Genomic DNA, 144,179 nt, shown 5'->3' on the forward strand with positions numbered 1-144,179 from the left:
TTCTGAAGCAATCTGGAGAAGGTGAGTTTGCTCAAAGGGTTTATGCAGGACCTACCAGCCCTGGAGATGTAATTGGGGCAGTAGAAACACAGCTTTATTAAAGAGAGAGAGAGCACAGGTATTAGCCATCTGTCTGCCATGGAATATTTCTGCAGTACTTGGGACTGTGGTTTATTTTACTAGTGGTGACTAGTTCAAGCCACATTTAGTCAATAAATATGAGCTATGAGGTCACTCCACCGTTTAGCTGTTACCCTGTCTACACATTTCACAGCTGGGTAGTAACCTTTTAACTAGCGTCTACCTCGGTGGGGAGTCTACATAAAATAAGAGCCAGGATCCATTGGTCTTGGTGGGGGATCAAGAAATAGAAACGCCAGCAGGATTTCTGAACAGGGAACAAAAATAATAGGTCGGGGCGATCTCTTCATTCTGTTATGTTGGTGCGACTCCCAGTGGAGTTACGGGACCCCAGAAGCTCTCTCAGAGACGATGCCCTCCCTGCTTTTTAACATGGAAGCAAGGAGAACACTCTACTTGGAGGGCACTGTGGTGTTCGGCTTCGCCATCCATTTGGAAACATGGGCCAGGACACAAATAATTCCCTTCAGTTTCCATCCTCATGAAACAGTTCTATATGACTGAATACAAAATGGTAGCCTTCCATAGGGTTATTTTAAAATAAGTGTAAAAAATGGATCTCATAGTCTAGCAGATTCTATAGGGCCCTATTACATTTCTCTAGAGCCCTACTGACTTCATTCAGTTCTACAGGATCCACCCATGAGGCCATAGTTTTGATTCAGTGTATTACGTAGATTCCCAAATCCTCTCATGCCACGAGACCTGAGATCCAGCTGGAGAACTGAGGGTCTTGCCCCTTTTTACAGTCTTTCTCCCACAGCTAGTTAAGGCCTTCAGAGTTTCAACTGTCCATCTACCCAAGGATGAGTGGTGGGACACAAGTCCTTGTTAAATGGCACTCTTTATTCTGCCACAGGGTGGTTGCTGCTGAGTGACATGAGGCTCTTCCCATTAACGTCCCTTAGCAATGGGTCAGGTATATTTCCAGAACCCCTGCAATCATGGGCAACTGAGACCACCTGTCAGAGCTGAACCTGGTTGTGATCATTACAGCAAGCCCTGATCCCACGTTAGCTAAAATTGCATCTAGAAACAGCAGTAGCTGAAATCTACCCATCTGAGACTAAGTGAGTTAGGCTTGAAAAAATTAAATCCGTGAAACTCTATGCAACGGGGACAGGGTGGGCAGGGACAAGGACAGAAGAGAATGTGCCAAGAAATTCATAAGTGGAAGGATCTGGAAAGATGCCAAAGTTGGAAAATACCAAAAAGAGGGGAATAAAGAATTCATGGGTCAGATCATGGAGCTAGGCTGATTGAAGGATCTGGCCCTGTAAACCAGAGGTTCAGGGGTGTAGCTCAGAAGCAAAAATGCATGAGCAGGAGGTGTGGAGATGAACAAACACCTGGGGCTCAACAGAAGTTGGGGCTCCTGTCCATCATCCTTCTGCAGACTGAAATGAAATGCAAAGCAAAGCCAAGCCAAATGAGAATTCCACCAAGGGAGGGCTCTGTTCATAGAATATCAGGGTTGAAAGGGACCTCAGGAGGTCATCAAGTCCAACCCCCTGCTCAAAGCAGGACCAACCCCCAACAACCTTCCCCCCCCATGGTCCTCTCAGGGATTGAACTCACAGCCCTGGGTTTAGCAGGCCAGTGCTTAAACCACTGAGCTATCCCTTCCACCAGTATGATGTGAGTAAGGTGATGGCAAGTCCCTTCCAAGTATTGCACAGCGTCTCCGAAGAGGCAAGCCAGAAAAGCAGTTCGCTTGGGCTGCTGGCAGGGTTAGAGGTGATGGCTCGGGTAAGCCTGTTGCTCCCGCCCTCTGGCACGCCGAGAATTCCAACCTGTTTCTCTCTCGCTGACGTCAGGACGGAGCATCAATGCTGGCCACATGGCACCAGCTTCTGGAGACGGCTGCAGGCCCCACCCAGCTCAGCTGGAACGTCCTAAAACGGGACCGGTTCAATAAGCTGCCTTTTATAGAACTATAAAACCAAGAGTTCACGTACGAGGAGCTGGGCCAGTGCGTGGGAGAGGTGGCCAGACCTGACCGCTGCTGCTGTTGCTATCCCCACCGCTGCTGCCTGGCAGCGTATGCCACCCTGCTCCTTGCCTGAACCAAAGGCCCCGTGGCATTTTTTTCAGCAGATCATGGCACTGGAGTGGACTAGCCAGTGCTGCATTTCCCGGACCTTCAGGCAAGATTGAGAGCAGCGGATAGACAGACTGATGGTCTGAGGGGTTTATACATGTTCATCTTTCCAATACGCCTGTATTTGCTTGAGATAAAAATGTTTCACTGACTTTTTCTCCTCTGACAATGGTCCCAGCTGCCCAGCAATACTCAATAGCATCAGAGGGAATACACCCCTCTGAATGGCAATGATTGAGAGAGGTATCGAGGACAGAATGCTGCCCCCAGTCTCCCCCCGACCCTAACAAAGCCCATGCTCTGCTCTGGGAACAAGCCCTCCAGAGCACATTAGTATCAATGCAGTTAATAAAGTGCACACTTGTAATGTTGGGCCCAGCGACAAGAATAACATTAAATAACACTGCACCCACCCACTAAGAACACCGAATGTGTCACACTCCTCTGTGTCATGCTTTTAAAAATATCTTCACTGACGGGCCCTCTTTTTAAGAAAAATTATTTATATTTTTGAACATTTAACTCTGCCAGGTGGAAAATGTTTGCATCAGAGCCCAAGCCGGGGCCGGTGATGGATGTCTGCTTGTTTTACGTTAAATGGGAGGAAAGGAACAAAAAAAGTTTGCAATTACATGTTCCTCACAAAGAGGTGGGGCCGCTGGCACAGAGCGCAGCCTTAACCTAAACCGCATAGACAGATGCAAAGGGAGGTGGCTTTTGTGGCCAGTGGAAATATACAAACAGGGGCAGCCTGTAGCTGAGATTTTATGGGCATGAAGGGATTACAGGCTAAACGAAAGGCTGGAGGATTTGGTTCTCCTGAGGGCTTCCACTTTGTGTTGTTCATTTTGCTCAGCCCTGTGGAAGAACTTGGCAGCAGAATCTGAAATGAGAGACAGGCCTCGGTGACGGGGTTAGGTCCCAGTACCAGTTTGAATTTAGATCCCATTCTAGGAGATGTCTATGGTTCTGAACTCCCCCAGGGTCAGATACCGTGTGCCTATTTGAGTTCATCCTCTCACTACATAAAGCCAGGCCAGACTCAACTACTGTGGAATGAAAACAAGAGCACCAATCCAGACAGTCATGGGATGACCGCTCAGTGTGGTCAGTTTCCCACTAACGGCATGCCGCCCCTTTCCTGACTGGTCTCCCTGAAACCCTGAGTGGCATCATCAAATGCTTATTTTTAAATTGCCATTTCCACTCCCCCCCCCCCAAAAAAAAGCAACATTTAAAGGTTACATTTCAGTTAGCAAAGCATGCAGCTCATTTCAATCTGAAAATAATACAATTCAGGAATAAATGCATTCGTTGTAAATGCAATATGATTCAATTAAATTAGGCCGTTACTGATGCATTAAATGCAAATTGAGATGGTATGCACTTAGGGGCAGGTACTGTCTCATTCTATGTATGTACAGTGATTAGCACAATGGGGTCCCATTCCCCTAGGCATACAAATAATTAATACTATTCACCTATGAAACTGAAAGACAACAGGGCTCAAGAACTGTCATCTTAGCAATTGTCTTGGCAAGAGTCACCGTTTACTGCCTCGTTTGGACACCCCTCTTTCTCCTTTCTTCAGTGGTCACAGCAGCCATGATACCCAGTCCTGTGGCATTGCCCAAGTCAAACCCCCCAAAGCCTGCGCTTCCGGCCAAAATTATATGGCTAGGTCAGCACAAAAAACAGCAGAATTTCATATAAGACTAGACTGGGCCCTGCAAAATTTTCACAGAACCTCCAAGCAATAAGGTTTTGTTGTTCCCCGCTCTCACTAGAGGTGAGACATTCCATCTCCAGGGCAGATTTAGTCCCGGGGCTTTCATTGGGCTGGGAAGTGTGGGTATGTCTGCATAAGGATAAAAGACCCATGGCACAGCCACGGCTGGCCCAGATCAGCTGACTTGGGTTCAGACTGCAGGGCTAAAAATCACTGTGTAGACATTCAGGTTCAGGTTGGAGCCCAGGATCTGGGCCTCTTCACCCTTGCAGGGTCCCAGAGCTCAGGCTTCAGCCCAAACCTGAGGATCTACACGGCGATTTTTCAGCCCCCAAGACCAAGCCCCATGAGCCCAATTCAGCAGACCCCGGGCAGCAGCGGGGTTTTTTTTCTCCCTGCATAGACATAGCCTGTGGTGGCTAAGACATCCCAGGCATGTTGTGAACTACAAGCCCAGTATTCCATTATGTTCCTCCTGGAGACGGCCTAGGGCAGCATTTTTATATGCAGCAATGACTTTATAGTGACATAATGGGATTGTTTGGGATTGCCGAAGGAGGTGGGAAAGAGAGAGGCTGAGTTATCAGAATACCCTCTCTTCCAAAGCCTGCTGTAATCGCAACTCTAATTTTCATTGTGTTCAGCCTGCCAGATGCTTCTAACTTTGCTATTACCGCCAAACAGGACCACAATGGGCAGTAAAAGTGAAGTAGCTCTTATTCTGCCACAGCAGGTTCTCTGTATGGAGTCTGTTCACTGCAGCTTCATGGAGTGTGCTTGCATGCCAGCCCTCCAGGGCTGACCTGGGAATTTGGGGTCCCATTCACTAATGTGCTATGTATCATTGCTGTCTGTTTGCCACACGTGCTTCTAGACCTGCCTCAGAACGGAGCGGAATAAAACCTGATTTAAAAACCTAGAAATGGCTCCCTTACAGAACGTACTTAGAAGTCCCAAGATACTTTAGGAAACATGACCAGGTCTTTACCGCTCTAATGAAATGTAACAGATTGGCACTGAAATGCATAATGTATGCCACCACAATTGACAGCACAAACCCTGGACTGAGTTCCTGATTGGAATCAATCAGGATCTTTCTGGTTTTTAATTTAATTTGATTTGATTTCTCCATTTCTCTTTAAGTTCCATGGTTTTTGGATGGTATGCTTTTAGAGTCACTGAGAGGTTGCTGGGAAAGCATTACTTTGTAGTCCCCCACAAATGCAATTATCATCCCTTTTTTAATTATTCCTTTTAAAAACGGTATGTAGTGGCTTACGTCACTAGCTGTTACTTTATTTTTAAAAAAATTTAAAAAACATTTGCAAGATTAGTTAGTCAAAAATATCACCATCTTTTTTCTCTTACACTGATTTCCCACATACATCTCAGTCTGAATCTGTTTTATTTTTTCCCTTGCAAACGTCCACTGCACATCACAACCAATTTGTTTACACCTTCACGTCTAGGGACAAGAGGTCAATGGTCCTTTCACACGATTGCCTCCCCTGGTGAGAAGGTTTTGCTGATGGTGCTGTAGCTACCTATCCACAAGGAAATATGCTCAAACCACTTGAAATCAGGGATATGACAAAAATATGAGAGTGAAGTTTAGCTCTTACTTATGTGATTAAGGTGTTCTGTTCCCCTGTATTATGCTTTGTGGCATACAAAACCTCAGCCACGTAGCTTCAGTCTAAAACCGCTTTTATTTCATATTGAGGAAAGCAACAAAGAAGAAAGAAGTAAAGTATCCATGAGAGGGCCCAATGTGTGTCTCTCTTCTGTAACAGTCTGCAGCAGATCTGAGAACAAAATGGCTGCACTTACAAATGTAAAGGTGCAGAGCACCAAACAACAAAAGGCATCACGGTTTCCTAGCTATACACAGTGACCCTTGCTGTATGGAAACCTGCTTTCAATTCTTATTGAAAGTCTCCTAAAATTCACAAGCTTAAGGCACTGAAGCTATTTTCATAACAAGCCTTCTCAGCCTTTTCCAGTCAGGTACAAATGCCTCGTGACTTGGACAGTGTCGTTTCTGTCATCTATTCAACCTTAATTTAATTGTGTAGAAAAATGGTTTCAGGTTTTGTTTTGTTTTGTTTTTCCATGAGGTGATGAGGATAAAAACAGTTCAGCAGAAGGCCGTAAGCGCTGAACCTCTCCACATTTTCCCCCATTTCTTCCACAACAAGAGGCTGAGCCATCAAATCAAATTTCTGACCTAATGCATGGCTGCTGCAGGATAGGAAAAAAGCAACCGAGCGGTGTATAGAATTGCCATGTTGTGGCTGTCGGGAGACTTGGCTGCAGACTAATTTGGTGCAGCTTCCTGTTTTTCTATATCCAGGTCTGAAGAGAAACAGCGGAGAAGCTAATATGAGCTTCTCGAGGCATTGACTTGCTGCTGTTGTGTTTTTCGGCTGACAGACCCAATTCAGCAGGGGCCTGACTATGCTTCCAGCATCCGCCTCAGCCAAGGGACATGGTGAATGTCAAACCTGACGCACTTTGTTTATTGTGAGGTTGCAGTTACACAATGTACCGCTTGGTATTTCCAACTGAAATCCCGGCCATGGCATTTTTTCATTGTTTTTTTGGGCAAGTGTTTGGCTCTTCAGGCCTTCGTGGACCTGGGTTAATCAGCCATTAGGAGTTCATGTAATTCCCTAAGGACTTCAACTGAACATCACTTTAATCTCTTCAGACTTAGGAGAATCGCAATCTACTAAGACATGAACCTGATGTTTGAAAACTAATTGCATCCCTAGCCTTTAAATACGATGATGACATGTCTTAATTAACTCCTGCCTCTGCCAATTTAGACTACAATAAGCAAAGAGGTAGATTCCCCCTCCTTTCCCCTCCCCAGTGCACAGGACACTGTTGCACTAGCATTTATAAAGCCATTTAATTAGTCATGATGAAGTTTGGGTGGTAGGGCTCATTTCACTGTAACTTGCATCTCAAACATCAGCATCAGTTGAATTAAATGGAGTTGTACGGGGTGAGGCAGAGAGGAGAACTGGGTCTGCTGTGTATTAATAACCCTTCACTGTGCATTCAGTTTGTTATTGCAAATGCACACCTTGCAAAGTGCTACTAGAAACACCCGATGGGCAGAATTCCATACACCCAGCGCAGCTGTAGATAGGACTGTCCTATTGTGAAAAGCTCAAATAACGTGACTGATTTCATCTGGCGCATTGTGTTTGCTAAGGAAGCAATATTATACCGGCGAGGTATAATTGGTCTGATTAATTGGTCTGGCCAAGGTACAGTTGGCACAGAACCGGGTTCAGGGTGGTAAAGTTGTACAACCTTTGTGTGTCTCCAATTCTGGGGCCGGCCAGGGGTCAATCTAGTCTGCAGCATAACTTAGAGCAGCCTCGGGACTTCCAGGTGCCTATAGCCCCAAGAGGCCATTCTTGCAGCCAAGAATAGGCAGAGCACAGCAGCACTTTAGCTATGCCACCTTTTCTCCAAACCCACATTAGCGGCTGTAAATGTAACTCAAGTGCTTTCTCCTGCAGGATTTGACTTTGTTTCTCCAGGGGAGGGACAGATAAGCATCGTGAAGGGGACATAGCTCTTAGCTGGATGCTCTGAGTCTCAGATAGAAGGACCCTGAAACATCCCAAACATCTCTCTTTGAAACTGACGGGGGACTATTCCCATCCACTTAGCGCGGTTTTACGTAGGTCTTACCCTGTGTAATACTTTCGGAGAAGTCCTGAAAAGATTCCGGCCTATTCTTCAGCAAAGCGCTAAGCTGAAGTGCAGGAAGAAGGGAAGTGTTTAGTTAAGCAGAATACTGAGAATCCGCTGCCCCACTTTGCACAAGAGGGACAGCAAAGCCCCTCTATCCCACCAGGGATTTCCTTTCTGTGGAGCAAATTCCACAATGCACAAATCCTCCAGCTTTATGGCCCCTTTGCACGGGCTTCTTTTCACTTTCTGCATCAACAGTGACGATGCTAAAATTACACTGCGTTGCCCGTTTCATGGGAAGAGCTCAGAGTGGTTTACAGATGGCGAATCTGAGGCACGGAGCGGGAGCTAGAACGCAACTCTCCGAATTTGCAGGTGTGTGCTCAGATGAGAACGTGAAAGATCATCTATTCAAGAGATGGTTAAGAGGGGGTTTGATCATGGTCTATAACAGGGGTCGGCAACGTTTGGCACGCGGCTTGCCAGGATAAGCACCCTGGCGGGCCGGGCCAGTTTATTTACCTGCTGACGTGGCAGGTTCGGCCAATCGTGGCCCCCACTGGCCGCAGTTCACCGTCCCGGGCCAATGGGGGCGGCGGGAAGCGGCGCGGGCGAGGGATGTGCTGGCTGCGGCTTCCCGCTGCCCCCATTTGCCAAGGACGGCGAACTGCAGCCAGTGGGGGCCACGATTGGCTGAAACTGCCGCATCAGCAGGTAAATAAACTGGCCCGGCCCGCCAGGAGCTGCGTGCCAAACGTTGCCGATCTCTGGTCTATAAGTTCGTATGCGAGGAGAAGAGTTCCCATGGCAGAGGGTTCTTTAATCTAGCAAACAAAGGCATAATGAGCCCCAATGGTTGGAAGACGAGCCTAGACCAATTCAGACTAATATATGGAACATATTTTTAACTGTGAGGGTAATTAACCATTGGAACAAACTAAGAACAGGTGTGGTGGATTCTCCACCATCACAGTCTTTAAATGAAGACTTGGTGTCTTTCTAAAAGCTCCACTCTAGTTCAGCCAGAAGTTACGGACTTGAAGCAAGAATCACTGAATGAAATCCCCTGGCCCGTGTTACACCGAAGGTCAGACTCAGTGATCATAATGGCTCCGTCTCGCCTTAAAATCTCTGAAGCTATGAAAGGCCTTTTTAAAAACATGCTTCCTCTGGGAAGCTTGCCTGAGATGCCTTGCCCAAAATCTCTGCACACCCTCCCATCCTCCAATGCATTAGTCTGGGTGAACAACTGCGTAACTAGCTTCAAGCCAGGGGCTTTGTCTTCTGTAACAAGCATGTGGTCGGCACTTAATCAAGAATAGGAATAAGGCCATGCATATTAAGGAGACCCCTGCCAGAATGTCGGCTACCCACACCGGGCATAGCCACATACAGCAGATGCTTACTCCTAGCATGTCTGTTGTGGGAGGAGCCGAAAAAACACATTACTACCCCATGTCAGTGAAGAAATGTAGTGCTGCCAGTTGGGTCCATCACTAGCACAACCTCCACAGTTTAATATTATATGACGCTGCTGCAACTCGGGGCTTCAAAGAGGACAGGATTATTGGCTAATTGGATTTCTGTTCTCAATTAGGGCCGAGGGAAAGCCAAATCCAAGGCTGACATAGAAAGCTTTAAACATCTGTAACAACAAGTGGGTAATTTATGACCAATCCATCAAGTAGTTTGTAATCTGAATGCAGGCTTTTACCTCAAGATGCACACTGCCTACCTTTTCCCATATGTGCATGGATTTGTTTCGCAACGTAAAGGAATGCTGAAGTTTTCAAAGTAAACTCTCCATTCCTGCTCCCCCATTACAATTATGAAGATGGTACCTGGGAGGATTTGGGTTTCGAAAAGTGAGCACCAATCTCTTCCTGCTTTGAGATGCAAATTGGACATTTAACGGCAGGCGTGATTATTATATATATATATATATATATATATATATATATATATATTTATTTATTTATTTTGGTGAGCATGGAACTCTCTGCAGCTCAGCTGAGAAGCCTCAGGAAACTCCAATCGGTTTCACCTTCAAATCAAACCAAGATTTGAAACTAACAAGCAGGTGAAATATAAAATTGATGTTGGCCACATGTTGCAAATCAGAGGCTAATTAATCCAGCCAAAGAGTTGGAGTAGATGTTCAAGCATTTCCACATGACATTCAAGTAAACAGCTAACCCTGGAAGCCCTGGGAAAAAAAATTAGGAACTAATTGATATGAATTCAGATATCAGCCATTGGATTTCTCCCATAGTGTCATGACAATACAAACCAGCAAATAGCAGATTTCAGTAACAACATGGCAGGGGAGAAGCAAATCTTTGCAATTTGAGCAGGAGACATCCTGCGGGCAACTCTGTCCTATTATTAGAGGATCTCAAAACACTTAACCAACATTAAGGGCTAAATTTTGGCCTTAAACCACCTTCCTGTAATGGAGGCAGTATGGCACTGCCAGGGAACACACCTGTTGTGCTACAATTAAACAGACTGTGGGTGCACTCCCCTCCATCACCACTGGCTAGTAAGGATGGAGATGCGGCAAAGGCCTTACTACCTCTTTGGGATGGGTAGCGTGTCTAGCAGCACTGGCCAAGGGCCTACAAGCACTACAGCTGTGGTTAGCCCTTGCACGCAAGAATAGCTCCTTGCACCCACACCCCCTTGCACTTGCTGATCATGATCTAACCCTAGTCAGTTAAGACATGCAAGGCCTTTTTACGGTATGTAGGAAACATCGTAACTATTTTGTGGCTATATGGTGTGGGTAACTGTCTTGACAAAATCAATGCAAACAAATCCATCACAAAGGCAGGAACTGAATCGAGGAGTCTAGTCCCTGCAGGGGGCTGGACTAGCTGACGTCTCAAAGTCCCTTCCAGTCCTATGATTCTTACTTACTTACTCATTGAAGACAAAAAGATATTCATCTAACGAAGGCTTTGAAATATCTGGTCATGTGCATGTATCAATCAGCTGGAGAATTTAGATAGAAAAACACTATTGTAACCAAATTGTTCTGTCTTTAAAGAGACATAATCAAGTTAGTTTAGGGTCCTAATGCTTACCATTGCTTTAATTTAATGGGGAAATACCTTCTGGATAAACAGTTTGTAATATTAAAATGAATCATTGCTGAGAAATAAAACAAAAATATAGCCACTGTTTAAGTGTGACATATCAACAAATCATTAGCTAGTGTTCTAGCACTCTGCCTTCTGGCCTTCCAGCAGCAGCTAATGAACAAAAGGAACATAGTCTATCGCCAGGACCTAGTCTGGTCTATGAACAAGGAAATGAAGTAAGAGATGGACAAAATTTGCACACACAAATGGGAAAGTTAGATGAACAGCTGCAGATTTGAGTGTGCAAATGAGAGTGAAAGCAATATTCACCTGCACAAAAACAAGACCGTTTTGAACGCCTCTCTCTTATGTTTTCCAAACGGTGACTTTGGAGCCCCTCAAAAATTCAGCACAATCCTCTCTCTTTTGATAAGGCTGTTCCTTTAGCTACCAGCAGGAGTAGGCTATTATCCGCTGATGGAATAGAAAGGGGAGGGGAATATGACACTTCCTGACATGGTGCTACCTTGATTCAGCAAATAAAGCTGTGTAAACTGCATTAGCACAGCATTACCTTTTACCTTAAGGCAACAGATTACATTGTTTAAATACATCATGTCGACGGAATTAAAATCTTGGTTTACATGCATTTGCATGGCACATTTACATACCCCCTAGGGCTAAATAACACTCCGAGTTAAACCAAAGTAAAGCTAGAGTAACCCTTAGTCTCTAAGGTGCCACAAGTACTCCTGTTCTTTTTTTAGAGTAACCCCAGCAGCTTTCATCAAGCCAGCAGTGTTACTGCAGATTCGGACAGCTAATGATGCTACTCGAGGCTTAGTCGGAGCAGAAATGGTCCCTCGCTATGTTAGACACAAACTATATAGAAATCAGACAATGTAAAGAATTGATCTGCCCGGGTTTGCTCCTGCAAACACACATGCACTCACTGTCAAGTGCTAGAGTATCACTAAGTTGAAATCAGCAAAGAGTCCTGTGGCACCGTATAGACTAACAGCAACTCTCTGTTGCTTTTTACAGACCCAGACTAACACGGCTACCCCTCTGATACTAAGTTGAAAGGAAAGGGCACAAGACGCTGTCCCGGCTTCTGCCTTTGTACCCAGGCTGGCCTCCATCCTATTCCTGCCCTCTCTATGGTCAATGTCAACACAGACAGCAGCAACAGCTTCCCAAAAGGCGGTGGTGAGGGGTGGGGTGAAGCTGTGGCCAAACGCTCAGACGTGAGCATTCAGAAGTGGACTGCCGTGGTGGGGAGTACAGGCCGCATCTTCTCAAAGGAGCTGTTCTTGGTCATCATTTCTCCCCCATGCCCGGAGGCATTTTTCTTCCGCGGTCTTTGGGCTCTCCAAGCAGGCGGCACAAACCAGCTCCCAAAGCCTGTGGCTGAAAAGCCACTAGTGCGAAGTCTGTACACTTCATTTTCCGTGCACTACAGGATGAGGGCAGCTATGCTGATGGCCAGTGTCACAGGCTAGTGGCACGCTGCTGGGCAACCGCACATTATTTATGACACAGGTTCTAATAATTAGCTGCGGCAACTGGGGAACTCCCAGCAATTTCCACCCACTGCGCACACAGGTTTTTCAGCGGTGACTGTCTTTGCTGCCCACAAATATTTTCATGGAGCTGAATCAAAATCGGGCATAGAAACTGCGTGACCAGATTTTTCAGCTGGTAAAAATCATTTAAGACAATGGAAGGAAATCATTTTAGACAATGGACGGTACACCGGCTGAGAAGGGGGGTCTGTGAGATTATTGGTTGGAATATTTTCAAGTGTCCTGGGTTCTTTCCTATTTGAGTAGCCCTTCATTTTTACTTTCCTATATTGTGCAGCTTTACCAGGGATGGGAGGGTTGAAATGCTCCATTTTCGTTTGGCACCGTTGCCACTAAAAAAAAAACAACGAAGCTTGGTTTGTGTGTTAGCCGCATGATTGTGAAAGGAACTCCAGGATCCCTGAGGATTCCAGCCAGTTCTCCCAACTGCCACTGACATGGAAGGGGGGGAAAAGGGTTTCAGAAGTAATGCAAAGAGCAAATCGGGCTGAACCAACAAATGCTGGGGGGTTTCGTGGTGGGGGAGGACCCACAGCCCTCCAAGCAAAGTGGCTCTAGAAAGCTGATGAAGGTTAAGCGTATGATTCCTTAAGACTTGTCTGAGTGTCAGATGTTCAGCATTCAATGCCATTGCCTCCAATTTAAATAATTTTTAAAGAAGTGCAGAGAAAGGTGATGAAAAGGCCTAACGCCGTTCCCTGGTCTGAGAAACACAGCCTACTTGTACACTGTGGGCAATTTTTGCATTTTGGCGAGACATCTCGTGCAGGGTTGTGCTGGAGCCTTTGCTTATTTTTTAAAAGTTTAAGTCACCGGTGAGCCATAAAACGAGAATATACTTTTCCTTTGAGGAAGATTCTGGAGGAGTAGCATCTTTTCAAGAAATGGGGCCTTGCCCACCTCCTTTCATAGGTGGTGTTCTTTCCAAAGCTGGGTACAAACTCAAACATTGGATCGGGAAGCCACTAGGTTCTGTGGCATGGGCCCCTTATCTCCACTTCTCTTTGAAACAGCGTTAAGTCCCTAAACCACCGTTTCAAAGTGTCTGTCACAGTTTGCATCTGCACTATGCTGGCTTTAAACTCTGCTGTGATCGGGCGAGTGGGGGCTAATTCTCACGCAGGCCTCATGTAGCTACTCCATAAGGCCAGAGCAAAGTTTTCAACACAGATCTCAAATGCACGGGAAGTTTGGAGCTGTAGGCCCTGGGATTGGACTTAATGTAGGCAACTTATCAATATTATTATTTTTTTTATTTCTGGATTAGTACCTACGGGCCTGGGAAAGCAATCACTCCAGGATTTAAGACCCTATGTGCTAGGCTCTATTCCCCCACATAATGAAAAGAGAATTCCGGCCCGAAAGACCTTACAACTGCCTTTTCCTTTCCCACAATCTTTAAGACAATTTTTAATTTTGCCAGTGAAAGGGCATTCTTCTTTTAATTCAAAGCCGTGAATTAATCCATCACAAGGCACTGCAAAGAGGCGAACTTCAGAAGTGACCACACACATGAGATGGCAATGAGATCAGGAAACACTCTAAACATTACAATGAAACATTAAAATAGGTTTCTGGAAGGAAAAGCCAACTCTATGTGTAGCATGTACAAATCATGTCTAACAATGCTGGGTTTATCTTCATGATTTCCTCTGTGCTGAAAAGCGAAGTGCCCCCAATCCAGTGCATCCTCATTGACTGGCTTTGGCTGATCCAAAGCCCACTGAAGTCAATGGAAATACTCCCGTTGACTAAAGTGGGGGTTGGATTGGGTCCTGAAAGAACTTTTTTTTTTCCAGTGATGAATGGAATCCATTTTATTCCTGAGTAACCATAATGCTAGCCCTTCAGAAGTGCAGTTTGCATCCTAAAGGGGATGGCTTAGAAACACGAGCATCGGGTTTCAACATACCTACCCTGGCATCCACCCTAGCTTAAGATTCCTGGTAGAGTAGATTGAGCCCTTCAGACTTTCCAAGAGAAATAAACTGAGTTCCATGCAGTTTACTCTATGGAGGCCTTTCAGTGATGCCTGTTTGCTCTGCCTAGACGCTAAAGGTGCCATGGTACATTGTACAAGTCGACAATGCAGAGATCAGCTCAGCACGTGAGCCTCTCCAAAAGGTTAGCAGTCTCCTTCGGTTTTCATTGTGGTTCTTCTCTAATCACCACATTTGATTCTGCATTGCATTATTCTCTGTTATACTCCCGGTTGGCCTCACCCTATTCCATTAAAATCAATGGCAAAACTCACACCGCCGTTGTGCCTTTTCCCTCATTGTGCAGGTAGGGCTCAAGCCTGCAAAGTGCTGGGAGCCCTCAATTCCCAGAGAAGGCAGTACAAGTAGAGGTATTGGCACTCCACAGGGTCAAGCTCATTGACTGTCAGAATGGGAGTTTCCAAAATACTCACCAGTGATCTTACTCTGCTCCCACGGGTATAAATGAATGTACAAGGGCCGGGCAATGGGAGCTTCTTATTGACTTCAGAGTGAGCAGAGTTATGGCCACACTGAGCACTTCTTTGAAAATCCCATCCTAAACCTCCCAGGGCCACATTCTCTATTGCCCTAAACCAGGGGTCGGCAACCTTTCAGAAGTGGTGTGACGAGTCTTCATTTATTCACTCTAATTTAAGGTTTCGTGTGCCAGTAATACATTTGAACATTTTTAGAAGGTCTCTTTCTAGAAGTCTATAATATATAACTAAATTATTGTTGTATGTAAAGTAAATAAGGTTTTTAAAATGTTTAAGAAGCTTCATTTAAAATTAAATTAAAATGCAGAGCCTCCCGGACCAGTGGCCAGGACCCCGGGCAGTGTGAGTGCCACTGAAAATCAGCTCGCGTGCCACCTTTGGCACGTGTGCCATAGGTTACCTACCCCTGCCCTACACCAATGCCCAATTGGCATAAAATACTACCTGTTCGGAATGGTGCACTCATTTTCACTAGTACAAATGATTTTACAATGTACAGACCAATGGAAACTTTGGTGGCTATCTGGTTCACGGATCAATTATTTGTTTGGCAAGCTCACCGGCGTCAAAGTGCACGGTACAATTCTGATGCTACACAATATATGTCCTCTTGCAAATAAAAACATCCCTTAATATAGGCCGTTTGACTAACAGCACAGTGCTAGTACACTTTGAAAACTGTAGCACCCAGCTATCTAGGTAGAACCGCAAAAAGCAGACTCCAAATATTTGTAAATTTTTGGGTCAATATTGAAAAGCTCTGCAGGTTATGTCAAAAAAAAAATCCTCATTTCTTTGGATTGCTCTAGGTTTCTGCTGCCATTGCGTTGGCCTTAATAACCTAAAACAAGAGTGGATTGCCTCTTTTAATTCAGTATTTCCTTGCTCTGATTAATTAATTGATGGATTTTAAGGCCAGAAAGGTCAGTTATGATCATCTAGTCTGACCTTCTGCGTAACATAAGCCATCGAATTTTAATCAAGCCCTTAACTTCTGGTTGAGCTACGGCAGATCTTTTAGAACAACATCTAAATGAACGTCTCTTTTTATCTTTAAAAAAAAGTAGATGAACACATAAAAAGCATCCTTTTGTGATGCTGAACTTCTAGATTTACCCTCTGGAGAGCATGTGTGCATGCTTGTATTGAAAGATAAGTTTAACAATGGTGTGATTTCAATTTTTCTTCCTGCTTATGCAGAGTTACTAATATCCTGATTGGAACCAGATTTGTGAGAATTAGAAGTCGAAATTGGAGCAGTAACTGCTGTGCAGAGGATGTAAAGGGAATAAAATGAATGGGGTATTAACCTTCAACCACTGAATATTAATCAGTGTTTCACAAAAAAGAAAATACAGAGCCTGCCACACTAAATATTTTTAGCACTTATTGACGGGCTTGATTTCCTCTCTCCCTAGGTCCATTTGCTTCCATGGACCAAAAAAAAAGGGACACATAAGCTTTTTAGGGGGAGAAAAAATATTATACATTTTTAAATACTGTATGATGTTTGTGAGTTATGCAGTACGGAACCCCCTGTAACAAACAAAACACCTTATCCCAAAAGAGATCTGTTCAAAGAGTCATTTCTCTAAGCCTCAAGCTAAACAGAAATCTAGACTGGAATACGGTGAAGCCCTCGGAAATGAATGCACGATAAAGAAATAAACGTCCTTAAAAAATAAACTTCCCGTGTGCTGAAAGGTAAAATGCAACTGAAAATAAGCCTAATAAAAGAATTGGCATGTTAAATGAAGATATTTTCTGTGCACCAAGCTGAAGTCTGTTTCATAGTATAGCAGCATCTTCCGAAAACAAAGTCCTGTTAAAGGATTTGCTGGAATAATAAAATCTGGCTTTTCATACACTGATAACTTAAGTCTAGCAACACCCCGATTAGGTAAGTGTTGTCTATTATTATTCACCACAGATGGGGCAAATGAGAAACAGAGGGACTGATATTTAAAGGAATTTAGGCACTTAAAGATTAACATGGGCACCTTCATATGTGCCTAAAAATCCCAATGATTTCAATAGAATCAGGCAGTTAGGTGCTTTTCAAAATTCCAGTAGGCATCCATCTGCTTCTTTAGAGACCAACATACCTTTAAAAATCTGGCCCAGAGACTCTAAAAGTGTCCTCTAGTTTGGTACATCTTAACTTCTGGGTGCTGACTGAAAATACATAGGGCTTTGATTTCCAGAAGTGCGGAACGATTTTAGAGGCCATTTTTTATAATTTAGATCTTAGTGAATTGGCTAAAGTCATATATAGCGAAAAATGGCAGAACTATAAATGGGTCTCAGAAATTCTTGTTCTGTATTTTAACTGCTCAGCAGTACTCCCCATCTCCTACCACTGATAAGTAGGGATAGCTAGGATGGACTTTTTATTGGCTTAAATTTGGGGTGGGCTGTGTTACTTAGATACTCACCTTTCTTGAGATCTGGCCTTAACATCTATGAATGACTCTCTATCTATCTAAAGATAGATTTTTGCTAAATTAATTAAATAAAATCTCATAGTCAGGATAGTTCAAAGAAACTGCAACTCCACATTGTCAGGAACTTATTTCAGGGCTTTCATGACATTGTTTATGAAATCTATTTGCTAAAACAAACACACACACACACACACACACACACACACACACACACAACTAAGGCAGTTTTGACAGCAGCCTAACCCATATTATGTACATTGTTGTATTTTTATTTTAAATGCCTGCCTTGTTAGACCCTTGTGAGAACTGCTGTCTACACAGGGAAACTGAAAGAGGCTGTAGACACTTCTCAGGTGATATCACAGTTTAGTAGCACGCCAATGTTGTGAGTGCTCTGATGCTGTTAGAAAGGCTCATGTTTGACACATTTCAACAATACTTTGATGCCCTGAGTAAGATGCTAAAGAAGGGCAAAGAGGTAAGATTCTGAACAGGCTGGTGAGCATCTTCAACCCCCATCAACTCAGCACCTCGCAAGGGTACCCTGTTCCTTGTAACATTGGGCCCAGAGTGATTTACAAATATTGATCAGTCTTTGCAACCCTCTGTGAGGTGGACAGATGCTATTATGTCCATTTTACAGATGGTTAAACTGAGGCACAGAGTTTAAGTAACTTGCTGTAGTTCACACAAGTCCATGGCCTAGCGGGGAAAAGAATCCATGAGTCCTGACTTCCAGCCCTGTGTTTTAACTATTAGACCACCCTGCTTTCCAGAAACCACTGGCTCCTGGTTACCTGTACATGCACATCAAGGGAAGAATAGATTTCTCATGACCTTGTGAAAGGGGCAATGAAAGAGTCTGCCGGCCATTATTCAGTACAAAATTCATACAGCATAATCATCTCTTGAATTTTTTTTTGTCAGAAAAACAATGAGGTCTAGCATTTGAATGAGGATTCAAATTTCACTGGGGATTAGGAAAACTATCTATCTCAACATTTTCAATGAAAAACATATCCTGTTTTTTTTTTAACTAAGTTATTCCAATAAATTTCATCTCACCATTTTCACACAAACAATGTTTAAAATAACGACACACGCACAAGTGGAAAACTACAGAGGCTTCTCTTTTGCCTATTCTCTCCCACAAAATTTGGCACAGCAAGACTCTGACGCTCCAAACTATAAAGCCAGATGGCCTTTGAAATCCCTTTTCAGCAGAGACAACGATGCCCCTCTCTCACAGACTCTGCTGCCCTTCTCCTTAATGCATCTTTGCAAGACAGAATTAATTTGCTTTCATTAACTCCTTATCAAGTTACCTGGTTTTGAGTCCATGCTCAAAATGTATTTAAAAAAAAAAACAGCGGTAGGTTTTCAGGAAATAGCAAGTTCTTTTTCACTAAGATAGAAATCATTTGGCAAGCAACAGTGAAATACTTCTGGTTTCCAGTAGAAGAGGGGGGAAGGAAGTTTTAAAAGAAAAATCAAACCTTACATTTGAAAACTCCTCTGTTTGAAGCCGATTTTTTCAAGTACTATCATGGTTTGTCCCCAAGAAGGTAGGTGATATCCTGGCCGTGTGTTTATGAAATGAAGTGATTAAGAGAGGGGACTTTAAAGTCCCACATGTAATAATGACGGATGTTTAGATAGCATCCTGTAGCCAGAGATCCTAGGCACTGGTTCAGCAAGCACTTAAGTACATGCTTATCTTTGACTTCTGTGGATCTTAAGTATGTGTATAAGAGCTTTGCTGAACAGGGATAGATTTAAGCACATGCTTAAGTACTTTTCTGAATAGAAGCCCTCAACAAACTGATTATGTACAAAAAACTATGGATCTGAGTTATCCTACTGCAGCATAAAACTGAAGCAAAGTGATCGTGAATCAGGCCCACTATACCTGGGGATCAATTTGACTCATTTCTGTAACGCAGCCACTTCATGGACAGACGGTAGCTGCTTTTACACTACAGAGCAAGGAACATCCTTTTTCTAGGTTATTGCTACTTATCAAACGACTCAGAACGGGTGTCACAGGAGGGCTGACGAGAGACCAAGGGGGTAGCTACGTCCTTTAGGAATTTGTACACACATGGGCCGATCTGGATTTTCTGGCCTTATACAAATTGAAATGGCAATGTTCTGCTCCTTTATTCCCTGCTTTCAGGAGATTGTCCTTCACTTGGCTTTTTTTACTCAGAAGCAGGACTGCATTCTAATTAGTTTGCATTTAGAGGCTGCATAATGGTAACGTGATCCCTACTCTAACCTTTATCATCTGTTTCCCATCTTCAAAGCTGCACAATCCTCTTAACTCCTGGGGCACAGGAGCAGTTTTTAGACTTGCTGCTTTGCTGAGCGCAGTATTGAAACAGGAGGAGGCAAAGGTACCATTCTCGCTTGGGGAGGGCGTCGCCCTCTTTCTGATACACGTACCTGGGAAGATGCAGGCGACTACCTCTGAGATAGGTTCCCATGTATCGCACAATGGCTGAGTTCATTTAAGGCACAGTGATTTGGTAAGGTTTGTCCCCTGCTGAGCAACTCCAGTGGTTTCTCGGTGCTTAGTTGTACTGACAGTAGTGCAAGAGATGTCTATTGGGTTGAACATTTGCTTGACTCCGGACCAATAGTAGTTTGTTTAGGGATGGCGCAAGGAAAGGGCTGCTAAGACTGTCTGCTGTAGGTGGTTTGAGTTAATGTCAGGTGGTGTTTAGTCTAGATTAATGCACCACATGCTAAGGTGATGGGCATACCAGTGCATAAATGCATGCATTACAATAGATGGGTATTTTCAAAAGTTCTCACTAGTGCTAACTCTTCTCCCATTGAAGCCAATTGAAGCCAATGGTAGAATTCCCAGCGCGTTTCTGAAAATCCCACCCTAAATGTTTTGGATTTCTTTAAATCATAATAAATAACATCTTGTAGCAGTGAGTACCACTGGTTCTATTCCATTCTGTTTGTTTACATAGCCCCTTTGATCCAAAGGTTAATTGTAGGCTACTATAAAAAGCTTTTCTTCTTACACATTTTAAATCCGTTGCTTTTTATTTCCACCACGTGCTGCTAACTCTGGAATATCCTGGGGAATATTTCTCTCAGCAGAGCAGGGGGAGTCATCCTGAATCATTCCTCTAACGTGTTGGCCTCCGAAGAGGAGGGGAGGAGGAACCTCCTTTGAACTCTTCCCTGTGATTCATTTCCAGGCCCTTCCTGTCCCTTCCCACAAGCTGACCTGACCTCCACTCCTTTCTACCTCAGATGCAGGGAAGACCAAGTGACCTTCCAAAATCCTGAGTCAGGGAGTAAATCTCTCCCCCGCAGCTGACTGTCCTGGAGAGACAGGACCCAATTCTCCTTTTACTCCTGGTGGATATACACCAGTGCAATTTTGTTGACTTAAATGTAGTTCTTCCTGATTTACACCAGAAAAGAGGACGTAAGTAAGAGAAAGATCAAGCTCTTAGATAAACATCCTTTTTTTCCCTATGAATCATTTTTACTCCGACCTAGAGACCTTATATATTCTATTCTGGCCTTTTAAAATAAACGTCCTAGATAAAACCCTCCTTAGATGCTGAACAAGATGTGAGTTGAACAGGAAAAATCACCCTGAAGTCTGTAGTAAATATCATCTGCTCAAACCACCGTGCTAGACTCGGATATAAAGGGGTAGCGAGATGTCCCGCTTCATCCTTTCAAATAACCTCTCTCTCAAAAAGGTTTATTAGGATCTCTTTCAGCAATAATGTCGGGAAGTTTTGTCAGCAGCAGATGATTATAGTAGTAAAATGCACTCCAAACAAAACGAGAGGCTTGTTTGTTGGAACACTAGAGTCTCTGCTGCCTTGCTCTGATAATAGAAGAGTGCCAGCTAGATTTTTTTTAAATGTTTTCTTTCTTTCTTTTCAAACATAACGTGTTGCTTTTTTACTCATTGTTCTGTAGACACCGTTCAGCATTTTACAAAAACAAAACAAAAATCCTTTAGGTGTGCGATGATTAAAGTTTTCTAGGTCTGGACGTTTTAAAATCGGAAACATATGTTTAAAATAAATTCTGCTGGCTGAGGGCCACAGCTCTTTACATCCAAAGGGCTGCTGCATTAAAAGTATCCTCAGTTAGCATGAAGAGAAGAGAGTGCACGCTTCAGCGGGTCCTCCTGTCATTCTGATACTGCCAATGCAATTCCTATAGCATGCATTGCTATATACTCTGTGCTGGCTCCAGCCATTCTCAAACAGGGGTCCACGAGGGTATGCCAGGGGGTCTGTGAGTCATGTCCGCTGATTAACTCCTCCCCCTCCCTCCCCACGCCTCCTGCACACTGCTGAACAGCTGCTCCATGGTGTGCGGAGGTGCTGGGAGAGACGGAGAGGAGCAAGGACAGGGACCGCTCGGGGGAGGGGGTGGAAAGAGGCGAGGAAGAGGAGGGGCAGGGATGGAGCAGGGGCTGGAAGAGGTGAGGCGGGGTGGGGCTTTGGGGGAAGGGATGGAGTTGGGGGCAGGTTCTGGGGCTGGGCAGGAGGTTGAGCACCCCCAGGGAAAATTAGAAGCTGGCGTGGGGGGGTCCGTGAAAAATTTTAAATCAAAATGGGGTCCTCGGGTTGGTAAAGTTTGAGAACTGCTCTCATAACCAATTTCTTGAACAGCCTGGGTGATTTTCTTTGTATTCGCTGTTCATCCACCTCCTAAACTGGAGGCAAAGTTAGACAATGCAAGATCCTCTCTACCACTGAGGGCCCAATCCAGCTCCCGCCGACATCTAGAGCCAAACTCAGACTACACTGAGGATCTGGCCAAGCCCATTGACTTCCATGAGCGCTAGATCAGGGCCCTGAAGTGGGGCCGACACAGGTCAGGAGCAAGGGTCCATTTAATCTTCAGAGCACAATGGGCGCTCGTTAAAAATTCCAGCCTGGGCACGTCTATATTGCACAGTGATTTCCACATCCCGAAGGGGCAGTGGGCTGTGTCTTTTGCACAGCCTCCTTGGTCTGAACACGCAGGAAAGTGAGTGCTGATTCCCACTCTCCAGAACAGATGGATGTCCCGGCTCCTGCCCCTGGCTCTGCGCCGAACTATCACCACTCTGTTCCTTTTGCCTCCCGCCGCCTCTCCCACCCAAAACACACCTGGGAGTTTTGCACTTGACTCTGAAGCAGCCATCATAAGTCTCAGATGACTGCGAGATCAGATGTCAGATGAGATGGGCCGTTGCTCTGCTGAATTGGGGTAATTCAGATGTGGCTGTACAACATGGGACGGCAAAAAGCAGAAGCAGCATTTACTTTGGGAAGGAACTGAATGAAAGTAACACATCACAATTAGCCACATTTCCTCTTTCTTTTGACACCCAGTGTGTCCTCTCTGGCTTCCTAGAAAATTAATATAAAGGCATTTTTGACCCCTTACATTTCCTCACTCTGCAAGAAATGTGACCTAATTAGAAACACTTGTTTGATCAGCATCATCTAATGATATTTTTCCTCTCACTTGCCTTCCCTCTATCTGCAGGACATGAAGGCCAAGATTCCCAAAAGTATCTAAGTGACTTAAGGGCACAAATCCCATTAACTTTCATTGTGATTTATGCTCCTAAGTCATGCGGGAACTTTGGAAAAGCTCACCTGCAGTGCATCTACAAGGGTTAGTTGAACTAAACGGCTGTTTTCCTGATTTCTCCTTGATATGTTTTGTTCTTTCTTCCCTGTTGGGTCAATGCGTTCAAGACCAAGAGGCAGCAAGAACCTGTGTGCAGAAGGGATCGTTTTGCTGCAAACGTTTATTTTAAACCTTTGCAATGACCTTTGCATCAGCTCCCAAATATCCAATTCCACAGCACGTTAGCCTCTCTGATGATGAGCCATTCAGTGAAACTGAAAGGCAAAACATTTAAAACGAATAAAAGGAAACACATTTTTAAAAAAACCACAACAAACAAATTAGGCTGTGGAACTCATTGCCACAAGCTATGAGATCTTTAGCTGAGTCTCTGACTTTAGCAAGATTAAAATGAACAAAAAGAACATCCAGAATTATGAGAGTGAACACCTTTAAAAGGTGAGCGTTTTGAACAGAATATAAGCCCTCTTGCTCCAGAGCATAAGCCAACCTCTAGCCAATAGGAGTAAGGAAGAAACTTTCTCTGTGGGAGGATATTTCACATAAGCATCTGATAAAAATCACTGTCAGAGACTGGATGCTGGACTAGCTATAGAATAGAGCAGTTTTCATTGGTTAGAGTTTCTGGGGCTACCGGATAGTGTCCCAAAGAAGTTATCATGCAATTTATTTTCTTCTCCATTCCCTGTTTTTCTTCTGGTGTTTTAGTTGTATTGTCATTATCAGCAAAAGAACCATCTAGGTCAGAAATATGGATTTATGGGCCTAACTGGTGGGGAGAAAATCCTGAAATAATTGCATTGCAATGCTTGTTAGAAGCTGCATTACATTGAATAATATTCTTCCTCCTACATAAATTTATAGGATTTTTAACTCTTCCCTTTTTATAGGTGGGTTTCTGAAATCTATTTTATTAGGGGAAAAAGATTTGAGTGTGTTAGGCAAAGTGCCAGTAGCCATGGCAACCTAGAATTTTTCCATCTTCATTACAAGCTCAAGTAAAACCTTCATATAAAATCTAAATGAAAGGGTACATTATAAGTCAATTTTCAAATGTTTGCCTGGAAGTAAAAATTTGGACTGCATCCTTTTTTTCTGCAGAACATTCTGGTTCTACGCAGAACACATTTTTAAGGTGAGATATTTATTTTTGCCTTCACATTTTATTCAGTTTTCTCTGCAGAGTGTGTTGGCTAGTTGTTAGACCAAGGTAACCAGACTCCTGGATTCCAATCCCAGCTCTGACCTGCTGTCTGACCTGGGCAAGCGATTTAATCTCTACACACCTTTGTTCACTTGTCTGTACAATAATGATGACAATAGTTATATACGGTATCTCACAGGGGGGTTGCAATGATCAGCTAATTAGCAAAGTGCTTTGAGATCTTCCAACTAAAGGAGTGATAAGTGTGCTAAGAGCTCCTGGTCTCTTGATTATATTTCCTCCTTCTACCTAAAAATCATACCAAAAGGCTAAGGAGATGTGTGGGTTAGAGAACAGTATGAAGTGTCTGTTTTCTTTTCAAATAATTGATTATCTGAGAGCCTGAGGAGGAAAAATAAGGCTGTTTGTTTGGTTAAGACACTGATGCAATGTTATTCTAGTAGAGATTCATTATACATAAAAATGTTCAGGTGCCATTTAAATGGATTAATTCCAACATTGTTTCATCTTAAAGTGCTTCCAGTCAAGAGAGGAGACAAATTTGTAGCAGCACTTCATTTCCAGCCACATAGACTGGACAACAGGGATCATTTCAAGGAGTTCCTGCTTCGTCATTCACCTCTGAGATATGCTGCTCCGTAGCTTCTCGGAGTTTAAACCAGGATGAGGCATCCCACCTCAGCTCTCCGGCTGCCCCTCCCTGCCTGTTCAAGGCATTCAGAACCACGGGTTTAGGGCTGTGTTTTATCCTCTACTGCAGCGTCCCTGGGGAAAGGCACAGGGTCTCTGTACGGTCAGTGCTTCAAAATGAAATCACAACCAAGCTCAAAACTGCAGATCCAAACACGCCTAGACATACTATCTCAGACACACCTCAAGGCAGGAGCCTTGCCCAGAAATCACTCTGTATTTATAAAAAGCAACAGAGGGTCCTGTGGCACCTTTAAGACTAACAGAAGTATTGGAGCATAAGCTTTCGTGGGTGAATGCCCACTTCATCAGATGCAAGTAATGGAAATTTCCAGAGGCAGGTATAAATCAGTATGGCGATAACAAGGTTAGTTCAATCAGGGAGGGTGAGATGCTCCGCTAGCAGTTGAGGTGTGAACACCAAGGGAGGAGAAACTGCTTCTGTAATTGGATAGCCATTCACAGTCTTTGTTTAATCCTGATCTGATGGTGTCAAATTTGCAAATGAACTGGAGCTCAGCAGTTTTTCTTTGGAGTCTGGTCCTGAAGTTTTTTTGCTGTAAGATGGCTACCTTTACATCTGGTATTGTGTGGCCAGGGAGGTTGAAGTATTCTCCTGTATTTATAGTTTCTGAAGCCTCATGGGTGTCCAAACACTGAGGATGAAACGTGCAAATGGGACTTTCTAACTCGTGCGCATAAATCCTGTTTGCACATACAAAACGGTGGGCTGATTTTCCAAACGTAGCCCTTCATCTGGAAACGCATCGGCTCCATCACGTTAGTGTTGTAAGGGCCAGAGCATAAGAGATTGTGCAATGATATACTGGTATGCCAGATTGGAACCTCACAGCAATGGTGAGAGCACATGGAGGCATTGTGGGCCCTTCCTCCTGGAGTTCCCTGGGAATCGTTGTCAGGCAGGGACCGGGCACAATCTGGCCTTTATGCTTTTCTTTGCAGTAAATTTCATCCTTCCTGGTGTTCATGGAAAATATTTTGCAGCTCCACCATTAGGATGAAAGGAAACCCCACTCCTGTTGTATCTGATTTCCCTTCTGCCCTGTTACGGTTAAAGCTACAACCTGCTGCCTTCTAATATTGTACATTTCGGGGGGGAGACGGATTAAAAATGGCAGGGGGCTCTTTCTTTTTTTTTGATACATCCTTCCTTCCGCCCCTCGCAATCAATTAGTGGGCAAAGACTTCCGAAAAGCTCTTTCCTCCCTAACCTTTCACAGACTGTAGCGATAATGACTCTGGAGAGCTCGAGCTGGGCCTTTGCGTGGGGTTTGTTACCCTCCTAGGGCAATGTCAGGCGACCTCCATCACTTCCTCCTCTTCCTGTCCTACTCCTGCAGCTCAGATAGTCTCAGGAAAGAGGAGGGGGCTGCTGGGGGAAGGGATAATGTTCTCAAATTGGCTTGATGCCACCAGATAATGTTTCCTCTCTGGTGTCATTGCTGCAGTCAGAGGTAAGAGATTATATAGGCCCATTCTTTTTCCTGCTAATAAACAATAATTATGCATACCTGGAGTCAAGAAGCGGGGGAGACAGCTCGCTGTTTTTAATTTACATTCTCTTTGTCCCTCTGTCGAGTCAAACCACTTCTCGGAACCCAACCTCCATACTGCAGCAGCTCCGTCCCCCCCAAAAAACACATGGCTTATAATTATGGTGTTACTTATTTTGCCAGCATTCCATGATTCTCCTTTCTGCCCCTCAGCCTTCTCAGAGAGATAGATACGTCTCTATGTATAGACGTGGGATCCCACTGTCCGCTTTTGCTTGGCACCTGGTCCCCGTTTTACAGCCAGTTTGTTTGTGACGGCTGTATCATGGTTAGGTGATGCTTCAGTCTAAAGTATCAGGGGGTAGCCGTGTTAGTCAGTATCCACAAAAACAACAAGGAGTCCGGTGGCACCTTAAAGACTAACAGATTTATTTGGGCATAAGCGTTCACGGGTAAAAAACCTGACTTCTTCAGATGCACTTCTGAAGAAGTGAAGTTTTTTACCCACGAAAGCTTATGCCCAAATAAATCTGTTAGTCTTTAAAATGCCACCGGACTCCTTGTTGTTTCAGTCTCAAGTGTTTCTGTTTTGTGGTGCATGCCTCGTGGGTGTGTGCGTGAGAGAAAGAAAGGATCGGGTTCTGGGAAGGATTTCTTAGAAGCAGGCAGAATTTGTGCAATGCTTCCACGCAATGCTGCCAATTGACCCCTAATCCTGGCGGGCATCATCTCCTGCTCCTCCAGCCTGGGGACGCCCACAAAGCTCGGCTCAAGCGCCACAACCACTTCCCACTCTCCCAGTCCTATGGCTGACACACACACACACCTCTGCCAAACCACCTGAGCCCGGATCTGCAATGACCCCTGCTATTCCAGGGCCAGAGTCACTCCTGCACAAAGCTTGTCACGGGTGTGCCATTCCAGTGGTTTACTGACGCAGGCCAGTGTCTACTAGGAAGTGACCTCCACGCTCATTTTCGCTTGTGACCTCCTCAGGATGTACTGATTGACTCCCCATTCGCCTTCCCACTATGCCAAAGTTCTACTATTTTAACTACGCACACAGCTCTCCTGGCATATCTGCCTCTCACATACAGATCTGTGAGAAAAGGAAGCGAACCTATAAATAGCGGTTCACACCGTTCTGTGGCTGTTGTGCGCAATTCGGCATTTCAGTTGGCAGGGATTCAATTAAACCCACTTTTTTATTTCTCTTCGTGGTGGGGTTCATGCCCTGTGAGTTTTGGTTTGTGGTTTAGGTTCAAACTAAGCCCTCTCCCCCAAAAGAAATCCTTCAATGCAGAATTCAGCCTAAACTTCCAATCTGTGTCCTCTTTTCAAGCGAAAGATGGGGGGGATTCAGCCCTGGGGTCACTGAAAATTCAGCCCCGGTTCAGTAGCAACCTTGGCCTCGATCTTCAAAGGTATTTCAGTGCATAACTCCCATCAGTGGGAGTTAATAGGGCTCCATGTGTCTTGTAGGATCAGGCCTCCTGTCTCCATTTCTGGGTTTAGGTGTTTGGCGTGTGTCTGTCTGCTGCGTGTCCGGGCAGAGAGATCTGGAAGGACTCAGACTTTTGATTAACTATTTGGAAACTAAGTCTTACTCTTCTCTCGCTCTCTGTTTAAGCCAACTCCATGACTTCCATTCCAATAAACCATTTCCCTTTGGACAATGTGTCTCCTTGTTCATTTCTCTTTGGTAGCTGTGACAATGTTTCAAAGCTCTCTTGACAGGAGGCAAAGTGGCCTAATACATGAGAATACTGATTTCTGCCTTTCCCTTCTCCTTTAGAAAGCTACTAAAATTTCCAAATTTCTAAGTTTTGGTTCAGCAAAAGTCACTCACTCTGTCTTAGCTGTGTTTGTGTCTCACCTTTATTTTAGCATCATCCATCATTCTGATTCCAGAGATTCCATCTTATCAACATAATCAAAAGGCCAAAATTCTCAGTCCTAGATGGGCATTAATAAATACAAGACGAATCCATCCAGGGGCTTAATTCTGCCTAAGACAGAGATAAGGGCTGTTAGTTATTAGATCTTCTTATTAAACCTTAACTTGGGACAGTGAATCATTCACTAAATAGTCTTTAAGTTTCTAGACCCTTTTTTCCTTTTCAAAGCCTCATGAAATCTCATCTCTGACCACTAGAAGGAGAAGAGAAAGTCAAAAGATAAGCGGAGGACACAATTCCCACTCCCCCCACTCCCTCCCTCACCTAAAATCTAATAAAGATGATTAAGTTACATGTCTTTTCCTCCCATTGAAATCACCGCACACTGCTCAAATATTAGGACTCAGGAAATAAAGCACGACAACTTCCCTCATGAAACCTTAGAAGGCAGAGCAGGGGGCAAGGGCTACAGGCCTGCAAGACTGGGCTGGTCTAATTAAGAAATCACCCTGCTGAGCAGAACCTAATCTAAATAAAATAGAAAAAGGAACCTAGTTCAAACCTCTGCCTCCCTTCCTTCCCTCCTCCCCCCCAGCATGCCTGCCCCAGCCCACCTCACCCCCATCCAAAACCCATCCAAGTCACAGTGCATTTTTCTCCTCTGGAGTTTCTTGGAGGGTAAGGTTGGCTCACACAGAGCTCTGTGTGTGCTTAGGGTGGCCAACTTCCAAAGGAAAAATCCACCAGCCATGTATGGCAGGAGACTGCTGTTTCTTTATTGGCGATTTTTTAAAATGCTACTTGGCCTGCTGTTTGCTAAGAAAAACTCTGGTGTCTCAATTGTTGGTAGGTAGGGCTGGTTGAAACGGGTTTTGGGTGGAAAATCAGGAGTTTCCATTAAATGACATTTTTCACTAAGTGTCCTTTTCCCACTGAAAATTTTGATTCTTTGTAAAAAAAAAAAAAGAAAGAAAAAAACCTTTTTTTTTTAAATTTGACTGAATACCAAAATATTTCCTCCAAACCCTGAAATAGATTGATTCAACCAGCCTGTCCAGGTATCTCCTGGGAGTTGTAGTCTGGTGTTCTCATGTTCCCATTCCCCTCTATGGACCAGACTCCCCAGTTGGACTACACGCCCATGTATGCAGTGTAGTTGTAGCTGGGTTGGTCCCAGGATATTAGAGAGACAATATCTTTTATTGGACCAACTTTTGTTGGTGAGAGAGAGAAGCTTTTGAGCCACAGACGTTGGTCCAATAAAAGATATTACCTCACCCACCTTGTCTTTCTACATCTCCCATGATTCATCATGGCCAGAGACTCCTATAATGAAAGTGCTTTCCCTCACTATGGTACACCATGGGAAATGTAGTCTTTCTGGGGCACAGGCTATAGAGGAGAATGGGAGCATGAGGCACCCATTTGAGGCCAACTACAACTCCCATGAGACATGGCGGCAGTATTCAAATTGAAGCATCTTGGTTTTTGACTGACATATTTAGGTTTTTGATTTTTCAGTGAAAAATCAAAATTTTCTGCGGAAAAAAGCCCGTTTTCTGACCACCTCTGACTGTTGACAAATTACCTGGATATAGGCTTGAGAAGCCAATCTTTTCAAAAGTGAAGAGTGATTTTAGGTGCCCAATTTGAACTGCTGTCAAGGGGCCTGATTTTTATCAGGAACATGCCGAGCACCTTTTGAAAATCAGGCACATTTAAAGGGTCTCAAACCGGGCACTCAAAATCACTGGTTACTTTTGTAAAGCTTGGCCCAAAACAACTTGGAAAATCCATGGGAGATGGATTTGAGCCTTCCTCCCCCACCACCACCACACGAAAAATTTTTACAAAATTTAAATTTAAAAATTTTAGGGTTGGGAGTTGTTTTTTTCTGCTTCTTAATTATATTAGAAGGATCAGGAAGGCCAAGTACGGCCGTCCCTGTTTTTGTTGGAGCACTCATGGGAGGTTTCAGATGCAGACTGAGGTACCTCAAACCCTCAAGTGAAGTGGGGGTGGCATCACATCTTTAACAGATATTTTCTTCCAACTGTTTTCAAGGTGTTTGAGTTAAATGGCTGTTAATAAAATGGTGCAAGAATACGTGAGCGCTGGACTGACTTGGGCTACGCCTGGGCCAACAGTTACTCCCATGCCAAAGACCCTGATACTGTAACTTGTATGTATAACTCTAGGTATATATCCACCCCATTGTACTTTTTAAAAACCTACTTGGCTGATTAAGAGGGAAATTGTTGCAATTTGAGGGAAACATGGCCAGACCTGAAAAGCAGAGCAAACAATATATATTTTTACTTATTAATAATTCCTGACAGATTATTATTAAAGGTGATTTTGCCTTCAGTGGAGCTAGGCCAATTAATACCAGCTGAGGACTGTTGGGGATCTTTTACAGACATAATTAAAGATCCTAACATCCCTGAGAAGTTTGCATTCGTATCCATCCACTACAGTTTTGGCCCACGTCAGGGGGTAACGCAGGAGTCAGGATGAAAGACAAATCTATAATCCAGAAAACTCCCTTTCTCCTTCCCAGCCACAATTTGCTAGAAGCTGATTCTAGTAATCTATAGGACACTGCCAAGTTCCTAAAGATTCCTTGCCACTGATGTGGCCCAAAAGGACCAGCCTGACTCCTGTTATCGCTCTTTATTAATAATTATTAATTATTATTATTATTACCTAATTAGGTTGTCATTCAAAGAATATAACAGACTCCCCAGTTACTCACAGATGAGAGAGCTGCAGAAGGGCAGACGTGTCCACAAGATTGGGATGTCAGCACGAGTTCATTACCCTGCCTGAGTTGGATATTACATCTGTGATCGTGATGAAACAGAAGCAGACAAAATCTCAGGGGAATGGGAACGTCACAAGCAGCATTTCCAGGCTGAAGCCTAAAAGAGATGTCATCGTAACTTCAGAACCAAACCTTCAGAGCCTGGGGCTCTCACCGGACTGATTTTCACACTGTGGGACTCTACTGTCACAGATTATATTAAGTGGAGAAAAAGGCGAAGAATCTACTTTGACTGAGAGGATCGCCTGAAATAATAAGATGGACAAAGCCCACCTCATCACACCCCATCCTGGCCTCTAGACACACACACACACACACACACACACCCCACTTGCTCTCCCAAATACCCTTTGTAACCTTATACTTGCTCCTAAGATCCCCAAAGAGCAGTGCACACTCCCAGACTGACTGCCATTTCATTTTCTTCTGAAACAGTAAAACCGTTTCACTATAACTTAGCTGAAGCATTAACACTCTGGTTTCAGTTTCTTTTATGATAGCCTAGGGCAACTGCCAATTAGGGTCCCCCTAGCCACCCCTGCCCCCTCAGTAGCAACTCCCTGAACTGTCTCATAGTGCAACCCAGACACATAACTCTCCTGTTCTCTGATGAAAAAAATATAAAATAATAATAAACACACCATAGAAAAGATTATTGGCGTTATTTGCCAACAGAAAATGGCAACGAGCCAATCTCTGTTCTCAAATCCATCCTCCTCACCCAGCATCACCACCCTTCCCCAAGCCGTTTCAACCACCATCATTTCTTAAAGTGAAATACACATGATTTTGCACATTGCAGGAATTGTCATAATACGGTTGTTTCAGGCTACCATGTTTGCTCTTAAATGTGTTCCGTTGCAGACAGGAAGGATGTCTGAGGGGATAGGGCAATGGACTTGGACTCAGAAGACCTTATCGTCAATTCCTGCCTCAGCCAGACGCTTCCTTTATGACCTTGGACAAGTCATAGTGACTGATCCTGTGCCTCGGTTTCCCATCTGTAAAATAAGGATGCTACATTTTTACCTCACAGGGGTATGTGACGATGAAATCCATTATCGACTGTAAGGTGCTCACGTACTATAGTGATGATGGCCATACATGGACCTATACAGATACATAAAACCTACCAAATTGTTTACTATTCTTATCTCCCCAGCGTGAAGGCGCTGAATCTTGTAAGTGCCAGCAATCAGTAAAAGCCAGGCATAATGCATTGGATGCAGCTGACAACTGCATTATCCACTGGCATTTGCATGAGATATTATCATTTATCATCTGTGTAGTGCATGAGAAATGGTAGTGCATTATAATCAGTGAACAGCGCCAAACATATAACATGTTCCTGCCTTGAAGAGCTTAAAATATATTTTAAATATGAGCACAAGGACAGAATACTGCTTGGCTTTCCACACACACAGTGTTCAATCAGATACCATGTTAGAATAAGGGGGAAACATCCTTTTCAATATCTTCTGATTGGTTTTTAGTACGGCTGCCTGGAACATTCCCCCCAAACATTTTTTTCAATGATAAAACTATATTATTCCCTCAACTCTATTTTTTCACTACCAAAGTTTTCTCCATTCTGTTGCTCGGAATAGCCGTTTTAGAGAGGCTCTCGCTTTTCAATGTGTTACATGCCCAGGAGATTTAAATCACTATAACTTATATCACTATTGCACATGTAATTCCCTACACACTTTCTCTCTGTTGCAGGGACTCCAAATCTTTTGTAATCAAATCATTAATTAATGAAGCCTTTCATCATCATCCCATATTATCCTTATACCTGAGGGGAAACTGAGACAGAAAGGAAAGTTAAGTGACTTGCCCAGTTAAAATTGAACAGGAAGCCTGTTGCATAGACAGGAATAGAACCTGGGTATTTTGTCTCTGAGTGCTGTGCTTTAACCACTAGGCAATGCTTGCATATATGGGCATATTAACCCCTTTATTTCTCATATGGTGGCATATATTCCCAACCATTATAAACTGACTTCATACTGCTCTGATGGACAACACTAAGCTCCACTTATGTCACTGACATCATTTACATAGTAACTAGTACTCTTCTAAGGAAGAAAAAAGAGACGGGAAAGACAAGAAGAAAAGCTAAAAAGAAAAGAATAGAACTGGTGAAACAAAACCAAAGCGGTGGTGTGGATGGCTCAATACACTCTCACTCGGAAACATATACATGCCCACAAATCTGTACATCAAACCACTAGAATAAACAGACAGATTCCATCTATGAACAACACAAACACTAGCATCTGAAGAAGTGAGGTTTTTTACCCACGAAAGCTTATGCCCAAATAAATCTGTTAGTCTTTAAGGTGCCACCGGACTCCTTGTTGTTTTTTACAAGCATTAGAATAGATCAGTATATGAATGCTAGAGAGAGGGAGAGGGAGAGAGAGAGAATGTTTATTCCCTCATATGCATATATATGTGTAAATATCACACACACATACACATGTTGTGCATTATCCACACAGATAATACTTTGCTCAACTCTTTCATGAGCTTACTGAATTGGTAACTGAATTTAAACAATGGGTTTAAACTGCAGCAAGGGAGGTCTAGGTTGGACATTAGGAAAAAGTTCCTAACTGTCAGGGTGGTTAAACACTGGAACAAATTGCCTAGGGAGGTGGTGGAATCTCCGTCTCTGGAGATATTTAAGAGTAGGTTAGATAAATGTCTTTCAGGGATGGTCTAGACAGTATTTGGTCCTGCCATGTGGGCAGGGGACTGGACTCAATGACCTCTCGAGGTCCCTTCCAGTCCTATAATCTATGAATCTATGAATCTTAGTCAGGCTTCTGGAAATGAGTCAAAATGTTAAGAGAAAATGGAGAGGGGGAATAAAACCCACTAAGGACATGAAAGCATACGGTAATAACCTGGGAAACACTCAGCCCAATAAACATCTCTCAGCCACGGCCTATTTTGACTCAATTCACAAAAGCTGTGCTTAAACACAGTGTTTGGCCAATCGCGTCGGGCATGGATGTGCAGAAAAAAAGGTGGATCCTGGGTCCTTTGTTGCTAAGGGCGCTCGAGGCTAATTATTCTCCTTACCTGCCAGTTCTTTAAGCCCTCCCGATACCAGCAGATGTCCTGATTTGATTCCCATTTCACCGATCCTGAAGCAAGTTGATGGGGGCAGAGGGCAATGGAAGAGGCTCTCGATAGTTTGACACTCTAGATCCAGGCCGGGAAGAGAAGAAAGGAATTTATTATTACACATTTTAAACATGGAGCCACTCCAAATTTTCATACCAGTTATTTTCATCCTCTTCAATAAATGGTAGTTTGGTACCTGGACGTCATCTGCAAGTAAGCGGCAATGTAATCTCTCTGGAATAGCAGGATACCATCACACGGAGCATTTTCTCTGGCTTTCAAAGGCAGACTCAACTGAAGCCATCTGACTGCAGCTGCTGAATTCAGACCCGGCATCACCATCAACCGAGAGAGCCCAGACACGTGTTGCAGCTAGGTGCATAAACAGTAATTGCACATTTTCCACTGGGCAGCTTCTTAACTAGCTCATAGAGCCCACATGACTTAAGATATTTAGGACAAGGACACGTTATCAAAATCCAGGCTCCCAAAGAAAGTGCCAGCTTTACCACCCCACCCCACGCCCCTCCCCACCCCATTGCTCTGTCCGACACCACGTTTACGGTTTGTTTTCTGGTCTGGAAAACACAAAGCTCTGCTAACACTGCAGAGGCAGAGGTACCACCGAGCCAAGAGCGTGGGACCAGGTCCCCAGCCAGCCTCCAATGTTGCAAGCAGCGACAACGATCGGTGAGCAGGTCTGGTTGCTGCTGCCAGCAATTAAATGAGGCTGTAGTGTCCACCAATCTGATCTTTTATAGGGCTTCGTTTATTAGCCGGGTGCCCCTATTTCATAAGGCAGCGTTAGCTAGACTGTGCACACAGGAATGATGAAGATGATGACTATTAGCAGGAGCCCAAGGACACCTTTTCTTAAGCCTCATTCATAGCGGCTGACATGGTAAAACAGCCCAGCAATTGTTCTCTCAAATGTCACCTTTCTGTGTAGGCCACTGTGCAGATAAAACCCTGCTCTCGTTGGGGCTTTTTTCCTTCCCTCCCACCCCCCTTTTAAAAAAAAAATAACTGTGCTATCCTTTAACTATCGCCAGAGAAATTCAACCGACCAGGGACTTTTTCGTCTTTTAGGCCCGCCCGCCCCCCTCATCCTTTATTTTCTTCCCCTCCCTTCTTCACGTCGCTTGAACAATCTGGCTCTGTTCTGGGCACATTCTTGCGGCCTATTCTTTGGGTGGCTCATGCAGGGTTCACTCTTAGTGGACGGGGGGTGGGGGGAGGGCAAAACAAGGTCTGCATTCAGGTAGGGGAGGGCAGGAAGGCAAATCTAATGTAATGGGGAATTGTTGTGCCATCAGCTTAATACCTGAGCAGGGGAAACAAAGAACCTTTAGAGAACTTGCTTCTAGGCGGTGACCTCCTCCTCTCCCCCCGAAGGAACTCAAAAAGATAACAAGGACTGAAAGAACCGGCACCAATATAATTAAAGCTGGGGGTATTAGATATGATGACAGAGAACCAAGCCGTTAATAGTATTCCTGGTATTATTAACATCCACCAGCATGAAGGGACAAGTGGTTTTTTTAAAACTCTTCGTCAAAATTATTCCTCTTGGGAGTGACTCAAAGCAGACGCTCCCAGACCAGGTAGAGCACATGGTCATTCCTGGAATGATCCTATATATATAGTCAGCAGGGTGTTTAGTGACTGCAGAGCTGGGGTATTTTCCAGTTCACACAGGTGGTAAATCAGGGGCCTAGCAATGGGAAAGCGTTTGACCTTGATGAGTTTGATCAATAGTGTTTGACCGAGACTCAACTAGAAAGAGGCTGAAAGTCGCTGCTGTCTGACAGCTGTTTGATGGATTGTGGGAGATGATTTGATGAGGAGGAACTCAGTCTAGTTCTCAGTGTGCAGGTATCTATCACTAAGCCAGCTCATTTGCTGGTAGAGTCAGCAGAGAGGGATTGAATGGACCTTGGAGATAATGTCCATCTAGCAAGCCTAGGGATGCTAGAATAATTTTGGGGCAGCTGGGCCTATTTCAGTGGCCTGCTCATCTCATCATTACATCCAGATGGCCCTGGACCACATTTGTGGACATAGCAGTAGGACGCTTTATCAACACCTCATAGCTAATGTGAAGTGCCCCTGGTGTGGGAATGGGAGAGGAATACGAGCCAAGAAAACAATAAAGAATGGAAAAACATACAGTAGGTCAGTTCTGAAAAAGGCTGGATACTTACATTAACCATAACAACATTTGCAGTTATACAGGTTAAAATGAAGATAATTAAATGTCATGCTCCAGGGCACAAACTGATTCCCACCAGGGTCAGGAAGGTATTTCCCCATAAGTATAGCATTGCTCAACTGGCTAGGTAGTTTACAGGAGAGAGGAAGGGTCACTTTCCTGTGAAATATGAGGTACTGTCCTCTACCAGTCACAAAACATAAGACTGGCTAGATCATCGTTCTGCTTGCGGATGGGAAATAAGCACCCAGAGGCTGATCCAAAACCCATTGAAGTCACTGGGAGTCTTTCCATTGACATCACTGGGTATTGAGATCAGTAGGGTTGCAATCTCTGCACAATGTGTATGGTAGTCCCTGTAGGCTCCCTTATGCTATAGCCCTGAGTCTCCAAGGCTGTGACATGCAATGTGGACTTTGAATGAAAAACATTAATAACATTAACTTCTCTGGGAGTTTTATCCCCAGTGATATCATGTCAGTCTGAAGTGATTCAAGCCAGGGCAGGATGGCTTTGGAACAAGTCTAAATGGGTGTGAGAGATTAACTACCTGGCCTATCCTTTTGTTCAAGTGAAAGGACTTCAAACTCCCAGCAAATAAAGTCCAGAATCAAGCCATTCATCACTTTATTAATCAGTCTCCTCCTCAATCCAATTTAATTTCAGACCAATACGTTTCAAGCTAGCAGCATAGCTCTCTCCCACCTCTCTTCTAGGTGTCAATCCCCACTACCTTCCCCAATGTTCTCTAATGAAGAGATCCCATTGGATTCCATACTATTATAACAGGGTAGGCACAAAAGCCTTCTATCTTCCTCACTATCTGAGCACTGCGTGTGCTCCTGGTTCAAACCATCTTTCCTGTGTGCTGCCAAAAGCATTAGAAGCTTTTTCCATAGGGCCTCCCCTTCGTTTTTGGGCCAGTGTTTAAAGGGATACCGTCAGCTCTTTGGGAACCGTCACTTGGACAAAGCATTTCTGGCCCAACTAAACTGAGCACCTGAGCCACTTACACATCATCTGTGATTTTGTTTAGTGGTTAAACAAATCTCATCCACAGGCTTGAAAATGGGCTTTTTGCAAATATCTCAGTGTTACTAGCTCTCGCAATTTTATCGTCAGTCTCATGGTTGGATGTTTCTCTTAAAGATCCAGCTGATGGAATCAGATTCTTTGAGAATCTCTGCTTTCATTTGAAAAAAAATGGTTTCTAGCCCGCTGGCTTGCAGAGAAAAATCTTGAAAACATGAAGCAAATGCAGCCTAAAGGCTCACACACTGAAAGGCAAATAAGAAAAATAACCCAACATTTATTGTTTTTAAAAAAAACTCATGATTTTCAAGCAAATCTCATGATGGGAGGGGGACGCTCGAATCATAATTTTTGAATATTTGGGGTTGATGATACTCATACCGGTACATTTTCCTGCTTGGTCTGCAGCAACGTGAGCTTGTTAACCTGTCAGGCTCATCAAAGCAAGGCTCGTGTTTTCTGCTTGCAGCACAGGGAGTCAAGGGATTGGGGAAATTGGTGTAGAAGATGTTGGGGAGCTAGTGTTCTCTATAAGTAATCACCAGCGTCGGATTATGTATGAAGGGTCTCCCAAACGGTGCACTGGCCGCTTTTTTATGTAGGATAGAATGAAGCTAAATAACTGTTGCTTGCACAATAACGTTAACAAAAAAGGAGCAGTGAACAATGTGAAGTGAAGTGAAATCCTACTTAGAGGTCACCAAAAACGTTTGTAAATAGTTTTCGTCACTCTTCACCCAGCTCCACTGCTACTTAAAGCCAAATTCCAAACTGGTCCAGTTGCATAATATAATTAATAGTCAGTTAAGCTCATGCTGTTATGCAAGAAAACTTGAGGTACTTTCTGCTCCAATTTCAGCTCTTCCTAATCAATGTTTTTCTGGACTGGAGTTCACACTGTTTGCCTTGCTCTGCACTCAGTGTATAACCTCATTAAGCAAAAGCATAAAGTCTGTTATTTATTTATTCCACATGATAAAACCAGGATATTACTCACAGTGATAACATGGGTTAATTTTCAGTGAAGTCTCTTTTGGCAGCAGGTGGCAAACTTTTAATACAATGAATAACACTCCTATCAGATCCAAGATAAAAGGCTGTCATATCATAAACTCATTTTGCTCTTTGGGCCAGTAACATTAGACTTCAAGGTGCTGTAATTATCTTCCATTGATTTTTATTTATTTATTTTTTATTGTTACTCATAAAAAACGAAGCATAAAATTCAATTAGTTCAAGAAGATTTGGTGTGAGCTTGGACGCTAAGGTGTAATAGGTGTCTATATAATGTAATTTAAGGGCACCACCCTGCCAACTGACTACTATGTACATCCTACAGAGCTATTTCTGCTGGAAGAAGGGGTGTTTGCAGGAGCTCTGGCTGGGGATGTCTGTAATGGGAGCAAAGTTCACACCACACCAGGAGAACGGAACATCTGAAGTGCACGAGGACAGCAGCGATAAGCTCCATTGACAACCCAGCATGCCCTGCTTCTCTCTTAGGATAGAGGTTACGAGCCCTCACGGTGGAAACCACTTGGGATACATGACAGGTAACTAGCCCTTCCCAAATGTTTCCTCCAGTAACAACCCTCACTCTAACCTGTTATTGCAGAATGAAACATGGAGGCGGCAGGGCCCAGTGGACGGCTTGGGACGTAGGACACCTGGGTTCTAGCCCTGGCTCGGCCCTTTGGGCTACTTACTCCCCTTTCTATGCCTCAGTTTCCCCAGCTGCCAACTGGAAATAATGACACTGACCTCCTTTGTAAAACACTTTCTTAAATGGTGCTTTTCGTCAGTAGCTCTCAACAATGTATTATTATATTATAGATATATGACAGATAGCGATGAAAAGCACTATAAAAGGGCTAGGTACTATATATATAATAGTGTAAGAAGGGATCAGGAATTACTGTTGAGTGCTCCCCAGTTCAGACCCTGGGCCAGATCCCCTGTTGTAGGCCAGCCCCCTTTACAACACTGAGCCTTCATTCACCCTGTAATCAGCGTGTAAGTCAGAGCAGTTTTTGGCCCGGCCTGTTGGCGTTAACGATCTTGGGTGAGTTTTCAGTCAGGAATGAAAGGGGTGGGGTGTTTTTTTGGTCAGAGGCTCTGGTATGTGGTAACATTTCCAAAAGGCTATATTGGTTTGCAGGCTCGTGCTATGGGTTCATGGCAGGAGTTACACACCCAGCCCTGCTAGCCGCAGTCTTGTCCTCCTTCCCCCAGAGCTAATTCCATTTTTTTTAAAAAACAGCAAGCTTAAGGAAAGCAGCAGAGGAGAACGTTTAAAACATAAAGAAGGGAGCCCCAAAAGGTTTGGGGCTGGCGCTCAGTGCAGAGAAACCCCCGAGGTTTCCATAAGAGAGAAGCCCAAGCTGCAAAATTCAGATTTTCAGTAGGCACTGGGTTACCTAAGAGACCACCTCTAGCTCCATCCTCCACTGCCACAGTTGCAGAAGCACCGATGTGATGTCCCTCCTCCATACAATGGAGAGGGGGTGACTAACAGGATGTTCTCTGGAAGGATCCAGGCTTTGGAAAACCTTCCCATACTGGTCCAAAATAGCCTGGCTTTGCCAATTTTCAGGGCATGCTCCAGCGTCCATTTGTTGCATCTGGCTTTAGTGAGGGGAGCCTGCTAATGTGCTGGGGTGTTTTTGTTTGCATGTAGAGGTGCTGCTTGTTAAAAGGAGTGAAATGGTGTTTGATCTTGTCATTTTAAATCACTGGCAGAGCCCTCAGAACCTTTGGACAGGTGCTTTTCATTTCTCTATCTGAAATAAAATATATAACAACACGTCAGCTCTGGATTCCAAACTCCCCCAGATGGGGGGTGTTTGGATCCAGCAGTCTGCTGTGGTATGCTGGGATGGTGGGGGCTATTTGCAAAATCAGGATCTGGCTTCAGATTCACGGCACTCGCAAAGCATGAGCGGTGTTTGGAGCTGGAGTTTGGGTTTGAGTGCATGGTGTTAGAAGGAAGATGATCTTGTGGTTGAATCACTGGAGCAGGATTCTAGAGAGGTGACTTCAACTCCCCGCTCTACAGTAGGTTTCCTGCGTGACCTTGGCCAAGTCACCAGATCTCTCTGGATATGTCTACACTGAACACTATGCCTGGGCCCTGACTCAGGTTTGAGTCCAAGCCCCCCTTCCGTCCACACACACAAATCAGTCTGCGGTCAGCAAGCTCCCAGGACCCGAGTCCTAAAACTCTGCTGAGGGGATGGGTCAGAACCTTAGTCCTGCTGTGACTCCGATCCAAGCCCTATCATTTTGCAATGTGGACACAGGTCAAGCCACAGACCCAAGTCAGAAGGTCTGTGTATTGCAGTATGGATACATTAGCACAGCTGGGAGACCCAGACCCAACAATTGTAAGCCCAGGTTTACACTGCAGTGTGGACACTCCAGCACAGGCTTGGAAACCCCAAGTACAATGCAGTGTAGACATAGTTGCTGTGTCTCCATTCCCAATCTTCTGCTCGCCTGTCCTTTTCTCCCACCATTGCCTGTCTTGTTTGTTCAATTGTAGGTTCTCTCTTACTAAATGTGTGTACAGCCCATAACAGAATTGGGTTCTGGTGTCAATAGAGACCTCCAGGCATCTCTGTAATACAAACAGTAAGAACTGGACATTTTCCAGAATTATTTGGGCTTCTTACCTATGCAAAGACGCATCGGAAGTAGAGCATTCATTTCATTTAATTCAAAACGGCATTTTTAAAAAAGCACAAATTTTCATTATTTTTTTTTTACATTTTCCAAATTAAAATCGTTTTTCATTCTTTTGGGCTTCCAGTTTTTTATGTTTCCTTTTCCTCCCTTTTTTCTTCCTTCCATTTTGCCAAAGAGTGGTAGGAAGGCAGAAAGATAAAAAACAAAACACTAGAAATTCTTCAGGTTGAGGGATTTTTGGAAAAAAAAAGGAACTTTCATATTTTTAAACTAATATTTTCAGAAACATGTAACATTTGTGACCAATCCCATTAGACATTTCACAAGAACAAGTCGTCTTGTGCAATTTCTACTATTATCTGCTTCTGATAGACCCAGAAATGGCACAAGAACAACCTTTCTTTTGTTATTTGGCATTTCCAGTCCCTCCTAGGAAAAAAAATGAAAAATAATATAAAATAAATTACCAGAAAATTCCTAAAAAGTCAACAAGGTTTGGTTAACAGAAAAAGTTGGCCTGATTCCTTACAATGGTTTTCTGTAATTCCACTGATTTTAGTGGAGCTATTCCTGATTTATATTATATTAGTATAAGTGACAGGAGAATTAGTCCTATTGCTGGGTGTAATGGGGGTGTTTTAAGATAGAAACGGGTTTGGATAAATAAGTTTGTTATTTTGTAGAAGACCTTTGCACACTAAGAAACTGGACTATGGAAAAAAAAATTCAAGCAAGAGGTGGCATGAAACATACTATTAAACCAGTGTAGCCTTCCAAAGGTGTGAGAGTTGTGATAAGTCCTGTTTAAACTTTACCCAGAGCTGAATACCAAATGTCAACAGGAGCTCATGCCCAAACGCTCTGATCAGGCCAGACAAACATCCAATCAGAAGCATCAATCAAAGCTGAGACATAGTTGAAGGGAGGTGGGAATGTTTAACTCTCCAATTCCCAGCTGAGCGAACCCTCCCCAGCAGGTTATCCTCAGCCAGTTCTTTCCCCTTCATCTATTTATACAAGACACCCTGCCACATGCATCTTTTTTTTCCCTTCAGGTAAACATGCACACGGAGCAATAACTTCTAAATGTACATCATGTACCAAATCCACACCAATTCAAAAGGGCATCTCCAGCATACTGCGGATGCAGCATGCTTGTTTGCCTTTCCTCCGGGTCCCATCTACCTAGCAAGCATCAGGCCAGGCTCATGAACTGACTTCTGTCCGGCCACTTTCTTGAATACTAGAAGGAAAAACATCCCCTGCCTAAATCCTTCAGCTGGAAGAGGATAACGGCTCAGGAGGAGGCGGAATGTTACAAACAGCTGCTACTGCCTTAGCTCACCTTCAGTGCCTGCCTCTGTCTGTGCCTACATGGCTTATATGATAGGACCTAGTGTGTTTTGTAACAATAGCAAATACATTTCAGATCTGTGCACAATGGCAAAAGTTCCGCCTGTTTTATAACCTGTCTCCCTCTAGTTTGAAGCATCTACTCAGGTTAGTACATATATTCATGAACATCTTATGACACAATAGACTTTGATCTGATCCAAACCCTTTTGAAGTCAATGGGAATCTTTCCATTGATTTCAATGAGCTTCGGATCAGGTCCTTAAGTCCTCAAATGATTTAACTTATTATGGGTTTCAGAGTAGCAGCCATGTTAGCCTGTATCCGCCAAAAGAATGAGGAGGACTTGTGGCACCTTAGAGACTAACAAATGTATTTGAGCATAAGCTTTCGTGGGCTACAGCCCACTTCATCAGATGCATAGAATGGAACATATAGTAAGGCGATATATATACACATACAGAGAACATGAAAACTTATTACGGTCGTGTGTCAATACAGCTGGGTTTTTTATTATTGGGCTAAAGAAAGGCTAGAAAACACCATCTGTCATGGTAATGCCTTTCTTTTTTATATTTCTTTTTTCCCTTCCTCATTAGAAGAAGCATGCTCATTCGAAGCAGGCAACATGTTTTATTAATTGATGGCAAATAATCCTAAGATAAAACGTGCAATCAACTTTTTAATGAAAACATATGACGGGGGAAATTGAAAGGGCTAAGCCTTCGAAGTGTGAGCTTTCCTTGGGAATACTGTTATAAAAGGAGGTGGAAGGCTGTGTGTAGAGGGACCGGCGTGCTCTAAGAGGAGGTGTAGGTGGGAACTGGTTTCATCTACTCTCGGGAGGTAGGGTTAGGTGTATTACTGGCATGGCAAGGTGGGTAGTATTTTAACCTGAGATGGACCCACGCCACAGAATTCAGACCCGTAATCCACACACCCCAAAGCCTGGGATTTCAGAGCTTGTCTATATGCAGTTATGATGGTTTAAACTGAACATGTTATTTTAATCTGAATTCGTTAAACCCGTGCTAACAGCTTTGTGGACACTCTTATTCCAGTTTAAACCACTCTTAGCTTAAGTCAATTAGAAACACATTTAATCTAACCTGACATAAGCTGCGCTTAAAATGAAATAAGAGTGTCCGTGCAGAGCTTTGCAGCCCTTAACTGGTTTCACTGAACCAGTGCCAGTTTGTGTGTAGATATGGTCTTGGGCTCCAGCCTACTGTGAAGATAAGGGCTAAGTCTGATCTTGGCTATGAAGCTACATCCCCATTAACTTCAGCAGAATCACTCCCGGTTTACACCAGGGTAAAATCTTAAGCCGTCATATTGCCTCACTCTAGACATAGTGGGCGACACCCTGCCCCGTTGCAGTCGGGTTTTGTTGAAAATGGCATTGCAGTTAGATCAGAGGGAAGCTGTGGCTGGCTTGCTATGACTCAGGCCATATCCATACTACAGGGACTACAGCAAGGGCACGGTAGCTATACCAGCATGACCCTGTAGTGCAGACGCATCCTGCCAAGACAGAAAGAGTTTTTCCATCGCTGTAGAAACTTCACCTCCCCAATGGTTGCTAGCTCGATAGACGCATTCGTCTGTCAATCTAGCCACCTCTGCACTGCTGGTTAGGTCAGCGTATGCTCCGGGATGTAGACTCTTCACACACCCGAGGGCCACAGCGGTGTTGACCTACATTTGAAGTGCAGACCAGGCCTCACTGGGGGACCCAGGGCAAGTCATTTTAACCCCACTGCCTGCCTCACTTTCCCTTTTCGTAAAGCTGAGAGAACAACAAAACTCCTATTAAAAACCATGCACTTCGGGCCAAATGCTGGAAAATGGAGCCAAGCGTGAGCCAAAAGAGAATGCCCCCAAAGGACACAGGGAGCTTTTCTTCCCAAGACCAACCCATATAGCCCGTTTAACAGTTAAGGGTGGGATTTTTACAGTGTCTAAGGCCCAGAACCACAGGAGCAATTGATTTTCAGCAGGACTTGTGCTCCCTTAGGGGCCTCTGAATATCCCACCCGAATAAGCTGCCCTAAATGGTGATGCTCTGAAAGCCAAATGCACCCACTGCCTCAATCTACTATTCCCAGCCGTGCCTGAGAAACCAGACGAGTCTTGCAGGGAATGGTGAAAATTGGTTGATGTGGCAAGCTGCTCCCCACCAGCAGCTTTTGGCCCTGGTGAACGGGTTCTTTGTGCATGAAACACACGATTGTGCCAGCACAACATCCGTGTACCACTTGAGTCTTGCTTAAACCCTCAGAATAAGTGGGACTTGCACGGAGCATACTCCTGGTGATAAACCATTGGCCATGGCCCCTAACACATTTCAGTGCTGGCAATGCAGAGTGACCCAGACCTCATGGGAGCGGTACAGAATCACAAATAACATCTGATTGCCTCCCCTGACTCTCTGGATGCCACTTGCAGTATTGCCAAACCCAACCATTCAAAAATCATGAGTCAGGCTCCAAAAATCTTGTGATTAGCTTAAAAAATCAAGAGATTTTAAACCATAATAATAGATGTGTGGTCCTTCTAGGTTAAACTCAGGTCCCATTTTCAAGCTTTTCTCCACAACCACAAGGGCTAAAAACTTACCTTTTAGAAACAACAAAAGCTGACATTCACATGACTCCAGGAGCTGGAGCCTTAAAGAAAACATCAATCAACATGAGATGTGTGATAAAATCACAGAAGTGGGCAACACCGGACTTTTGCTACCCAGTCATTGTTTGCTGGCCCTGATCCATCAGTCATGAGATCCTGGTTGGGGGTCAGAGGTGCCGGTTGGCCCTGGTAATCTATTAACCAGAGGCACATAGAGATATTGAAAATACTTGTGTTTAAAAAAATATATAGCACAAGTTAGATGCCTTACACTCAAAATTGCCTTCTTCTTCCAGGAGCACTTTCTAGTGTCTTTAATTCCCTGAGGGTGGCACAGAAGTTCTGGTGTGGGGAGTGAAGACAGAGGTCAAGATTTTGCATAGCCAGCCTGAGCCACTGCAAAGGGGCAGGCACTCAGTACTATCTGTGAATCAAGCCCCTTTAAGCTGATTCAGGTTGGGCACACAAAAATGGAGGCACCTGAATTCACTAGCTGCTTTTGCTGGCTTGTCCAGTCGTTCATTATTAGTAACGTTGTAATTTTGGCACCAGGAAAAAGCTGAGTAAGGCCTGTCCATCTCAAGCCTTTCTTTCCCCGGCCTCGGGCAGAGTTGCAGAAAGGCACTGACAGCGTCAGACGGAAGCACAAGCCCCCTCTTGCCAAGAGGCTGCAAACCTCCTGGCTCCCGGTCTCATTTATCACCTCAGCGAAGGTCCTGTGGAATTCCACTCATTCTTCACAAGGACTTTCACCGCTCAGATCAAACAAGGGAGTGACATTCCCGGGCCAGTGTGTGTAGGCGGGGAGGTGGGGGGGGAAGGCTTAATCAATCCAGCAGACTTTCCCACACTTTTTTATCAGGGTTTTGACACAATAGGTCAAGGACCTTCTAATGGTGTCAAAGGTGCTTTTCTGGCCTAATAGGCATTGGCATTGACAGTGGAGATTTTTAACCTCCCTACAGGTGGTCCCTCCACCACAGTGGTGATAGGGCCGCTCTATTGTGTCCTCTCTAACCCCTGAGTAGCTAACAGACATGCCATGCAGGAATACCCAAGTATTATTTGGAAGGGCATAGGATGCCCATCTGTTGGAATTCAGCTCTTAGAGCAAGTAGAACCGACTTTTTATCTGACCAGCCACCATGAGACACACCACGGCTCCTTCTGCATTTCACACGTAGACATTGAGAGACCCTGGAACATTCTAGCGAAGAGCCGTGAGTTCATGTCGACAAGAGACACTTCCAGGAAGACGAGTGGTAATTAAAGAGGTCCAATTTCCCTGTGATTTACGGTCACTTTATGTCCCTTGTAACACCATTAATGTAAATGATGTTCCTCCTGCTGTATGAACATGTACGTGAAAAATGGTCACATATACATTTCCCAGTTATGTTACAAAGCACCGGCTTAAGAATCACAGCACATTTATTTAACACGAACTATACCATGGTTTCAGAAACAGGCTGTGAGGTTTTGTTTTGCAACAACAAACAAGACATTTGAGAGAATAAGGCCTATATAAATTGCTATGGACCAGATACCATGGTGAGGGGTTGATCGATATAGAAGACATAGATTGGAAAGGATGGATGCTCTTAGGTGCATAACATAATCTCATTATGACACACCCCAAAATAATTGATGGGCAAACCTTGTAAATTTCAGAGTTAGGTTCTGGATCAGATAAATTTCTAAAAATTCAGAATCTTATCCAAACATAAAGAGTTTGGTGGCACCTTAAAGACTAACAGATTTATTTGGGCATAAGCTTTCGTGAGCAAAAACCTCACTCTACCCCCTGATACATAAAGAGTTTGCAAACTCATTACAACCAGATTTCTCACCCACTTTCTTGGACTGGTCAGATTGGAGATCCATGGGAAATAGCTCTACTTATGGGTACTTGGCACTTCATTTTATACTCCCAGCTGGAATAAGGAAGCTCAGAGGTTGAGAGAGAACATGAAAAATAACTCCTGGCAGGGGGAAGGTAATCCAAAGTTTTTATGAACTTCCCAAAAGTCTGGTTTGAGTTTTGGGGGCAGTTCTACTGTGTTTCTTATTTTACCCACCTCTACCTAAAACTAAATGCCTATCAGGGACACAATCCCTGAGTGGGAGTCCTGCTCTTGCACTACGAATAAATAAATAATAATAATGGGTTCCTGGAACCTAAAGGAGGAAGTTTGCTCCACCAGCTAATAAAAGGCTGTTTTGCAACAAGACACAATTAGAAATCCTTTCCTTATTTCACTGCGCCGGGTCATGCAGGGTGCTAAACCCCATACGTTTCCATGTACTAAAAGAGGAGCTCAGGGTACCTAGCAGCTCTCCGAAGCATTCAGCTCCTCAGAGGATTGGGCCTTAGGATCTGAACGCGTTCACTGGGGTAGAAACACTGTACAGAGTGTTCTGTATCTTTTGGCAGGTTTTCACTGTTTCTTTAGTTGGGGTTAAGGATACTTATCCTCCTCATTGGCTGGAATGTCAAAGAAAATTCATAAATCTTATGTAATTCTCAGGAAGTGGGTCTCTGCAAGAAGACTGGAAATGCAACTTGCAGGCACGTCATGTTTTGTTAACATCTCAGTCAGTAGCCTGTCTTAAAGTAGCTCTGTCAGGCCAAAAAAACTGACCCGATCTAACATAAAATTAATTTGGGCCTTTAGAACTTCAAGGAGAGCAGCAAATATGATTGATTTAATTTTTTGCAGGCCTACAATAACAACCCGCTTTCGCCTCACGATCGCAGGCACAAGCCTGCATGAAGCACTTTGCCCATCTGCTCCCGCTGAGTGGATTCAGTACAGGGCAGTGAAATATACAGGTCTGTTGCTCCTTGAAGGAGACAGCAGGAGGGGCCTTGAAAATTTCATTTTGTGGCTTGCTTGCAAGAAAGCTTCACACGCAGCAATGAGAACCAGTCCAGTTTCTAATGGTTAACGGGGCGGATGGGGAGACAGGACTCCTGGATTCCATTCCCAGCTTTGCCACCCAATCATTGCATGACCTTGGACAAGTTACTAAACTTCTCTGTGCCATTGCTTCCACATCTGCAAAGGGGATAAAATACGCCTCTCTGGCTAACACCCTGAGAGCTAGGGGCTACGAGGGTCAAACTCACGCGCTGATCGTCGAAGTCCTGGGCGCACGGGACCCCGGTAACAAGCGAGTGCTGAGAGAATGTGGAGTTGGTCAACGCTATGCTCGGCTGAGGTGGCAACTCATGGTGTCGGACGCCATCAGGTGGTCGAGGGACATCTACATAGAACACATCACCAGACATCAGCAATACTAGGAGGGTTGAGCTGAAGTGCCGATGAGAAGCGCAGTCGGGAAAGTAACTCAAATACTTTCCTGATGGCCTGTTTTTTCTAAATGGACAACCCATTCGAAATTCTCAATTACTGAGGGACAAGCTTCACTCATTGATATATTTTGCTTTCCGTCACCATCGCTCTGTATAACTTTTTTCATGAGTAAAGTACCCCAATACTTGGATGTTAAATATCTAAACTGTATTCTTAAATTCACCTCAATGTGGGTTATTGCTGATTATGCACTATGTGTATCTTATGACTTTAAAAACAAACCTTGTATTTGTGGCTAATCTAAGCACTATCCCCAGATATATAAACACTCTTTTCTCTACCTGTATATTATATAATTTTAACATTAACTTTAATACATTTTTAAATCTGTATCTCAAAGGGGACTTGTGAGGATCAATTAGGGAAAGTGTGTCTCTTGCCCTACATGTGCCCACAAAGGGGGAGCAAGGTTATTATAACTAAGCCTCCCCCTTACTCCCTTATGCTGGCTTCCTGCATTGCCAATCACAGCATGGAGGTTGGACAGACTGGATTCCATGGGACCACTACACCAGCTGTTCCACACAGACACAGAGGTGAGCAGGGAAAGAGCAAGCAATGCCCAGAGCCTTGATTAAATACTTCCTCCCCCAGTGCAGAGGTTAGCACACCTCAGGCAGCACAGGGTATTGATCTGTCCATACCAAATTACCTTCCTCTGCAAGCAAAGGAGCCAGGAATGGAGATGATCCTTATATATCCAGGTCTGTTCCTGGGATGATGAAGCCACATACTGCTCCTTACTTTTGGCCATGAGCAAAGTCACAATTTTGCCCTTCATTAAATGTTTTCAAAGTGTACTGGAATGCTCAGATAAAAGATGCTACATACGTTGTACGACTCACTCTGTACACATAAACAAAAAAGATTCAGACAGCCTGCAACCTAAGTAACAAGTCAAAATTGTAGTCCACCTTGACAAGTGTCCCCATAAAGCTGTTATTTCAGGCAGTGAAATTTCCAAGTGTGGCACTGTGCTGTTTTGGCCATTGCCTTTAATAGCACTTTTAAAAACAAAAATGACTACTGTTTTTAGAATAATCACCCCAAACAGCACAGTCTTGCTATTGTAAGAGGGAGTGTTCCGTTCTGGTCTTATGTTTTCAGAACAAGGTTGCCCAGCCCTGGTAATTAGCTCAGTCTGTCTCCACTGGGTTTCTCCAGCTTCTCATGAAAATACTCGTAAGGTTTTGAATAGATTTTTTTTTCCCCATAGCACTTTTCAGACTTGATGTTTCCCAAAGTGACTTACGAAGCAATGGACTTGGTCTGTCAGAAACAGCTCACACACGGCCCTGGAAACACGAGACTGTTCTATGGGGTCAAAGAATACTTGTCAAAACCATGGCGTTCTCCCAAGGAATGGAAACCCAGCAGAACATCTCATCGGCAAGCTGGTGCCTCGAAGACATCGTTCTTTTCCTGCACTGTGATCACCGTAACAGGGCTTCAGCTAAAGATGGGAGACTCTCATCAGGTTCAGGGGCCTGTGCAGATAAGCACACGTCAGCTCAGAAGCTTATCAGAACCTCTTGAGACAGAGCCAGTGCAAATCTCACAAGATCAGGTTTCTCCTCACAAGATTTGCAGTGGGCAAGGAAATGAAAAATAACAGAAACAATCTTTCCAAATGGCGCCTGTTCTCTTCTCTTCCAAGGCACAAGAATGCCAGCCCAAATCCTCAAAGAGATTTCAGCGCCAAGCAATCAGTCGGAGTTAGGTGCCTAAATACCCTTGACTCTCTGAAGAGCTACTGACTAAAGCCCTGATTCAGCAGAGTAGTTAAGCGTGTGATAAAGTTTAAGCCTGTGAGTATTCCCATTGAGGTCAGTGGGCCGGTGCTGTAACAAGGGCGAGGCGAGTGAGGCACTTGCCTCAGGTGCGCAAAGCGGAGGGGCGCAGCTCTACCACCCAAGCGGGGCGGGAAAAAAAAAAGCGCGATCGGCGGCGCTTCGGCGGCGGGTCCCTCAGTCCCTCTCGGAGGGAAGGACCTGCCGCCGAATTGCCACCACTGCTTCATTCATTCTTCGACAGCAATTTGGTGGCAGGCCCTTCCCTCCGAGAGGGACTGAGGGACCCGCCGCCAAATTGACATCGAAGAGCGTGGAGCCGGCCCTTGCCTCGGACGCAAAAATTCCTTGTTATGGCTCTGAGTGGGACAATTCATGTACTTGAAGTGAAGCGCCTGTTTAAGTGGCTTGCCAAATCAGAGTCTAAAACAAAGCACTGTCCACCCAAACCAGCTATTCAATGATACAGCATTCAGAGCACCATCAAAAGTAACAGTCTTAAGCCCAAGGTGCAAGGCCAATCTGCATTTAGGCCACAAAAGCTCCGGCAGCATGTAATACACACATTTCAAACTGGCTAACCGTATACCTGGCTCAACTTACACAACAGAATGTAAAGGAATCTTTAGAGCACTGGAAACTCCTCTCTTCTGGTCTGAGGTACGATTATTTTGCTGTTCTCTTGTAATAATGTTAACAATTATAATCATGTATACAGCACCTTTCATCTTGGAGGATCCCCAAGCACTTTAGCTAAGGCTACATTTCTCAAAAGTGGCTAGTGATTTGGGGCGCCCGGTTTTATGGGTGCCCAACTTGAGACACCTTAAAGGGACTTTATTTGCTGATGGTGGCTGCTCTGAAAAAACCAGACCATGTGTCTGAGGCTTCCTTAATTTGGGCATCCAAGTCATTTTTGAAAATCTTGGCCAGTTTATCTGCCCAGAAATCTCTTTATCCCCATGGGAAATGCAGCCATCTCTGGACTGGAATGCTGCGCCTGTAACAATGCACAGTGTGGAAGCAGAGAAAGAACTGACAGGAAGGGGATGCAGTGCATGACAGTTCTTTCTCTGCTTCCACAACAGCAACGTGACACGCTGTTTAGGAGAGGACGTGGAAAAGAATACCATGTCCAACTGAAACTGCAGGGGGAACTCCAGCAGCACGGATGCAATTACCAAAACTAGGCTAAACAGGACCCTGGGATTAAAACAAGCCCTGTTCTTTCGAAAAGTGCCATGGGCTCTTTAACCACTAGATCCTCCTTCCTGTCTTTTAGAGTTAGCTAGTGGCTAGCCTGGGAGTTGGGACATACAGGTTCAATTGTCTGTTCTGTCACGGATTTACCACGTAACCCTGAGCAAGTCAATTAGGTGCCTCAATACTTTTGAGGATCTGGGCCTAACTCCTACTAAAAGGCCTTAGTCTCCCTGTGGCTCAGTTCCCCACCTGTAAAATGGGGTAATAGCACTGCCCTGCCTCACAGGAGTGTTATGAGGGTAATGCATGAATAATTGTGACTTGCTCAGATACCATGATAATGCGGGCCATGTAATTCTCCAAGATAGATACCAATTAGGACATGGTTTTATTATTATTTATTGGTCACTGAAAGATGACATCTGCAAAACGCCCGCTTCACATGTGGCAATGATTCAGTGCTGACTCAGAGATGGACGCCTACTGAACCAGCATTACTATTCCCTCCGGTACCACAGGTTTTGCTTGCAGTTCTTCCTACTTTGTTGTTTTCAGCGATACTGCCGTGGCTGTCAGAGCTCCCCAACTAAGACCAGGAACTAGAATCTGTTCCCCCCAAAAAAAGTATTAAAGGGACAGTAGGAGGTGAATTTTCAAAGTGTGCCATCACCACTGGTTTAAATGGGGTTCCAGATATAAAACCATGCCTGAGGCTTTAGAAGGAGAAGTAAAAGGGCTGACAAACCCAACATTTGCAGGGAGCTCCATCCTTTCCCCCATCGCCTTCTGCACACCTGTTGCAGGTTGGTTCCAGGGATAGGTATTACTATAGATTCTGCAATACCCCAAAGACTGGTCTTAACTGTGAATTCCCTAATTCCATAGTATTGTCCTGGTCTGACTGAGGGTATTGCTACACTCCAGTCAGAGGTGTGATTGCAGCTTGGTTAGCTATGTTAGCTTTGATCTTATTAGTGCAGCTAAAACTAGCAGTGAAGCTGAGGCAGTGTGGACCTCAGCACAGGCTAGGAATGTGAGAACGTACCCAGGGTTCCAGGCAGGCTTGTACTGCCTGTGCTGAAGCTCAGGTCATTGTGTCTTCCTAACGCTAGTGCGGGTATGCCTACCTAAACTGTAATCCCACCTAACAATCGCAGTGTACACACACCGTGAGAATTCACTTCCACGAGCTTCCGAGACAGCAACATTCTATTGGAACCCACTAGGAAAGGATTATCCGTGCAGGAGACAGAATTTTCCCAGACGCGGGATCTCTCAGCCACAAGAAATAAGAATGACAGAGAAAGTTACCTTGAATAAATGGGTTTGGTATTTAGTTATGAAGATGAAGCCTTCTAAAATCAGGTGTTCTGATTTCTCTGAGTACAGTTTTCCAACCAGAAAACCGTACTTAAGAGAGTAGTTAAGATGGCTCACAGTCAAGCTGGAAGGACTTATCAAGTGGGGTCCTGCAGGATCTGTCCTGGGTCTGATTCTATTCAATATCTTCATAAATGATTTTGAATAATGTCACAGCAAATACACTTATAAAGTTTGTGGACGACACTACGCTGGGAGGGGTTGCAAGCACTTTGAAGGACATGATTAGAATTCAAAATAACCTTGACAAATTGGAGAAAATGGTCTGCAATAAATAGGATGAAATTCAGGAAGGACAAATGCAAAGTTCTACACTACAGAAGGAATAATCAATTGCACAAATACAAAATGGGAAATGACTGCCTAGGAAGGAGTACTACAGAAAAGGATCTGGGGGGTCACAGTGCACCATAAACTAAATATGAGTCAACAATGTAACACTGTTGCAGAAAAAAACCCAAACATCGTTCTAGGGTGTATTTGCAGTAGTGTTGTAAATAAGACATGAGAAGTAATTCTTCCACTCAGCCCTGACGAGGCCTCAGCTGAAGTATTATGTCCAGTTCTGGACAAATTGGAGAAAATCCAGAGGAGAGCAACAAAAATGATTAAAGGTCTAGAAATAACCTATGAGGAAAGATTGAAAACACTGGGTTTGTTTAGTCTGGAGAAGAGAAGACAGAGGGGAGACATGATAATAGTCTTCAAGTGCATAAAATGTTGTTTTAAAGAGGAGGGTGATAAATTGTTTTCCTTAACCACTGAAGACAGGACAAGAAGTAATGGGCTTAAATTGCATCAAGGGAGATTTAGGTTAGGAAGTTATTCCTAATGTCTAACTGTAAGGGTAGTTAAGCACTGGAACAAATTAGCTAGGGAGGTTTTGGTGTCTCTGTCTAATTTGTTCTTAAAAACCTCCAGGGACAAACACCTGTCAGGGATGGGCTAGCTAATACTTAGCCCTGCCTCAGAGCAGGGGACTGGACTAGATGACCTCTCAAGGTCCCTTCCAGTCCTACATTTCTACGATTCACATACATACAGAGACCCACATAAATACACCCCTCAGTCACATATACACCAGCAAAAAGAACAGGACTACTTGTGGCACCTTAGAGTAACAAATTTACACCGGCAAAACCTCTATAAACTACTTACCTAGATCTCCTACAGGCTGTGAAGACAGATCAATAGATAGATTAGGGTGACCAGATGTCCCGATTTTATAGGGACAGTCCCAATTTTGGGGTCTTTTTCTTATATAGGCTCCTATTACCTCCCACCCCCGTCCCGATTTTTCACACTTGCTGTCTGGTCACCCTAAGATAGATAGCTGCCTGGTGATGATAGCCTATTATACAGTCATAGCAAAGTTCCCTCTAAGCTGTGTGGCCCCGCCACCGTGCAGCAGGCTATCAAGGGCCGTGCAGGCAGGGAGAGGCACCTCTCTCCTGGTCCTGGCCCCAGAGCTGCCATGGCTGGGGAGACACGTCTCTCCCATGGCCCCAGGCTGCTGCTGCAAGAGAGGGCTGGGGGGGGAAGTCCTTTCTCCCCACTGCAGCCCCAGGGCAGCCTATACCCCAAATCCCTCATCCCCAGCCCCATCCCAGAGCCCACACCCCCAGCCGGAGCCCTCACCGTCCCCTCCCCCGCACTCCAACTCTCTGCCCCAGCCCTGAGCCCATCCCGCACCTTGAACCCCTCATCCCCAGCCCCACCCGAGAGCTCTCACCCCCAGCTGGAGCCCTCACCGTGCCCCCTCTGCACCCCAACCCTCTGCCCCAGCCCTGAGCCCCCCTCACACTCCAAACCCCTCGACCCCCCCCCCGCCACCCCTCACCTCCATATTGGTGCACATAACAAAATTCATTCCTCACATGGCCAGAAAAAAAATAGGGGGAACATTGCTACATATACACTTGCAAGTTGTTTCTTTTAGGGCATGTCTACACTGTCGCTAAGTGTGCGCTGCCCAGCACAACTAGACAGACGCACGCTAGTTCTGCTCGACTTAACGCACAAAAAATTGCCTTGTAGCCAGAGTAGCACTGACAGCAACTCAGGCTACCTGCCTGTAGCAGAGGTCCAGGTGGGTTTGTATTCAGGCAACCGCCCACCGTGCTACCCCTGACTACGCTACTATTTTTAGCATGCTAGTTCTTTTAGGGTATGTCCACACTACCCTTAAGTGTGAGCAACTTTTGACTCTTAGGAAGACAAACTGTTATTGTTGTTCCTTTGGGGCCAGGGAAGGTTTTGTGTAGAGGCAACTTCAGAAGAGAGGGAGCGGCTGCATTGTTTGCTCTCTGATTGGAGTCGGTTCCTGAAACAGTATTTCTCCCAGGCAGTGGTTCTGTGCAGAGATTCCTGGGAGACAGGATATCCCTGCATGCTGTGTGACCACCTCTGTTCTAGGTCTGACATACGCATGAAAATAAAATAAGTTACACTTGCAAATATACACTTTATATATACCCAGACTCTGTATCACTGATTTCTCCCCTAGTGGGATGCCGACTTGCAAAACCCCAGACATCTGCTACAGCTTGATAGAGGAGCAACAGTGGTGTCAGAGCAGGGCCCTGGTGTCAGGAGAAGGCAGGAATATTATTTGAACATACATTTTAATGCTTTGATGTGTCTGGCCAGGTACTATTGCAAAGAGAGGTTACACTCTGTCAAATCATTACTTACCTTGTAGGTTTTCATACCAATCAGTAGTTTCTCAGTTCAGTGGAGTTGAATCTTTATGAGCCTCTGTTGAAGCAGGTTCTATATTTTCTCTATTAGACTCCTACAAAGTTATTAGGATCCTGAAATAAAAGGGTGAGGAGAAAAGCAAAGGAGGGAGGGCTAAGGAACCAGAACTGGGTCCTTTCCAACCTCAATAAATGAATCTCTCCCCCTTGTGGAAAACTGCTCACAAACGAATCCCGGCAGACAAACTCAGCCCTATATTATTAGTAGTCATAACTTATTCCCATTTAGCACATCAATTAGCGCTGCTCCACACACCCCACTCTCAACTAGGTCCAACATTGGCTGAAAGGAGGTGGGGCGAAGGGGGTAGAATGAATTTCAGATTTTGGCACCCAGGCTCCAGCTGTTCTGGTTGAGCAGCTGGGAGTGGAATCTGACTCCGGAGGAAGGGATTTACAACATGGTTTAGCAGTTTACCTCCAACGTTTGTCCTGAATTTTTACGGAGAGGTTCGAAGTCGAGCTGAGAAGTTTCTCAAGCCCTTGTCCAAGCACAGAGGTCCGTCACACAAACGCCAACCCTGCTCTTTACCTCCCCTGAGATGCTAGGAACTTCACCAGACCAGGAGAGGAATTTTTCAGTTCCCCCCACCACCACATTCCCTCCCTCATCCTTTTTTGGCCACTGCTGCATAATGCAGTTGGCTTGTCTTGGCAGCCAACTGACAAGGTATATATGTACATACTGACCAAAATGAATGGAGTTGCTGAACTAGGTGTCAGAGTGAGACCCCTTAAAATGATGAAATACGCTTACTATCGAGCAGAATCCAAGTCTACACAAGCCCAGCCAGAACTTCCACAGTGGAGCTCTTTTCTTCTTAAACATTTTTTGCTGTGGAACCACCCTCCATGTTCAGAGTTGATTCCTTCTGGGGAAAACACACTGCTGCCTTGAATTCAGGAGATCTCATACAACTTTCCCACTGCCTTGAATCTGTGAGTTTTCCACTATCTTTGGCCACATCTGTTCTGGATCCTTCCCAATTCTGGACCCAGCCTGGACCCAGAAGTGTAGCAGAAGGTTCTGGTCTAGGGACTAAAATATGAGACACACACACAAATTCAGGGTTGGCTCATAGCTGAAGTAGCAGTTCGGGCCCCTCACTCTCCATTCACCCCAAGCTGAATGGATGAAATAGGATTCTACAGTGGCAGGTCATCATGAGACCGCTTCCATTTGCTGTTCTTTCTCGTAGGTTTCTAATCGCTCCGAATCAATAGGGCATAATGCACCGAGCACCAGTACTGGATGCAAGTATCTGCAATAATTTCCACATACAAGGCACTGCATTGTGGAATGGAGCTCAGCTTCCCAGGTGGGTTGGTACATCTGCAATGCACACAGCTTCTTCTCTACCCTGGGGCAACTGTACTGGTTTCAGTTCGATCAGAACTAGAGATCTCTTCCTATGAATTGCAGCCATCCAGCAAAATCAATGCTTGGAAAATGCCTGTGGGCAGCTGTGATGTTTGGATGCACAAAAGTCCTGATTCTCTTCACATCTATGTTGATTTTGTCCAAGTATCACTGGATTGACTTCAATGGAGTTGCTTGTGATGCACAACCAGGAAATCAAGGCCATAGTTTCATGGATGCACCGAAAGTTTCAGTCACTCCAAGCAATGATGTTTGCAACTCCTTTTGCTTAGCGTAGCTTAATGAATGAAAGCAGCTTAATCCTCTGGAATTATGCTGGGACTGGGAGTGAAAAAAAACTCCTTTGGAGTGATAAATGGAGTGGATTTGATATGGAAGGTCATTAACAGAGTAAATACAAAACACAAGGATGTAATAGTCTCTCTCCTGACCACAACCACACCCTAAACATTAGTTTATGATGCATACAGCCAGTTATCTCCTGCTGAAGTCGGTGAACAAACTACCCTCTTAGTAAAGGGAGAAGCAGGCCAGGTAGATATGGGCAAGCCAGCAAGCTTGGAGACAAGAAGACTCGCTTGGCTTTGGGAGTCAAACCACAAGCTGATCCGTTGACGCTGGCCCTCCGCATATGAAAAAGGAAACATATAAATAAAGATTGCTGTGGATGGCAGAAAACGATGTGAAGGGATCCCACTGGCTTGGTTTTCCTTTGGCGTGCTCTCAGTCCTGAAAGCAGAGCTAAGCTGAAGTCCAGTTCTCAGATGGAGCCAGCCTTCAGTCGCCTTGGCTTTACCCACTTCTAGACTGCAGGCCCCCCGCACGCTGGAATAAGGCAGAGGTAGCACATGTGTAGCCTTAAAAAAACAATTGTAACAAAAGTGATGATGGTTTTAAAAAAAGAGACGAACCCACCTCTGTTACAAAGGCATTGTTTAGGTCAGTCTGACAAACTGTGAGACTAGCCTTCTGTGGCAGAATCTTGTAGCGAGCCCCTGGGTCAGTGGGCAGGGCACTGGATTGGAGATACAGGCTCTATTCCCAGCTCTGTCACTGACTTGCTGTGCCACCGTGGGCAAGTCACTTAGCCTCTCTCTCCCTCTGTTTCCCCTCCCACCCTTTAAGGTGCGTCTACATTTGAGCTGGTGTAATTCCCAGCTCGCGGAGACATACCCCCCGCTAGCTCTGCTCAACCTAGCGCCTAAAAATAGCATTGCATCCACAGCGGTATGGGTGACCACTTGGGGCAAGCTGCCCCAGGTACAGTCCCGCCTGACCCCCTTACGTACTCGTGCAGCGACTGCGAGCTGCCATCCATGCAGTCATGTGCAACCTACTATTTTCAGACACTCATGCAAGCAGAGCTGGCACAGGTACATCAATAGGAGCTGGGAATCCCACCTTCCAGCTCAAATGTGGACATACCCTCAGTCTGTCTTCTTCATTTGGACTGTTAGCTCTTCAGTGCAGCGACTATATATCTGTAGAACACCCACAGCCATGAGTCCCTGATCTCAGCGGAGGCCTCGAGGTGTTACTATAGTACAAGCAACAACTTTGAGGAGAAGCAAACAGGTCAAGAAGGGGAGAGGTCTTTCCAGTTTAAGAACCCAGCAAATAGCCCCGTAAATCTACTGAATTTCTAATGTTAACGTCTCTCATTGCCACGTAGGACTCAGCAAATCCAAGAGAAACAAGTTGTGCTGATCACAGGTTTGAAAGATGTTACTAAAATGCACTTTGATTCTTTCATTTCTATTCATGGAGGAAAGAGGGCCTCTGGTCGCACCTCCTTTTAAAGAAACTATTACATTTGCGAAGGCCTGAATGTTTTATTTTGTACCACTGAGATTCTGAAATCTTCTTTCAGACAAACCAAGAATCTCTGGAAACTCTTGTGCCAATGGGCCAGATCTTCAAGTGACCAGCACTCCCAACTGGGGACAGTTTCAAAAGAACATAGCCTCCAAGATCTCTCCAACATAATGAGCTCTTTTGAAAACCTGGCCCGGATTGTGGGTAATGAGCTCTTGTAAATATTCTGTCCGTAAATCTCTTCCCTTTTATTTTTTGTAATTGTTAATTACCACATTTCTTCAGCCTGAGGCAAAGTCTGTACTGGTGCCATTGCCAGCAGCCAAAGGGCATGGGACTTGCCTTCTGAAAATGTTCTCTGTATGGTACACAAATATTTATAAAAGCCCAGCAAGGTCCCATTAGGCCATTCAAATTAAACAATTGACTTTGGGGGGTCAGGTTCACTCCTCTTAAACAAAACCTGAACTTCTGTGGCTTCTTCCACCTGTACCATACACTATCCGTGGTGATTAATTCCTAACAATAACCTACTGGCAAAAGTAACTCCCATACTGCAGAACCTAGCAAAAACAGGCCAGAATCCTTAAAGCAAAGAGTTTTTCATAATGATTAAAGATTGGTCTGAAGACAGTCCCCAGTTCTGAACGCTCTGGAGGATGGGATTTGGGATCCAAACCCAGATCCAAATTTCACGACTGATCCCAAGCGCTATAAACATGGGCAAAAAATCAACCCCCACACCCCCCAGATCCTGAAGTTTGAGCTCTAGATCTAGATCTGGATCTAAACTTGGTGGTGTGGGCCTGTCTCAAGTATAATTAATTAGTATGGTTTTTTTATTATTATGAGAGTGTTATTTTAGATAACACCTCTGAGATTCCTGGGGATGTACAGACAAGTAGCAAAATCAGGTGTTAAATTCACTGCTGACATAGGCAGTTGTGTCTCCATTGTCTTCAGTGGATGGACTCAAATGACATTGATGAACGTGCCCAAGAGTTCCATGTACTCTAGGCAGGTGAAATTTACCCCTAGGCAGAGGGGGCAGTGTAGCATCTATGACACTAATTAACCCTTTTGTTTGTTTCCTCCAGACCCTCAGGAAACCTAAGTGGTATGTAGACCTTCTGCTAGGGGATGAATTTCACCCAGGAACAGCAAGCGAGGGTGAAACACCAAATCAATTTGGTACAATAAGAGTCAGCCCAAACTCTCATCGAGAACCTTTGTTAGGGTTGGAATAAAATAACGGGCTAATTTTTTATCATCATACTTATTCTCTTTCTTGGGCCCCTCCATTTCCCAGCCTTGCCCAAAGGGAGAAGCATTGACATATCATAAGAACAGCTATTGCCACCCACAACAGAGGAAGCCACGACTGGAAATCCCACGAGAGCCTGTTCGGTGACACTGCCAGTCTAATTTCTAACCGAAGTCTGGCTGATCTTCCAAACTTTTAGTTGTTTATCCAAACCAAGCCTACAACCCTTTGAGATTCACCATCACGACACAGAGAGGCAGATCCCCAGCAGATGCAAGACTTCAGTGGAGTTGCACCAATTTACAACAGCAAAGGATCTGCCCCAGACGCTTTAGTGAACTATTTTCCTTTTCGCACACACCTTTCCTTCCATTGGAGGAAAAAAAACAACTCACTATCTCGTACCTCCTAGTATTCCTTATACACAGATCCGAGTTTTCGGATTGGTCACCCGCAGGCTAAACCTACTGGAAGAGCCGATCGGGTTCCTCAATCATATTTGCAAATGAGCTCTCATTTCCTGCTTACCAGGCTACCACAAGCATATTTTGTCCCTTTAAATCATTGTCTTCGGCTGGTGATGCGAAACACTGAGCAGCCCTTGCTGCGGATGCTCAATGTCATCAAATTCAAGGAGTGGATAATTAATATTGAAAGGTGTGATTGCAGCCAAGCAGGCCAGCTAATCAACTACTGATTTCTCTATAATGTCCTAGATCATTTGGAAATCTAATCTGGAGGGGAGGGGAAAGGGGGGACTGCCGGGAATTAGCGTGGAAATGCAGTATCCCTTTTCAAATATAAACACTGCACAATTATGCCAGCAAGTTGGTCCCGCCTTATTCATTGGGCTAGTCTCAAGCTATGGAAGTTAGACAGGCATTTCCTCCAGAGCGGCCTTCTATTGAGTCAAATGAGACCTTCCAAGAGGTCTACATTAGCCATTGGATTTGAAGAAGTCTTCTTAGGTCATATTCACGTCTGCTGTGACCACACTGTGACCGTTTGGGCATTCGTTATAAGTAATAAAGAGCTGGCACTTATGCCTCCATCGCTTTAAAAAATGGGACCATGTAAAAGTACGTCTATGTAGCCACCATGGAGCTATCCGATGGCTGTAACTTTAAGTATAGACTATGCCGAATTAAGGTACTCTATTGATTTCCAGTGCTTGGGGATTCCGCTATACTCAATGGAATATATTGTCTGATATGTGAACATTGCAAAAACATTATGGTAATTTACTTGGGAGATTACCTGTGTCCCACAGTAAAACTGACACTTTAGAGTTTTAAATACATTCAAGCCTATTTGCCCTTGTGACTCAAAGATATTTCCCACTTCAGCTGTAGGACAATTCCCAACGATGTTATAAAAGGACTAGAATGATGCAGCTGTACTGGTGCTTTTCAGGTTTCCTGTTAATCCTTTAATTACCTCTAAGAACATGCATATTTCCTAGCTTTAGTTTTCTTCTGTGGCTAACTATAGAACTTCATAGGGATGAAACCAACAGAAATGTTGTAGGATTCTGTAGAAATTTCTCTACAAAAGCAATTGATTTAAATGGAAGTGAAGGACATAGGCACGCCTACTTGTATCTTCAAAAAGGTCTATCTACATCTTTCAGCACCTAAATTCCTTTAAAAATTTGTCCCTAAGGGCCTAGCCAAAGTCACATGAGAGTTTAGAGCAGAGCTGAGACTGAACTCAGGGCTTTAGTAGCCCAGTCCAATGTCTTACCCACAAGTCCATGCACTTGTCTAGGTGAATAGTCACTACACAGCAAGCTGGGGTGTAAGTTTCCAGTGCACTAGCATGGCCTGCACCTAGGGTTGCCAGTCCTCCAGGACTGGCCTGGAGTCTCCAGGAATTAAAGATTAATCTTTAATTAAAGATTATGTCATGTGATAAAATCTCCAGGAATACCTCCAATCAAAACTGGCAACCCTACCTGCACCACCTGTCCATGAGGACCCTGTTACCGTGCACTGAAAGTTCCCTAATGTGTATTGATTTACTCTTGTTTCAAAGCAGAGTAAATCAAAGCACACCAGAAACTGGAGTATTGTGTCCAATCCTGGGCACCATATTTCAGGAAAGATGTGGACAAATTGGAGAAAGTCCAGAGAAGAGCAACAAAAGTGATTAAAGGTCTAGAAAACATGAGAGAAGATTGAAAAAGTTGGGTTTGTTTAGTCTGAAGAGAAGGACATAACAGTTGTTACAAGGAGGAGAGAGGTAAACTGTTCTTGTTAACCTCTGAGGCTAGGACCAGAAGCAATGGACTTAAATTGCAGCAAGGGCAGGTTAGGTTGGACATTAGGAAAAACTTCCTAACTGTCAGGATAGTTAAGCACTGCAATAAATTGACTAGGGAGGCTGTGGAATCTCCGTCATTAGAGATTTTTAAAAGAAGATTAGACAAACACTTGTCAGGGATGGTCTAGATAATTCTTAGTCCTGCCATGAGTGCAGGGGACTGGACTAGATGACCTCTCGAGGACCCTTCCCATCCTACAATTCTATGGACTTTTAGAGCCAGTTCGCAGTGTCCACACGGACAGTTAGTGCCTGGCAAGCTAGTGCACTACAGATTTACACACCAGCTTGCCGCACACTAACTTTTCATCTAGACAAGACCCACATTTCCACGCTAAACCAGTTCTTGACACAGACAGGTCATTTTCAGCTCAGCAAATACCTGCATTCCCTTTTGTCAATCTCTTTGTCCATATGCTGTCCAGAAAGCACAGACGTGTTCCGCCTGTGCATACCCTGGGAATCTCTCTCCTTTCTGTAGGCCTGTCTCCCTGACTCTCACCTAGCCTTTGTTGGGAAAGCCAACATTCCTCTAGTCCCACGGGGGCTGGGTGTTGTCCTACATTGCGCAAAGAGGAATTAAAAACTAGAATCTTATACCCAAAACAATGATGCTTTATTTGTCTTGGACCTGAGCAGGATTATTGCGTTTTCCTTTTAATTAACAAAAACAATTCCCCTGCAATAGTATTTTGATTTTTCAGCCTGTGCCGTTCCCTCCTCCCCCACCCCATCTGTTTTCCTCAGACAGCGCTCGAGATGGATAACTTCATTTCTCCTTGGGATGCAAGTGCGCTTGAGAAATCGCATCATATCCTCTTGCTCCTTCTTGCATGTGGGAATCGTCTTCTGGGAGGTTGCAGCGTCTGTTTGTTTTGGATGCAAAGCCTGGTGCGTTGGGTTAGATGTTAGTCAAACTGACCTTTCCTGTTTTCTGAGTCAATGATCTAAGATCACTAAGTCAAGCACAAGATGTTGAAAATTAATCAACATGTGGGGTTGACAGTGAACTGTGTGGTTGGGGGACAAGAGGGGGACCAGACCGACCAGCTTTCTCAGTCAAAGCACGGTCCTGTGCTTTTAAAACCTGCTCTCGGGAATCCCACCAGAAAACCCACATGATGTGGCACCCTGAGGCAGTGTCAGAATCGATGAGCCGCCTCCACCCCCGACTGGAATCCAGGGGAACTGAAGGTGCTCCCCACAGTGCAAGAGCCAGCCCCAAACGCTGATCGCCTCACTCACACGGATAACCCATTTGATTTAAAAGATTTGGCCCTAAATGGGAATGAATAACTTATTCCCTGGAAGGCATCAAGCTGAGGGTGAAGATTTGCACTGTATTTCAGACACCAATTTGGATGTCGCTTTAACTCTCCTGAAATGTTTAAGGAGTGGCACCAAGTTCCAACACATGATTTAAGGGTGTTTTCCAATAGGAGAGGGTCTTTTCTAGCACATACATGTATGTTTCATACACATCTAGCCACACCCTAGCTTTTGCTCTTGTAGTGCCACAAAGCCCCTGGTCTTTTTCTATCCTGGTATACACCCCCCAACATCCACACTGCAAATAAGAACCTGAGTCTACACTTTCAAAAGTGACTGATGATTTTTGGAGTGGAGACTGGGAGTGGTTGGGTCATTACAAAACCTAGACTTAATTTCCCCCATACTAATTTCTCCCTACTGTTACTCACACCTTCTTGTCAACTGTCTGTAATGGGCCACTCTTTTACCACTTCAAAAGTTATTTTCCCTCCCTTGGTATCCTGCTGTTAATTGATTTATCTCGTTAGACTGACCTCACACTTGGTCAAGCAACCCCCATCCTTTCATGTATTCATACCTGCTCCTGTATTTTTCGCTCCATGCATCTGATGAAGTGGGTTCTAGCCCATGAAAGCTGATGCCCAAATAAATGGATTAGTCTCTAAGGTGCCCCAAGGACTCCTCGCTGGTTTTTTTGATGATTTTTGGATGCTCAAACAGACTCATTTGAAAGAGGCCTGGCTTTCAGAGAGCGCTGATCACCGGTCCGCTGGAAATGGGGGCTCTTTGGATCCGTCTCTGCTGCAGTGGGGAGCGAGTCTTTCCACCCGACTCATGCTAGCCCCACTCAAGCTACCATGGAAGAAATAGCAGTGGGGACACTGCTCAAGCTCCCAACCCCTACCAGCCCCCCGAGTCTGAGCATGGGTGATGAGTCAAAGTCCCCACCTGATCCACAACAACCACCTTGCTGGCTTTAGCCCAATAGCTTGGGTGAAGCTAGGCTGAGTCTGTCCATCTGGTCAAGGAGACGCATTCCCAGCTGCAATGGAGGCATATCCTTTGTGGTGACTCAAGTCAGGCACCCAAACAATGGAAATATCTCACCCCCCTTCTAGGCCCGGCTGGATGAGTGGAATCCCAAGTCCTTCAGCCGTTAAGGCTAAGTGCTAAGCTTGTGTAAGTGCCAATAAGTAACAAAGCAATAAATATGAATAAATTACTATTTTATAAAGAGCACATGCTAGCCAACGTCACTCATGTCACCCAAAGGCCCTGCTATCAGGGTCAAGTTTAGCCAGATAAAATGTCTATACTGCCAAGCAATTGTTAGCAGGAAAGGGATGAAATAATAAGTCATTCTTAAGTAATATCAGTGCATTACTGTCCTGGATAGAAAAGATCCAAATTCCTCCTTTGTTTCTAAACTCTGCTGTTTTATTAAAAAAAAAAAAAAGTAACAATACGTCCTTTCAGGCACTGCCAAGCTCCGGCTCAAGCCCCCTCAGATAAGAGCTGGCAGGAAAAGTGACTGCCATCAATATTTTGTTGAATGTAACTACACCTGAGAATGGGCTGTGTATGGGGATAATCGCAGACACTTTGGTGTATCGGGCTATGTTTAAAAGACATCTCTCATTGGATCCCCCTGAATTCCTAGCAAACTTCTTCCATCACCAGGGTTTGTAAAAGAGAGTTTAGCAATAAGGAACTAAGTCGACTGTCCTCCGTATGAAGGTACGTTTTCAACTCTTGATGCTTCTTATTGTCGATATTTCATTTACTCCATTCAAATATTATTCATCTGGAGTTTATTTTGGATGGGTGGGGAAAGTAGATTTTTTTTCTTCCTATTTTGCAAGTTTCAAATCTGCAATGCAAAGAAGTCTAGGGCAGCCTTATTCCTTCAGCTCTGTAAGATAGCTACGCAGTATCTGGCTTGCTCTGTGAAAGTTATAGTTTCTTATTATTGTTCGTATTAAGGTAGCATTTGTTTTCATCTTTTTTCTACAAAGTCACTTGCATGTTACAAAGAGAGACCTGGGATTGATTGTTATGAAGGATGAGTTTAGGTTGAGAGTGAATGAAGCTGTGAGCAAAGGTATATATACTGTTCTGAGACAGATTAACAATATATTTAATATAAAAAAGCCAGGATGCCCAAGGAATATCATTGCATTTTCTGGTTTAAGGAGTAATCTATTGTAAATTATTAATTATTAATTAGTTGTTATTATTATTATTAAATAATTGGGACATGTGTTATTCTCAGAGTGATCTCTCCCCACTTAGCAGGATGGTGAATTTTTTTAAACTGTCTATCAAAAATGTGGAACTTTTGCCAAGCTAAATGGTCAGCACATGTTTAAAATCTAGCAGGGAGAGAGAGAAAAGACCCTGAATGTTTTTGACCATATAAATTCTGTGCTGTATTACTGTATTCACTTTCATTTGATGTTTTTAATATTATCTTTTTCGCTTTAAAATCCAGTGCTGTTATCTGTAATATAGCCGATTTAATATTTGGAAAATAAACATAGCAAATACAAAATAGATCCATTTCTGATATAGAACAAATAATATCCCCAGCAAGATTTCATTCTTTAATTGTTAAACTAGGAATTTATGTTATGGTTGCTATTGTATCACATTGAGTAGGTGCAAGTTGCTTTGAACTGAAAGCCATTATATTTTTCAGGTGCGGGTTTTAGTTTCTATAGTGTCCTTTCCAAACTTTTTACACTCAGTCCATCAAGCAATTGACAAGAAGAAACGCAGCATCCAGGAATGCAGATAAAGGGCTTAATCTGAAAGGAAGGATGATTTTATGGTTAAGACACTGGGCTGGGCCTCAGGAGATAGGAGTACTGTTCCTGGATCTGCCACAGACTTCCTGTGTCACCCTGGGAAAGTCACTTAATCTATTTGAACCTCAGGTCCCCATCTATAGAGCACGGATAATATTTCCTTTCACCCACTCTTCATCTGTCTTGTCTATTTAGATTGTAAACTCTGCAGGGTGGAGGCGTTCCCTTGCTATACGTGTGCACAGTGCCTTGCACAATCAGGCTCCTGAAGCCCCTGGGTGCTACCAAAATGCAAATAATAATGATGGTCTAAAGCCCACTAAAGTCAATAGATAGACGCAGTGGGGCTTGGATTAGGCCCAAAATGCTCTGAGAGAACGAGATTTTCAAAGGCACTCAGGCACCTAACTCCCACTGACTTTCAATGAGAGTTAGATGCCTTAAGTGCTTGATCATCGACGTGCTGCTCAAAAGAGTGCCAATTAAACCTTTGCAAACTGGCTTTGCAGATAGCTGTCAACCCCTGGGCCAGCAGCAAATGCTGCAAGTAAGCCTATTGGTAGGCTGGGCAGAATTCAATTTTTTTTTATAATTTTGACAGATAATATTAATGTTTATTTTAAAGCATTTTTAACTGATTTACATTTTCACAATTGCATGAAATTATTGGGGGGTCGGACAACAATTATTTAATGACCGTGGATGTTGAGAGTTAAAAGCTTTATAACCAAGAAACAAATTGTCAACGTGACATGCCAAAATATACACAGTAACTATCCTTAAAGCAAACTCTAGTAAGTTCTCAAGCAGCATTTTTCTTACTTTGCCTGTCCATAAATTTCAATCACCATCCATGGAAATATTTTTCGTCAGTTTGTGTGCGGACAGTGAAATCCAGGCCTGTGTAAGCTCGAAAGCTTGTCTTGCTCACCAACAGAAGTTGGTCCAGTAAAGCTATTACCTCCCGCACCTTGTTTCTCTACGGTGAAATTGACGTTTACCAACATTTACCAATACAGTAACCATTTAAACCTTCTACTCCTACTTACAGAGAAGTCCAGCCAGCTCCACAAGCCCCAAATGCAGACAGTTTCCTTCCCATCCCCAAGTTTAAGATGGGTGAGGGGGCTAGTTAAAAATCCTCTTCCACTGGAAATGAGGGGAGAGACCAGTATCTCATTACTTGCTTCAAATGACAAAGCAAGATGCCATTCACACCTTTTCTCCTCCACAAAGGTGAGAGCAGAGGACAAAAACTAGGGCCCCAATTCAACGAGGTACATAAACACATTCCTAACTTCAAGCAGTTACCTGCTTTGACTGAATAGAGATGGGATTACTCAAATGCTTCAAGTTAGACAACTGCTTATGTGTTTTGCTTACTCGGGGTCTGGCTCAGCGAAGGCAGATGTGAGAGAGGAATCATTGATCAACATGTCAAGCTTTACCAGCCATCATATTTAAGGATCCACATTTTTACAGTTGCACAACATTATGTTTTAAGCTTTTTTCCTGTTTTTATTGATCTAAATTTTCACCGTTGTGGGAAATTAGGGATGCGGGGGGGGGGCGGGGGGAATCAGTCAATAATCATTTAATGACCAATGTTGAGAAGCAAAAAGTTCAAGCTTTATAATGGTTAAAACATGCACAAATTGTCAACATCACTTGCCAAAATATGCAAAGTAAATATCCTTAAATCAAACTCTAATAACTTCTCAGGCAGGATTTTTCTTATTTTGCCTAGCTGTAAATTTTAAGTATCATTGATGGAAATATTTATCACCAGCTTGTGTGTACAGTGAAATCAACATTTACCAATAAAAACCTAATCCTTCCAAGCCTATATATATATATATATATACACACATATATTATATGCACCCATAAATACACACACACATATATATGAATACCTGTTTATTATGCAGTAGAGAAAATTGAAGTTTTTAAATAAATAATTCCAATGTAAATAAACTCCCCACCCTGAGCAAACAAAAACGGATCCCATAGCAGATTTCTCTATTTTTCAAATAAATCATAGTTCCAAATGAACATGGACCTGGCAGTTAGAAATTCCAAATGATTCCGTATTGGGGAGGGGGAGGCAAAGGGGCTGGAAAAAAACCAAACAAACAATTTTACAAGTTCCAGAAGTGAAATCCCACCCCCCTTTTTTTTTTTTAATTTGAAGAACTGGGAGGGGTGGCGGCTGCGTTCTTTGGCCCATAGGAAATCAGTGACCTGAGGACATCTGCAAGCTATTAGGACACAGACTTCAGGTAGCTCCCAGAAACACATGCTGTCCACATTACACCCTCCAAGTATATTTCCACAACTTTAGCTCTCCAAATAAACAGTCGAGCTCTCCCTGCATTAGGAAGGAGCTGCACAAACAGGTAGAGAGAATGGTAGTTTTATTCCCCCTTCCAATTCTCATGAATTTCTTGTAAGCCATTGCTGGACTACATAATATGAACTATTCCTTGGAAAATATAATAGGGCTAGTTTTAAATTACCCCCATGCATTTATCTGTAGGTGACTATGAAATATCAGGTACAATTTCCATTGCATGTTAGCTTCAATACAATAGCCACTTGTAAGAATGTGTTGTGTCAGCTGAACAGTTAAAAAACATGAAGCTACCAGGGGTTATGATGTTGCTGATGGACAATTTTTATTTAAATTGAGTTTTCCATCTTTTGAAACACCCCTACTTACTTCTAAGAGTTTGTATTGATTTTTAAAGGAAGGCCTCAGCAACAGAGCATGTGTTTCTTTGCAAATGTAATGGGGCAACACAACCAACTGCAGTTTAAAACACTGCATCCTTCGGAATAGATGCAGTTCTGATGGAGTTTGGAAGCGGATAAACAGACGATCTGAATGCAGAGAACTTGTTACATTTGAATGAAAGATCTTTCAATCAAACAGCAGATGCGGGGAAAATTGGGAAGGTGTTTTTTACTATCATTTTCTTGCTGTATAGGGCTGATTTTAAGGGAAAAAAATACTGGTTGTTCAATAAACATCCATTCCTTTTCCAGCCATCTCGGTGCTGTTATGAATTTGAAGCCAGGTCTTTGGCCCCCAGTAGCAGAGTTTGACCTTTTTCCTACGATTGGTTTAAAATAAAATTATTCAAAACAGATTGAGCATCTGATTCAGATCCATATCCAGGCAACATCCACTCCAAAGTGGGACTCGAAGTAAGGTGAACTTGAGTTAGAAAAGTTTCAGAGTAGCAGCCGTGTTAGTCTGTATCCGCAAAAAGAACAGGAGGACTTGTGGCACCTTAGAGACTAACACATATGCATATGCATCCAAAGACGTGGGCTGTAGTCCATAAAAGCTTATGCTCTAATAAATGTGTTAGTCTCTAAGGTGCCACAAGTACTCCTATTCTTTTTGAGTTAGAAAAGTAGCTCCTGGATACCTCTTCAGAGCTCATAGTTCTGACCTAGCAGAAAGCAACATAAGGCTATTTTTGGCTTGGTTCTTGTACCTGGTACATACTTGGATCACATCACAAGAACTTTGTCAGAACAAAGTATGCTAAGTTCACATCAGGAGGTGAAAATTAGGGTATTTGACCAAAACACCAAAAATAAGATGCACCCTAACTTGTTTGAAAGTATCTTGCAAAATATTCCTCTTCCACTAGCATGGGAAAAAATTCTGTATTGTTGCAAGGGTATTCCCCTTCACGTTCAACTGTCAGATACATCTTCTAGACCTACCAAGTTTGCAGAGCTTGAAGCCAATGTTATTTTTTAAAATAATAATCTTTAGAAGAGAACATTGGTAAATTACAAGTTTGTGTGCAGTGGTTTCAAAGCGTGGAGGAAGGGGGAGAAAACAAAAATTGTGTTTGCGTACACATGCACACCAGTGAAGCCTGCCCTGGAGCCAAGAAGTGTTAAAAATCCTATAGAGCTAGTCAGGTGCCCTCAGCTCAGAGATCTGGATTCAAACACGCAAAATAGAATCAACCAGTCTCTGGAGTTTCTGCTCTGCTCTGTTACCGTTCATAACCAGTGGATGGGTTAAAACTCCCTGTCTATTTGTCCCTGTACCAATTCTTGGTCTCTACACATTTTGGGTGCTTCTAACATTTTTTTCACCCAATGATCAGGCACAAAAGAGATTTTATAATCAGAAACAATGACTGTATTTGCTGCTGTCTGGGAGATTCAAGTGCAATGTCTGATTCTACTTGCTGCAAAAACAGGATCTGGCCCGTAGTGTATTCATACTCCTGGAATTATTTTTTTCAGGAGCAAATCTCAATTCTATTTAGAATGGTGCTATTTCATAAGCAGGGGTCAGCCCACAGTTATTCTGTAGACAAATAGGTATAGCCAGTCTGACCCTGCCACCCAAAAGCAGTCGGCCCTTAAAAGTAGTTACAGTATTTTTACTGCAGCACTGTCAGCCTTTGCTTTATACTTTCATTATGGAAACTTTTCATTATATTCTGTATGGCAAGCATGAAGAGGTAGTCATTTTCAGTGATTAATTAAAACATTAAAACATCAGTGTCCTTCAGGAAATCATACTGTAATCTGTAGTCTCCCCTTCACTTTACAATCCAAAGAAAGAGAAAAGTGCCACTGGTCCAACTTTCACTCCCATTGCTTTACATTTCATTCGTTCCAAAGCTTAAATCAACTGACATTTTGCCCAGCAGCAGCATAAGGTTGTAAATTATTCTGATAAACTGGTGATTAGATAGATAGATAGATAGATAGATAGATAGATAGATAGATAGATAGATTAACCTTAATTGTTCATTAACAAAGCTCTTTAAAATCTAATAATTCAGCACAAATACCAAAGAATTCTTAGTTCAGGCTGCAAAATAAGCCATAATTCTGCCCCAAAGCCATCACCTACCAGCCACCACTCTCACTATTAAAACACGACAGAGACCCGTGTTCCTCCTGACAAAGGCTAATCAGAAAGTGGTCTAAAAAATTATTTTGCAAATGCCGGCTAACTAGCTACAGTACACAAGGAAACATCCCAGTGGTTACTGGATTCTGAGTAAGGCAGACTGCTAACCCGAACAGAGGAGGATGTGATGGGCCACTCCTACACAAGATCATTCCGGCAGCCACCAACCTCTTTCAGCCACAATTTAAAGCACCCACTGTTCTCCTGGCATCTCTGTAAGTGCCACAAGGGCCTCGGACAACTCTGGCAGCGTGGCAACAGCTGTTTCCAATGTTAACCCTGACGTGCGTCCACATGGGTTGCCTGTCACAATGCATGTAAGAATCCTGGAGGGATTTAATTCTCCCCTCTGTCATTCTCTAAGCTAAAGTGATATTTATTCTTTTGTGTCAATAAAAAATATCGTGAACAATTATTTATTGTTTGTTAAGTGACAACAATGTGTTTGGAAAGACAATGTGTTTGGAAAGGTTCCTGCCCCAATTTGAATGAGATAAATTAGCTAAAATGCTAACATCTTGCACCAACAGATGAAAACACTCTGCACTGACCAAGGGGAACACTGACCTTCCAGATTTACATCTGTTCAGAGCATGTTTCCAGGCTCTCGCTCCTTTTATTTTAGTAAGTGGAAATAAAAATGTGTCAATGTTTTGACGTTGATGAAATTGTCTTACGCACATGAACACGAACAGTGCGCTCTTATTTAAGAAATCATTCCATGGCTTCTGAGTGGGCAAAAGGATTACATAGTTTTAAAAAATTCATTACACCCCCAGATTTTCCAGTTGAAAGTTGCCTACCAAATGGAGGAAGCAGTGAGGAATCTAGGAAGTACAGACTTATCCGGCATCTGCTTTTGTGCCATGGAATAGTCATGAAAAGTTTTGCATACAGCAAAATTCAGAGGGATTTTTGCACTAGCTTCCTGGTGTATATTTGTAAAGGGTTGCAGTGCATCCCCACGCCTTTCTATTTTGCCCCACAACACACACACACACACACACACACACACACACACACACACACTCCAAATAGCTGAGCATAAGCAGTCACAGAAAGGCTTTCACTTTGCAGCACATCATTTGAAAAGGCGAACATTTCTCCCAGCAGAAATGCAGTGAGCCAGCATTTCCCTGGGTTTCCTATCCTATCAAGGAAGAACTTTTTGTTCGAATGAAGCCACTGTTCTGACCCAGCAGAGAGGTCCCAGGGCTGTGTTGGTGACATCACAGCCAGCAACTATGCAAATAAGTAGATGTCAGCAATTTCAGCATGACGACTTCATGGGGGGGGGGATCAGAGTCTGGGGTAGAGAGGAGAGACACAATGGACTTTAGAAATTATTGAACTTCATAAGGAAAACATGAAAGTGAATTTGCCATCCTCCTTTCTCCCTCTCCTCCTCCCTGCTCATTTCAGTATACTACAACTGACTTACATGTAAATGCAGAAGCCGGCTCTCAGCAAACATATCTGATTCATGTCAATATGGCTATGGTAAACATTTGTAGGGTTTGAGAGAAAAATCTTTATTTAATGTCTTCTGTGGATATTAGTCCCATTGCTATTAAACTGACCGTCTCTTTCCCTCTCTGCTAAGTAGCTTAGAAGGAGGGTTTCCTGAAATAACTAAATAACCTGAATTAGCACAAGAGGAGAAAAAAATCAAATGCAGATTGTAATTCACATTCTTATTTGTCAAAAATCTTTCCTGAAGCCTGGGCTTGAATACTCCCTGTAAAATAAGATTAAAATCTAAAACACACTATCCTGTTGTATAAAACAGGAGTTCAATAAAAACCATTCTACTCTTAAAAAGTGAATCGGATTGATCAGATTGTCCATATGTCTAACTATTCTGTAGAACAGGGCTTTTTTCATAAAAAAAAGATGCAAACTATGAAACGGCACATGATATCTGTTTTACATTTTTCTTTTGTTTATTGTTCAAACTTGTTAAACCACTTTCTTTTGTTAAAATAGATTCTCTTGTCATGAAAAGGCAGAATTCTTTCAACAAATGGACTTTCAGAATGAAAAATGTTCTATCACATTTTTCATTAAGTCAATTATCCTCCAAAATCATGGGATTTTTTTTTCTTTGCCCATCAATCAGCAGTAACAGCATGTAACAATCTGTTGTCACTCCCCCCCCCCCCTTCTCCTCCAGGTACATTCGTTCAGATTTTTTGCTTTACCAGTTCCAGCTAAGAGAAGAACAATGTATTGGTTGAGCTTTCTTTGATATGTCTATACCAAATATTAAAAAATAGATGTGCTGTGCTAAATTTGTCTCCTGAAATAGCTAATCTGAGTCTTAAATTGGTAAGAGATTTTTTTCCCAAAATTATCCATCTAAATATTAAGAATAGATTAACTATGTTCATCCCAAATGTTGATGCAAATCTCAGTATATCTTCCTATTTGGTCTCTGCTACATATTTAGTCCAGTCGTGTCTGTAACACTGTGAAATGTTTTTAAGTGTTGCAGACAATCATAAGAAAAAACAAATCCTCTTCTCACCTCCCCTATTATTTCAGACAAAGGCTCTATAAATAAGACATACACTTACCTTTCAGCTCACCCAAAGATAGCTGTTTGCCAGAGGTTTCCAAGCAAAAACTCCCAGAGAAAGATAGCAAATACAGAAAGGGTCTAACAGGGAGATTTTATTCAAATTGATTTCTTCAGAACTCCTTCCCCCTGTGCCTTTTTTTATTTTTTCACGCACAATTTCCAATTCCATTTAAAAAATAATAGTACATTTGCGAGGGGGCATTTTTTAAAAAGTGCAATCACCCAGTATGACAATGCTATCCATAGGAATTGTTTAACAGAACAAAGGCTGTGAACTGAAGCAGTTTCAATAAAGCACTTAGGGGAAAACCCGACATCGGAGCTTGAATTGAATTCAGAATTAGGCACTGTCTATCTTATAAGGAAAACTTCAGCAAAAAAATGTGTCCCCCTACTTTGGCCCTAGAGGTTTTGATCACTTAGTTTACAGGGAAGCGTGTGGGGGGGGGGGAAGACCCTTAGGTTCAATTCTGAATCGCAGTCTTTAAAAAGCATCTGCTCTGAAATTCAGTTCTCAGTTTAGTCTTTTTTTCCCCCCTTTCCTTTGAGGTATTATTAGCACAACTTGTATCTTATTCCCAACCTAGATAACCGTGTTATCATCCCTGACAATTCGTTTGCTGTATTGAAAAAGAAGGCTGCAATTAACAATGGAGGTGCTAAACATTTCACTACAAAGCGAAGGGGGAATGTTTGGATTTTTTTTTTTTTTAATCTCAACCCACAAGTTAAAAATCGCAACCATTTATAAAGAAATATAAATGGCTGCGATTTTTAACGTGTGGGTTGAGATGTGTTTATTTATTTTTGCTGATCGAGTTTGGCCAATTTGGCAACTCTTTAAAAATCGTGTGTTGCTGCCCAGATTCAAAGTGTACCAGGACAGAGACAAGAGTGTCCCCAATCACGCTGGAAAGCAATCTAACCCTTCCTAAGCAATGCATAGGCTCTGCCCAGAAGAGACTGCAACACGCAGCGAAATTGACAGAGAAGGGCATTGGGAAATATAGACTGAGTCGAGACTGCCTCAAAATGAGACAATTATAAATATGAATGATACCATTTTAGAAAACCTGTGTGAGGAACTGTATGGTGTGGCCAACACGCTGTATTCTTGGAATAAATGGGGTTGTTGTTTTTTTAATTATGTAGCTGTTTCTCATTTTACTCCTTAATTTTCCCAAATGAACCTTAGAAAAATATTAAGAGCTCTTTTAATGCAGCATCAAAAGTAAATTAGGGATTGATAACACTTGAAACAAAAATGTACCGTCAGAGAAGGGGGGAGAAAAAAATGCACCAGAATAACTTTCATTAGAATATGTAGATTTCCCCCAAAAGTTAAAAAACGCCTTTCCCCACCTGCATATACGGTATTTTATAACTATTTGGTATCTTTGTCAGTTTCATTGATCACTGGCTGAAAACACGTTGATCAGTTTCTCCTCACGGGTTGCTACGTAACGTTTGCTGTTGAATCTTGTGAAAGGAAAAATGATTCGAGCTGATAAATCGGATTGTCAAAGACGAGTCCAGATTCAGCAAGAAGCCTGGTCTAAAAAAGTCTCCTGAAGCGAAAAGTTTGAGGTTAGTTTCTTGGCTTTTGGCGCCCCCTCTGGATGAAGAAAAGAATGACATTTTACCAGCAGAAAGGTGATTGTTGACAACTGTAAAAGTTCCAAAAAAGAAACTGGAGTATGAAATGTGAGTATCAAACGCACAGAAAGCAAAGCAAACCCACTTAATGGTGCCTGACAGCTGTTGATAGAAATCGTTTAAAATAGGAGAAGCACCCTCATTGTTGTCATGTTGTTTGGCCACTAAGTTTTATTTGCAGGAGCTCTGGTAAATATCTAATGATCTGTGACTGCGAGATGATATAGGTATGTGTATGATATGATTGTGCATCTACATATGTTGAGGCATTAACGTGATTATTATAAGAAGAAATAATCACATGGGTATGTTTAAAACTATTTTCTTCTCTATCTTTATTACACAGTAAACTTGTTTAAGTATCACTAGTGGGTGTGCTATCTTAAAATCAGGAATAAAATTCTCAATTTTTCCCCCCTCCTGTTTGTTTCAGAATTGCACCAGCTTTGCGAAACAAATATATCTTGGATGCTCTACACCAGTTATCGGCCCCTAAAGAACAGTAGATAAAGAGCAAACTGAAAATGAGTGAAACTTTTACTAGCAAGACCCAAAAAGATATTCAAAACATATAATGAAAACATAAACATTTACAGCAGGAAAAATAGTCTTTCTGCAAATATAGAGGCAAAGATTTGCATTCTATATCATGCAAGTAAATCTACTGGAAGAGAGAAACTCTGGATTTAAATGCTGGGGGAAATGCTATGTATTAGTAAATTTCATGTTTTGTTACATTCTTTTGCATCTATTTTAGATATGGTCTTTGCATATGTTGAGACTGTTCTCGCTTAGCAGTTAACAGTTAACTTGCGCTTGTATATCCCTAATGTCTTCATTATTTCATCCTGAAAACAAATCTGTTGTAAATAACTCTCACTCTTTCAAATACATCTTAACTTTATGGAGCTCAGATATGCAAATATACCGTTTATATTGTAAGACTGGAGAAACGCATTTATAAGAGCTAACCGATTGCATTGACAAGTTACAGCGATGGACGAGAACGGTATCTCAAGTTAATTAGTGTATTAAAATGCAGAACGTAGCCAAACTTTTACTTAATTATTCAATGGTATGAAACATACTAAGGTTTAATTTTAAGACGACTAGCCCAATTGCACCATACTGACACAGTGTAAGTTACTAGAGTCTTCAAACTACAGTCACAAACCGGCCTCTAAATAAGGTAGCCCAGCAATAAAATTGTCACACAACTTTGCAGAGTTAGGCGAGCTCTACATCTGTGTGTACAGAACTTAAAGCACTGAATTATCAAATAAGCCTGCGCGTGGCATTAAACCATGCTGGTTTTAATTAAACAACAGCAGCGGAGCGGTGAGCATCACGTCATCCTGGATGACAAGTGTATTTTTAAAAACAGCGATAGGTATTATAATGAAAAACAAAGAGAGGCGAATCACACAATCATTTACTTCACAGAAAGTTCTTTTCCACGCCGAAGTAAGTGCAAATTAGGAGCCCACAACCTGTGTGATGCAATTTGACCCCTGGAGGATCTTTTCTAGAACAGCACACTGTCCGTAGTCCCACTGAAAACAATAAACATTTGCCTAGACAAATATCAAATAAAGAAGCGTTTACTTTTAAGGCATCACAAAAGTTCTGAAGTACAAAGAGTAAACTCAGACACTTCTACTTTTCTGTGTTTTTTTTTCTTCCCCTTCTCTGAGAGCTGCGCTCATTTCTCCCCTCCCTAAAAAAAAAACTTGTAGCCAATCATCTGTGTGCCAGCCCCCCAGGGGCAGGGCTGTCATTGGCTGAAAGTTTCTAAGGTGAAATAGAAGAGGAGAGTATTTATTACAGAGACACGGAGAGAGAGTTGGAGAGCCGAGCTTGAAATTGCCTAGGTGAAATTGGGAGCCTTAAACTTTCCAAAGCCAAGGAACTTTTTTTCTTCTTCTGAGAGGCAGAGAGAAAGAGGGGACAGAGAGGGGGCTAATAAGACTAACTCCAAACTTTCCCACCCCCTTTTGACTATCCTCAGAGCTGGGTTCATGCACGTCTCTGAGAGCAGATCGCTGCAGCGGCAACTTTGCAGTGGGCTGTGAACAAACTTTTTTTTTCTCCTGCAAGCTGCTGTTCACCAGGCAAAACTTTCTTGTTTCTTTTGCAAAGTTTTTGCTGCCTTCCTTCTCTCCCCCACCCCCAACTCCCTCTTCCATCCCTTCCTAGCTTCCTCCACCACAAACCCAGCTGGTTTTAAAGAGGCTTTGCCACTTTAGTGTTCTTTTTTTAATCCCTCCCTCCCCCCTCCTTTCCCCCCACCCCTTGATTTTCATCCCACTGTTTTTCCCCTCTGCCGCTTTCTCGCATGAATCTCCTAGACCCCTTCATGAAAATGACAGAAGAGCAGGACAAATGCATCTCTGGCGCCCCTAGCCCCACCATGTCGGACGACTCCGCGGGGTCCCCCTGCCCTTCTGGTTCCGGATCGGACACGGAGAACACCAGACCGCAAGAAAACACTTTCCCCAAGGGCGATCCGGATCTGAAGAAAGAGAGCGACGAGGACAAATTCCCGGTGTGCATCCGAGAGGCGGTCAGCCAAGTCCTGAAGGGTTACGACTGGACCCTGGTCCCCATGCCGGTCCGTGTGAACGGATCCAGCAAAAACAAGCCCCACGTGAAGAGACCCATGAACGCCTTCATGGTGTGGGCACAGGCGGCCCGGAGGAAGCTGGCGGACCAGTATCCGCATCTGCACAACGCAGAGCTCAGCAAAACCCTGGGCAAACTCTGGAGGTGAGTGAAGGGGGGAAAAATTTGTGCGAAGGGCCCTGTTTGCAAAGCAGGGAGAAGTTTGGAGCGCGCAGGAGAGCGCGTGGTTTCGGTTGCTGGCAGGAGGGTGTGTGCTGTTGGCAAACCCCTGTGCATGGGGAAAATGCAGCTAAGCTAGCGGTGGGGCAAAAACTGGGGCAGGCGCTTCCTTGGGCTTGGCCTCCTCGACTTCCAAGTGGCTTTTCTGCCCTGCATGGCTCAGGAGGGGGGCTCTGGTCCCGGAGGGGTTTGTGGAAAGAGGAGAAGAGCCCTTTGATCCCCTGGCAGGGGTTGGGAAGTGGCTGGTGCTAACAAGGAGGGCGGTTTGGAACTTGTGTGCGTGTGTAGAAAACTGGGCTTCAGCTACATGGCATCAGATTTGCACCAACGAATCAATGATCATGGCGGGCGAGGGGGGAGAAAGTTGGCAAAGTTGTGCCAAGCTAGTGGTGGGTGGTTCTGGGGAATGCTGCATGGCCCGATTTCTTCAGCATGGAAAGTGAAGGAAGGAAGGGGAAGGAGAAAGAAAGTGAGTCACCTGGCCGGGGCTTAGTCTGCGACTGCAGGAGACAACAAAACAAAACAAAAAAGTTAAATTTGCAGCAGAAGGGGAAAGTTCTGAGCGAATCTGGACCTCCAGAGGCGGTGCCCGGAGCCATCCAGGGCGTTAGTCATCTAATCTTTTTATTGACTCAGTGTGTGTGCACACTCCGCTTCCAGGGGGGGAACAGCTCCAACCAGCCCCACGGGGGGAGAAAAAAGTCACTGCCCTCGTTTTGTTGTGTCTTGTTTGGCCACCAAAACAATCTGCCAGTGTCATGGGGGATGGAGGGGGGGTGTGGAGAGCAGCACCAGGCAGCAAGAGTGTGAAGCAATGACAAGAGGCAGGCCACAGAGGAAGGGGGGCCTTTCCTTGCAATTCAGAGAGATGCCAAGCTAGAGCAGGGGAGCTGTGCTAGTCATGCAGGATGGAGTGTGCAGAAGGAAGGCGGGGGTGGGGGGGGCAGATTATGAGTGGGAGGGGGAAGCGCTATCTGCACTACAACCTGGCCGTAGTAGTGTGAGCTGACATTTGCAGCACCCCAGGTGTGCCTGGCTCTTTATGGCAGGTCAAGGCAGTGCCCCATGCTGTAATCTGCCCTTGCTGTTGGAGAGGCAACTAACCCCCCACTCCCCTGTGTCTTGCCCAGGTTGCTGAATGAGAGCGAGAAGCGCCCTTTCGTGGAGGAGGCCGAGAGGCTGCGGGTGCAGCACAAGAAGGACCATCCCGACTACAAGTACCAGCCCCGGAGGAGAAAGTCAGTGAAGAACGGGCAGTCGGAGCAGGAGGAGGGCTCCGAGCAAACACACATCTCCCCCAATGCCATTTTCAAGGCCCTGCAGGCGGATTCTCCTCAGTCTTCCTCCAGCATGAGCGAGGTTCACTCTCCCGGGGAGCACTCTGGTAAATATGCAACCTTACACCGTGAGACAGACACACAGGCACACACTCCTGGGCCCGACCCGCTGGACGAGGCAGCTAGGGAGACACACAGCTGCCTGTATGTTACGGAGATGCTGGCTGTGATTCCATAGCTCAGGTTGTGTTCTGAACCAGGCTCCAAATGCAATCTGCATAGAGACAGAGTGCCAGACAAACAGTAGATATGGCTTGCGAGAGCTGGATCCAGCGTCAGATCCACTCACACTAACACGCTTATTAGGCTTAAGACTTTTTCACCAACTTTTCTCATTGCAACAAAGTTTCAATCAACGTGTTCCCATTTTTGGCTTTTTAATTCGGAAATTAAATTAAAAATCACTTTGAGCCGCAGGCCAGCTCAAAAGCCCCATATTTTATCTGGTGGGGGAAGGGACAGCTCAGTGGTTTGAGCATTGGCCTGCTAAACCCAGGGTTGTGAGTTCAATCCTTGAGGGGGCCACTTAGGGATCTGGGGCAAAAATCAGTACTTGGTCCTGCTAGTGAAGGCAGGGGGCTGGACTCAATGACCTTTCAAGGTCCCTTCCAGTTCTAGGAGATAGGATATCTCCATTAGTTTATATTTACACAGATCACATTCGTGTTACAAACCTGGAAACGTGCGTGTTACCCTTCACAACTGACTTCAGGGGCAAAGCAGGGATATCTGCCAGGGCCCCAAAGATCTTGAGTTAACCATTAACTGAGTTATCACCATTATACAACGCCTCCTGCTTATAGAAAACCGCTGGCTTTAGATTTCAGGGCCTTATTGCTCTCGCTCTCTCTCTCTGTGCCATATCAACTAAAGAGACAGAGAGCTCACTTAATTTAACTGCACACAAGGGAAGCAGCAAACTCATGACTGCATGTGCTATATCTTTTCCTCTCCAGGGCAGTCCCAGGGGCCCCCGACCCCTCCTACTACACCCAAAACAGATGTCCAGCCTGGGAAGCAAGACCTGAAGCGAGAAGGGCGCCCTTTGCAGGAAGGAGGAAGACAGCCGCCCCACATTGACTTCCGGGATGTGGACATTGGGGAACTCAGCAGCGACGTCATCTCCAACATAGAGACCTTTGATGTCAATGAGTTCGACCAGTACCTCCCACCCAACGGTCACCCTGGAGTCCCGGCCACTCATGGGCAACCCGGTCAAGTCACCTATAGTGGCAGCTACGGAATCAGTAGCACGTCAGCCACTCAAGCTGGAGCCGGGCCCGTTTGGATGTCCAAGCAACCGCCGCAGCCCCAACAGCAGCCGCCGCCGCCCCAGGCCCCGCCCCAGCCGCCGCATACCATGACCACCCTGAGCAGCGAACAGGGCCAGTCCCAGCAGAGGACACACATCAAGACAGAACAACTCAGTCCGAGCCATTACAGCGAGCAGCAGCAGCACTCCCCTCAGCAGCTCAATTATAGCTCCTTCAACCCCCAGCACTACAGTTCCTCCTACCCGACCATCACCCGCTCGCAGTACGACTACACAGACCACCAGAGTTCCAACTCCTACTACAGCCATGCGGCCAGCCAGAGCACCAGTTTCTATTCCACCTTCACGTACATGAACCCCGCCCAAAGGCCCATGTACACGCCCATTGCAGACACTACCGGAGTCCCTTCCATTCCCCAGACCCACAGCCCACAGCACTGGGAACAGCCGGTCTACACACAGCTTACTAGGCCATAAGGGCGACAACAACAACAACAACAAGAGAGAAAAAAGAACTGTCTCCAACTTTTTTTTTTAAGACACTAACGCTAAAGATGATGAAAAAAGAGAACACATCAGGCCTTCTGCACTACCGCACCCTTCAGGAAGTGGCCAGACCACTCTGCTGAGAACCAGCAAAACTCGGCACAGACGTTCCAAGGACTGGACTTTACCCTTGATTCAGGGGCGAGAGATGAGCTTTCTCACCGGCCAACTCGTCTGCCTGTGTTTGGACTTTCGTAATTATTTTTAGCAGTAATTAAAAGAAGAAGAAAAAAGGAAAAAAATACCCAGAGTCCTCTGTGAGGAATATTCTCTATTTTAAATATTTTTAGTATGTACTGTGTATGATTCGTTACCAATTTGAGGGGATTTATATATATTTTTAGAGATTTTTTTTTTAAATGCTCTTATTTTTCCAACAGCTAAAACAACACTTAGTGGAGCAGTCCTAGCTTTTCTTGCAGTCAGAGGTATTTTTGTATAGATAAAAGTAATTTCTTTAAAGAAAAATAAAACGGTGTGCATTAATTAGGAACAAAAACTGTTAAACAGTGATTGGCATCAGGCTAAGCTTTGGTCAGCTGTGCAGCCTAGGAGACGCAAGGGGTTAAAAACAAAATAGGCTTTATTTTTCTAACGTGGAAGTAGAGAGAGAGCCAGGAGGAGAATGTGTTCGTTTTATTTTTTAAAGACCTCGAGCCTTAAAGCAGCGTTGTTGAAAAGCAACCATGTAATTTTTTTTTTTTTTCCTCGAGATTCTTATACGACTGCCTTCCAGTGCAAGGAGAAAGACAGAGCCCAGACGGGAGGCAGATCTGATTTCTGGGAAAACTTATGTCTGACTCTTTTACCAACAATCAGCAGCAGATTATGATGCCACAACCAGCATCACCCTCCTCAGCTTCCTGCTTTGGGGACCATGTGCACGACAGATGCTGGAAGCCGCCCATCACCTCCCCAGCCCTTTAAAGAGCCTTGAGTGCAAACATTTAGGGCCTGATCCAAAGCCCATTAAAGACCCCTATTGGCATCACTGGGCTTTGGATGAAACCCGTAGGGCACATTGGAAACATCAGACACATTTTAAATTATTTATTTTGTGAGAAAAGCCAATTTAATCAAGATTTTCTTTTTAAAATCTCCCTTCCATTTTTTTAACTCCTTTAAAAGCAATTAGATTTGTTGGAGTCTTATTTGGAGGGTACGATGCCTGTTAAATTATGGTCTAAACTGTAACCAGTTCTTTATTTATCTCCAATTCCTTTTTATTATTATTATTATTATTATTCTTTGGAATCTGTGTCCTAGGTTTGTACAAACGCGTCCTCTTCCTTTTTTTCTTTTGTTTTAAGGATAAACTGGAATTTTGTTTTGTACAAACTAGAGATTGCAAATGTAGTGTATCACTGAATCATTTGCCTTGTTTTCTGCCTCAGCTCTTTTGGACACACAAACGTGTGTGTGTATGTGAGACACAAGACACTATTGACAAAAGCGTGTGTGTCATCCTGCTAACCTTCCACCCCTTGATGTTGTTTTGAGGTGGGGACTTTGGTGAAGCTGTGGCTGAACAGTTAAGAATTGCTTTTTAAAAAAGACAGCAAACTTTTTTTTATTAAAAAAAATGATATATTTGTTAACAGTTGCGGGAATTTTTTTGTTTTGGGGGTATTTTTTTTTAGGGATTCAGTAGAAAAAAAAATCTTAAAGCACTCATAATATGGCCTCTTTCTATTTCTGTATAAAAGCAGATCTTTTTAAAGTATTTCTGTAACTTAAAAGACCTGTCATTTAAATCATATTTTGTCTTTAGGTAAGTTTGTTTTATTTTGTTTTGTTTGCAAGACCATTTGTTCTCTTTGTGAAACTTACCTTTTTTGTATATTATTGTTTGCAATAAATATACATTGTATTAAAAATTTTAAAAAGCAACTGTGTATATTTTATTAAGTAGATCCACTAAAGAACAGTGGGATGTTAAAGCTACAGTGGGTTTTTTACATAGTGACTTGTATACTTTTGTCTTGATTAACTTTTATCACTATATGGTCTTGGGACCTGAGCCTGCTTAACTGGGCCCAATCCTGAAATGGTTCTTTGACACAGTTGCTTGACTTCAGTGGGAGTTTTGTTTAATTTCCTCCTGCTACAGTGATAGCCCCATACGGTCAGCATTAATCCCATGGCAGGATAGGTAATTTAAATAAAAGACTACCGGGTTCCTACTACCTTTCAGGAAAGCCAGTGTGAAAAACCTTCAAAAGCTGCATTCATATTAGTGTGTTACAGTAACATATTACAGTTGGTAAGATACACCTACATGCTGTGTAAAGGCCTGTGTCCCGTACACATAGAATCATACACAAGTTTGGGGTCTCAGCCCAGTTCCTGGTGGCCAAATGTCTATCTCACAAACATCACAGTCATATCTCAGGCTAATTGTTGCCAGAGTGGATGAAGGGGAAATGGAGCTAGAATTCCCTTCTTATTCTCTAGGAGGCAACCCTCTCAGCTCAAGAGGAGGCATATTTAAATGAATCACGAGTGGGGCTGACAGGAGAGTGGGATTTGCATTGCTGCTGCTCATTTCTTTGCCTGTTAGGTAGATGAATGGAGGCCTTGCCGCAGAGTTGCCAGATGGTCTAAATGCACAAACAAACCAAAGGCTGAGCTTGGTTTTATTTTTTTATTTTTTTTTTTTGGCGGGGGGGCGGGAGGCAAAAGTGGAAAACAACAAGAATGAAAAAAGAAGCAACTGTCAAAGAAAACCAGAGACCAATTAATCCCTGGCATAACTCCAGGGACGTGAAAGTGATTAAGAGAAGAACCCGCCTGACTTGTCCCATCTGAAAATTAAGCATAGTTAACCTGAAAGGTGACAATGCACTTCACCTCTCTACCCCCAGGTTGGAGCTGGGCTTGATGTGATGTGCACCGTCCATGCCTGCATTTCAGTTTTAACCAATTCATATCACAGCGGGGGCGTGGGGGAGGAAAGGAGATGAGACTCTGTTAGGTTTGGCATGAATCACTCAGGGAGTTTCCAAGCTCATATGGACTTTCAGGTCATTTTCACTAAACAGATGATATCATCCCCTTCCCTGTGCAGCAGAACAGAACAGGTATCAGCCGTTGTACAATGATGTCACTTTTCCTCCGAGTCCGGGGGAATGCTGGGAGTTTTAAAGGACACGTAGTCACAGTTGTTTATTATATTTACCCTGAGACTTCAGGCTTCCCGCCGAACTGCTAGGAAGAATTTTAACCCCCTGCCCTCCCAGGAGCTGCACTTCCATCGGGTTCATTTACTGCCTCCTGGGCAGCTCACGTGCCATTGGAAGGGAGTTAAGAGAAGGGGACAGGGGCTCTCAAGATAATACCACGCAAGGGATACGCTTGCTTTTTCCATTCCCTCTGGCACCAACAAGGGTTGGTTTCCTTCCATTCCTGATCCTGCAAATACTCGCACACATGAGTATTTTCACTGATATCAATGAGGCTACTTGGGTGAGTAAGAGCTACTTGCCCGAGTAAGAATTTTGCAGGATCAGGGCCCTAGTCTTTCAGGGTTTTATAACCCCAAATTAGGGTCCTGGCAGTTTTCCTATTGCCTTCAATGGGAGTAGGAGCAAGCCCATAACCCTTATTTCCGAGCTGGAACTTGGCAAGGGTCTCACCCCTTCCGCATGGTTCATGTACATCAGCAGGACTGTGCCTTCACGTTCGTGTCCGTGTATCTATATTGCTATGTCAGTACCTAAGTGTTCTTATTCAGCACTCTACCATTAAAAAATACCTTTGCTGCCCATAAGAGTGAGATGCTGACATCGCCAAGTGGAGCCAAGCTAACTGTGGGCGAAGCTGCATAAACCCTCATGAGCAATGCCAACAGGCACCACAATCCAGGTCTGAAACACCTTCCTGGCCACCCTATCTACCAGTGCTGTTAGTGCATCTCTCAGTGCCTCCTGCTAGCCCAGCTCCGTATAGTCACTGAGATCCAACAATGCACCTTCACCCTGAGTTGCAGCTCCTTCTGCTAGTCCAGCGGTGGGAACCCTACACAGCGCTCAAGCCCCTATTGGTATTCTAGGGCTACATTCGCCACACACAGCTATGCAAATGCATCTTAAACCTGACCTCAGCCCCACCAGTGCTATTCCAGGCTTAGGTTCTCTGCCAATGCACATCTGTCCTCCTAACCTGCAGCACCTGTTGCTGTTCCCTGCTGCCGCTGAGCCAACCCTCTCAGAGTTTCTGTCTGGTGGCTTTGAGACACTGAGAAATGTGTACTCATGGCTGGAGCTTGGTTTCATTACAGAGGTTAAAGGTTATTGCATGAACTCATTGTGTTACTTCACCCTTTTTGAAACGGCCCAGTCATCCACCTATGAACACTGGCTGCTGCACAACCCTAGGAACGAGCCCCAGAGTCTGTTTGGAAGGCGCAGCGTGATCGCAGAGCCAGCCTCATGCTGGGAATGGACACACATTCCACTGCTCCTTAAGGGTTCCTCGGGAGCTGCCATCACTTACTGACCACAACACCTGTTCTGCACTGTCCTTTAGCTACATATTTGCCTGACAGGCTGCAACAGCCTCCACACCTCCCTGCTGGCTGCTGTGCAGGAGGTAACTTCTCCTAGACTATCGGCACAACATGGGGAGCTCAGCCTTGGCATTTCCAAGCGAATGGTGCTCATTAACAATCACGTTTCTGCCTAACTCTTTCTTAGGTACTAAATGGCTGGTCTTGAAGGCACTCGACTGGCAGCCATGAGATCTGGATTCAACTCCCCGCTCTGCCACAGACTCACTACGTGACCTTGGGCAAGTCATTTATTCTCTCCACACTGCAGTGCCCCATCTGTAAAATAGGAATAATAATAATAATGCTTCCTTTTCCCCCCGATCCGCTGACTGTTCTACTTAGATTGTAAGCTCTTTGGGGAAGGGGCTGTCTCTTACAAGGTGTCTATGCAGCCCCAGTACAATGGGACTCTGATCTCACTTGGGGTCTCTAGCCACCAGTGTAATCTAAAGAAACAGTATTATCATAGACTGCTTACTTGTGTTACAAGTAACGTTTACAAGGACTATAACTGAAAGGGATTTGTTTACTCCATGCATTGAAAAGTACTTGGGTAGAGCCAGCTTCAGAGAGGTAGTGCTTCCTAGTGGCAAGAGCGCACTGGTCTTGGCCTCAGAAAACCTGGTTCTATTCTTCGCCTGACCACAGACCTGCTGGGTGACACTTCACCTCTCTGTGCATCTCTTAACTCCGCCACAAAACAGGGATAACGAAACCAACCTCCTTTGCGAAGGACTTTTAAATCCGCTGATGTAAAGTGCTATGTCACTTAGTTATTAATATTTATTGTATTTGTATGGCAGTAGCACCTAGCATCTCCAGTCACAGGCCAGTACCCTATTGTGTCAGAAGCGGTACACACACAGAACTAAGAGACTGTCCCTGGCCCAAGCAGCCGACAATCTAAGTAAACTACTGAGTCAATTTCCTTCTACTACTTGTGTGTTGTGGGTGTTTTGCCCAGTAATGAAAGAGGGAAAACATTTCAAAACCAGGAAAATGTTCGAGGGGGTTGTTTATGTTCCTGGAATGAGGTGAATCAGATCAGGAAATGAAATACTTATGCGATCCCCGTAGATCTGACTGTCTATATCAGTTCTACAGCCTATATGCTCAAGTCTAGATCTTCAAAGGCATTTAGGCTCCTAACTTCCTTTGAAATCAGTGCTTTCCTGGCACCATGTATGATTAGGGCGAACCATAAGAGCTGTGATGAATAACCAATAAGGAATGCCACTGTACAGCTTTGGATCCGAAAATGGTGGGAGGGGGGAGTCTGGTCCCTAGGAAGATGTTTGTCTTTGCTGCTGTTGTTTTATTTTTTCAGGTATGTTTTTCTTTCATTTTCTTAGCGGGAAGAAAAGGTTCCTTCCGAAGTGGGGACATGCGGGAAGAGACTAGAGATGGCTGCCTATCTCATGCTTGGTGTCCCCAGGAATAACTGTCTAGAAAAGTCAAGTCATATTCCACAGCTGGCATTTGAGGAGATTGGAACACTTATGTCCTCCCAGGGCAGCAGCTCTTGGCTTTTTCCACATTACAGAAAAAGCCCAGTCCAAACATAGAGAAATCGTATGTAGAACTGTGTGAATAAGGAATTATTTGATTCATTGGCAAGTCTGAAAACAATAAAATCTCAATTTTGGGCGGAACCACAACATGTAATTTTTCAAAATTTTTGGTGAAACAAAGAGTTAAAAACAAAAAACAAAAAAACCACAACCAAACATACTCTGCTGGGGGTTGAGCTAAATGTTTCATTAGATATCAACCGTAAAAAACACTTATTTAAAAAAAAAGGAAGAAGAAGGAAAATGTAAATCAAGAAGTCATTTCAACCCGTAACGAAATGTTTAAAAATCAAAACATTTAGATTTTTTTCCCCATTTTTTTGTCAACCGAAACAATTGGGTGAAACTGCCATGAAGTCACAGAATGTTTTGTCGTCTTTTGTTGCCAGAAAGAAAGTTTTGGCCCAGTTCTAGCCATGCTTCACCCTGGGTAAGAGGTGCTGTGAGTTCTAGGGCCTTTGTTTCCACCTCTGGAGACCTGGGCTGGACTTGGGTCAGAAATGAAAAATGGCTCCAGCAGTATCTCTCCAGTGCCGCTGTTTGTTGTACGCATCACAGAATAAACTCACCCAACCAGCAGCCTCTGCTCCGTAGCGCTGCAGGGTAAGTGGGGGCTGAGTGGGTGTGGTGGGGGGAAGAGAAGGGGAGACGAGGGAGCTGGGAAAGCAGGGGAACATCTGTAATGCCGGAGGGCAGGTCTGGGTTAGAAAGCAGAGCCTAGGAGGGGGTGAGAATCTCACAGCCTGGAGTTTAGGGGAACTGCTGTAATGCTGCAGGGTAAGTTTGAGCCAAAGAGCAGATAACAGAGCAGAGTGCAGGGACAGCTGGGACAACGGGGAACGCCCGCAATGCTGTAGGGCAGGTTTGAGAACAGGCAAGAGTGTGGTGGGGACTGCAAGGGAGGGAACTACCTGTGAAGCTACAAGGCAGGGCTGAGCTGGGGATGGCGATGAAGCGGGGAGAACTCTCTTATCGGCCCTAGCTGCTTTGCTGTCGCCTTCTCTCTTCACTGGACCCCACTACCTTATCGTTAGCCCGAGTGCCGGGTTCTCCCTTATTCCAGAAAAACAATAAGAAACTTCAGAAAAGGGCAGGCAGGGGAGATAGGAAAAGAGGCCCAGCTCCTAGGAAGTCCCACCGGATCACTCACATCTCTGCTCTAGAGCCCGATAACACCTCTTCGTACTTCTGTCTAAAACCAGCCAGTTAGCTACACGCCGCCTGGCTACCTCACCTGCCTGCCGCTGTCCAGCCTGACTTTTGTCACATATCTCCCCCCTCACACACACACCCCGTGAGGGTTGGGTACATGGGCCACGAAACAGTGCTGTCAGCTGTTAGTAAATGCAGCTTCAGTTAGCATCACCTCAGACAGTTGTTCACACCCAGGGGCTTTTTCTAACAGACACAGCTAGGCCGCAGCCAGCTGTTTGCTGGGATCCTGCAAAGTGCTGTGCTTTCTGCCAGCTCTAACATTTCTAAATGCAGCTCTCAGGATTTTATCACCAGGATTTTTATTCTTCAAGCCCCAGCTCCTGGAGTCAGGAGAATATCTCAGCTTCCGTTTTAAAAAAACAAAGTTTGTAATGTTTGTGGTTACAGTAAAAAAGCTTGAAACCAAAGAGCCTGTAAACCATAAAGACTCAAGAAATCAGAAGGCAAAGAAGAAAGAACCCACGGTGTATTGTTTTCAAAATCTGGTGATTTTGAGGGGTGCAGGCTGGGGAGCCCCAGGACTGCAATAGCAGTTGCTGCAAGTAAGGATTGGATCTGCTGAGCTGTTTAAAGGCCCAGCACGAATTGGGGCTGCTGCAGATCAGACATGACAAATCTGTGTATATCCAAACCTTGCAGAAGACTGTGCCTCAGGCTGGCCCCACCATCTCCACTGGTCTCTAGCCAGCACTATTCAGCCACCAAATTCACACACAAAGCAGCCTTGTATGGGAAATTGTTGCATGCACATTCTTATTAACATCTAATACACGCCGATGGATCAGGAGTGAGGGGCAGAAGGGAGAGAAAACACACATCCTGCCTTCGCAAGGTGGGGAGCTTTGGGACCAGGACTGTCCCTTTACTATGTGCACGTACAGCACCTTCCACAATGGGGCCCCCATCTCAGTAGCCACCTAGTGGCCATAGGTGTCATACAAATACTTGATCATAAGGCGCATAGAGAGATGTATTTACTTGGATCAGGGGTTCTCAACCTATTTACCAGTGTGGGCCATATATGCAGCTCTCTCTGTGTTGTGTGGGCCACATCCACACAATACATATACTACTTGCCTGGCCCTGAGGATGTCACATGGGCTGCAGCTGTGTGCTGATTGGGCCTCAGGTTGAGAGCCACTGACTTAAAAAGGCACCATCTCTTTATTATGTGTTTGTCCAAGGACCAGCATAATGGGCCCTGATCCCTGCCTGGGACCCTACATGCTGCCATAATACAAATTATTAATATGTAATAATAACAATAATAATAATTCATAATGCCCTGGGCATTACTCAAGTGAATCCTGTTTAGGGTTATACCTTGCAGGCAAAACTCTATTGACGTCAATAGGGGAGGGGCCTTCATGAGCAAGGTTGGGTCAGAGCCATTTAGCAAACTCAGTTATGGTGAAACTCCATTTTTTGTGCAGAAGAATGAAAGCCTGGCACAGTTTTAATGCCCTGAACTAGGCAGCTTCTGATTATAGCAAAAAGCTTGGGTTATAGTGAAGCCGTGTGAAAAAAACCTCGACTTCCCCGTAAAAAGGGTTTGTGTTTATTAAAGTTTCAATAAAAACCTTTTGAACTACGAAATAACAGTCAGCTTTGCAGCTCAACGAAGGGCCGGGAAACAAGTTTCCAAAGGCACATTTTTAATTAATGACCTGCCTCGGAGCTGCTCTCAATTTTCAATGACTAAAAAGCCATCCAGGATTTTTTCCCCTCCCTAAATCTGATTATTTGTGGAGAGTATTTATGGAGAGCCATTGTGGATTTTTAGCTCCATCCCATGCATTTTCCATTTTAAAAAGGAAGAAAAAAGAGCGAGAGGAAAAAAAAAGAACTATAACTGTAGTGTTTACTTTTAACCCTTTGCAGAGTAGAGTGATCACTTGTTTACCATTTTTCCATGTCCCGTATTGGCAATACAGGGCCTTGATCTAGTCCTTCGCACGATGGGGTCCATCTCTGTGGATCTGTCTGTAAGATCTGGCTGGTCCGGAAATATTACAAGAGCCTCATTTTGGTATTTCAATAGGTGTTCCACTTCTGGGTCCAATGGGAATGGGAGGTGCAGAAGAGATTAACATAGGAGAGGATGAGAGGTCTTGTAACTAAGGGTATATCTACATTGCAAAGAATAATCCTTGGTGTCATGTCTCAGAGCCTGGGTCAACTGACTCGGGGTTCGCGGGACACGGGCTGTGGGGCTAAAAATAGCAAGGTTGATATTCGGGCTCGGACTCGGGGACTCCACGCCTGGGCTCCTGGTCGAGCCCGAATGTGTACACTGCTATTTTTAGCTCGGCAGTCCAAGCCCCACAAGACCAAGACAATTGACCCGAGGTCAGAGTCGGCACTAAGGGTTTTTCTTTGTAATGTAGACATACCCACAAGCCCTAGCCAAGGACTTGGGAAGTCTGGGTTCAATTCCTGGTTCTGCCAAGGACTCTCTGCAGGACCTGGGCAAAGACATCTCTGTGCCTCAGTTCCCCACCTTTAAGATGAGGATACTAATCTTTTGCCCATCTTGTCTGTTTAGATTGAAAGCTCTTCAAGGCAGGGAATGTCTCTCACTATGAATTTGTACAGCTCCTAACACAACGAAGCCCCAACCTCCGTTGGGGCTGCCCTTATACCATTACCCTAACCTCTGACACCAGAGTCCTGTCCTGACACCAGCATCGCTCCTCCACAGAGCAGCAGCAGATGTCCAGGGCTTTGCAGATTGCCTTCCTAGTGGAGGAGAAATCAGTCTTGGTGTATTCTAAGCTTAACTTATTTTATTTACAGATATACACCAGTCCTGGAACAGAGATGGTCAAAAACAGCATGCAGAGAAATCCCTTCTTTCAGGAATCTCAGCCCAACAGCAACATTCTGTTTCCAAGGAGCAACACTGCATCAAAAATTTACTCCAATCAGAGACCAAAGCAGAGAGTAAGTTCTCCTGTTGCTTGCACAGCTCCCTGTGTCCAGAATTTTGCATAAAAAAAATACCACCACCACACAGCATGTCTTCCCAAAACTGAACATTTGCTCATACACTACTCAAAAGAACTTGGAAGACTACATGCAATGACGCCACCTGGTGATGCCTCTATAACAATACAAAATAAATAGCAACTATGGCACCAACTCCCAGTACAGAACTGATTCCTTGGGTGCTCAGTTTATCCCTTAGGCTCACAGACAGTGAGAAAGGATCACATACATTCAGGAGTTTCACTAGGTTTGCTTCACACCTTTGTGTAATAGGCTATTAAGCCCAACATAAAGGGAATTCCTTAGGTTATCAAGGACAAAGTTTTGACTCAGGCATTCAGGACACAGACAGACTGAGCAACAAGTGGCCATTTTTACATAGTCACACGCAGAGAATATAGTTAAAGGGCTAAATCATAAACGTTAGGGCAAGAGAGGACCACTGTGCGCACCCTACTCTGACCTCCTGCATAACACAGGCCAGAGAATTTCACCCACTGATGCAGCAGAAGGAATTATTCTTCTCTGCTTTTGCGGGTGAACATTACTGAGCTCAAATACCTGCAGTTAACTATTTCTCTTTTTGGGTGCACAAGAGACATGAGAACTGTGTTTTTCTCCGACACTCTCTTTCAGAAAGACGTCTCATCTTGTTTTAAAGATTCCAAGTGATGAGGAATTTGCCACCTCCCTTGGTAACTTGGTTAACGACCCTCACTGTTCGCCTTTTTCATCTTATTTGAATTTCTCTTGCTTCAACTTCTAGCCACTGGATCTGGTAATATCTTCATCTTCTGGATTAGAGATCCCCCCTCAAATCAGATACTTCAGCCTAAACACCTCCACCAGAAGAAGATATCTCACTATAGAACATGAAAAAGAATTCATAGATAAGGTTGAGAAGCTCCAACCAAATTCACTCCATTGTGATCTGATATTTCGGCCCACATGGTTACATATTATACATGGATCTCAGATCCCCTCTACAACCTGGGCACAGCAGGATGAATTAGAGGGTGAAAGGGACAGTCTTAAATTGGGCTTTCTTCCCCCAGTGTAGGGATTAATTACACAGAGCTGTCTGGGCACAAACCAACTATCACCAAGGAACGTCTCACTCCATAAATTTTAAGCTACTAATAATAAGACTGGACAGCAGTTTTTAGGCTTCAGTAGATAGTTTACAATTAACCTACTCCTGTCAGCTGGAAAATCAACTTACATGTGATTCCAGTTCACGTCTGAATCACTTTGAGTTAGAGATTTCCTTTGAAACCAAGTAGACTCACATTAGGTTTCTATATAGAGATGGGCCCAAGATGCAAAGCTCAGAACCAGATTCTGCTCTGAACTGGACATTTGAATTGTTTGCAGACAGGGGTTTGGTGTGGCTTGTTATAAGAATAAAGGCCACCTGGGGAGTTTGGATATAAACTTTCTCAAAGGTCAGGGCTGTTTTGCCCAGAGGTTTGATTCAGCCCCATCTCGAGTGAGTTTATCATCTGCTCCTAGCCTTCCTCTTCTGGAGTTAGCAGGGGCCTCAATCACAGCTAAGACAACAGGGGAGAACAGCTGCATCTGGAAGGTCTAAAGCCAAAAAGCATGAGCTGCTCGCAAGCCTCACTCAGTGAAACTAACCTCCATGCAGCTGATATGACTTGATGGCCAGTTGCCCCTTCCACTGCAAGTCTAAGACTTTCTTTTACATACCTTTCTTGGATCGCTTTTTAGAAGGGGGAAGGACCTGCCTCCTGATGAGTCTCTCCAGCCATCCAACAGCCAGCTGGATGCCCTCGGTCGTCTTTCAGACAGCTCCCCTACGTCCAAAAACAAAACACTCAAACCTCAGCAGTTGTCACTAGCATCCAACAGCGCTAGCCAACGAAGACAAATGTGCAACCATATTTCTCTACCTCTCAAAACCACCACAGCAGAAATGTTGGTCACTGCTCAACATTGGGTGTGGGTGGGAGATTGCGTATTTCAGAACCAAGGTGCAGCAACTGAGCCGTGAAAGAAGCCCAGGAAGGGGCTGCAGTCAGGAGAAAGGTGCATCGGCCAGAGCTGCGTAAGTGGTGAGCCGGGTCCAGACTGGGGCGCATTGGAAGAGCTGTCTGGGAGGGGGCTCTCTGGACTGGAATAACAGGGAGCGCTGCAGGTTTGGACCGAGGCACATTAAAAGCAGCATGCAGGCTGAGGAACAGAACTGTGCAATGGAAGTTATGCCCGGCCCAGCACTCTGAGCTCCTCCCTTTCTTCAGCACCAAATTCACTCCCAATTTTTGAGATGTAAAATGCAAGCAAGCAAAACGGGCATTTATGGAAGTTTTTTCCAACCTAAACCACCCACTCAGAGCCTCAGGCATTGCTGACAGCTGTGGCAAAGAGCAAGAACATGGGCAATTCAGGTCCATCCATCTCACGAGAGCTCCAGAGGCTGGCACTTACAAGGGCCCATAAGAAGTTTATAATGACAGAACTGGTAGGGAACTGGATTGGGCAGGGGAGGAGTGGAAGGCGGGACTGGGGGGGGGGGGAAATAGATGCCCAGTCATTTTCTGTGATTAGAAGGGAAATTTCATTCCTCTAGGAACTTGGAACCAAATGTGGCGTTGCCATGGTTTCACACCCACTGGCTGGAAATGACAATATTAGCAGGGTGACCTGGTAATTAGAAGCTGTGCCCCCAGATCAGCCCGCGGGGAAAATAAAGAGAGATTATCGAGCCCTAAAGACGAAGCATAATGCGACAGGCTCCTGGGTTCCATACCTTTTATAACCGGCCCATTTAAATGCAGATTATGACTTTCCACCTGGGGCTGCTAATCTGTCTCACAGCCAAATCACACAATAAAGCATCTCTCAGCACAAAATGGGGCCAGGGTGCTTTCGAATTTGGTCTGTCATCGGGGTTGGGTTTTTCCCCCCTTTTCTCAGGAGTTGCCACATTAAAATACGATTATTTCTCCTATTATAACCCCCCTCCCCTCCCTGTTTCAGAGTGGCTGGGTCACAACGCAACATTTGTTCCCCAAGATTCTGAGGGCTGTTATGGGGCAGGCTGGGCCCAAAGTTTGATCTGAGTTACACAGGTGGGAGTGAGCTCCAGATGCTCGGTGCTGAAGGCAGTGAGGATGAAAATCAAGGAGTTATGCACATGTGCAACTAAGATCAGAATCTGGGACATGCCTCGATTCCATCTAACTACCCAATCCCACTGCAGATCTACCTCCCGACCCATCCAGGTCTTCGTCACCCATTTACCTACACTGCCTCTAGAGATGTGACAGGATTGATGTCAAGGTAGGACTTGAGAGGAAGACGGGTACAGTGGCTACAGAGCTAGCCTCCAGCTTTACCAGGGGTGGGCAAACTTTTTGGCCCAAGGGCCACATCGGGGTTGCACAACTGTATGGAGGGCTGGGTAGGGAAGGCTATGCCTCCCGAAACAGCCTGGACCTCGCCCTCTATCTGCCCCCTCCCACTTCCCGCCCCCTGACTGCCCCCCTCAGAACCCACAACCCATCCAACCCCCTCCCCGATCCTTGTCCCCTGACCGTCCCCTCCCGGGACCCCCTGCCTCCTATCCAACCCCCCTGCGCCCTGTCCCCTGACTGCCCCAACCCTTATCCACATCCCCGTCCCCTGACAGCCGCCCTGGGACTCCCACCCCCATCCAACCGCCCTCTGCTCCTCGTCCCCAGACAACCCCCTCCCAGGACCCCCCGCCCCTAACTGCCCTCCTGGGATCCCACCTCCTTACCCAACCCCCCTGCTCACTGTCCCCTGACTGCCCTCCCAACCCCTATCCACATCCCTGCCCCTGACAGGCCCCCTGGGACTCCCACTCCGAACCCTCCCTGTTCCCCATCCCCTGACCGCCCCCCGAGAATCTCCACCCCATCCAACTGTCCCTTCCTCCCTGACTTCTCCCCAGAACGCCTCGCTCCCTTACCCAACCCCCCCGCTCCCCGCCCCCTTACCAGCAGCAGGTGCTCGCAGCCGCGACACCCAGCCAGAGCCAGCTGTGCTCCGCACGCTGCCCAGCAGGAGCGGCGAACCAGAGCTCAAAACACGCGGTGGCATGGCTCTGGGGGACGGGGGACAGCAGGGGAGGGGACGGGCAGGATGGTCCCATGGGCCGGATGTGGCCCACAGGCTGTAGTTTGCCCATGTCTGAGCTAGACCCTGGTTCAATTCCCCCTGTGTGACCTTGGGCAAGTCATTGTCTCGTTCTGTGCTGCAGTTTCCCCATTTGTGTAATGAGGATAATAGTATTTCCCTACCACACAAGAAGGGTGAGGATGAATATCCTAAATGTTCTGAGTCACTCAGCTACTGTGGTGAAGATGTCCATGTGAGTACCTTAGGCAGGTTTGGTGTTATTGCTGGTGAAGAACACTCAGAGATAATTAAGAGTCAGCCCCTATTTTGTCTGAACCAGTTAGCCCATCATTAGGGAAGTAGCAGGAATTTCCATAGACCTGGTCTACACTTAGAAGTTTTACCGGTAACTGTTGCAGTTAGGGTGTAATTATTATTACTGTTTGTAACCAAAATAGTTATGCCAGTAAAAACCCAGTGTAGCCATAGTTAAAGGGTGGAGGGATAGCTCAGTGGCTTGAGCATTGGCCTGCTAAACCCAAGGTTGTGAGTTTAATCCTTAAGGGGGCCATTTGGGGCAAAATCAGTACTTGGTCCTCCTAGTGAACACAGGGGACTGGACTCAATGACCTTTCAAGGTCCCTTCCAGTTCTAGGAGATAGGACACCTCCATTAATTTATTTATCAGATTGGTCTAAAAGTGCTTATCCCAGTATAGCCTATTACTTTTCCCATCCAGGAGAAAGCCATACTGATACAAGCAAGCAATTTGATACCAATATAACTGCATCTACACCAGGGCTTTAACTACGCCAGTCTAGTTAAAGTAGGACAACGTGGGGGTGTCAATAAGTCTTTAGGGTTTGATCCTATGAGGCTTTGATAATAAGACCTGTCTAGTGCTTTTCAGCAATAGTCCTCAAAGCACTCTGCAAAGCAGGCCAGGATCATGAGTCTCATTTCCCAGATGGGGAAACTGAGACACAAAGTGGGGACATGACTTGCCCAAGGCCACCCAGCAGGCCGGTGGCAGAGCTCTGAATTGGACACAGGGCTCCTGAGTCCAGTTCAGCATCCTATCCACATGGCCCCATAGGCTCCCAACTACATGGCAGATGGGCAGGGCCGGCGCTTCCAGTTAGGCGACCTAGACGGTTGCCTAGGGCGCCAGGATTTGGGGGGCGGCATTTTGCCGCCCTCGGTGGCAATTCTGCGGCGGGGGGTCCTTCTGCGCTCCGGGTCTTCAGCGACAATACTGCGGCGGGGGTCTTTCCGCGCTCCGGGACCCGCCGCCGAAGTGCCCCGAAGACCAGGAGTGCGGAAGGACCCCCGCCTAGGGCGGCAAAAACTCTGGCACCGCTCCTGCAGATGTGAAAAGAGATACTGCAAGTGTAAGTTGGGGCTGGTCCTGCTTTGAGCAGGGGGTTGGACTAGATGACCTCCTGGGGTCTCTTCCAACCCTGATAGTCTATGATTCTCCATTCCGGCTGCAGCCAATGGATTGCTCAGTATCTTGCCTGCTCAGGAAAATAACCAGTCTCTTCTTAACTGTGCTTTCTGTGGCCATGGCTGCCTGCGCTGGCTGTGGAGGGAGGGTCCATGCCAGAGATATTTGCAGCATTTTCAGATTTAAACACAAATAATAATAAAGTAATCCATTTTAACTGGACATTTAAAAAAAAATCTTCATTTTAAACACTGACAAAGCCAGTAAATGTGAGAATTGTGGAAGTCAGACAACTATATCGACACAGTCAGAGACTGGAAGGTTTCAGCTCCTTACTCCATGAATACGCTCTGAATATGCTGGTTTTTATAAAGTAGGAGAGCATTTTAATGAATTGCAAACATAACAAAAAGCAATCACTCTATCTGACCTCTCAGTCCTCCCCCTCAAAGGAAACCTGCACGTCACCTTCAAAAAGATGAGCCTGGGAGCTTAAATTCATAACTTTGCTAGACACTAAAATTCATGGCCTTAATAAAGACACTGCTGTAATTGCCATAAATCCAATCTATAACCCACTAACCCCCCCATTTTGTCCTGTCACTGCAGCTGTGTTAGCGGGCCACTTCACCTTACTGATCCCTTGAAATATGTTAACTACTTATACTACACAATCTGTTCCACCATGTATTTAGCTTTGACACTCTGAGTACCTTTCCCAGCCCTGAAGAAGAGTTCTGTGTAAGCTCAAAAGTTTGTCTCTCTCTTTTATTGAACATGGTCCAATAAAAGATATTACCTCCCCCACCTAGTCTCTGTAATCATAACAGAGAGCTTACAGTGGTGCAGCTGTACCGATGTACGATCGCTCGTGTAGCCGCTCTAGGCCAATGGGAGAAGCTTTCCCGTTGACGTAATTAATCCACCCCCAACGAGCAGCAGTAGCTATGTCAGCCGGTGAAGCTCTCCTCCAACATAGCACTGTGCACACTAGTGCTTCTGTCGGTTTAACTTCGGATACTCAGAGGGGTGGAATGTTCACACCCCGAGCGACATAAGTTTTGCCGACATAAATGGTAGCGTAGACATAGCCCAAGTTAATATCCAAGTGTTTGATCTATGTTTTCTCATAACCCTACGATAGAGTGACCAGATATCCCAATTTTATAGGGATAGTCCTGATTTTTGGGTCTTTTTCTTATATAGACTCCTATTACCCCCCACCTCCCGATTTTTCACATTTGCTGTCTGGTCACCCTACCCTGCGATAAGACAGATACCACCACGATGAGCCATTGTATATAATTTTAGCTAGACAGCCTGGATTATCATCCACCTTTTACAGATGGGGAAACTGAGGCACGGAGGTATGCCCCCACTCCAGAGGCACCTCAGTCTTCCCATCTCAGGCTGGGAGAAAGGAAAAGTGAAGCTCATGCCTGGGGAAGCTGAGGAATCATGCTGGACTATCCCAGAACACAGAGGAGGATGTGCAACCATCAACCTCAAGAGAAAACGTCACAGTGATGGCTAAGGCAGGAAGGGTGCATAAATGTACAGTGTGGGCTCCTAGAGTGATCTAAAGGCGTGGAGTTGCAGCTGATACCACCTCCCCCCAAACACACACTAATGCAAATCGAAGTAGAACATTAAGCAGGAAGGATGGCCTAGTGGTTAGAGTGCTAGCCTGGGACTTGGGAGATCCAGGTTCAAATTACTGTTCCATCACAGATTCCCTGGGAGATGTTGAGCAAATAAGTCAGGTCCAGATTCTCCAAGGAGTTAGACATCCAAATACCTTTGAGAATCTGGGCCTTAATCTCTGGGTCCATCATTGCGATTACAGCCTGCATTAAAGGCTGTGAGGCACCTGAGCCCTACAGTAATGGAAGGAAGGTGGTTTGGAAGCTGGACCTTGCACTTCTGTGGTCTAATTCCACCTCTGACACTGATTCTCTCTGAGACCTCAGGCAAATCAGTTCACATCTGTGCCTCAGCTTCCCCACCTGCAAAATAGGCACTTGTTCCACAGGGTACAGTGAGGATTAGACACGTAATGTTTGGAAAGTGCTTTGAAGCTGAAGATTTGCAATTTCGCCACCCTGATATCTTATCAACACGGCACAAATGGTTTCACTTGCCATAAAACTTTAAACAGCAGGTAACATTTACAGATCCAATAGGAAGTTACTCTTCTGCCCACGGAGAAAAGGCCCAGATAAAAAAGCTGAAGCTGGGTTTTATTACATTCATAACACGCCCTCCTCTATCCCCCAGCTCCTTCTCTCTTGCCAAAGCTGCCGTGGTTTATTTTGTTTGAGTGGATTTTTTTTTTCTTCCCCAAAGAGATAGTTTTCCCATGGAGATGCAATGTGCCCTGTGCCTATTAGCATCCTTGTGCATAATTAGAGCCAAACGCATTGTCATGCAAAACAGCCTCGGATGACAACACTGAATCCTGGAGGACACAAATACCGCAAGGAAGTTTCTCACACTGTTTTAGCCAATGCAAACGGGAGTTTACAAGCTTTTAAAATTAATTAATTTCAGGTTATTGGGGTCTCCACCCCACCCACCAAGTTTGGTCTGAGCAAGTTGCATTTATGATCCCAGCTGTTCCCCTTCCATCGCCCAAAGCGGATCTCTACATTTTTAATCGTTTCAGCTCGTTTAAAAAACAAAACAAAACAGAAAAATCATTTCCTGCCACCCACAAAATGAGGCGGGCTCAGATCGACATTTCGATCACAGCACCGAGGCCCTGCTAAGGACCTGGCTACACTGCGCAGCTTCTAACACACAAGGCAGAGGGGTCTCTCACGGACCTTCTGCTCACGTGCAGCCTCATCCAACCCCTGCTGAAGTCACTCGGTGTCTTTCCATTAGTGCAAGAGACAATGGATTGGGCCCAGGGCTCATTATTCTGGTTTCCCATGTTCTAGTTGGACAGTCACTCCTGAGCGTTATATCTGGGCAGAATCAGGCCCCGGGGGGTGAGGGGTGATGTTCTCCCCATCATTTTAAAATGACATTTCTTTCCAAAGAGATGGCTGGCCAGGGGTATTAAAACCTGAATAAGGTGTTATAATCACAGATGCCTGCCATCCATGGAAGGAAGAGTTGGGGTCCACAGACAGGGTGCTAAACCAATTGGCAGTGCGAACTACAGGTGAGGGAGACAAAAGAGTCTAGTGGATGGTGCACTGGATTAGAACATAGGACACGTGGGTTCTGTTCCTGAATCTGCCACGGACCTCCTGGGTGAACCTGGGCAAGTCACTTCCGTTCTCTGTGTCTCCGCTTCCCCTTCCAGCTTTTCTCGCTCTATTTCAGACGCCCTCTCCAGGGCAGAGACTATCTGCCACTACAAGGGTCTGATCTTGGACGGGAAGAGAATGCAGGTATCCTGACCCCAGTAGTCCTGCTCTAACCACTATACCAGCACTCTCCTGAGGAATTCCTTCTCTGTCCCCATCCTTCTTCCTTCTAAAACAGCCCTTTTCCATTAGCAACCTACCCCAGCCTCCTGGGCGACATCCTCCACCCGTGGGCAGCCAGACGCTGCAGCCCGCTCACAGCCAGGCAAGAGGGGCTCTCCCCTCGGGCCTTGGGACGCCTCTCCCGGGGGTTGCAGGAGGTGCTGGCTCAGCCGCTTCGTTAAAGGCGGCTCGGCCGGGCCGGGCTCAGAGCGGCGCGGGAGGCGGAGGCCGGTGCAGGTAGTGGGGAGTGGCGCATCCCAGGGAGCCCAGCAGCACGGTGAGCGGCAGGGATCGCTAGTTCCTGCCCCCCCGGGCCGGGGTCCGTGCCCCTGCAGGGCTGGGCTGAGACTGGCAGAGCGCGGGGAGCCGGCTGGGCGCTCCGGAGCTGCGGACCGGGTTGCCAAAGCAACAAAAAAAAAAGAAAAAGAAAAAAAAACACCACGGCAGGGTGGCTGGAATGTGCCGCCCCAAGATTGGCTGGAATGCCACCCCTTACAATGTGCCGCCCCACGCACGTGCTTTCTCGTCTGGTGCATGGAGCCGGCCCTGGTGGGAACTAGTGAAAAACCAAAGGATGCCCCGCAAACACCTTTGCCATCACAACCTCTGAAATCGGCACCAAGGTGGTGCCACCTCATTCGCATACGCCTCGGCCTTTGCAGACCAGGAGCGAGGTCTCTTCTTACAACGCTCCAGAGTCTGGCCTTGCATGCAAACATAGGGGCCCCCAGTAAAAATTAAGCGGGAGCGAGGGAGGGTAATCGTCCATTTACTCCAGTTTGAAGAGGTACTGCTGATCTCGGAGGAGGTCGCGTTGAAGCTGGCACTGAAGTCTCAGTTGAATAAGTCAGCCCGCCACCACTTCACTTCTGTGGAGTGGTTCCCAGCTGCTGCAGCGAGCGGGGAAGAGATACTTCTTCCACTCTCCCAACTGTTCCCTTCCCACAGCTCTGGGGGGACTTGACAAGGCAAGAGTTTATGGCTTTCTGTGGGAGGCAGACGGCACCTGTGTAAATCATGGGACAGGTTTCAGGGGCAGGAGGGGGCAGGGGAGACTCCCCAGTCAGCTGAGAAAGCGACTCTCACAGGCGTGGTCAGTGAGTTTGGTGGGAGAGGGTTGAGATGCCAGAGAGGAAGAAATTAAACTGTGTGAACTGGGGAGGAAGAGGGCCGAGTGTCGGGCTGTTTGTTTGCCCATTGGAATTTTGTACGGACCACAAACCCCGTGTTGTAGTCCCAGCCTGGCACGCTGCAGCTTTGGCTCTTCCTTTCTGACCAGAACATGCAATCTTTAAAAGATTGAGTAGTGTTTGGATCTGCACCTCTCTATCTATTCTGCCATCGAGTGGCACTGCTCTCAAGTCACTCTGCTGCTGCCAGTTGGACTTACTAGACACACACTAAAGAAACGACACCTCCTGGGGCGGGGGGTGTCTGTTCCCAGCCCTGCCACTGACTCACTGCATAATCTTGGGCAAGTCACTTCACTTCTCCGTACTTCCATTTCCCTTCCAATCCTTTGCCTGTTTAAACTGGAAGCTCTTGAGGGCAGGGACTAGCTCTTAATATGTGTTTCTTCAGCAACCAATGAGACCCCGCTCAGTTGGGACCCTTTGTTCACTACTGTAAAACAGATGATGGCAGTAACAATAACAACTTACCATGAATAAAGGTGGCAACATTTGGCTCAAAATGGAGGGAAGGTCAGAGCCAGGAACAAACTTGGGTGGCTGAGCCTTACCTCTACCCCCTTCCCTCAAATTCTGTATTAAGATCCAGATTTCATAGCTAGCCCCCTTAAAATGAGCCTAAACAAATATACGACCGCTCTAAGCCTAAAACCTCAATTCAATACCACTGAACTTTAGGGCAGTTTGGATCCAGGCCGATCTCTGGTTGGAAATGCTCAGATCTGCCTGCAGGAGAGAAACCACATAGTGAAAGAGATTTGCATCAAAACATACGAGTTTTTTGTTGTTTTTTTTAATGGTGGGTTTATTTAAAGAAAATCAGCTGTTGGATCAGATCATAGGCTTTACCCCTCAGGTCCAGCGCAAGGCAAAGGGGCTTCATTCTGACACTGAGCTGAGCTAAACGATATCTGGCTAAAGAGGCCATTTATTCACCTGAGCTCTAGAAAAAGCGGGCTGGCACGAACCGAGGCCTTCATCTCAAATTTCAATTGTGTGCTCAGAGGAAGACAAATACGAGGGCACATTCACAGAAGGCGGTGGCAGCAGCAGCCGCTTGTGTGCTCAGATAATGCATTTACATTCCCAAGCACTTAAAGCATAATCAAATATACAGTGGCACTTTGGAAGCCTTGATTTTCAGTGAGGAACAAGGGAACCAGATCCTCTGGCTACAGAGAGGAAAAATACCAGCTTCAGGATGGAAAGATTTTTGCCTGCTTCCTGAACGGACACTGTCCCCGCTCCTGGTGGTTGGAATCCCAATCAGGTTACTAGGTGGCTAAGAGAGTCATTGCAATCCAGTCGTTGTTTGGAGGCCCACGACTTCCAAAAGAGCTCAGCACCCCCAACTAGGGCCAGATTCTCCGATCCCATAAAATGGACTGAACAGATTTTCAGAGATGCTCAGCACCCGACAAAAGTAGGAAGAATCCCATTCCTAGCCCCCCTGCCCCAGCCCACGGAGAACAATGGGAGGTGCTGAGAGCTTTTGAAACCTAGTTCTAAACAATTGTAGACTAGGGCTAACATTTTCAAAGGTGTCTAAATGTCTTAGGTTCCTAAATCCCATTTTCACAGTGATTTAGGACCCTACATGCCTGATTCTCATTGACTTTCAATGAGATTTAAGCTCCAAAGTGCCTCACCCTCTCCTGAAAATGGAACTTTAGGCACTTTTGAAAATTTTACCCCAAGGCTGTTTGAAAAACTTTCCATCGAAACTTTTTTTTTCAGCAGAAAATTGGGCTTGTAGCACAACAAATGTTTCCAGGGAAACTGCTCACTTTTCTCCCAAAGCTTTCAATATTTCACTGGAAAACCCCAAACGAACAATGTTTGAGTTTCCAGTTAACAACTGTCGGTTTTCCATTGCCGTTGGGTTTTCAGTTTCTCGGTGAAAAGGTCTACGTTTTCAGCAGAATAAAGTCCCATTTTTTTCCCCATCAGCTCTCTGGTAGCCCAGTGGTCGCAGCACCTGGCAGAGGAAGGAAGGGGAACTTCGCCATCTTGGACAGTGATACTTGTGAATAATTTTGGCTTTGATCCTCCAAAGTGTTTAGGGAGCCTTCATGTGGCCTTCATGGAACTTCAGATGAGCCTCCGCCAACTGACAGGCAGCGATCCTAGGAGGAATAAGCAATCAGCCTCCCACCCACCAATTAGGGGACATTTTAGGGTTGACAACCCTCCAGGATTGGCCTGAAGTCTCCTGTAATCGGCGTCAATCTCCCAGTGACTATTGAAAGCAATCTGGGAGATTTTAATAGGATATTTTAAGAAAATGACATTACGTCATGTTGGGAAAAATATCTCCTGGAATAGCTGCAGTCAGAGATGGTGACCCTAGGACATTTAGATGACTCCATGAACAGAGGCAGCATTCGGATCTATCCACATGATGCTCCCCTCAATCAGAACAGAGGGAGGAGACGGGTGGTCAATACAGCTCTGAGCAAAAAGGCTTTGATGGTGACCCCGTAAGCACTTCCGCCTTTGATTCTTCCCAAAGCACATTATATCCTGCAACACTTGCCAATCACCCCAGCGTGAGGCAACACATGACTCCAGCCAGTAGTCACCGGTATGTCTTTCCTAGCCTGCCTGAGATTGCGTGATGAGATTCTGAGCCCGGTTCTAATCATCCACCCCGCGGTATATCACTGTGTTAAGTGAAGGAACAGGCAACCATAATCCTGCTGTGTCAAGTAACATATGTAGCATTCCCCTCTCCCCCTCTATAGGTTTGGCAGGTAGTTTGCAAACATCTGTTGCCTGAGGGCAGGCTGCAAACCTTAGATGCCCCTCATCAAATAACAGCACCGGTAGGCAGCCTCTCTCTCCCCGTCTCTTTCGGCGAGCTCTCAGCCCGGGGTCCACAATCACAAGCCCCTCTGAGAGGGACAGCCCCAGAAGAGGCAAAGGGCAGCGAAGTTCCGGGAGGCCTGTCAAAAAAGGGGGAAGCAACTCTTAAATCATGCCTATGAAATATTGCCCCGAAACATCAGTAATTTGTCCTGGAGGGTTGCCATACCTACAGCGAACGTAGACACTGCCAGCACACAGCATATGAGTCACTTTGGAGCCCTGCACACTGGAAAAAAGTCACTATTTTTCACAATTTATTTTCCCCAATCATTTTCGCTCTGCCCCAGTGTAGGATTGTTCTCTAACATACATCGCCCCGTGGTAAACTTTGCAATGCATAATAAACAGGGTTTCTATCTGAGTTCACCATATAAGCAAGTTCCCCTGCATTTCCTTAAGATGCCAGAGCCTCTTTTAAGACCCAAACCACCCAGGGCTATGGCAGATTTGCTGTCTCTAGCACTTTGAAATCAAGATTTCTTTTGTTTGCTTTTTAAAAAATATGCTCTAGTTCAAAAAGGAATTTATTTCGGGGGGCGGGGAGAGCCGGAAAGCTCAGTGGCCTGAGTTATGCAGGAGGTCAGACTCGGTGATCACAAACTGTGCCTTGGACTCTCTCTCTGAAACCCTTTCATAGGGCTCTGGGTCACGGTAGCTATAAGGTGGGGTAAGCTGTTCTGCTGAACATGCCATTGCTAGCAAGGAAGCTTTGCAAGGTGCACTGGCTTAATCATTAATCTCTGAGCTCCACTCTTCAGTTTCGCTCTGTGAATTTCCCCCTTCCCCACCTCCTATCCCCATCGGATCTTGAAGCAGCAGCATTTAAAGCAAGAGCTCCAAAAGCAACTGGGGAGCAGCATGCATCAGCCAGAAGGCATGGGGGAGAGCAGGGGGCTGCCAGGGAAAAAAAGAGACAGTCCCTGAGCATGCTGCCCTCTCGGGACTCCCAGCTAGCCCAGGGAGTCAACATCCTGAACAGGCATCTCTGGTATAACAGTGCATTGGGCCAGCCCTGGATCTCCAAAGACTTCAGCAATGAATCGTGTCATAACTTACTTAATCCACAATAACCACACCTTGCATCAGAGGGTCATTACGAACTTTCCACCCATTCATTTATTACACTTCATAAAATCCCGGTGAGCCTGGTATTTCTGACATCCATTTTGCAGACAGGTCTGAAGAGGCACAGAGAGCCAAAGAGACTTGTCCCGGCTAATACACTGAGTCAGTATCAGAGCTGGGTCTCAAACCCAAGTCCATGCCTCTAAGTTCTCTCCCACTCCTATATCTAACCGCCCCAGGCAACACACTGCCTCCATTTCATGGAGCCGCGGCAGCAGCGTAGAGGGGATATTCCAAACAACCTCTAACTGTTTAATACGGACTGATTGGTTAACTGATTGGCTGACAGAGGGAACAGACCGATCGGCTTGTGTGTTAGACATGGATGACACACAGCTGATTAGCAACACCATCACACAAAAAGGAGATGGGCCCCTTTGAACGCCGCAGCATTCCATTCCGGCATCTTCAGAGGCTTTGTCCCCGGCGCAGAAAGCTGGAACGTCCCCCCTCCCCTTCCACACACACACTCATCCATGTGTGTGCGCGCACATACACACACACGCACACACACACACACTTTTCTCTCTGCACCACCCTGGGCGAAACACAGGAAGTTTCGATCACCATGGACACTTGGGGCCAGAGGAGGTCACAAACTGCTTCTGATTGGAGTTTTCCATCATGTTTGCTTTGCATGCCCCATGGACCCTCTGACAGAAAGAGAGGACACAATGAGAAGTCAGGGGCTGACCCTTCCGGTGACCCGTAACTGGGCCATCCGAGCTCCTGATTGCAACCTTCTGTATGGGGTAACAGCTTTTAATACAATCCACCTGGATGTCGCGCCCTCCAGAACGAGCTGCCAGCCAATGCCTCTGCTCCCACTTTGCACGCTTCAAGTGTGGAAGAGACGCCATCCAAGCCCGGCTGAAGAGTGATGGGGTAGGAGCTGTCACACCGCCACGCATGCAGGTGTCCTGGCAATTACCCCAAAGCACTCTACAAACATGAATGCATTAAACCTCACAATCCCCCCAGTCCCTCCTGTACTAAGGAAGGTGGGTATTGTTATCCTCTCCTAACAGATGGGGAAACAAAGGCACACAGGCGTTAAGTGACTTGCAAAAGGTCACACGGTAGGCCTGACTCTAACTGCATGTAGGGGATGCATGTCAGCAGCAGAGCCATATATAGAAACCAGGTATCCTGTCCACACTTCCTCCCTCAGCTTTTCATCAGATCCAGGGCCGGCTCCAGGTTTTCTGCTGCCCCAAGTGGTGAAAAAAAAAAAAAAAAAAAGCTGACTGGCGGTACTTCGGGGGCAGCTCAAAGAGGAAGAGAGGGACTGAGGGACCCACCACCGAAGACCCGGATGGGCCGCCCCAATAGCGGACGGAGTGCAACCCCTTTGTGATCGCCGCCCCAAGCACCTGCTTCCTTCGCTGGTGCCTGGAGCCGGCCCTGATCAGATCAATCCACTTTGCAGGCATCCTATGTAGCTACGTTGATTTGGTAACTGGAAACTATCTTACAAATCTGTTCTTTTTATCAGATCGGTTTTCCATTCCCCTTTTTGGTGAGCAAAGGACTCATTCCTTTAACAGGCCTATTCCTTTTTCAGCTCTTTTCATACGAGGGCTCTGCTGTGTTTTTGTAGGGTTTCCTGCACGGGGAATGTATTCTTGGCACAAGTATATTCCTTTAACAGGAACTCACTTTAATAGGTCTCATGGTGTTCAACATTCAAGACGAACACGCCTCCTACATAGGTAGAGAAAAAAAGGTTTGAGAAGAGCAATATAAGTTCCTCATACCCATCTGCTTAGCCACTGTACTCTCATTTACTCTGGTAAGAATAGATATATAAGATGGCATAAGGCCTTCCATAAAGCTACGACAAAGAGAAATCTTCCAACACACTAACATTTAGCAGGTTATAAAATGACAGCACTTTAATCATCTCTATCCTAATCTAAAAAATTTTATAGGCCTCCAACAATCTAAATTCAATACATCCTAGTCAGCGCTCCCTCTCTCCCTATCTTTTTTCGTTTGGTACCTGTTTAATCCTTTTAAGTTCAAGGATTTGCAAAGCAAATATTATAAAAGATGAAAGGTGGGACTGAGGAAATCAGCTTTGATAAGAAGCTTTTATGGCTTGTAAACTCTATTCCGGCCCTTTTGGCTTGAAAGGCAATGCTGATTTTAAAAGCGTTGTGCAAGCGTCATGTTGGACTAAAAGGGATCCCTGACTGTAAATGATGCTAAGTGAGCTCTCACTGTTGCACACTTAAAGGGCACCGATAAGGTCAGACAATTCACCACTGGACACACTCTGGCCTTTTCTTTTTCATATCTTTGTTTGCACACGTTTTACTTTCAAAACAAACGCTGAAAAACTCCTTTCCCCTGTTTAAAAACTAGCACAAAACACCAGCAGCGCAACCCTACAATAACAAACCACCATGTATGGCACTATCCTTATTGGCAAACCTACAGCAACAAACCAGTGTGTTTAACACAACCCTAGGGCACAAAACTGCAACAAACAACAGCTCCGGGAGCTAACAATACCAGTGGGTGCAGCACAACCCTCTGGTGCAACCCTACAATAGCAAAAGTTTGTCTAGGATAAAGAAAACAAAATGTCAGTAAAACTGATTCAGTGTCCAGCTTCCAAGGGGTTTATAACTATGGCAGACAAAAAAAAAAAAAAAGAGGGGAAAATCCCATAGGTGCCCTTTCCCCTCTGATGGGCTGTGTGCACATCCGAAGCAGTTTTCAACATAACATCAGTTTAAAGGGCATGTTGATATCCCAGGCATGTCAGGTTGCAATGCAGAAGCCTTTGAGTTAACCCCACCTACTTTTCCCTTCCCTGTTTACACAGCCTTTGCGTTCCCCTGCACTTTATTTAATTTATATTACAGCTTTAACGTGACAGGCCTCTTTTCATCTGCTTCAGTGCGGCCTTGCGTGCCTGAATGCACACAAGACACTGCTGAAGCGTTAGGGTTTGTTACGTCTCAGAAAACAGTGCTGGTCAACACCAAGCATTCAAAAACCATGAATCAGGCCTTCCCAGAACTCTTGAAATTGGCTCAGATTGTTTAAAATCATACATTTGAGGGTTCATTTTATTTGCCCTCTGGGTTTTGAGCCTTTAGGAGTCATGTCTTCAAGCTTTTTTCTGCAACCACGAGGGTAGGAAAAGCACACACTCATAGAGTATATATGTAACAGAGAGTGAAAGGGAGGATGGTCCAATGATTTGGTCCCCAACCTAGAACTTGCTCCAGCACAGACTGCCTGTGACACCTTGGCCAAGTCCCTTAACCTTTCTATGCCTTTGTTCCCCATCCATCCACTGGGGATAACAGCACTGCTCCGTCTCACAAGGGAGGGTATGTAACATTACAGATTGCGAAGCGCTGAGATACGATGGTTGTGGGGTCCAGCTATGTGCTTATATAGCTAATGAAAAATGAGACTCTCACCTCCCCTCTTGACTGAGCCGGGGCTTAAAGAAAACACCCAATATTGCGGGACTTGGCAATAAAACTGTGAGAGTTGACAACACTGGAGAAGTATTATGAGATACTGACGGCCTCATGCGTGGCGAGTCTGGACCCTCTCTTTTCCCAGGAGGCTTTGCAGGAGCTTCCGGGGGCAGGAAGGAAGTGGTCCTGGTGTTCTTATGCCCTGGCAATTCCGCACTGCTGCCATGTGTTTTTGGGGCCATGGTAGTGGGAGTCACAACTCAAGACTGGAAGCTTTAATCTGTGTCACGGGCCCAACCAGTCTCAGGGAACCCTGGTGTTCGGATGCCACAGCTGGTACAGGGATGAAACAAGGGAGGTGGAGGCAGAGACAGACACTATAACACAACAGTTCCAGCAGTGAAGAGGTTAAGAGGCCAGTTGGTTAATTCAGTTCAGCATCAGGCTCTGATCTGCACTACATGAGTCTCAGGGCTAGATGTGATTAGATCACTGTTTGGCACAGCCATTCCCATACTAACTGGAAACGTGGAGTATGCGGATTGCATAAGAAACGTGTTTAGAAAAGGAGATGTCTCGTTTGACAACATAAATATGAGGAAGCATCACAGTTGTTTGAACAGAGGCTGGGTGACTTAAAGGTAAGTGGCTTAGCAGAATATATCGGGTGAAGTTTTCAAAAAAATGTCTTGTAAGATCAGAAGTCCCAATTCTGGGGATCCATCAGACCTCAAAGCACTGTACAAAAGAGTGTCTCTATCTCTATCTCAATATCAGTATCTCTATTGTCATTTTAAAGATGAAGAAACTAAGCCACAGAGAGATGAAGTGACTTTCCCGAGGTCACAACAGGCAATAAAACTTAAGTCTCCAGCGTCCCACTCCCATGCTGCCTCTCCACGATGTTTCACGCCAGGCATTCAGAAACGGAGGCACCCAAAATTAGAATGCACTTGTAAAAATATGGCCCAATATTCCTTAAAAAAAAAAAACAGAGAGACTACAACAGCTGGCCTCTGAAAGAATGACTAGCAAGCAACAACCCACATCAAAGCAATTTGTTAAGGTGTAACGATTACACAAGAAGTGGGAATGGCGGCAAATGTCATTAGCTCCAAATTACGTGTGAATAAATATGCAGTTAGAGTCATGGCATTCATTAGCATGTTCGTGGAAGACACTATTATTAGAGATTGGGGTGCTGGGTCACGGGAAATTAGCATGGATCCCAGAGAACCCTGAAGGAGGAGCAGCGACCAGGGAACTAGGGATGGGTTACAGAAACCATATGCCTCTTCCTGGCGGGTGGAGATGAGGGCATTGCATGCATGTTGTGATGCCTGAATACCAATGGGTATTCATGCCGGTGCAAGAGAAACAGAGGCAATCAGACTGAGACAGAGATGAGGGAAGATGGATTTTCCCTCTATTTACCTGAAAAGCGGCCCTAACCTCTAAGTCTTTATTAAACTTCTTTGTGCCATTAAATAATCTTTAATCACACACACAAGACCTGCTCCAAAGCCCATTGAAAACAATGGCTTGACTCCCATGGATTTTAGCGGGTTTGGGATAAGCCCCGTCGTGAATTATGATTGCTGTCACAAGTGGCACCACCTTTTTCGGTGAAAGGCACTCTCTGGAATTGCACGACGCTATCCCTACCCTACGGTTACCTTGGCTCCTTTCCAGATCGTAAACATTCTTTTAAAACAAAGAGCAAGTTTTGTGAGTCTATGTCCTGCACTGACCTGGGTACACAGATGTGGCAGCATCTTAGCAACTGGTAGGGGTCACTTGTGGGGAGGGGGAGGAAGAAAATCCCAGCAGCTAGAGCACTGGGCTGGGACACAGGAGACCTGGCGCTGCCACTGACCTGATCCGGATCCTTGGGTAGGTCACCTCACCTCCCTCAATATCGTTTTCCCCTCCCACCTTTTGTCTATTTTGATTGCAAACTCTTCAGAGCGGAGGCAGTCTCTGACTGTGCATTTGTACGGCATCTAGCACAACAGGGGGCAGTTGGGACCTCTAGGTGCTATTGTGATACAAATAAGCAAAACCAGCAAAAATCCTTCCTCGTATAAATGTTCTGCCTCCTCCTTCTCCCCAGAGCAAGAGAAGAATTTGTTGATCAGCTCCTCTCAGACCCAGCTCATATTTCCATTTCAGAGGTTTTATCCTCTTTTCCAAGAACTTGTGCTAGGCACTACCACAGAAGCAAAAATAAATTTATAAAGTGCATTACGGGCCCAATCCAACGCGCACTGAAGTCAATGGGTTTCTTCAAAAAGCCTTTGGATCAGGTCCCACATGTGGCTTTGCACTCCAGGGACCCCTGCTAGGGAAGAAAGGGCAAAGAAGGAAGAGAAAAAATAAAGATTTCAATTCACTCTTGCAGATATAGTCCCTAAAACATATTCACTGGATCTTTCATTTGGGACTAAGAAAATAGGACGGTGGATCCCTCCCACCACATATTTACAAAGGAACCAAGGCACCCTTAGCGGCTTCTGCGATTGCTGGTGGCACCAAGAACTTACCCTTGGAGACTAACGAGGGGTTTTTTTTGTTTTCTTTCTGCCCCACAAAGTTGTTTGTTTTGTTAAAAATAAAGATAGTTACGTGTCTGAGCCAAGCAGAGAAGAAACCATGTTTGTTTTTCAACCAAGCCCCTTGCATAAGTAGGATCTGAGGTCATGCAGATGGAGGGAGGGGTCGGGGGATGGCCGGTGTTAATGGATGGCCAGGTAATGAACTCTAGAACTGACTCAGTAATAAAACTGGCTGGCCCCACCCTGCATCTCAACAGGTTCTTTTTGCATTTAGGGTCTGATCCTGCAAGATGCTGATTTATTAGTGTTTGTAGTAGCCATAGGCTGCCCCTGAGATCCGGTCCCCATTGGGCGAGGCACTGTACAGATGTTAAGAGAAAGTCCCTATCCCCAAAAGAAGCTTACAATCTAAATGAATAACTCAGATAAAGGGTCGGGGAAAATAATTCCCCAGGTCATACCGGAAGTCTATGGCAGGGCCAAGAATTGCCACTTGAGTTCCTTAACCACCAGACCATCCTCACTCAATGTTTCCTGTGTCATCGATAGGTATGTCTAGACTCAAGATTGAATCCTGCTTTATCTTAACTGACTCCCAATTAACTCGAGTTAACAAAGCCTTTGCAAATACCAGTCTAGACACTCCACAAATGCTAGTTGCAGGACCCAAACATTTGTGGTTTACACCCTAGGGTTGAGCAGGATTAACAATGGACAAGACACCGCCAGAGTAAACCACCAATGCTTTTAGGTGACCAGATTAGCATTTGCAAAGGCGTTAGTTAATTTGAGTTAATTGGCAAGCAGTTAACTCAGATTAAGACCAGGGCAAAACCTGTAGTCTGGACATACCCGATGGCAGCTGAGGGAGCTCAGCACGGCTCAGGTGTTGTGGCGGAGGTGGGGAGTCTTGTGCTACAATTTATGAGACAGTCTATCCCCACCCATTGGGAGTGTGAAACCCACAATCCAAATTAATTCCCGCCTAGGCTGGCACATCCCACCTCTGGGAATCTGTCTTCTTGCCTGTTTCTTTGCAGCCTTCCCTCCCTTCTATGCCATTCCTCCTCCTCATCCCCTGCTGTTTTCCCGCCCAGCTCCCCACCTTCACCCCACAGTTAGCAGCACTGCGGTAGTGTTAAGTACGTATTTATATACTTGCCTTCAGTGGAGTTCCACTGAAGCCAGAATCTGGCACAGAGGGACTCCGGGGGCAGAGAGAGGAAGGGGGCACGCACCCCAAGAGAGGTCTAGATGTAATATTGTCACCAGCAGGAGCATGTAATAAGTTTAACGGCCACCTGCCTGTCTCTGAGCTGATCTGCCAATCTCTCCTCTCTGCACCAAAAACCTTGCCCCACACTTTGTCCCATCCACCTACAGCACTATCCATTTCAGAATGACAGCCTAGTGCAGCCAGTGGCTTAAAGGTATCATGCAAGGTGCAGGGCAACGATGCATTAGACCATGAGTCTCCAGACTGCGTACTGTATTTTGCACTCTTTCCTTGCAATGAAACTCCCACGGATGAGATGAGCACTGAGAGCTGTTAGAGACCCACAATGTGGCTAAGAGAACGAGGAGAGAGAACGGTGGGTAAATGGGGTTTGAGACCCCCGCCTAGCACTGACAAGAGCTGTCAGTCATGAATCAGGGAAGCCATTCCTACAAACGTAGGGGCACGAAAGGAGAGATTCTCCTTCGAACAACGACCGGACCCTATTTCCACATGGCCAATAGATATGGGGTGCAGCATTCAAAGGCAGGGATGAATCCTGCCTGTGTTAATGAACTAAATCAGGGGTAGTCTTTTTTTTTTTTTTTTGGTCAAAGTATAGCCAAGGTTCAGACACCAGAGAAAATAATAAAAAAAAACAACAATTACTATAATAAGTAAATAAAAAGTTTTCGGGGTCCGTTCAAAAGTATCTGGCTGCCCGGATTTGGCCTGTGGTCTAACTATTGACTACCCCTGAACTAAATGCTACAGCCAGAACAAGGACTGGGCAGGGCATGAGAGGGGAGTGATAAGGAATTCTTCTGCTCTACAATCAAATCAGCTCTGAATAAGCCCTGTTTTTTTTTTTTCCCCATCATCCTCATGTCTCTGACTTACGGTCAAGCACTTCCTATACATTGGCTCTTTAACAAGGCCAGGCTGAGAGATCTCAGCCTGAAACTCCTGTGCTCTAATACTATTAAATATGCACCAGCTTTCCCCTCCTCCCCTCTTCCATCCGTCTGTACTCCGAGATCTTTCCAGTTTGAAAAGCCATTGCTCATTTTTTGGCCTGGGCTCTCCAGCACGCGCAGGGAAGTGGGCAATGAATCCGCTACCTGAGCTACTCCGCGGCTGCCACCCAAGTGCAAGAATTCGAATATTGAAGTTGCAATCTGCCTTTCCTAAAACCTGATTTCAGCTCATTTCAAGCAACGATATAAAGAGGTAAAGCCCCTTTCCTCCCCCAGTCTATACCCCCCAATCACCAACCCCTTTCCCCAAAGGGCAGAGAATTTCAAACATCCGTCAGCTCAGCAGTGGAAACCCGGGGTGAACTCTCTAGAGGGACCCTGCGAAGTGCCTTCATCTGGATGGTTTCAAGGCAATATGTCAGGCAGTGCCATTAAAGGGAGGCTCCTCTGGCTAACATTCATTTCATACTTTGCCCCTTCTGCTCAGGGCTTTTGACCGGTGACAGGGTGGATTTTCCCACTTACCAGCCCGTCCCCCCAAGCTACTTTCCTGTTATTTCATCACACCCTTCACAGCAGGCTTGGCTGGAAAGGGAGAGAATGCACAGCAATCGAGCCTCAGGGAATTGGGCATGCCTTGAAAAATGATATGGTCCGTCATAGCTTGGGGCTGCCCCTGGTCATTCTGGAGATGGATGTGTATGTTCCTTCATTTCAAAGATGATCTGTCTGCATGGTCAGGCTTTCCTGACATGGGACAGGGACGCCACATCGAGCCAGAGGGGCCCATCTAATCCTGTATCTGACTAACGCTACAGAGGGGAACACAACCCCCCCCACACACACACACACACACACACACAAGGACCTAACAACAACATGAGCTCAAGTTTAAAGACTATCCCGACTTTATGGTGAACCTAAAGGTTGAAACAATTGTGGAGAGTCCCCCATTTGAGATGGCCAACGGTTGGGGTTTGGCACAGATATAGGAGTTGAGGTGAAGTCTAAAACAATCCCAATTTTGAGATAGCCCAGCATTCCAAGTTAATCCAGCTGTAAGTCCATCAGAAAGAGCAAAGGAAGAACCTTTCATCTTGCTGAGGAGTTGTAGGAAAATATCACATCAGAAGAGAGAGCTCTCTGAGAGACCTGCAGAGGTCATAGGGAAGAGGTTCCTGAAGCTCAGAACATGTAATAACATCTTGACCATCCTATGACACTAACCATAGGATAACACAGAGGAGAAGGAGAACGATCTATTACTAAGCCAGGAATATTCAAATATCCTTGAATATTTTGAGCCAGAGAACAAAGAAAGAATGTATAATGAGGAATTTCTAGTTTCTCACCAACACCCTACAAATAACAATATTTAATACTTTTCATCTGCACTTAATGAGTGGTAATGAATTTATCTTCCCATATCCCTTGCAGTAGGTAGTAGAGATGAGAAAACTGAAGGACCGAAAAGTTAAAGGTGATGCCTTCGAAGATGGCCCTCCAATTTTGGGTGCCCAATGGGAGAAAACCCAGCTTGATTTTCATATGTGCTGGGCACCCACATCTCTAACCTACATCAGCTGGACCAGCAGATGTTCAGCACCCTGGAAAATTAGGTCCTCGGCAGGAACCCAAAATCAGAGGCCACTTGGCCTAAATAACTTGCTTAAAGTGACAGAGAAGCTGAAACATAACTGGAGTTAGACTCAGGAGCTCCTGGCTCCCAATCCTTTGCTCAGGTCCTGAGACATCTCACTGTAAAAGAGAAGAATGTCAGCATAGGACAGGCCTGAGTAATAATCCCTGCAGAAAAATATGGGAGAAAAGTCTTGTTTGACAGCCTCCTACGTGACAATGAATAACAGTTGATAAGTATTGGTTCCTCCTAGTTCTCCTCCTCCCATCACATCACATCTGTGAAGATCAAGGTCACATGTTCTGCCACTCAAAGTCTGACAGGCTTCTCATAAGTAGAAAGAGGTTCATTTCAGCAATTTAATCTCACCAGCGTTTAGCTCTCCCCTTGCAATGACAGGTACAGCTTTTAGACTTTATGAGAAAGAGCATTACAGGAAATAGATCTCGAGGCAACAAAAAAGTGGACATAAAAAACCAAGGATTGCTTTCCAGAGTCCTCCCTTCAATTAAAATTAAAAAAAAAAATCCCAGTGCATTAATATTCATACCATTTCAACGACCCGAAGTGCATTCAAGTGGAACTATTTAAATTGCTACATATACATTTCTCAGCGTCCACAGACGTTCACTGCGTAAGTGGAGCCTGTCCCATGTAAAGATGTCAGGGCAGCCTGCCAGGCAGCCTTGACAATTCTACCTCTCCCACCCTTCCCCCTCCAATTACCACCACTCATGCCTCTCCCTCCACCCTGCTTGAGCGGTACTATATGCTAATGGCAGCTGCATTGGGCCTGTGCCAACCCCACCAGAATTCTGGGATGGGCACTTGATTATCTCCTTGCAAGCGGCACAATGAGCAATGGAGAAGCACAGAAAGAGAGAGGGAGACACAAAACTCCAACTTCTGCTGCAGAATAATGAAAACTCAGATAACCACAGCTATTTGTACTGGGGGCAAATAATGTTTCAATCTGACAGTTGGTTTAATTACCTGCTGCCTGTTTTCTGGCCCAACCAGGAACGCTTCAGCTGAGAGCATTTGCATTTACGAAGTCTTATTGTATTAAGGTTATTTCTTCACTCACTTGATATTTCTTTTGTAGTTCTATCCCTGTCATTTATGCACCAGTGGCAACAAACTCACACATGCACACACGTGTCTTCTTTAGGGGTGGAAAAACTGGTTTGGAGAGAAAGCATCCTATCAACCTCTCACCCATAACCCAAACCAAAGCTAAATTTCTCCTTTCTCATGCATCTAAAAGCAGAGCTGGTCATGAATTTGACAAAATGTTTTTATTTTATTTTTTTTGTCAGAAACCCAATTAGTGCTAAAAAAAGTGAACATTTTTATGGGAAAAGGTTAGTTTTGACCTGTTTTTACTCTCAGAATTTTGCAAAAAAGAGATTAGTAATTGTCAAAATGTTTTGTTTCAACATTTTCTAAAAAAAAAAAAAAAAAAAAATGCCATTTTCCAGTTTGAAACAACTTTTTGATTTGAACTTAAAGCTAATTATAGTAAAAAATAGTTTAAAAATATAAGTGTTGAAATTGAAACAAGAGGTTTCCAAATGATTGAAATAAAACATTTCACTTCACCAGAAATTATTTTGTGTATTTTATTTTATTTTCAGTTTGTAAAAATTGTCAAGATTTTGACTTTTCGTTCTGATTCAGGGTGGGAACAATTTTCATGGAATGGAAATAATATTTTCCATCCAGCTCTACTTAAAAGGGACCACAAACTGAAAATTCACCTCAAAATGTGGAATTTGTAAAAACAAACACACACAAAACAAAGTCAAAAATGTTGACAGAACCAAACATAAGAACATAAGACTGGTCACACTGGGTCAGACCAAAGGTCCATCTAGCCCAGTATCCTGTCTTCCGACAGTGGCCAATGCCAGGTGTCCCAGAGGGAATGAACAGAAAAGGTAATCATCAAGTGATCTATCCCCGCTCGCTCATTCCCAGCTTCTAGCAAACAGAAGCTAGGACATCATCCCTGCCCACCCTGGCTAATAACCATTGATGGACTTAACCTCCATGAACTTATCTAGTTCTTTTTTGAACCCAGTTATAGTCTTGGCTTTCACAACATCCTCTGGCAAGGAGTTCCACAAGTTGACTGTGCATTGTGTGAAAAAATACTTCCTTATGTTTGTTTTAAACCTGCTGCCTATTAATTTCATTTGGTGACCTCTAGTTCTTGCATTGTGAGAAGGCGTAAACAACACTTCCTTATTTACTTACTCCACTAATTAATATAGCAGGTCAGAACCATAGGGGTAATGTTTGAGATTTATTTTTCCCAATTTTCTCATCAAAAATTAAAATTTTGATGACACATTCAGCAATCTGAAATGTTTAATTTTTTTACATATGTTTTCCAATGGAAATATTTGTTTTCCAATTAATCAAAAATCCCCTAAAATGTCTGCAACCCAAAAACTCATACATCTTGCTAGTTTATGGGAACCAGAGGGTGAAATTGTCTAAAAATTGCAAAAGTGAGCTTGACTCAGTTTTTTTATTGTCCAAGGTGAGAAAAATGCAAGTAGTTTAAAAAAGAAAAAGAATTGTCAGGGGAAAGTAGCTAAGGCTTTTTATTGTTTATTTTATTTTCAAAATTCACTTTTAATGATCTTTTGTGTTGTTTGTAGGCCAGGTTTGCCTGGGAAGGGGTTTCATGACCAATCCAAATCATAGGCTGATAGCATCACCGCGATTCTTTAACAATTCAGTGACTCTGAAGGCCGCTTTTCAAGTGAACCTTGGCTCTATTTCAAGAGAAACTGGGACCAAGTTTTTAAGAACATTGCAAAGCTCCGTTGTTTTGGCTGAGTTTCACTTGGAGACTTGGGCTTTGTTGCAATCTGAAACTCAAAGCAAACCTCAGGTGAGGGCAAATCCCGTGCAAAGTGAAAGGAGGAAAGTTTCCTGAACAATTGCAAACAGAAATCACCGAGTTTTGCACAGGACTATTGCGAGAAACACCATGGTGACCCATGTGCGCTGTAACAAGGTGCACTGCTGGGGAACGAACCCACATTCATCTGGGCCGACAGCCTTCCAAAAGGCTCAATCTCTGGGCAGCGCATAAGGCAAAAGAGAGGTTGCCCTGCTCTGGGACAGAGAACACACACACCAAACACCTCTTTCCACACCAGGCAACAAACTTCACCAATATCAAGGTTAAACGGCAGAAACAAAGACAAACCCTGCAGCTGCCCCGCTGAGTAGCCCTGTACTGGAAACGCTGTGTGCTATCAATCATTATAATGTTCCCTCAACATTTGGTCACCAGATTTGCTCCTTATTTATTTTTAAATGAGGAACAATTGCTCAACAGCTGTGGCATAGGACCGGTTAGGCAAAAACTCCTTAGCTCATGGCGAGGGAGCGGCGTGGCTTCGCCACTCATTTATTTGTATTATCGTAGCACCTAAGGGCTCACACCAAGATCAGGACACCACCGTGTTAGACACTGTACGCACACACAGTGAGAGACTGTACCTGCCCTAAAGCCTTTACAATCTATTCAACAGGCAAAGGGGTGGGAAAATGGACGGGGGACCTCCACAGCTAAGAGCGCGAGCCGCTAAGAGCTTTCTCTTGGAGCTGTTACAGACTCATAGCCTCAGCAGATTAGACCCAAAGGGCCACCTGTAGAGACCCTCATCAGTCGGTTACACTAACATACTCAATGCTTCTCCAATACACCTCCCTTCTCCTTAGCCTCCCCCCTTCCTCTTGCTCCTTTCTGAATGATGGATCACTCCTCAAACGGGGCCTGATCTGCCCTGGTTGATGGAACAGTCATGATCACACGTGGCTGTCTCATGCTGCACTCCACAGCTGCAGTTCTCCGCTGCTCTGTGCCCCTGCCTTCTTCCTCAGGATATTCTGACCATTTGGTGGCCAAGTTTCTGTCCGTTTCCCTGCTCTGCTACCTCGAGTCTTCAGCATTAACAGAGGTCAGAGCTTTGCTCATCTACAAGCACACACCTGACGTTGCCGGTCACTGACACACCGTTCTCCGCTCTGAATGGTTTTTGATTTCACACCTTGCCATATCTGACTGTCTCCAGATGCGATGGGGGCAGTCCTCTCTCTTCATACCCAATGGATCGCTCGGAGCTCGGACTATCCACTGGTCTGTTTCTAGCCCCCGATATGCCTCTGAAGGTTCTGAGACAGCACCCCCTACCACTCAGGTGGCATTTGGATTTTACCTGAGTAACGATGATTCACATAAAACAGGGTTTACAAGAGGAGACCCTGCCCCAAATTTACAAAGGTATTTAGGTGCCTAACGCTAAGTGAGTTAGGTGCCTAACCTGCACTTTTGTAAAAACCCAAAGTAGGCACCTATCTGCATTTTTAGGCACCTAAATGGCTTGGTATATCTGAGGCTATATTGATGTATTCCACTTCATAAACCTAGCCCTTACTTCCTATGTTTTCTTTGAAGATAACGTACCCAAAGACAAGTCCACTGTATCAAGATTAACAGCCAAATAATACCAATGTTGCATATTTTACATGATTTGAAAAGAAAACCTTTAAAGATTTTATGAAGGCACTAATGAGCAATTTTTCTTAAATCTTTAGATCCTTTTCTACATTGTAGCACCAGTGGAATTCATACTGTCCCTGCAACTGATAATAAAACCTTTAATGTCAAAGTGGCTACATATTTACCTAGGTGTCGCAAACAAACTTTAAATTAGTAACACTGGAGTCTGTTGCTTTTTAATTACCTGAAACCTCCAATATCTGCAACTGCATCTAAACTTTTTCCCCATAAGGTGCCTGGTCGTCAAATTCAAGGAGACTGAATTTTTACACAGTATGTCCTAGAGCCCGGCATGGAGAGGCTGTGTGCGAATAACTCTGCACTTAATACCGATAAGATATTTTGCAAATTAGAACTTAGCCAAAGTTCAGGGATAAACAGGGTAAAGCAAGACCCATATTGTAGCAATCTTCTCTTCATAGCCATTAATTGTATCCTGCTGGCACAGCACTTTCACATTCTGGACCGAACGTATGTCAAACACATTTCCCACTTGGTAAAGAAACGTTAACCTCTTCAGTTCGGAGACCCTGGCAGGGAGCCGGGCGGGATGAAAGCAACCAGGGGTCATTGTACGGAGTGAACCTCCAACTCGTAACTGCCTTCCTTCACAAAGGACAAGGACTCTGCTGGTGGGAACGCTGGTGGGAACCCACTCCTGCTTCCCAACTTTGGGAGGATATGGTCTTGGCGGGGGATCTCCTTAGATGAAAGACCATCTATTTCCAGACCAAAGGCTCCTAGTTTTATTTTATATTTGAAGGCCACATGCAGTCAGCGCTTGTAAAGGTGTTAGAAACAGATGGGACACCGTTTTCTGACCTCATACAGGGTACCCCACTTAAAAACGCCATTAGAAAAGAGGAATAAATGCTTCCTGAAAGCTGCTGGTGCTCATTTCTTCCTTGCTGAGGACTGGCACTAGACAACGAAAGGCTTCCCAGGGGTCAGCACCAACCACAGTGGGAAAGCTTTGAACCCTTTGAGGAAGGAGGATCTTGTGGCTAAAACGCTGGCCTCTGACTCTGGTGAACTTGGTTCAGTTCCTAGCTCTGGCAAACTTCTTTTGGGACCTTGGGCATTTAAACTCTCTGTGGCTCAGTGGCTCATTGGGGATCAAGAGAGGTTAATACTTTCTTCCCCACCCACTTCATCTGAACTGTCTATTGAGGCTCTCATCCTGCAAATATGCCCTGAGACTAACTCATAGTCGTAATGTATCAGGATTGGGGCATTCGTTAGACTGTAAACTTTCATGCGCAGGAGCTGTCTCTCATTGCTATGTGTATGTGTAATAATCATAGCACCACGTGCTTCTCTTCTCAAAGGTCCCAAGCATATTTCAGTAGATCTGGCTAATTGCAAGAACAGCCTTTCTCAATACCCATCTCCAAGCATCCTTGGTGCAAGTGCATGATGGGTAAAGTCAGGGGATGCCAAAGGAAAAAAAAGGTGATGACGCCATTTTGTCTCTCGCAGAGAGAAAATTAAACAGTGGAGCTGGTAGAAAATTCATGAGTATTTTCTCTTTCAAATAAAGGAAATTTTTAAAATTTTCCATGAAAAAAATTCCAGTTTTATTTCAATTCAATAAACCCCCAAGATTTTAAGTTTTCAAAATCATTTTTGGGGGTGGGAGAAGGTTTTGTTTCATTTTTATCCCTTTTCTTTTTTCCCCATTTTAGTGGCAAAATGGCAACAGCAAAATAAAGCGGGAAGAGTCTCAAAGGGAAACGGTGGGAGGAGGAAACAAGGTGGGGGGAAAATGTTGAAAAAATCAGAAAACTTTGGGAAAAAAACCTAAAGTTTTCTGCACAAATGTTCATTTTGCCAAAAAAAAAAAAAAAAAAAAAGGCCATTTTTACGTGGGGGAAAAAAGGCTTTGAACAAAAACTTCCAACTGGTTCCATGACATAACTTGTGAGTCTTTTGCTTGGTGAAGACCTGTGATCAACCGCAAGCCGTGACCAGGCATCCAAGCTGCAATCCGATCCCAAAGGCAGCCCAAAGCCCTACCACCACCTGTAAGCAAAACTTTATCGCTCCTGGAAATACACAAGATCCCTCTCTCTTCCCCCTCCTCTCCGAACGTTGTAATACAACTGTTTCTATGTAATATGCATAGCCAACGCAAACACAGGTTTCTGGAGCCGGCTCTCGGACAAGCAGCTGCACAACAAAGCTGGCAACAGTACAAGAGCCTCCTCCTCCTCGTCATCTTCCTGGTACGCCACTTGTGGATGAGCGGAAGGGTCTCCCCAGTGTTACATGTCATAAGAGCAAGTCCCTGACTCGCCCATAAACTGATCAACAAGGCAGCTGTGTAATCCAGCAAGGCCTGAACTGCTGCATGTGGGAATGCAAGTGAATCTCTGTTTCACCATCTCCTCCTCCTTGGCTGTAAGCCCTCATGGCACGGGTGCCCGAGCTAAGGGCCAAAAAGGATCATTTACACTCAGCTACCCTAGTTCCCCATGCCTTTTCAGTTAAATACAGCTTTCTCCTTCATTTCCTCTCCGGAGCAGCTCTGCGGTGTTGTGTGTATTATTCAAATCATTTCTGCGTTCCACCCCAGAGGTAGCTGCATTTCAAGGTAAAGTATATAAAGCTTTCAAATCAGTTTGTAAAGTGCTTTGGGATCCTTCTGGAGGACACATGCTGTGTAAATGTCATTGCGAGAAGACAAAGCAAGTTCCAGGAAGGTTGGGAAGCAGGTATGTTACTTTTTATTACTTAGCTTCCTCCGAAGGCATTTGACAGAAGGGCTGCTTTTCACCTCTTCCAAGGTTTGCTGGGCATGGACGAAAGGAATGGATTCAAAGTCCATCATTGACTTACCTTCACGCAGAAAATGGACTCTCCGAGCACTGAACTCTTTCACAGATGACGGCTGACAGCTGCTGCATCCCAGGCTAGATATTTAAGAATAAATCACGACGATTACAATTCTAAAAAGCGAAATTTGTATTTGAAATTGTTGATCTCTAAAGGCTTCGGAGCGCTGCATCTTTAAAAGCAGAGTGCCCTGTCTCCAAATGGCAACATAGCCCCAAAAACAAATAAAATGTAATAAGATGCAGGCATTGGGAAAAGGGGATGGGGAAAAAGGCAATTACATGCAGGGGTGCTGAGGAGCCTAGCAAGATCAACTCCTTGGCCCATCATGCTCCTGTGTCCTGTTGATGGCAACCCACCCAGTTGTGTTGAGGGGTTAGAGAGTTTCGAGAGAGTAGGTTTGTGTTACTGGGAAGAGACAAGCTGAAGACAGCCTTCATTTAAGTAGAAAAGACTCTGAAAGAGGGGAGTGAATGGCTTGGAGGACTGGTAATGGCACCCAACGTCTATTGAATACGGGCCCCGCTCAATAGCATAGGGTTAGTGAGTTGGTGGGTATCAGCACAGCTCATTGCTGACTACTGTCCACATCACAACTGAGATGTCCAGGCCGTCTCTGGTCGCCGTTCCAGCAAGCCCCCAACCGTCACAGACAACTGGACCGACTAACCAAACTCAGAGCTAAATTCTGACTGCAGGCTGCTCAGCAGAGGTTCCCTGTGCTGTTCTGCTTGAACAGGGCAGGCAAAGATCAAACGGCTCAGAGTATATTCTGCCCCTTCTGGATGCTGGCAGATCCCAAAGTAGGAGGGAACGTATGTCTATGCGCTGGTATGGCAGGTGATTCCTAATAACCAAGTTAATAGCCGGCTGTTCCAATTGGTATAAACAATTAAACATTCATGGGGCCAGACAGACGCTAACTCTATATTCCATAACCACCGGGCCTGACTTTTCAGAGATGGCAAGGCCAGAAGGGACCATTGTGAATATCTAGTCTGACCGCCTGTACAACACAGACCAGAGAACGGCCCCTAAAGTAACCCCTTGAGCAGATCTTTTTGGAAAAACATCCAATCTTGATTTTAAAATGGTCAGTGATAGAGAATTTATTTAAATTTATTTTTTAAAAAGACTCCACCACAGTGTTCCAATACTTGGATTTTGGGAGAGGGATAGCTCAGTGGTTTGAGCATTGGCCTGCTAAACCCAGGGTTGTGAGTTCAATCCTTGAGGAGGCCACTTAGGGATCTGGGGCAAAATCAGTACTTGGTCCTGCTAGTGAAGGCAGGGGGCTGGACTTGATGACCTTTCAGGGTCCCTTACAGCTCTATGAGATAGATATATTTAGTTACGCTCACCATTAAAAAAGGGATGCCTTATTTCCAATCTGAATTTGTCTAGCTTCAACTTCCAGCTACAGGATGATGTTAGACTTTTCTCTGCTAGATTGAAGAGCCCACTATTACACACTTATCGACTGTCATCAAGTTACCCTTTACCCTTCTCTTTGGGAAGCTAAATAGATTGCACACTTTGAGTCTCACTATCAAGCATGTTTTCTAATCATTTAATTATTCTCTTGGCTCTTCTTTGAACCCTCTCCAATTTATCAACATCCTTCTTGAATTGTGGGCACCCAAACTGAACACAGTATTCCAGCAGTGGTCACACCAATGCCTAATGCAGAAGTAAAATAACCTTTCTACTCCGACTCTTTGGGTGTGGGAATCCCAGGGTTTATGTCCATGGATTTAATCAGGCAGAAAAACTGGCTATTCTGGGCTCTCTCGCTCTCTCTCTCTCTCATCAGAAATTCTATCCTGGACTTCAGGAACTTTTCCCAATAAAGTTGCATTGTAATTGCTACGCTCCCCATGAAAAGTTTCCATTTCAACTAATTGGCATGTCCTGACGACAAACTGTTTTGTCAGAAATTTCTGACCAGCTAGTTCTTTCTCCTGCCTACAATGCAGCAGGGTCTGTTCTCCTCCCTGGAGATAACAGATACCCACCTCTGCAGTATACAGGCCAGGGCTAGAGCTCCAATCTGAAAAACTCAGGCAGGGTTGCCCTTTCCTCTGATTCATTCCATATTGAGAACTTTATGAGCCTGTTAAGGACTCTCAGAAAAATTCACAGGCAAAATAAATTTGAAAATGAAACAGAAAAACAAAACCCCATGTGCACTCAGATTAGAAAAACACAGTCCACAGAGATCCCTTTGAAGTTACTGAATTATCCATGAGCCTGTTTATGCATCAACATGAGTAGGTACAGCAGGAACGCCCGCCGAACAGCTGTGATAAAGATACACACCAAACGGAAAAGTGCTAGGAAGGCATCGTCACTATCCTCCACCTGCATGACAAAGGGCTGCTTAATCTGGATAGTAATTTACAGAACATCCCTAGGGGAAGCAGGGATGATCCAGGGCCTGATCCAGAGCCAGTAGAAAGGGGCTCATTAACTCAGTAGACTTTGAATCAAGTCCTTGCAGGGTTGGCCTTTCACCTCTGGAGACCTGCTCCCAAATACTGACTCAGATCTTCCCAACTAAAGAAAGATTGGTGCGGTGGCATTTCTTAGGCTCTGTTGGTATGCATTACAAGGACCCCATGGGATGACACATCACACCGCTGGCAACTCATGCTCTGTCATGCCCAGAATTGCCTCTTAAATTGAGCTGGGGGAATAGAAGTCAAGACAGAGGCACACGCTACATGAAAAATTCAACAGCTGCTTTGTGCTAGGGGATCCCAGGGTACAGTAAATGAAGTTTAAATGAAGAAAATAGAATTCACTTGAGTAGGGCAGAGTTGGTTCAGTCCTAATTTTTTTTTTTTTCCTACCAGGGCAAAAACGTAATGTGATTTTTTTTTTTAAATACTGGAAAATAAAAGCCCAACTGTTCAAAATCAGATTCTTCCAAGTTACAGCCTATTGGGTGATCTCCAGGGCTTTGCATCGTTTACCAACATCACAAGCTTTTTATCTGTTTATCTAGGTTCTTACATTGGCATCATTGCTGAAACAAGAAGGAGGAAGGATGTTCTTGGGCTTAAGGCATAAACTTTTGGATCCCTAGGTTAAATTTCTTGCTCTGCCAAAGACTTCCTTGGTAATTATAGGCCACGTCTACACTACAAACTTCTGCTAGCAAAGCTATATAAGTCGGGGGTACGAACCCTGAGTAATGTAGCTGTGCCGGCAGAAGCCCCTACTGTAGATGCAGTTATGCTCGCAAAGCTGCGTTTTCACCGGTATAGCTTGTTTTGTTCAGGCATGGTGGAATAAGCTATACTGGTAAAAGCACAGCTCTGCAGGCAGTGCCGGCTCCAGCATTTCTGCCGCCCCAAGCAAAAAAAAGGTGCGATCGCGATCGGCGGCGGCAATTGGGGAAAAAAAAAAAAAAAGCCGCGATCAGCAGCGGCAGTTCAGCGGCAGGTCCTTCGCTCCTAGAGGGAGTGAGGGACCTGCCGCCCCCGAATTGCCACAGGTGCCGCCCCTCTCCCTTGGCCGCCCCAAGCACCTGCTTGTTAAGCTGGTGCCTGGAGCCGGCCCTTTCTGCAGGTATCAGCCGTGCCCATGCTAGCAGGACTTTGCTATTTATCTGTATACCCATATCAGCAATGCAGTCCTAATGTAGACACGGTGTCCCTCTGGGCCTCAATCCCCCATCTGCAAAATGGACATGATTAGAGCTGGTTGAAACAATGTCAATTTTTCACAGATATGGAAAAAAAATTTCCTCCAGCCCTTCTTTCCCACCACTTATTTTGAGAGGTTTTCAACAAGAAATTAAGCCAAAAATTGAAATATGTACCGCTTTAGAAAACCAAAAACTTCTAGAGGTCTTTTTTTGAAAGCCTGTCGTCTGTGTCTGTATCTGTGTGTGTTCCTGTTTTCATTAAAAAAATTCCGTCTTCAGTTCTTGAAAATTGTAAATTTTAACCAAAACTCCAAGATTTTACCAAAACGTTTTCAGTTTCCAGCGTTGTTGTCAAAACACCAATAAAACTATAATCAAGATGAAAATTTTCAGCGCAGAAATTTTTCCTTTTGCTCAAAAAGCCCTGCCCCCCCCCCACACACACACACACACACCTCTCGGAAATAACCAGATGAAAAGTTTTGGGGCAGCGCTAATAATACACTCCTTGTCCCAGGAGGGAATTGTGAGGACAAAGCCACTGATGAGGGTGGAAGGAGCTCAGATACTAACAGTGATGGACAGCAGTAATAAATACACGTTATGGGGCATTCAGATATTAGCTTGATGAGCACCCATGTAAGCAGGTGGTAGCCAAGCGTACCTGTCAAGCGCAACAGCAGCAGCAATGAGACCGGAAGCACTGTGTGACAAGGCACAACAGCCATGACCGGGGCGTACATTGGCTCGGATTGAAAGAAAACTTTCTAGCACTGCACCTGGTGAAAAACATGGCTGGGAAAGCAGAGCAGATTAACGCATGCCTCAACCAGGGCTGTGAAGCTGGCACCGTTCATGATCGCTAGGTTCCCTTTAATAGATCTATATAAGTTATGTTTCCTCTCTTTTGAACTTAATCATATCCAAACCCCACATTTCCCCCCTCCTCTCCCAACCCACATCCCCGCTTCGTTGGCTACGTGGTTCCTGGATGCTTTTCTGCACCTCTCATGGTTGGAATTCCTACCGCACGACACGTGTGGGGTACCCGCCAAGAGAAGACTGGTGCAGGTCAGCCCATTCACCCGGCGTCAGGGAATTCCTGACCTAGGGGCTGTGGGGAGAGAGAGTGCTGTCCCCTATTCAGGTTCTAGATCCCTGAAATCAAGCCCCTCTCCAACTTTGCCCTTTTCCGCAGCTGCTAGAACCCTCCTGCACCTTCAGTGACAACTGACCACAATGCCCCTAGTTACTAAAATCCTCCTGCACCCCCACGTGATCAACCACGTCCTATTCCGCACCTGACCTGCTGAAAAATCCCATCCTGCTACCCTGAGCTGCTGAAATCTCTTACATGCCTTCAGGGACAGGCACACCCTGCCCAAAGCTCCTTCCACCTACCAAAACCCTCCAGTGACAAGTCCTGTCCACCCGCTCCTTCACGGGCAAGAACTTTCGGATCCCCTGTACCGGGATGTCAGGTTCCAGGATCCCACATGGAGATGCAGGGCTCTTTCGGTGAATCCACCTGGCAGCTGAGACCAGATGAGTCTTACCAGCAAGAATTTAGGCATAAATGTGTTTGGCCTTGATCTTCCATTGCCCATCACCTCATGTAGGCCTGGACACCAGTGCAAAATGAGGACAAACTGCTACCAGATCAGAATGGCAAGGTGCTATATCCATTCTGCTCGGGTATAACTGATTGCACAAGGGAGAACTGAGTGCTTTGTGTCACTCTTTGAGTCAGAGAGATGAAGGGTGTGAGGCCGGAGGTCTTGCTAGGGGAGAGGAACCCTAAAAAGAAGCTAGCTTAAGCGGGAGCTGAAGCTAAGATTTACAATTTGTTCTTTGAAGGGAAACCCCAGCAAAGTGGGTTTGAGTTCTGGACACTAATCCAAGCTCATGGGGCTGAGAGTTGGGTAAGGACTCTCCCTGCAATGTAAAGACTGTGCCGTTCAGAGCTAAGCTTCCTAGACACTGAGCCTGGGCATGGTGCTGGGAAGCTCTCGATAAGCACAGTCACTTGGAACCAGACACAAAATAAAGTGCGAGCCCCTGAAGCACTGAGTGTGGACTGAACTCTGAACCCCCATAATAACCTCCCCCCCCCAACCATCTGATAAACGCTCCTGCATTCCCAAAAACAGGCATTCTGGAAACCCCGGCTAGACATCACACAGAGATGTCCCCCAAGAGCTGGTCTCTTCTCCCATCATGTTTGGGGCGGGGGGCTGCTTTATTCCAGTTACCATAAGGTTACAAAAATCTAGTCTTTTGGGGCCTCCTTACTGGGAACTTCCACCCAAAGTCAATCCGTTCCCTTCTCTCTCTGCTGATCCCAGTCGCTTCTGCTGCACCACGCAGACCCGAGAAGAAAAGGCGTGTATGCTCTGTGCCAGAGCACTATGACCCTAAGCCTCCTTTTCCCTGACACCACGGACCACAGTGAGTCTGGCAGCTCTGGGGTTAAGCTGCGAGATAGGCTTCAAGCATTCCTTTGACTGCCTCAATGCAGATACCTCTGCGGCTACCAATAAAGAGCTTTAGCATTGACGAGAGTGACGACATTAGAAGCAAGCTCAAAGAATCTAATGAACCTCTCCTCACCCTCCTCCCCAGCTCCCTACTGACCTCATCTACCAGCTGTTGATGGGTTCAGTCAAGCTAGCTGTGCTACCCACCAATCAAGCGGTGAACAAATGACCTGCCAGCTCTCCCGCCAGTCTCACTGCCTCCATCCCATCGGGTCTCTCAGTTTCCTTCTTTACCCTTCTTCTCTCCAGGTGTTTTCTGCGCTGGATCTGCTTTGCAATCCCAAAGGAATTGGCCACATTCATTCCTGCTGGACACAGCTAGGGCTGTGTGAAAAGGCCAGCAAAGCAGCTGAAAACTCCTGCCAGATTCAATATTCAGGTCATAGTGGCAAAGTAAGGCCAGGCCGGTGACACCCCCTCACAAAAACAGGCAGGCAGATGTCTGAAACATCACTAGATATTCCCATGATAAGCCTCTCCTGAATATAGATTGCCAGGCACGCTGAATCACGGGATGTGGACGAATGACCACCAGGGACTAGGCTGAGAAACTCATCACATTCTTCACTGGTGGAGATGCTGAGACTGCAGAGGACACCCTCGCCACATTTCAATTTGCGCAAATCCCCAAACTCAACCCAAACTGCCTCATCCTGCCAGGTTGCCGCTTGACAGCGCAGGCTGACCCAAATTTCCCTAAGCCATCTCCTCCAAGCCGTGCTGAAAAAGTCCCTGGACTCTGGTAAATGCTTTGGAGAAGCTGGCCTGAGTCTGGGGTTTGCAACAAAACTTGAAACCAAGTGCGTTGCCCTGGTGACTTGGCCCAGCTGTGCTTTGAGTGGGCTCTGGCGGGAGGCTTCGAAACCGCTAAAAAGGGGCAGCCAAGCAGGAGGGGACAGATCCTGGGGATTTCAGCGAATCATCCTCCACCCTGGATACAAATTTTAAAAAGAGGCACAGACGATATTTAATACCAGGTGGGCCCATTGATTCAACAAACCTGGCTTTCTGTATATAGCAGATTGTCCTATTCCTGACACTCCAGAGGAAGGCAAAAAAATGCAATGAAGACCACCAAGTGGGGAGTGCTGTACCCAGAAAGAGAATAATTCCTTCCTGACCCTGGTAGGGGTGCTCTGAAGCCTGACATTTGATTACCCCTATCTTAGCAAGTACAGCTATAAAGGATGAATGGACTATAAGGTGGGTAGAAAGCTGACTAGATTGTCGGGCTCAACAGGTAGTGATCAACGTCTAGTTGGCAGCCGGTATCAAGCGGAGTGCCCCAGAGGTCGGTCCTGGGGCCAGTTTTGTTCAATATCTTTATTAATGTTCTGGACGACGGGATAGATTGCACTCTCAGCAAGTTTGCGGATGACACTAAGCTGGGGGGAGAGGTAGATACCTGGAGGGTAGAGATAGGGTCCTGAGTGACCTAGACAAATTGGAGGATTGGGCCAAAAGAAATCTGATGAGGTTCAACCAGGACAAGTGCAGAGTCCTGCACTTAGGACGGAAGAATCCCATGCACCGCTACATGCTGGGGACCGACTGGCTAAACAGCACTTCTGCAGAGAAGGACCTGGGGATTACAGTGGATGAGAAGCTGGATATGAGTCAGCAGTGTGCCCTTGTTGCCAAGAAGGTTAACAGCATATTGGGCTGCATTAGTAGGAGCATTGCCAGCAGATCGAGGGAAGTGATTATTCCCCCCTATTCAGCACTGGTGAGGCCACATCTGGAGTATCGCCTCCAGTTTTGGTCCCGCCCACTACAGAAGGGATGTGGACAAATTGGAGAGAGTCCAGCGGAGGGCAATGAAAATGATCAGGGGCCTGGGACACATGACTTACGAGGAGAGGCTGAGGGAACTGGGGTTATTTAGTCTGCAGAAGAGAAGAGTGAGGGGGGATTTGATAGCAGCCTTCAACTACCTGAAGTGGGGTTCCAAAGAGGATGGAGCTCGGCTGTTCTCAGTGGTGGCAGATGACAGAACAAGGAGCAATGGTCTCAAGTTGCAGTGGGGAAGGTCTAGGTTGGATATTAGGAAACACTATTTCACTAGTTGGGTGGTGAAGCACTGGAATGCGTTACCTAGGGAGGTGGTGGAATTTCCATCCTTAGAGGCTTTTAAGGCCCGGCTTGACAAAGCCCTGGCTGGGATGATTTAGTTGGCATTGGTCCTGCTTTGAGCAGGGTGTTGGACTAGATACCTCCTGAGGTATCTTCCAACCCTAATCTTCTATGATTCTATGAAAGGCCCTAAGTCTGCTCCAGTCTTACGCAGGGATCTGCATTCAGGTTCCCTTTTGAGCGCAATGCGTCACAGCCTGAGTGACCATTGTAAGGTTAGATTCCTTTGATTTGGCAGCTGATCGGTGCCTAGTCAAGTCAGTTACAACCACCCTCCCTTCAGGTGGTCTAACACACGCCTAAGTGAAACCACGGAGCGGTTAATATGGGGAGCCAGGAGGAGAGATGTCCCGAGAGATCACAGGCCCCCAGATCAGCTGTGGCACTGTTTACTGTGCTACACTGATACATTTCACGGTGTGTCAGGGGCAAACAGAGGCCACAGGGGAAATTCTTTCATGTGGGATTTATGAAAGCCTGTTCACTCACCTCCTTAATCCTGCAGCAGCTACGCAGCATCTGGCTCCCGGCCCGCTGTGATGCACATGTGAGGCAGGGGGCACACCACTGGAGATATCGGAGTGGAGCTTAACGGCCATATTTATAAAGGCTACCCCAGCCTGTCTCTTTCTGGAATTACAAAGCTCTCCAGTGAGCTTCCGGAGTGACGCCAAGTACCGATTTGTGGGGGCCGAGGGGTCAGCCCCACTGCCTGGGTTGTACCAATTCTAGAGAAGGGAGGACTTCAGGGGGCTAGAGGACATCAAAGTGGGAACTAATTAGAGCCGTTATTCTCAACCTTTCCTTTTCCATGTGGGTATCCCCTCCCATCTAGCCAGGATCCCCATGGTATACAGCAGTGCATCTCAAACTTTTTTACTGGCGACCCCTTTCACACTGCAAGTTTCTGAGTGTGAACCCCCCCCCCTAATAAATTAAACACACTTTTTTATATATTTAACACCATTATAAATGCTGGAGGCAAGCGGGATTTGGGGTGGAGGTTGATAGCTCGCGACCCCCCATGTAATAGCCTCGCAACTCCCTGAGGGGTCCTGACCCCCAGTTTGAGAACCCCTGGTATACAACAACGTGGCAAAGGCAGGCTGGCCATGACCCTCTGGGAGTTGGGACCCATCAGGCTGCGCACCCACGGATTGCAGCTTGAGCGATGCCGTTGATCTCTAGTGAGGCGTGCTGCTCTCCCCACAACACACCTCCTCCCCCCCAGTAATAGAAAGCAGGGACAGGACAGGGGAGCAGTGAAGTACACCTCCCGAGGTCCCAAGCGACATAGACGCACAATTCACCCCAGGCCTAACTCCACCGAAACCAGTGGGATGATTTCTGGCCCACCAATAAAAGTGCCGTCGCAGCTGAAGGCGCTGGGTGTTGGTGTCTGCTAGGTGCTTCGGACTCTACCCTGCTGAGCTGCAGAAATCGAGTCACAGGCACTGGTTTCAGTTTCCCTCCCCAGCTTTTCCCCACAGCAGGCCTATTAGACAAGGCCGTATTGCTCCTCCTCGCCTCCCCCGTGACACAATCGAGTGCGCCTACAAGGCAGAACAAAACAGTGACAATCGGTGACAAATGGACTGCACAGCATCCCCTGTCTCTGTTGCCACGGAGACATCAGCCAAGCATGGCCAGGCGATCAGGAAATGTCAACAAGGGATGGCACAAGGGACACAGGTGCTAGCAAATCAATACAGATCGATCCGCTAATTGAACCTGCCAAGGCCATCAAGGGAGGGGGCAGTGAGAACTCATTTATCCCACATGACAAAAGCCAGAGAGAGAAGCTACAAGAGCCAGCAATCAGCAGCGTAAACACGCCAAAGCTCACACCTCAGGACCTTTGAATCCTCTTGCACCTCTCAGCTAAAGCTGTGTGACGCCAACTGCGTTTCAAGGGAGCTACCGAGGGGCAGAACGTGGCCCAAATATTTTCTTTACTCTGGGTATCAATCCCATCCCCTAGCCACCCACTCACTCCACCGCTTGGTCATTATTTATCATCAGAGAGAGGGGAATGAACCCTAAACCAAACAGCCTTAGAATCCTAGAATCTCAGGGTTGGAAGGGACCTCAGGAGGTATCTAGTCCAACCCCCTGCTCAAAGAGGACCAGTCCCCTTGGGTGCACAATCATCATCATTATTCTTAGCAGAGTTTTCAAACAATCTAACTTATCCTCCTATGGCTTCCGTTACCACAGTATCTTAGTACCTCACACTCTATCCCAATTATCCTCACAGCATCCTGTGAGGGAGGGAACAGCTGTTATCCCCATTGTACAGATGAGAAACTGAGGCACAGTGACATACAGGGTGATGAAAGACCCGCGGCTGGCTCGCTGACTCAGACTCACAGGGCCTATCACATTCCAGTGTAGACATTCAGGCTGATGCTGGAGCCAGGAGGGTGGATCTCAAAGCCCAGGCGACAGCCTGAGAACAAACATCTACACAGCAATTTTTAGCCCCACAGCCTGAGCCTTGCGAGCCCAAGCCAGCTGGCCCAGGCACTCGCAGACTTAGTGCGGTGGGATTTTTTAATCGCAGTGTAAAAATACCCTAAGTGACCTGCCTTTCCTCTCTAAGAATGGCAAGTTGGTTAATGGTATGTCCTCGGATCTGTACTGTGATCCATGAGACAATAAAATATACTCCAAACAGGTTAGGCTGGGGAAGAATGCCTCTTGCTATTAACACTTTGCACTTTCCTAATGCCCTCCTGTCAGGGATCTTGGAGCATTTTTTAAATATTAATGAATTAAGCCCTGTGCTAGATGTAGGTCAGTATCATTATCCCCATTTTGTGGAGGGGGAAGTTGAGGCAAAGCGACTGGCTAAAGTGGTTCAGTGACAGAGCCAAGAATAGCTATCTATTCATAAACAGGGCATTCAGAAAGACCCGGCTCTTTTACGTTAAGAGATACTGGTGCAAACACTACAGGGTGAGAAATGAATTGCACTTTTGGTTCTATTCTGTATAGTTTCTTATACCGTTACATAGTTTCTTATTCTGTAGAACCTCAGTGTTAGGAAGGCTGTTCCTAACTCTGAACAAAACATTGTGGTTGTTCTTTCAAAAGTTTACATCTGAACATTGACTTAATGCAGCTTTGACATTTGACTATGCAGAAGAAAAATGCTGATTTCCCTTTTTTTGTAGTTTATGTTTAACACGGTACTGTACTGTATTTGCCTTTTTTTATTTTATTTATTTATTTATTTATTTTTGGTCTCTGCTGGTGCCTGACTGCGTACTTCTGGTTCCAAACGAGGTGTGTGGTTGACTGGTCAGTTTGTAACTCTGGTGTTTGTAACTCTGAGGTTCTGTTGCATACCGTTTACATTAGAGCCGGCAGAAATTTTTTCTAAATTCAAAACGCCGACAAATTTTGACCCAGCAAAAATAGGGAATAAAAACTTTGTCTCATTTTCCAACCATCCCTAGTTCCCATGAACCTCTGCAGCAACTGCCGTATTTGTTATTTCCTGGAAAAGACAGTTTGAGCTCTTCCATCCACACACCCATTGATTTCGATGGAACCAGGGTTCGGCCCTTTATTCTTTCTCGATTCCAAGGTTTCCTCAGCAGGCTGCACTGGTTTTCAGGAGAGGCACTAATGTCTGGGCACCTCAGTTAACGCAGAGCATCCCGCACGCTGCATTTTGCTTGATTATCCTCCTCACCCCACCCCCACCCCAAATCTATGCGGGTGGGCAAGAAAGAGTTAAGTGTGCAGCTGCCAGCCCATGCAGTGTGGAGTTATGTTCAAACTGTTCCCATTGCCGCATGAAGTCAGCTGTCATTAGAGAACAAAGGAGCCCTGGAGCAGCTCAAGTTGTGTCACACTCGGAAGGCGCTCAGACTGCTCCCTGATTAGGATTTCTAAATCAGCCCCATCAAGGCCCAAAGAATAAAGCTGCAGAACAATAAGCCGGCCACATTCACACAGCCAGCAGCCCCCTTCCATCCCCCTCACCTCCCCTCTTTTCCTCCCACCAGGGCCCTCAATGCCACTTCATCTCCAAGCCCCATTAAGAACCACAGATTGCTCTGTTGCTTGAGTGATCGTCTTTCTTGCTGGGACTAGACACCGAATCTCCACATCGCTTGGATGCTTGGAACTCTGGATTCCTTGTGTTTTAGTCTCTCCGCCCCTTCATATCTAGGGAAAGGGACACACACCTCATGGCCCACTCTAGCCAGTTGTGGCCCGCAACATGATCATTCCAATCAAGGGAACTTATTACAGAGGTGGATGCTCTTCATAGGGGCCCCAGGCTTCTAGTCCACCAGAGCAATCTATCTACTCACAGGCCGGTTGGCAGGGACAAATGTATCCCCGGTGTTAGTCCAGTGAGGTCAAGGGAGTTGCAGCAGGGATAAGTTGAGCCCAGACGTTGCCATACTGTGGCAATGCTCTACCCATCTGAAGAACATGTCGGGGATGAGCGCCGATGCCTCGTGCAGGCAGCGCAGGTTAACGGTGAGCACAATGCAACATTCGTTAACCTCCTCCCATGAGGAAGAGGGCTGGCAGCCGCTGACTGTGGTAGCAAGCAAGAAAGGCAGCAGCATGCCTCCTCTGTGCCTACCCGTATAACCGACATAACACACGCACCTGCTCCACAAAGTCTGCTGGGCTCTCGGGGGACAACGATGACCAGGCAGGCAGCCCAGCCAGTCATGGCCTTTCAGACTGGGCCACCTGCCTGTGTTTCCAGACAGGAAACTGGCTGCCTCCCTGGGATCTTTGGTGGTGGCATCGGACAACAGAATCGGAGGCTCTCACCAAGGTATCAGTGAGATGACATGAGATCACGTGGCATCAGGCTCCTTTAGGGGAGATTCCAGGATGTTTGGTTTTCTGAATCATGAAAGTAAGGTGCTTACAGGACTTTGCAGCAGGGGCTGTAGATTTCCTTCACACAGCTTTGCCAGTGACCTTTATCCTGACCAGAAGCACCTCCTGTTATTCGAGCCTTGGGCTCCCCTCATCACACACAGCTCTGCCGATTCATGGCAGCCCTGGCCTAGAGTAGCCCTGCTATTCCATTGCTGGACCCTAACATCGGCGGCAGCGGCTATTCCTCGGGGCAGGGGGGAAGTCATTGATGAGACTTACGATGGCGGAAGAGTCCAATCCGCGCTGTACCGGTTTTTCCACCTATTTGACAGGTGGTTGCTTGGAGAAAGCCCAACTGCTGGCCAGGATGCTGTTCCCTTTTCTTCCTCCTCTGCCATTTCTCAGCCTCTTGAGCAAAGCGATTCTCTTCAAAACGGGCTGTGTGATGCAACGCCACTGCAGTCTATTGCCAGCCAGCGCGTCCCAATTCATGGAGTCAATGCCTCCTTAAGACATATTCTCAGGATGTCCTCGTAGTGTTTCCTCTGTCCCCCGGGAGTCCTCTTACCATGACTAAGTTAAGAAAAGAGGGCTTGCTTCAGAAGACAAGTCTGAGCCATCTGCATACAATGGGCAGCCCAGCAAAGTGGATGTTTCATAATCTTCCCTCAACACTAGTGAGGTTAGCTGCAGAGAGAACGTTGGGATATGGAGAATCTTCCTGAGGCAGCGCTATGGATACTACTCCTGACGCTTCAGATGGCTTCGCTATGTCACCGAATATGGGACCTAACACAGCTCTGCCGACACCCCTCAATGCGGACCTAGAGCATTACCTCACTCTCTGCTCCTTGTGCTTTGTTAGACAGTGTTTTCCATGTCAGAGAGAGAAAGAGTGTTGTGGACACAGGGACTGGAATGGAGCCCATCAAGTTTCGTTTTGACTAAGCAGACCTGCGCTCTACCCAGAGTTATAAACTCACTCACAATATAAGACAGTATTACAAAGTAGGGTGTAGAAACCCATCTCTCCAAAAGCGTAAAGGAAGCCAAGTACTAACATCCCCTGTTTCTAAGATTGCCATGAGATTTTGTTTCTTCATTTGTATATGTAAAACGTCCATTCTGGTTGGGTGGGAAAGATCACAAATCTAGTATATGATGATATTACATGATCCCAATAAATAAATAAAGCAAAACCAAGATTCTTTGAGTTGTGGTTAAAAACACAGGGCAAGGAATCAACAGACCTGGGTTCTTCTCCTGGCTCTGATGCTGACTGTCTATGTAAGCTCGGCTTAGTCATTTTGACCTCTCTGTACCTCAGTTTCCCCATCTGGAAGAAGGAGATAACCTATTGAGTTCTCTCGCCAGAATCCAAGTCATTAGCCCACATAGGGAACATCATTAAGGATCCCACGTGCTTTACAAATTGGAACTGTGTTGTAACTAAGCCCCAGGACTTGGTTGTAATTGTGGTGTAGGCTGGTCCTTAGCGGAGACAATTTAGGGCAACCGGCTGGCTGTGCTCAGGAGGGGCCCAGGAGTGCGGTGTATTGGCAGAGTTGTGGGAGGAGTCAGGACTGAAATAGCAGGGAGTGTTGCAGGTCAGGATTAAGGTGAATTGCAGAGTGATATCAGCAGGAAGCTGGCATGACCAAGTCCTGTGTTTATCTAACACATACCATTAACCAATCACATTCATGAACAGAGTGACACACAGAAGTACAAGAGACACCTCCTCCATACAGCTGCTAAGATGCATTTTCTTGTCTGCTCAGGGTGAGGAGATTTCCACTGACATGCATTTCTTTCACACTAAAGGGCTGTCATGGATGCAGAGTCGAGAAGAGGGGTAAGCAGGGTTTTGCTCTCCTACGCCAGCGTAACATCCTCAGGATTACACCCTTCTCTCCTGCATCCATAACTGCTGGGCTGGGGAGAGGCAGAGAGAACTGCCTTTGGGCGGGAGAAAGGCAGGCAGCCAGCAGGTGCAATGACTAAACATCTCAGCAGAAATCAATATGAAAAAAAATATGTGGATATCGGTCATTCCCTCCCTTCCCCCAGCACACTCCCACCACACACACAGGCAGACATACACTAATCACAGTGGCTTTGGCCACCATATGACATGGCCAATCAGTCCGAGGGAGGGGATTTAAGGCACGCCTCTTCTTTCACGCCAGGAAAGGATTTTCATTTCTTGAGAGCACAATGAAAAAAAAAAAAAGCCAATCAAGCTGGGATCAGCTGTGGGCAGGGCTTCTGCGGATCTGCTTGTCCCAGAGGGGGGTGCAGGGAGACATATTTGGCCGTGTGGGAAACCCACAGCCTCAGCTTCTCACACATTGTTCTCCTCTTCAGCTCCCCCCCTCACCCCCGCTCCCCGACCAAAGCCGTTAATGCCACAAAAGATACTTTGCCCATTGTGTGATAGACAGCGGAGAGGATAGAGTTAGCCTGACACAGCTTTACTGACTCTCTCTGGAGAGGGGATGGAGCAATCCAAATGGAGAGTTTGATGCTTATCATACAAAAGAATTAAATCCAGTTAGGCCCCTTTCTCGCTAATCTAGGACGGTGGGGGGTTAAATATGGTTACATTTTCATTAGGTACTAATAGCAAAAGGGCAGCTAATGGCAGCACGGACCGGGGCATTGTCATACAGAAAAGGGCCACTCACCGTCACAGCACCGGCCCTTGCGCTGAGGCATGCTCGGAGTGGGAAATTGTGTCACACGGCATTGTTGGCTGGTGAATTCCATCAATGGGAAAGTCATGTTTCCTCCAAGGAAAGGAAACAAGTTAAAATGGTCAGGGAGGGGAGGGGAGGAGAGCGGGGGAAGGTGGTTGGGCAGGAGGGTGGAAAAGTGAGAGAGAGGGACAGCAGAGGATGTGTCAAGTCTGTATGGCCAATTGCATCTGAACCTGCAGTATTGCACGCTGATGGCTACTCTATGACACAAAATGCTCCTATCGGTGGTGTCAAAAAAGGCCGGCATGGGCTGGGGGAGGGGAAGATCATTTTCAAAAGGCTAATTGTGGGTTATTTTGAAGGCGGGAATATCAGCTGTTGCATGCAATGTGGTTAACGTGCAGAACTCCTAGATTCTATTGTCACTTCCTACGGGCTCTCAAATCTCAGAGAGTTAACAAGCTAGACAGGTCCACAAAGCCCCCAGCGTGTTTGGTGCCTCCAGTTTTGAATGTTTGCTCCCCAGTTTAAGCACTTGTAGGACACCCAAGATACCAGGGCGACAGGAGCCTTGGCAGTAATAACTTTCAGTTCTGCCACCAACTTGCCCTGATCTTGAGTAAGTTCCTTATCCCTCTGGTGCCGCAATAAGTAGGATAACAGGATAGTCTTTACACACCTCACAGTGAAGAGGATTCACGTCCCAAAGGTACTTTGAGTTCCGCAGCTGGAAGGGGCAGTAGATACCAGCAAGCCATTGTATTTCACATCTGCGCGCTGATTCAGGAAGGTACTCGGGCAAGAAATGCCTTGGTCCAGAGAGTGAGCTAGTATCCAGGTCAGTACACCAGAGGCATCTGATTTTCAGGGGTTGTCTGCAGGTAAAATTAATAAGGGAGACCTAGGGGAGCATGTGGAAAGGGGCACACTAGATTGAAAAAGACTGCATTCAATCAAGATCCTAATTGCTCATTGTCTGTTGGCAGGAAAACAACAAACACTTACAGCCTGGGTGTCACTTTCAGTTAAGAGAAAAATAAAACAAGAAAGAACAGAAGTAAAGTCTACAGGCTAGAGCACACCGCATATTCCCTGGGTGACACTGGCACTGACCCATACACAGGAACTGAACACACAGCAGTCCTTAGAGATTTAAAGGTGCAGTACACAGAAAACAAGGACAACACAGTTCCATCGCTAAATCCATCACCCTAATCCTTCCGGACGGATTTAGCAGCACATCATTTTAGCTGTGACGGGTAAGTCCCAGACTGGAGTCCCAGAATCATTTGAGCTGAAAGTGGGTTCATAAGTGCCTACCACTTGAGATACTTACAACTGGGATAGACAAAACATGGGACAATGTACAGCAGGGGGAAATTCCGCCACAGTCTGCTGAGGTGATAAGCTAATGGTGGGAAAATGTATTTTAGTGTCCAGAGAAAAATCCAAATAAATGAATTTTTTTTCAGTGAATTTGGGAGGTTACTGTTGGAAAAACTGTTTTCAGGTTTTTTAGGAAAACTGGAAAATTTGTCAACCGAAATGTACATTTTCTTGCCAAGGTTTCTGAAATCATCCCAAAGCCATTTTTCACATTAAAAGGATGCTTTGATGAATCGTTTCTGACCCGCTCTAATAAGTCTTTTCCTATCCCTCATTCTTATGATTCTAGTGAGCTGGAAACTGGAGATTCAAAGGAGAAGCGGGGCGAGGAGGGGAACCAGCCCTGCAGGTTTGACTCACCACCCACATCATGCTGCTGCCCACAGATTATACTGCACAGTGTAACTAACCTCCGCTGTGACTTTAGGTCACTGCTTTCATCCTCTCCTGACTCATCCCCAGTGACCTCCTCAGCAGATGGGGCTATTCTTCCTGTCTTTTATCCCACTCATGTGACAGGCTGCAGCACTGCCGCCGGCATGAAAGGAAAGGGGCTTGGGTCAGCATTTCTGGACCCACTACAGGCAGGATGCCTTAGCTTCTGTGTTCATCACAACTCAAGCCAGGGGATGGCTACTGACTAAGCATCTTTGCCAGCAAAGGAGCAGGATCGGTGCTTGATATGATGGGCGTGGTCACGCTGGCAGATCTGTGCAATCCGTTCTCTCCATCTAGGACGTGGTAACGTATTAGGGGAGTTTAATTCTTCTTCAGCCCTCACTTTGCCAGTACCTTTCGACCCAGGCCTGATCCTGCAGTGCATAGCACACACCGGTGGATGGCTGTGCTGGCACCAAGCCCACTGACACAGGTGCTACTCCCTGAAGGATTGGGGCTGAAGCGACGGCACAACTGGATGTGTATGGGACACCAGGAACACCAAGGAATTGAGAGAGTCGCGTCACCTGGGCATAGAATAACAACGTATGTAACACAGATTCCCTGCATCTGATGCAATCAGAACCTTCTCTCATAGTCTTTTACACACAAAGTCTTTTTTAAAAATACTTTAAATAACAAAGGTTGGACCCAAAGCCCACAGAAGTCAACGGAGAGACACCCTCTGACTTATACATGCTTTGGGAATCAGGTCCTACAAGAACATAAAGGTGTAATTCAGAAACAAAAAACATTCACCGCAAGAAAAACAGAGTTACGCAAGATTGAATCATGATGGAGCAGTCAGTAACTGCAGTCAAGAGAAGAAATCAGATATTGGTGGTACAGCAGAGAGGATAACTGCCTTCAAATATGGAAGCCAGTTGCTGGCCAGCACAGTATTATGGGTAGTGTGATTTAGTAGCAAGGGCAACAGACTAGGAAAGTCAGGAGACATGAATCCACAATGGAACTGTGCTACTGACAGGTTGTATAACCCTGAGAAAATCACTCTCTCTCTCTGTGCCTCTGCTTTTCCTCCTCTCCTTTATTTGGCTTGTCTATTTAGACTATAATCTTCCTCTCTGATGGCTCAGTGCACAATCACAGAGACTGCACAATGGGGCCCTGATTTCCGTTGAGGCCTCATCACAAGACTCCAGGAGCTGAGGCTTTAAGGAAAAAACATCAAATACTGCAAGACTCACAACAAAATCACAGTAGTTGGCAATACCGGTTTTGTTTTGTTTTTTGTCTATTTGAAAGACACAAGGTTGCAATCCAGACCCAGAGTTTGGATCTGGAATTTTGGGACAAACGTATCCCTACCAAAAAATGTAACTGATACATATTAAGTACCACGTTTACATGGGCTTGGTTCTTAGCTGATGTAAATCCACATAGCTCAACTGGAGTCAATGGCGCGCCGCCAGTTCACACCAGCAGAAGACCTGGCCTTGTGTTTATTATTTACCATTAAATAATACATTACATTAAAGGCAAAAACGTTTGCAAGATTTCATAAAAAGATCAGCACCTGCATTTTTTGTTGTTGCATCTTAAGCCTCTCTAATACTCTGGAGTTAACTGGCATAAGTCCTGGGGTTGTGGGAGGGAAGGGGAGGCAACTACTTTATTTTACTCAATCTGATAGCTTCAAAAAAAAAAAAAAAAAAAAAAAAAAAACCCCAAGCACAACAACACAGCAGCAGTGGCGTCTGCTTTTGAGGGGAAACTACCTTCTGATTCCCGGCCGTGTCCAAAAATTACAAGCGGTCTCCGCAATTATGAGAAGTAAAAGATTAAAAAAGCATGAGGCAAAGTGCATTTGCATGCTAATAGCTTCCCTAGGTAGTGCTGCCAGGCTGTATCCAACAACAAAGCAGAAAACTTCTCTACTAGAGAAATATTAACCCTTGTGGTCACTTCTCCCTTCTTTGCCCCAGGGTTTTAACACCAAGGGATAAATTCAGACATGATCTAAACAGGTCCAGCCACATCACAGTCAAAGAAGTTTCCGCCAGTTACACCAGTGCTTGACTATGGCCCCCAGGGTTTGAGTCCTCAAGTCTCAGCTGGCTTGGAAGTTCGAGGGTTAAACTTTGCTTACTCACGCCATCCGCTGAGTAGCCTTTAATGGGTTGGGGGTGGAATAGGGAGGGGGGCGGATTGTGTTATTTAAATAGGAAGGGTTTCACTAGTGACTGGTGTTCCAGTAAAATGCCTTCTAGTTCCTTACTAGCTGTTGCAATAACAGGTGTCTGTTTGATTCAAATAGCACAGGTGGGCAAGTTACCTGAAAGTCATAAAAAGGAATCTCCCACATCCGCTCTCAAAGTGTAACCTAAGATTTAAGCTGATCAGGTGGAGGGGGAAGGGAACCTGAGAGGCACCACCTTTGCATCACCCAGAGTAGGATTTCACCTTGGGGGGGGGGGAAACTTTCTAAACATGATCTGACAAAAGACTCTTTGAGCAAAAATTGTGGGCACATCAGGCAGTGCTAAGAGAAGCAACTGCAAACCCAAACTAAAGCTTTTCAAACTTCGAAAGCAGGGGCAGCTAAAGACCAAGGGCTTGATTCTCCTCTGATTTATAATGATGTAAATCCGGAGTCACACCCCTGAAAGTCAACTGAGGGTGCTCAACCCCTCTGGAAAGCAGCCCACTTTTATTTAGGTGACTAAATTTAGGCATCCAAACTTTGACCTTAGCTGTTTTAGTCAGTTTCTCTAGCCCCCTGCTCTTCCCTGTATTCCACCCCCATTTTTCAAGATCCACATTACTTGCCTTTCTCACAGCCCTGTTGCATTCCAAGCTCATTTCTAATCTGCAGTCCACGGTCACCTCTAGCTTTCTTTTGTCATGCCAATTCCCAAGATGCTTCCCTCCATTGAGTTTGGGATTATTTCCCCCCTCCAGCATATTGACTTCCACTTTTCCTAACAGAATCCCATTTAGCTATTCTTTGTTCACATTTCTCAAGTATCCAGGCCCCTATATATTTTCCCTTCTCTTCTGATATATCTTCTCAGCTCCTCCCAATGTCATCATCTGTGAATTGCATTAGCACGCAAT

The 144,179-nt window shown here is 45.2% G+C and overlaps 1 protein-coding gene and 1 long non-coding RNA gene across 4 annotated transcripts; one reads left to right on the top strand and one right to left on the bottom strand.

Annotated features, from left to right (window-relative positions):
* Positions 1–21,947: 21,947 nt before the first annotated feature.
* LOC117887329 lies at positions 21,948–74,356 on the bottom strand. The gene is made up of 7 exons (XR_004648162.1): positions 73,953–74,356; positions 48,180–48,316; positions 34,337–34,512; positions 34,096–34,218; positions 30,937–31,102; positions 28,160–28,292; positions 21,948–22,539 (listed from the first exon to the last, which is right to left on the bottom strand). It is a non-coding gene; the product is annotated as an uncharacterized LOC117887329 (long non-coding RNA).
* Positions 65,171–83,185, top strand: SOX9 (SRY-box transcription factor 9). 3 transcript variants are annotated; one of them, XM_034789829.1, is made up of 4 exons: positions 65,171–65,349; positions 76,047–78,379; positions 79,585–79,838; positions 80,748–83,185. In XM_034789829.1, the coding sequence occupies exons 2-4, from the start codon at positions 77,949–77,951 to the stop codon at positions 81,539–81,541; spliced, it is 1,479 nt and encodes a 492-aa protein (XP_034645720.1). In that variant the 5' UTR covers positions 65,171–65,349; positions 76,047–77,948; the 3' UTR covers positions 81,542–83,185. The 3 variants fall into 3 exon arrangements, with proteins under 3 accessions (XP_034645720.1, XP_034645722.1, XP_034645719.1); XM_034789831.1 differs by having other exon boundaries at positions 65,172–65,349; positions 77,962–78,379; XM_034789828.1 differs by lacking the exon at positions 65,171–65,349 and having other exon boundaries at positions 75,784–78,379.
* Positions 83,186–144,179: the final 60,994 nt, after the last annotated feature.

This window comes from Trachemys scripta, chromosome 14, assembly GCF_013100865.1.
Source record: "Trachemys scripta elegans isolate TJP31775 chromosome 14, CAS_Tse_1.0, whole genome shotgun sequence".
In the NCBI taxonomy this organism is placed as follows: domain Eukaryota; kingdom Metazoa; phylum Chordata; order Testudines; family Emydidae; genus Trachemys; species Trachemys scripta.

Bases quoted from the DNA above. Each gene is read 5' to 3' on its own strand.
- SOX9 (XM_034789829.1), top strand. From the start codon at position 77,949: ATGAATCTCCTAGACCCCTTCATGAAAATGACAGAAGAGCAGGACAAA. The intron at 78,380-79,584 runs GTGAGTGAAGGG...TGTCTTGCCCAG, and splicing joins ACCCTGGGCAAACTCTGGAG to GTTGCTGAATGAGAGCGAGA. The intron at 79,839-80,747 runs GTAAATATGCAA...TTTCCTCTCCAG, and splicing joins CTCTCCCGGGGAGCACTCTG to GGCAGTCCCAGGGGCCCCCG.